General features: G+C 48.2%; 3 protein-coding genes across 16 annotated transcripts; 1 reads left to right on the forward strand and 2 right to left on the reverse strand.

Annotated features, from left to right (window-relative positions):
- Nucleotides 1–6,150: 6,150 nt before the first annotated feature.
- On the reverse strand, nt 6,151–49,521 carry LOC146337740 (uncharacterized). Its single transcript, XM_084816305.1, has 10 exons — nt 49,457–49,521; nt 47,490–47,538; nt 43,919–44,245; nt 42,928–43,057; nt 19,042–19,155; nt 17,569–17,715; nt 16,564–16,707; nt 15,032–15,166; nt 12,341–12,499; nt 6,151–9,744 (listed from the first exon to the last, which is right to left on the reverse strand). Exons 1-10 carry the CDS (start codon nt 49,519–49,521, stop codon nt 8,180–8,182), a joined length of 2,835 nt encoding a protein of 944 aa, XP_084672431.1. The 3' UTR covers nt 6,151–8,179.
- A 3,626-nt stretch (nt 49,522–53,147) lies between these two features.
- On the reverse strand, nt 53,148–86,549 carry LOC146337741 (heat shock cognate 71 kDa protein-like). 10 transcript variants are annotated; one of them, XM_084815196.1, is made up of 10 exons: nt 77,139–77,222; nt 76,088–76,197; nt 70,130–70,339; nt 66,818–67,023; nt 63,666–63,818; nt 60,796–61,351; nt 59,861–60,063; nt 57,116–57,314; nt 56,061–56,293; nt 53,148–53,618 (listed from the first exon to the last, which is right to left on the reverse strand). In XM_084815196.1, the coding sequence occupies exons 3-10, from the start codon at nt 70,332–70,334 to the stop codon at nt 53,427–53,429; spliced, it is 1,947 nt and encodes a 648-aa protein (XP_084671322.1). In that variant the 5' UTR covers nt 70,335–70,339; nt 76,088–76,197; nt 77,139–77,222; the 3' UTR covers nt 53,148–53,426. The 10 variants fall into 10 exon arrangements, with proteins under 10 accessions (XP_084671322.1, XP_084671321.1, XP_084671327.1 ...); XM_084815195.1 differs by having other exon boundaries at nt 77,048–77,222; XM_084815201.1 differs by having other exon boundaries at nt 76,088–76,346; nt 77,048–77,222.
- A 115-nt stretch (nt 86,550–86,664) lies between these two features.
- On the forward strand, nt 86,665–97,692 carry LOC146337742 (interferon-inducible GTPase 5-like). Of its 5 annotated transcripts, none has more exons than XM_084815206.1 (4): nt 86,665–87,402; nt 87,492–88,099; nt 89,494–89,622; nt 90,885–97,692. In XM_084815206.1, exons 2-4 carry the CDS (start codon nt 87,960–87,962, stop codon nt 92,119–92,121), a joined length of 1,506 nt encoding a protein of 501 aa, XP_084671332.1. In that variant the 5' UTR covers nt 86,665–87,402; nt 87,492–87,959; the 3' UTR covers nt 92,122–97,692. The 5 variants fall into 5 exon arrangements, with proteins under 5 accessions (XP_084671332.1, XP_084671331.1, XP_084671333.1 ...); XM_084815205.1 differs by having other exon boundaries at nt 86,665–87,390; XM_084815207.1 differs by having other exon boundaries at nt 86,665–88,099; nt 90,888–97,692.
- Nucleotides 97,693–113,963: the final 16,271 nt, after the last annotated feature.

Raw genomic sequence — 113,963 nt, forward strand, 5'->3', positions numbered from 1 at the left:
ATGAGGGAGGTTTATTTGTACCTGACAAATTAGCACTCTCAATTAACGGTTTCAAAGGGGTTCACATGACCTTCCCCTCTGCTAACACTGTGTATAGAAAGGGTCTGTAAGATGTGGCCGCAAGACAGCTATGCTTTGCCCTCTGCTGCCCACATATTCAGAATGCCTCAGAAGGGCATGCAAACAGGTCTGTATCATGGGTGGGACCCCCTGACCCAGTCAAGATCTCCCTCCATTTAATTAATTAATTAGCCAGCTTTTCCCCTACTAACAGCACTCAAGGTGACTAGCAACAATAACATCTAAGATAAAGCACAAAATTATAATTAAAAAGACATCACTTAAAAAGACATCAATAAAAAGAGACATAAAGAGCACCCCTCAGCGAGCAGGTCAGCTTAAAAGCCTGTCTGAATAAAACGATCTATTTTTACATCAGAACATGCATATAGGCCCTCCCCACGTGTTCTGAATGCATGGCTGGAGTGGGGTGCAATGGGTGGTCCCCAGGGTGGAGGGCTCCTCTTCACACATTCTTTCTGTGAATGGGGAGGGTATCTTGTGAATTCGCTAACTCAAAGCAAAAAGCCTATAATTCGATCGGATTCCTCCTTACTAATTTAAGATAATTCCATAGCGAGGGGGAAAAAATCCTTGAAATAAATGAAGCTAGCAAAAGCTTAAAAATAAACGAAGCTTGTAAAAACATCAGCAGACTACAAAGCCTTCCTAATTTTATCCCACACCATGAAAAGCAAACTTATTATTTCATGTGGCAATCCTCATTACTTAATGTACACAGAAGTAGGGAAATGCAGATGACATCGCAATGGAAAAGTTGTGCAATTGGAGAGAAGACTTTCCACAGGTACAAATCCCCTTGTTAAGAACTCTCCCCGGACGACCTTCTGAAGAGCTGGTGATGTTTTGTTTGAAGGATGACTCATCCTATATCACTGAAAACGTTGCAAGTTGCTTTCTTATTTCAGTGCAAATCAGAGGGGAAAAATTATGTTGGCCTCATTTTAAAATTTACAGTTTTTATCTAATTAGCTGTAATCATCTTTCTTTTGTATTGGTCTGTGACTGTAAGAAACCAAACTGTATTTCATGTGGCAATCTTTATTATTTAGCGTGCACAGATGAAGGAAATGCAGATGACATAGCAATGGAAAGCTGGAAAGCAGACTTTCCACAGGTACAAATATAGCACACCCCAAGATAGAAGAATGTGTTTTCCCAGCAGAAGATGAGTGACTATTTTACATTGATTGCGCAAAGTTATTGCACAGTTATTTTGCTTATACCAACACATCTACCTTTGCTTTCAAAACATTTTCACCAACACCTACCACTGACAATACTTTGACCTACGCCCACAGCATTTGTAGTTTTCTAATATGTATTTGTATTTTGTATTTGTAGTTTCTATTTTGATGACCTACAAAATTAGCATACAATAGATTTAATTGCAGGGTTGTTGTATTGTTGTTTTTAAGAGTACTGTTTCTTAATTACAGGGAGGTTTGAATACCCTGTCCAGTACCAGGCAATTAATAAGGCGTTCTAGAAGATCAGAGCTAGAAATCAAGGTTTAAAGGAGTATCTGTCCATATTAAGCCCACAGCAGGAGCGATGTGCCAAAACCCCACCTGCCCTTTCGCAAGCTCTTTGGTTCCCTGCGAAAGGAACAGTCATTTTTCTAGCTCTTTCTCAGGGATGTTGAGCATTTGGGAGAAATTTCTCAGGGTGCAGGGCTTAAGTGCTCACCTTACCGTAAGGAGGAGGCCGAGGGGTTTGTGTGTGCTCTTTACTTTACCATGTTTACCCCACAATTTTCAGGTGCAATTTCTTTTTGCCCCTCCCCACAAAAAAGGTGTTGAAAATAAATAGCTCGAAAACTTTGGCATAGTGCTTCACGGCAGTGAGAAAGGCAGGGTGTACAGGTGGTACATATTTAGCTCTATCAGTGTTGTGAGTTTAGGGGGGACCTGCCAGCCTCCAGCCAGTGAGCCCCAGGAGGGAGCTGGCTGTCAATACAAGTGGGCCAGAAGCTGTTGCCTGATCCAAAAATGGCGGGGGTCAAGTTCTACAGCAGCAAGTAACAATCAGAGGGGCCAAGGGCAAGTGTGTAGCTGAAAAACCAGGCAGAAGACAGTAAGCAGAGATGAGAGCCAGTGTTGTCATGCCAGAGGCAAGTTGTTCAGACTGTGAGGTAAGCTCTGGGACTAGAGCTTTATAGGGGCTGGTGGACAGGGATTGGTCTTAGGGGTGGGGTAAGTTTATGAAGTGCTGAGGCAGCCAAGATGGTGCCACACCCACACTGGGGACAGGTGGTGCAGAGGCTGGGCAGTGGGGTGACATAGCCCAGTGGTAGAGTACCTAGTATACATGCAGAAGGTTTCAGGTTCAATCCCCAGCATCTCCAGGTAGGGTGAGGAAAGAATCCTGCCTGAAACCCTGGAGAGCCTCTGCCAGTCTGTGTCAACAGTACTGGGACAGATGGACTGATGGTCTCACTCACTGGACTGGTTTGCACAATCCCCACAGACCACCGTGGCTTATTTAAGCCACGGTGGGTTGTGGTGAGTGCAGGTGGCCATTTTGAATATTCAGTCCTTGACAGGGGGTTGCCATGGTTGTTATGTCATCTGAACCTGGGTGGCAGGGATTGTTGGAGGACTAAACAACTCTCAAACAACCCTACAAAAGACCATGGGTATTTGAGGGTTGTTTAACCCTCAAACAACCACAGCTGGCCTGGCTTGGAAAACACAACAAGCTATGGCTGGAACTGGAATAGACAATTGGAATAGGCAATTTGGCACCTGCAGGAAGCGTGGCTTGAGGTGGTTAAACGAGCCATGGTGGGCTGTGATGATCATCTGAACCAGGTCAGTATAAGGCAGCTTCATGTGTTCCTATGAGGTAAAGGAGATACAGGCCCAGTTCACACATAACGATAACCCATGGCTCTGGCATGGGCCCCACCAATTCGTGGGTTAAACAACTCACGAATTGGCATTATGTGCAAATTAGGTCTGACCTGGGAGCTCCTAGGGTGGCCACATGTCCTCTTTTATGGAGAACAGTCCTCTATTTCAAGGGCTGCCAGAGGACTGTCCTCTGTTTGAAGGGCTGGTTTAAAAGATGAAGAACCATCAGAAAGAAAAGCTGGGCCTTGAAGTTGCCCCTCAACAGCACCTGGACAGCAGACTGAGCCAGGCACACAAGTCACTAGGGCCACGCTCTTCCACACTGTGGTGAGACATACTGTATTTCTATTTAAATTACAGTCATTATTTCTAACTCTACATCTATACATATACATTAGCATATGTAAATTTTATGCAAATGTGTGCCCTCTTTTGGCATATTTTTTGGCGATTCATACGTGGCCGCTCTGGCTCAAGCGGCCTGCCTTCTGTCTGCCTGGCATCTTCTGTTACCAGCCAAGGACAAAGATGTTTCGAAATCAAATCTGAACTTTCCACTAGACATGCAGAAGCTCAATTCTCTGACTAAGATGTTCTTCAACCCATCTTTTTGGCAATGCTATTATTATGCATTTACCCCAAAGTCCTTTATTTTTTTTTTTAAATATATGTTTCTATTTTTATCTTACTATCATGAGTAACTTTGTGGCAACAGTTTTTTGTGGAAACCAAGGAGTAACATACTGGAGAACTAAAATTGACAAACAGCATGCACATCATCCAAGATGTTCCTGATGCAAATAGGGACATGCGTATGAGGAACACCCATCCCCACACAAAGGAGCATCACTTGAGCGCCTGTCTCCAGCTGATGCCCCCTAGTGACGACCCCCTACTGCACGTGGTAGAAGTGCAACATGTTGTCTTCGCTTCCTGCACAACAGCTTGTCCCACACTGGCTTCCAAAGCAGGGTGTGTTAGTAAGCTGACCATATGGCCTGCTCCAGTTGGATCCCCTCACCCCCGTAGGGCTGACATAAACTGCCCTGTGGGAAAGAAGGAGCAAGGGAGACAGGAGCAGACAAAGGTGGTGAGAGAGGAAGCAGGGCCATTCCACCAGCCCAGCTGCCACCAGTCTACTTAATTTTCTCCCCTCTTCCTTCCCCATCCCTTTTTCCTTGTGTGTCATGTCTTTGTAGATTCTAAGCTTGCAGGCAGGGCCTGTCATTTTTGCTGATTGATTGTAAGCCATTCCAGGAGCACCATGGGAAGGGGTGGATTGGAGCCAACTTCAGGTAGCGTCCACACGAATAAAGAGTGCAAGAGTAGAAATTTGTACTTCCTTCTTAAGAAGTCCATGCTCCTGCTGCTTCCTCTCTTTACCTCTCCCCTCAGGGGCTGGTTCACACCTACACATAAATCTCTTGGATGTTTGACATTTAGGGCTTCCTGACATGCAGCTTTTATCCTGCTATTGAGAATGAGATTGCAGGCCATTTAGATGACGTTGTGAACCTCCAGGGCGTCTCCCGTACTAAATGAGCTTTCTTCCGTTTTGAAAAAGATTGGAGATAATGAACTATCAAATTACCCTACTAGTGTTGTGCTAGAGTTCCCTCTGTGAAAAAGGAAAAGCCATGAGAAGAGGAGCTAGAGCAATGAAACATATGGAACACTCAGAGAAGGGGGAAAGGAAGCATGTGTAAAGGGAGTCCATTGTGATCCTGTACTTAAAACAGAAGCAGAAAGCTCCATTTTAAATGCAGGATTTTAGGCTGGTGTAGAGATGCTCTTAAAGAATTACAGCTGAAGGGTACTCAGGTAGACAGCCTCCACTGAATAGGATTGTGTCTCTGGTAGGGATGTCCGCAGAATCCGCCATGGACTAAAATGAGGCTGAATTGAATTCCATTGAATTCGGCCCCCCAGAGTCTGTGGAGGAACAGATGTACTCACCTCCACCTCCTGGACCCATGCAGACCGAATCCTCCCTCCTGGCAGCTCCGTTTGGGAAGTGATCCAGACGGAAATGGCATCCACATTCCACAACGCCATTTGCGTCCCTGTATTTTCTCGCGATAGGCTACACGTTTGAAGTTGCGTAGATAGTTGCATAGCCTATCGCGTGAAAAAGCAGGGACGCAAATGGTGTAGTGGGCAGTTCACTTCCTGTTTCCACCCAGCAGCGGTACGGATAGCAATGGCAGCTGTATCGCTGGTGGAATGGAGCCGGCCGGAGGCTACGCGGAGTCAACACGGAGCAGAGCTGGCCAGCGAGGATTTCGGGGGAAGGAACGGATCGCTTCCCCCCCTCCAGCGGACCCCCCCCCCTATGTACACAAGGTAAGGGATTCATACATCCTTAGTCTCTGGTGACATTGGGTACTGTGAACAGGGCCAGCATCAAGGGTAGGCATGGTTGGGCACCCGCCGAGGGCCCACACTCCAGCAGGGGCCACAGACAAGCACCACAGTGGAGTTGCTCCCCATCCTCACCACTGCAACCTGCTTGTTCACCTGCGTCTTGCTCTGGCCCAGACAATGGTGAGAAGTAGATGCCACTGCCAACTTTGCTTGTCAAGCAAGCAAGCGGTACCCATGATGAGAAAAAGGACGAGGGACTACAGCAGCTGGCGACAATGACGGTGAGAAGGTAGACTCATTGAGGGAGGGGACCCATGGAAGGTGTCTTGCCCAAGGGCTCTCAAAAAGCTGGAGCCGGGACTGATTATGAAAGTTCTAGCTGTGAGGTTAGATCTCCAGTGGCCCATTCGCTCATGCGTTTGAAGCCAGCCATCAAATGATGGATGCATGAGTGTGAACCTGGCCTCGGTAAAAATAACAGAGAAAGAAGCTGACGATTTGTTAAGCTGAAATCCCCATCCACGGGAACGTGACCTAGGAAATTTCAGAGTGTTTCCTAGGAACATAGGAAGCAGCTTTATATGAAGTCAGACTAGCCAGTATTATTGTCTACTCTGATTGGCAGTGTCTCTGGCAACGGTATTTCCTTTTAATTACTGCTGCCCAATTCTTTTAACTGGAGATGACAGGGATTGAACCCTGAGGCCTTTCACATGCAAAACATATGCTCTACCACTGAGCTATAGTCCCTTCTTAGCTGGAAATGGAACCAGACTTCCAAAAATCAAAAATCATGCTCGTCTATGACTGTAATAAATTGATTAATTGATAAAGACAGGAGATTACCAACAAGAATATATCTTTATTGATCCCCCCCCCTTTTGCACAGCATATAGGGGGTGCCACAAAGAATCAGGAAACAGAAGGATGGGGGAAGAGACAAAACACAGAGACGAGATCAACTCCATACATGGCAATAAAATCAACCCTGAATCAGGTGGAGAGTGGTGGGTGGGTAGAATGGATGTGAAATGGAAGGTAGAAAAACCTGTTCTGAATCACACAGCAAGATTTTCCAAAGGAAGCAAAATGTTACATGTTCCACGTGGGAACTCACATTTCTCAGATGGTGATCATGTAGTAATCCAGGAGACAGGCAGGCCCATTGCTTCCGTAGCAAAAACATCACCTCTCAAGCACAAGATGGAAGTAGCAGCGGGCTTGGGGAAGTTCGAAGATTTGCAGAAGAACCCCCCCCCCCCAAATCAGGAAAAACACCCCTCTAAGGACTGAGCAAGCTTAGTGGGCAAATAATGCTGAATATTGGGTCAGAGTATGGGCGGTGAGTGGGTGTTGAGAAGAGACAGAAAATGGGAGTGGGGAGAGAGAATAAAATGGAGAGGCTGAAATCCTGAACAGGAACCACTCCACAGTGCAACCTTTTGCTATTATGGTTTCAGTAGCGTCAGCTGTGTACCTGGCACCCTCCTGATGTGTTGGACTTCATCCACATCCCATCATCCACATGATGATGATGTCCCATCATCCACAGCCAACATGGCCATGCTGGCTGGGGATCATAGAGGTTATAGTCCAACACACCTGGAGGGCACGAGATTGGGGGAAGGCTGCTTTACAGAGACATATAAAGCCAAAAGGGGGGGGGGAATTTGCCCCAAGAATCTTAATTTATATTTATTTATTTCAGGCCTCTTATGCCACCTTTCACAGCGAAAGCCCCCTCAAAGCTTTCAGTCTAACTCAAGACGGTGTCAGGAGGGAGAGAGCTAAGAGAGAGAACCAAGGGATGGTGCGCGGCAGTAATGTTTAGCTTCCACATCAGTTGGGGAGAAGGACTATGGGGTAATAGAAGTTCTGGCACCAAGTCTGGGTTCGGTCAGCATTTAGCTCAAGGAGAATCCCAAGTGAACACCTCAGTTCCCTGGCTTATATACAAAAGAAGGGGGTCCTCAGGATATTTGTCACATTTTGGATTTGTACATTTGTTGCTTTTTACTTCAATCCCAGCGTGTGCCCAGTATTTTGGAGAGTGTTTCTCTCTGCTCCAAATGGCTCCATTTTGTTTTTAACCTCCACGATGTCCAGATGACTACTGGAGACCAGGGTTTCCTTTCTGGGCTTGGAGAAGCACTAAGCATATGTACTTTCTGGGAGTTTTTGATCCAGCACTTCATTCCTTGTATTTGGGATATATATTATATATAATTGTGAAAAGAGATATCCTGGTGCAGATGTAGCAATAAATATAGCACCTGTCAATGTATGCTTGCAGTTCCCCCATTCGTGCATTAATCTTTTGCTGCAGCTGGGCAAAGGTCACAACACTATGCAACGTGTGTTCCTCTACCCATGCAAAGGACTAGCGGCATTACCAAAAAATGATATACCAGTATGCGAAGGGTTAACTGTCCTAGTGTGTGCATCCTATCAGTTATATTTAATCTATACATGACTGGCTGCATGCTAATCGAGGGTACCACCTCTTGAAAGTCATAAGGGAGGCGTTCCTAGCTCAGGTTGAATTATAAGAAGACGTTCCCTTCAGCTAAGAGCAGTGTAGTGCTTAGTAAACACATGGAGGGATCCCTTTCCCTACCAGAAGGGGGCAAGATAACACTCCCTCCCTCATTTAGGTTCACTCTCTGGCACATACAAACCCCGAGGATCCCAAATTTACTCTGGCATCTCTATTACAAGCCTCACGCTACTACTTCAACAAATTCTTTGGATAGGGGAACCTCCGCATGGGTTCAGCAGTTCCTTTGCGAAAGGGAGTGGGGCTAGATCAAGAGCAGGGGTGGAAATCTGGGCTCCTGGGTCCTAAAACATACCGACGCGCCCCAGCCGCCTCTGTGGGTTCAGTGTAACAGAGCGGCCAACAGGAGCGTGAGAGAGAAGAGACCCAGGTTGGCAACGAGGCCAAAGGCCCCGCTGTCAAGGTTGACTTTTCCTCCTGTGTTGTGTTCCAAATTCTTCGTGTCGCTGAGCAACCGGGTCGTGGCGTTCCTAGTGGCACGCTCTTCGGTGGACTGGTTGCCCCCTTCGGGTGAGGACAACAGGTTCACGCCTGGTCGGCCTGGAGACCCCGGCCGTCTGCACGGAATCTTGTTCTTGGGACGGGAGGGGCCAGCCGCTGCTCCAGGAGCAGGAACTGGCCCAGAAGGGCGGCTGGTGATGCCAGCGGCACCCGTCTCAGGCTTGCCTTCAGTGATGAAAGACTCATGGTCCTTGGACGTAACATAAGGGACAGGACGATTGGGGCCGGCCACATCATCAGATAAGCCACTGCTGGGCTGGGCTGGCTGGGGACTGCTTCCGCCAACCACGAAGCTCTCACCAGCGGTGGCTTCGTGGCTGCCCATCACGGAGTGTCCAGGACTTGGGATGCGACTTGTGGTGCTTCCATCAATGAAGACGCTGTCATCTCCTGTACTGTGAGTGTGGACAGTATGGCCGTGGACCATGTTGGTGTTTCCTGTGGCACCAGTGGCAGGAGAGCGAGTGGACCCATGTTCCTCTGCAGTGAAGACACCAACATTCTGACTGCTATCAGTAGGGTTGGTGGAGACAGAACCTTCATGGTAGCCCTCTTTAGCAGCCATGAAGTGCTCCCCGGTGCTGACGTCCCCCTCTTCCGCCACGCATTCTTCATCCTCCAACTCATTATCATCTTTGGAAGCTGCCAAGATCTCTTCCCTAGTACTCGTTTCTGAGGAGGAGGAGGAGGAGGAGGAGGAGGAGGAGGAGGAGGAGGAAGTGGTGGCAGCAGCAGTGTTGTTCTTCTTGGGGACAATGATCGGGACCAGCACAACAACATTGCCGTGGTTGCCAGAAGAGTTGACACCAACTCCTGAATTGCTCCCATCCAGGTTCGTGGTTGTTGAGGAACCACCTGCTGCAATGCGGTCAAAGTCTGGTGCACCTGTGGGGGAAGCAGCGTTGCCCTCAGAAGAACTTTCAAAGACATTCTCATTGACCGTGTGTTCACCTGTAACCGAGTGGCCATCGTGAGGTGACACAGCGTAGCCCTCAGTGGCTAAATTCTCACTTCCTTCCTTCTCGGTAGCCGTGTAGGCCGTCTCCTTATCCATGTGGCTCCCAGGAGACGCGGCTCCCCCCGCAGGGACATGTATAACCACCACACTGTCGTCTTCCACCTCATCTGTGTAGACACAGTCAGGTTCTGGCGTGAGGCCCGATGGGGTGGTCATGGCACACTCCGGTGCCTCAGAAGTATCAGCACTATCAGCAGGGACTCTGGGTGCCGTCACCACACCATCCACAATACGGTCGTTGCAGAGGTTCCCTTGGCAACACATGATGTCGGCATTGTCCAGCTCTTGCACCAAGGCTAGGAGAGAGCTTTGGCACATGGCTGGAGAGGCACAGCCTTTAAAGGACACTATGCCCAAATCCTTACCAGCTGCGGACAGAGAAAAGACAAACAAAAGAGAGGCTGTTAGTCAAAGCAGCTGTTCACACAACATGCTAACCCACACTCAGTGGTTGAGTATGGCTTGATTTGAACCATGGGTTTTTTGCTGAAAAAATGTGGTTAGCATGTTGTCTGAATACAGCATGTTTTCCTCAGGATGGGTTGTCGTGTTGTCTGAACACAGCCAGGGTGGCTTGTTAACCATGCAGTGTGGCTTGTTAACCACACTGAACAACAACAAACCATGGGTTCTCAAGGTGGCTTGTTCAAGAAAATATGTCACGCTGAGCAAGCTGCCCTGGCTGCGTTCAGCCAGCATACTAACCCACGGTTCAACAAACAATGCACAGTTCAAAACAAGTGTGTTGTGTGAAGAGCCAAAAAGAGTTGATTGTTCCCTCACAAGGCTCCTGGGATTACAGGCCAGTGTAAGTTTGAACTTGAGCTTTCCAGGAGGTGGAGTGAAGCCCCATCCTATGAACTCTCTAGCTTCCAAGTAGGGATGGCAGAGAATTCCGGCCCCCCAGAATCCGTGGCAGAACGGCCTCCTGCCCCCCGCCCCCCCCCGCGGAATCCCCCCGGGATGGAACTTACCTGGGGCGGATGCGGCGACCAGCCGCGGCCGGGCTGCTGTGGCCGCCATTTGCATCCTTGCAGCTGTGATAGGCTCTGTAAGTATTTACGTAGCCTATCACGGCTAACTCCCCCCAAAAACCAAAACAACAGTGGACGCAAATGGCGGCGGCTACGGCGGCCGCCATTTGCGTTCCCTATTTTTCATTGTTTTATCCTACATAAATATTTACGTAGGCTATTACGGCGAAAAATAGGGGAACGCAAATAGCGTAGTGGGCGCCATTTGCGTTCCCTTTCCCCCCCCCCACCGTAATAGCCTATGTAAATATTTACATAGGCTAAAACGGCAAAAAAAAAGGGAACGCAAATGGCGGCCGCCAGAGCCGCCACCATTTGCGTCCGCTGTTTTGTTTCGTTTTTGCCGTGATAGGCTACGTAAATACTTACATAGCCTATCATGGCCTCCGCAAATGGCGTCCCTGCATTAGCCGTGATAGGTTACGTAATGATTTACATAGCCTATCACGGATATAATGAGGAAGCGAATGGCGGCCGCAGATGCGGCTGCCATTCGCAAGTCAGTGCAGATGGCAGCAGGTAAGTGCTCCGTTTCACGCACCTTTTGTGGGGTGGGGGGCGGACGGCTTCGTTCCGCCACAGATTTTGGGGGGCCGAATGCACTGGCATTCAGCCTCACCGAGATCTGTGGCAGAATTCTCTGACATCCCTAGGAATGAATGAGCATTTTGACAAGTTCATTTTTTTCAGCTTACAAAAATGCACACGTTTCTCCATATTCAGGACCAAAAGAACTCGAGATTTTAAAATTTTGATGTGGAAGAAAGCAAAATGGACAGATTCATCCACCCAGGTCCATGGCATTTAATGCTTAGCTCTTCAAAGCCTGGGATTGAATCCCGGTGTATTCAGCCATGTTTGTGGTGCTGAATTTGGGGTGCCCCCTCTTTTTTTCTGACACCCTCCTCATCTTTAATAGCTATAAGAGCTCTAAGCTAAAATATACTGGTATTTTTGATATTTTGGTCCTGCCCCCTTTTGCCTTTGGTCCCACCCACCCTAGGGATGGACGAAAGTCCCTTACCTGGTCCCGAAATTCTGGGCGGGGGGGAGGTGCCCCATCCCTCCCCACCGAAATTCTGGCCGGGGGGAGGCGCCCCGTCCCTCCGGCCGAAATTCTGGCCGGGGGGGAGGCGCCCCGTCCCTCCAGCCGCGAATCCTCCTGGCCGGCCGGGACGCAAATGGCAGCGGCCGTAGCCGCCGCCGCCGTTTGCATCCCTGCAGTCAGCCATGATAGGCTACGTAAATGTTTATGTAGCCTATCACGGCTGACTTTGGGGGGGAAAAAAAGCGCGTATGCAAATGGTGGCGTGCATGGGCGCCGCCATTTGCGTACGTGCTTCCCCCTCCCCAAAGTCAGCCGTGATAGGCTATGCAAACATTTACGTAGCCTATCACGTTTGTTGTTTTGTTTTCTTTTTTACTTGGAAATGGCGGCAGCGGCAGCCGGTCGGAAGACTGGCTGCCACCGCCGAACTGCCACCGGGAGTCGCCGCCCATTCGCCAAAGGTAAGTCCCATCCCGGGGGGGGTGGCGGGGGGGTGGCGGACCGTTTCTCCACCAATTTCGGGGGGCCGAATGCGTTGGCATTCGGCCTCCCGGAGATTCGTGGAGAAATTCTCCGACATCCCTACCCACCACTGGAATGCAGCCCCCGAGAGCTGAAAGAGGTTTGACACCCCTGATGTAGAGCGAAGGTGCAGAACCTGCAGGCTCACCTGCAGGCCTCGGCCTAGTTTCGTGCAGACTTTGGCACCCTTTGCAAACTCCATCCATTTTGCAACACCCCCTGTCCCACCCCCTGTTGTCTCTGGCTCCACCCACTGTCAGAATGCAGAACCTGACAGGTTTTGAGTGGTGTCATGCAGAGCTTGGCAGGAAAAACGTTTCCCACCCTGGTACAGAGGGAGTATTGAAACCCAACACTCACCTTTGCGGCTGTTGCCAATTCCCTCCAAGCACATGTTATGGATGCCCGTGCATTGCAACTTGGACATGGTTTTGCTGGAGCAGCTGGCCGCAGAGCCATCCTCATCCACACAGCTGTAGCACTCCAGCCCATTGGTTGCCTGGCTTTGCAAGTGGAGATCTGAAAGGTGGGAGAAACAGCCTTGAGACGGGCAGAATATTTGGCCCAGACTTCGTGTAAGCCCTAAAGCCATGTCCTCTTGTTAGAGTGTGGCTGCTCTCTCTTACCAGAACACTGGTAGGAGAAATTAGGGGTGGACGAAAGTCCCTTACCTGTCCTCGAAGGATGTTCACGGTGGGGGGGAGGCGCTTCGCTGCTCCCCCCGCGAAGTTCAGGCCAGGGGGGGGAGGCTTCCTGCCTCGCCCCGGCCGAAATTCAGGCTGGGGGGGAGGCTTCCTGCCTCGCCCCAGCCGAAATTCAGGCCGGGGAGGAGGCTTCCCGCCTCGCCCGGCCACAAACGCGAAAGTTTAAAAAAAAAAAAAAGCCCCCTGATAGGCTACGTGACGATTAACGTAGCCTATCACGGCTAGATCTGCAAAGTCAGCCGTGATAGGCTACGTTAATCGTCACGTAGCCTATCACGGCTGACTTAAAAAAAAAAAAATCGCGTACGCTAATGGCGGCCCCCATAGGGAGCCGCCATTCGCATTCCTTATTTGGTCGCTGTAGTCTACGTAAATCTTTACGTAGACTACGGCGACCAAATAAGGAACGGGAATGGCGGCTCCCTATGGGGGCCGCCATTAGCGTACGCGGTTTTTTGTTTTTTTTTAAGTCACCCGTGATAGGCTACGTGACGATTGACGTAGCCTATCATGGCTGACTTTGCAGATCTAGCCGTGATAGGCTATGTTAATCGTCACGTAGCCTATCAGGGGGCTTTTTTTTTGTTTTTTCTTTTATTGCAATGGCGGCGGCGGCAGCTGGTCGAAAGACCGGCTGCCGCTCCTGCCCTGCTCGAACACCCGCCGAACCGCCGGCCGGACCCGCCGCCGGGAGGGACATTCGGCGAAGGTAAGTCCCGTCCCGGGGGGGATGCGGGGGGTGGGGGGGTTCGGAGGATTTCTCCCCGAAACTTGTTCGGGGGGCTGAACACGTTGGCGCTTGGCCTCCTGAAGTTTCAGGGAGAAATTCTCCGCCATCCCTAGGAGAAATGAAAAAGGGAAAGGGCTCCCCTTGGTTTCAGGAATCAACCCCTTGATAGGTTTCTGATGGTATTTGAGAGGGTGTTTCAGCCTGGGCACTCCCAAACTCTAGCCAAGGAAAAGATATTCTAAGCATGTATGAATCCTATGCACCCGTCCGTTCTGGGGCATCGGCGGTGGGGGGGAGGCGCTCCATCCCTCCCCCCGGAATCCTCCCCGGATGGCTCCGCTCCGCGGCGACTCTGCGGAGCTGCCGGCCAGGGCCAGCTGCAGCCGGAATTCCGGCTGCTGCCGGGCTGCTGCAGCCGCAAATGGTGGCCGCTACGCCATTTGCGTAGCTGCCTTTTGCCATGATAGGCTACGTAAGTATTTATTTACGTAAGCCGTGCAAATGGCAGCCGGTACGACGGCCGCCATTTGTGGCCGCAGCAGCGCGGCAGTGGCTGGGAGACCAGCCGGAGCTGCCGCCGCCGCATCCGCTGCTGCATCCGCCACCGCCGCCAGAGCTGCATCCGCTGCCAGGTACGCTCTGTCCTGGAGGGATTCCGCGGGGTGGGGTGGGGGGCCGTTCCGCCACGGATTCCAGGGGGGGCGGATTCTAAAGAATCCGGCCTCACTGGAGTCTATGGTGGAATTCTCTGATATCCCTACAGAATTCCGAAATAACCAACCAAGCAGCTGCTTGAACAGCAATAGGCCAGGGCAGGTCGTGTGATCAATAGTGTAGCGGTAAATTTTGAAGTGCAGGCACTTATCAAGATAGCTCCCATAGCCATGCCCCTGAGGAGAGTTTAAAAAAAAAACCCTGTGTTAATCTGTGTGTGTGTGTGTGTGTGTGTGTGTGCATACACACACCCCCCCCAAGTATCGGCAGTACATAGCATAATACCCAATTTATTAGGATCCGCTGACAGCCATAGAATACAGTTTGCTAGCAAAGGGCAGTTAGCATGTTAGAGAGACATGAGATTGCATGAGAAAGGGAAAGAGAAGGACATAACCTGTCCCCAAACAGCATAAGACCACCAGCTCAAGAATTTTCTGGATCTTTCTTTTCCCAGCATCAGGGAAAAACAAACAAACAAAATCACCAGCGGAGGCTTCCCTTGAAATGCAAGCAGCAGCTTTGGAGAGGCAATTTATGCTGGGACTGTGACAGGGCGAGAAAGAGTTAAGCTCCCCCTGCCCCACAGTCCCAGGGCTCCTCCAGCTTCCGCCCTGGCTGGTGCAACAACAAAAAATTCACATCAATTGCTTTCATGCAGTTAACGTCCTGACTGCTTTGATCCCAAAGGGACAGGATGCGGACAATGGCCTACAAGAACACAAGAGAGACAGGGCGGAGATTGCCCGTTTGTAGAAGTCTCCCGCCTCCGCCCTTGGCTGTTCGGAGGAATGAAATACGGACTGAGACGTGCTTACCACGGTAGGGAGGGGGACCCGCAAAACAAACTGAAATGGATAGTGAGATCCTACGCATTGCCTTGTTACAGAGCTTGGTGGTTACCTGGGGTGAAGCTGTTGCAGAGGGGGGTATCACAGCAGCTGGCGTGGATGGTCTGGCTGCCAGAGTAGAAGCTCAAGGTGTCCTCGCAGCGGTGCAAGTTAGTGCAGCCCTTCATCTTCAGATTAGAATACTGACCTGTAGACAGCAGAGATGATAAAGTGGGGGTGCACCCACACATGACATGACAATACCCTGCCCCCTCCCTCCCCCCCTCCCTTGCTGACTTTGTCCTCTACTCCACGTCTCAGGGTTTGATCTTTGTCCTCTAAGGGCTCCTTCACACCGGGCTTTTCTCCTGCTATGGAGATTGCTTACTCACAGAAGTTACTCGCTCACACCTCTCCAGCACAAGATGGAAGTAGCAAGGGGCTTGGGGAAATTCCAAGATTTGCAGAAGTAACACCCCCCCCCCTGAGAAATCAGGAAAAACACCCCTCTAAGGACTGAGCAAGCTTAGCGCGCAAAGAATGCTGAATATTGGGTCGGGGTGGGGGGGTTGTGGGTCCTGTACACGGCGCAGCCCTCCTCAGGGAACCTCCCAGCTCTTTGTGAGCTCTACTGTGTGGTTTTCCATGACAACGAAAGTCTGGGATTTCCCCTCCTCCCACCATGGAGTGGATATAAATGAGAGCATAAATATAAAGTCGCTTTTATTGCAAATAAAACAGTGCCACCTAGTGGCTTTGCAATGAAACATATAGCTCTCATTGAGAAGTTTAGCGTGTGTTTTTTAAAGCCATGTGGAAAGGACCCCATCTAATCCCACAAAGATTTCAGAAGCAGGAGCCCTAGTAAATTTCAGGATTTTTAGCCTTGTGTGATGAAGCCCTAAGCCATGTCATAGGGTTTGATCTATGCAGGCTGCAGGGCCAGCGTCAAGGGGAGGCCAAGGGACCACACTCCAGCATGGGCCAGCAAGTGGTAGCAATGATGAGAAAGAGGAGGAGGAGGAGTGATAACAGCTGGTGAGAATGGTGGTGAGGAGGTGGCCTCCCTCAGTGAGCAGGCCCACTGAGGGTGCCTTGCCCAAGGGTCCTCAAAACAAGCCACGTCACCCTATCATGTAAGGATGCCAAGGCACCCCGTGGCCGATCGCACTGGACCACGTGAAGAATGCCCCTGCTGCCGGAGTGGCTACACTGCGTTGGCGACGAGGATGCACCCTGTCTTGCTGCATGGCATCATGGTGGTGTCAGGCAGCGCAACGCCACAAGCCAGGCAGCATTGGACCTTGGACACGCTCCTAACCCCTGCAGCACAGTGAAATCAGTGGTGCCCTTTTGAGCAACCCCTTGAACAATGGACAAAATGTGTGTGGGGGGATTGTTTCAGGAGGCACTGAAATGAAATGTTTGCAAAAGTCAGCCCTACTCACCAGGGCACCCCAGTCTGAGTCTGTTTTGCGACCGATTCCTCCCCGTTGCGTCTCCTCCCCCGACACTAAGCCCTGCTACTCAACCCCCTTTCTCCAGCATACATCCCCCCCTTCCTCCTCTCCCCCAGGCCCCATGCTGCTTGCCCTCTCAACTTACCCAGTTTTCCAGTGATGTCAAGATCCAAGCACTGGTCCTGATCTCCAACACAGCTGATCTGAGTGCGAGAAGGTTCAGGGCACCAGGGCCCCTGGGTAGCACAGGTATGGCAGCGCATGTGATTGGCAGGGGCTGGATGGGAGACTGGGTGGAGACAAAAGAGGGTCAGTGTGCGGTGCGCTGGGAAGGGAGGACACATGAGCTGGCAAAGGAAAGCAGAGAGAGACACACACACACACAGAGAGAGAATTGCACCATATTGACAGTCTGTAGGGACCCTGGCGGTCAGGACACGCCGAATACCACCTGGCAGATTTTTACATCTATGTATTGAATGGGCAAATAATAAAGTTATAAGCTACCAAACTTTATATTATTGAAATTAATTTAGCACAGAGGTGAGCACCTTCTTTTTTTTTTAGGTGTCTCGAGTAGTCATTCTGACCCCACTGTAGCTACTATGACGCACTAAAAAGGTCAAAATGAGCTTGCTAACAAGCTCATCTTGACCTTTTTGGAGCTCCATAGTTTCTCCGAATGACCATTATTATTTTTTCCAGCCCCAGGGCGTGGGGTGGGAAGTATGGCCTGTGGGGAAGGGCAAAAATGCCCCCTGGCCTTCCTGAAGTTGCCCACTTCTGATGTTGCACAATCATACTTTTGTGGCTCAGGGGTTGGATTAGATGACCTCTCGGGGAACCCTCCAACTCAGTGATTCCTGACTCTATGATTTCCATGAATGGGGTTTTCTATTAGTGTAGGTTGTCTGATATATATCTAGTCAGAGAGCCAGGGACTTGTAAATTGTCCTGGCAAACTTGATCAGTACCCTCCCTTTGTTAAGGAGATTAGCTCATATAGCTTTCAATAGCTGGCTTAAACAACAGCTGGCTTTGACTGAAAGAGGGCATGCCTTCCTTCCTCCAACGTTTTGCCAGAGAAGAAGAACACGCCGTGCCAAATCCAAATCAAATTTCACTTCGTCTGCCAGCGACCCGGACTCACCAAAATAGGTCTCGTTATTACAACCATCCTCGGCACAGTAACGTGCCTGATACGAAAGAGTCATGAGGTGTGAGCTCAAGGAAACCGATTCCAGTGGGTACAGCTGCCGGGCACAGCCCTTCCTCACCGACTGGAATTCCAGGAAAGCTGGAAAGAGAAAAGAAGCAGAAATAGATTTTCATCCGTGCAACGTTTCGCAAACTGTGCTGATACCTGAGTCCAGGGTTCCCAAAAACTGGAGGTGCACCTAATTCTTACACCATCTGTTAGGGATGTCACAGAGAATCGAATAGGATTGGCACAGACCACCAACTCCCTGTTACACGAGTGGAAGAGAAAACAGGGGAAATAGTGCATCCCCCTCCTTTTTGCCTTTCCCTTCCGCTGGCCTTTTCTGCTGTCACCAGGTAGAAATGATTTCTCTCTCTCTCTATTTCTGCCTTAGGTTTTTTATTTTAAAATTATCAGTGTTTTTGTGTATTCGTCTGGAGTGCTTGAAAGATGCAGCCCCTTTGGGGGCAAATGGAGAGATGCTCATGTTTAATAAACCTTAAGAGGTGCTTAATATACCTATCTAGATAGATAGATGATAGAGATAGATATATAGATAGATAGATAGTCGCAACAGAATGTTGCAGCATGCCTTCCCTGCTAAAAGGAATTCCAGCCAACCATTCCCAGCCAGCCATTCCCACCAAGCGTGACATTCCACTCTTCCACCTCCCACCCCATGTTCCTTTTTTCTTTTCAACTGTCACTCTACATCCCATGCTATAAAGCACGGGCCCTCATCAGATTGATTTGGGATGGGGATGGGAGGTTATCCTTTTAATTTTTCCCCCAAGTGTTTTTTTTTTGGGGGGGGTACTTTTGCAAACCTCGGTGTTCTCCTGAGCATGTTGATAACTAGCGGTGACCCTTTTCGCCTACAATCCTGTTGGCACTCACCAGCAGAGTTAGCTATTAGAAGGAGCCACACACACACTCACTCACACACTTTAGCTCCCAGAATAATGGGCAGACATTCTCTCAGTTGCAGAATAGCTTAGTTAGTTTTCAGTCACTCAGTGAGTCCTTTCCTCTCCTTTGCCCAGAAAGCATGGTGATGCTTGTGGGATTTCCCCTGGCACCTGTCAGCCGTAGATCAGGTTGCTTCAGAGAACCTCTACTAAACCCTCAAACAGCAACATCCCCTTCTCTCTTGTCTGCCCCCCTCCCACATGTTTTTCTTTTTTCGTTTGTTTATCAGAATGCCTGATAGGAGGAAGAATTCTGTGAAACCTGGAAGCTAGCTCATTGGTTGGTGATTTTTACTCAGTCCCAATAAAGGAATGAGGATATTGTTCTTGCCTAGATGTTTTTCTTCTTCTAATAGATGAACACAGCTGCCAGTATTTTGTGTTTTATCGATAACCAGTGGTCCTTTAAAAGAAAAAGGAACTGCCTGTCCCCGTTGGGGCAAATGATACTTACAGACATAAGCCTTTCTGATAGATGTTGTGCAGCTGGCTGAAGGCTCTTCACAGGTCACGTTCTCTCCAACACAATCATACTCCCCATGGCAAGTGTTGCACTGCAGACAGAAGACTGGAAGAAGACAAAGAGAAGTTAGTCAGAATTAAGGTAGCTGCTTCCCTAGCAGACCTGCTTTGTCATCTACATGGCAGGTAAACATTCAACAGGCAGACCTTTCCCCAACACAATCAAAGGCATCGCTACAGAAAGCTGCACCTGTTGGATATCGCCTGCATATTGCACAGCCACTAAAGCCACAGAATGCTCAGAGGGAAACCAGGTGGCAGAACTGGATTAGAGTTGAGCTCTGGCCTCAAGGCCACTCCGTCGCATTTGAATCTTGTAATTACATGCCCTTTACATCATTCCTGTGATTCTGTTTTGCATAATGGCTTGAGTTTGTGTATCATAAATAAAATGCAACAGAGCATTCACAAGCACAAACAAAATGTTGAACTCTGCAAGATCCTTATTCTGGAATTGCTATTACAAAATGGAGAGAAAAAGACAACACAAAATCATGCTGTCTAGATATACAAGATGACACTTCTGCACTCCACCTAGTTTAATCCAGAATAACTGCTATCACTCAAGTCCATCTGCACAATGTTTAATGCTGGAAAAAATACTAGCATCAGCCAAAAAGGATGGACAAAAGAAAAAACTAAGGAATACATTTTTACTGCTGCTGTTTGATCCCCTGTTGTTGTGGGGTGGGAATCACCCTTTCACACATCTTGAAACCCACTTGGATTGTGAGTATGGTGGGATAATTAGGCTATAAACCCACGGATACCTACTCTTAGTTAAGCCCCACTGAAGACAGTGGCGTTTACTCAGAAATAAGTCTGTCTAGGATTGGACTGTAAAAGGATGTTAAAGCGCAACTCATCCACAATAGGTGAACTTGAGCCTGCAGCTTTAACAATTTTGGAAATTGACTGAGAAGCTGATGAAGGCAGACCCCTTTTTACCTCTCTTTGCTTTGAAACCATTTCCATTCTTCTCACCACACTTACAGCTGTTTCTCTGCAATCATGAGGTCTAGACCATGAGGACCAGAAACTTCCTGTGTGTGTGTGTGTGTGTGTGTGTGTGTGTTTTCAGAATGAAAGCCAGGGTGCTAAGAGGTTTTTTTGGGCAGGATGCATCATCTCTTGTGGGTGCACTGCTGATACACCTAGCTAGTCTAGTGCTCAGGAATTCCACGAACCAAGAATCCAAGGACAAGAAGAGAGGTTTTGTTTGCTCGTTGCTTTCCTTCACTCATAAGAGTGTTTTGCAAATTCAGTGTCCTTGGAGGAGGAGGAGGCGGAGGCTGTGGCAGCAACAACAACTGGGTGTTTACGCCCTATTTTGGGATGAGCCTGTCTCAGGGTGGAATTGCCATCATCCGGCCCGAGCAGGTGGAGATGTGGAAAAAACCAAAATTAGCTAGGATAGGCTGTACCAAGTAGATAGTTCACCATTAGGCCAATCTGGTCTTAGGGACAGCCGCATCAGGGGTTCATATCATATGCCTAGAGGACATACAGGCACAGCTCCGTCATGCCTAAGGAGCAGCGCCGCTGGAGACTGCCACCAGGCCCTGTAGCTGTCCCTTGATAAGGCCCTTTGATCTGCCACAATGGGTGATCATGCTTAGCTCCATGTTGTGAAAACCTTCACGTTTTTTATCTTCTGCAACTTGTTGATCACCGATCCTGACAGATATTCAGTGGGCCCCATGTAAATTGAACTCTTTCATCTCCTGGGTGCTGATGGAGACCAATAGCATGTTTAAAAAGGTAAAAGTGTCCCCAACCAGTCGTGTCCGACTCTAGGGTGCGGTGCTCATCCCCGTTTCTAAGCCAAAGAGCCAGCGCTGTCCGAAGACGCTTCCGTGGTCATGTGGCCGGCATGACTGAACACCGAGGTGCACGGAACGCTGTCACCTTTCCCGCCGAAGCGGTACCTATTTATCTACTTGCAATTTCTTGCTTTCGAACTGCTAGGTTGGCAGGAGCTGGGACTGAAGACGGGAGCTCACTCCGTCACGCAGCACTCGGGTCTCGAACTGCTGTCCTGCCGACCTTCCGGTCTGCAGTTCAGCGTCTTAACCACTAAGCCACCGCGGCCTTTAATAGCATGTTTACCTTCCTCCAAAGTATACACCTGAAGTGGGAAGCGACTTGCTTCGAAAATGAGGGAATACATTTATTTTCCTGACACACTTCTCTGCTGAAAACAAAAGTAATAAGGGCAAAGAGCCCCAAGCTGGTGGAAAAGCTGGTCAGACTTTGCCCTGGGAAACTGCAGTTCAGTATTTCCCTCTTCGCCTTGGTTCTCTTACCTTTAAATCATCAGGCCAGAACACTAACAAAACAGCCAGGCCTGCTCCTCTTCCTTTAAGGAAAGGTGTTTGATATGCAGACATTAGCAAGGGAAGCTTTTCAAGGCTGGAGCTAAACAAGGTCACCTGCCAATTGTTGTAGAGCCAACAGCCAAGAGCTCTTCAAGGGGCAGATACTGCAAAGAAAGACTGGGGGCACATCTCCATTACAGAGGTGTATGGCATGATCCTTTCACATGTTTACTCAGAGTCAGAAGTAAGCCCCACTGGGTTCATGGGGCTTACTCCCAGGTAAGGCTTGCAGGCCAAGACTGGAATTCTATGCACACTTCCCTGGGAGTAAGTCCCACTTGCATTCGAGTAGACATGTCTGGGATGGTGCTGTAAGTCTGGAATGCAGGCGTGCCACAGTAATTCTTTCAAAGGACATCTGGCGCTCTAGTATCAACTAACTACAGTCTTGTTTTTAAATTTTTGTTTTACTTATTTATTTATTAAAGTTATTAATCGCCCATCTGGCTGGTCACCCAGCCACTCTGGGCAATGTACAACAATAAAAACAGTTTAAAACAATACAATTCTACATTAAAAACATCATATGTCTAAAATTACCCTAACCCACCCCAAATGCCTGCCTGAATAACCAGGTTTGCAGTGCATGGTAGAAGCTCATTAAAGAGGGGGCATGGTGGAGTTCCCAAGGGAGGGAGTTCCACAGAGTGGGGGCCACCACAGAGAAGGCCCTCTCCCTCGTCCTCACCAGCCTAGCTGTCCTGGCTGATGGGACGGAGAGAAGGCCATCCGAGGCTGATCTTGTTGAGCGGCCTGTCTGGTGGAGGTGCTCCTTGAGATAAATCAATCTGCTCTCTGGCTTCTGTTACATCAACCAGTTACATACATAATTATTGACATGATATTACAAAAACATCCTTTCGAGTGTTCCGAAAGCAGCAACTCGCATCTTCCCTCGCTGTTGGCTATGTTGGCTAGGGCTTCTGCTAGCCCAATGCTGCCCAGGTTTTTTTGTGGGGGGAATAAGTACCATTTTGTGATCGGAAATGACAGTATCGTTTAGAACTAAAAGTAAGATGAGCATCCATAGCCACATACCTGCCCAGTTGTCCATCCCTTTTTACAAATAAGAAGAAAGAATGCTGCAGTGTCCTGCATGCATCCACAATCCATGCCCGTGCTGGTCTAGGTGCTGATGCCGCCGCTCTCAGGGTGGTCATTTGTGGGGCCCCTGGACGGGACCTCCCTAGTTCCAGCCCTAGCTGCACCACTAAAGGAACACAGCCATGTCCAGTGGGGGCTGGTGGCTCCAATGTCAGTGGGGCAGTGAATCCACTCCAGATTTTAGTCAGAACCGGTCAAGACTCTAGAGGAGCTCTCCAAGGTGCTTCTGGCTTTGACCGAAACCCAGACTGGATTCACTGCCCCACTGACATCGGAGCCACCATTCCCCACTGACCGTGTCTCTTTTCTGAATAGCCACGTTTCAAATGGTCTGGCCAGGTTTGGATACAGACTAATAGAGAAAACACCTTGACGTTTCTTTTTCACCAGTCTTGGCACAAGTAGGATCAAACTAGCTGGTGGCTTGTTTGTTTTTGTAACATGGAGGAGTGTGACTTGTTGTCTGTCCCTACCAATAACTTAGGGCAAAGTCTTAATCTGCAATTTATGCTTTAGCTCAGGGCTGCAAAATGTGTCATGCGCCAAGCCGAACACAGCTCCCCAGTTACGGATCCTGGCATGCAGGTGCTCAATAGCCCTCCCCCATTTTTTGCACTCACAGGGAGGCAGTAAACCCAAGAAGTTACACAAGATCCTTGTAGGTTGCCACATGTAGCTGGTTGGCTACCAGAGTCTGAGAGAGCAATCCTATGGCCAGTAGACACTGTCTAGAAGGTCACAGGATATGTTCTATTCTGGGAACTGACCTTGGAGCCCGTGCTCCGAGGTCGGTTCCTGGAAATCTGACCTCTCCCCGTGTCTGCGCTGCCTCTGAGGCAGCACAGAGAAGCCCCATCCTCCACACTTGGAAGACAAGTGCAGAGCGACTGAAAAGGGGCAGGGCTGGGGGGGCATTCCGGGGAGGGGAGAGAGGAGCTGCGTGTACAACACATCCAGTGTGTTGTACGGCAGCTTCTTCTCCTGGTCACCCCGCCCCCTGCCGCTAGGCAGCCAAAAACAGCTGTGTAGAGAAAAAGAGCAAGGCTGGAGAGGCACGGAGGGAATGATCCCCCCGTGCCTCTCCTGCCTTGCTTTGGATAGGTGGTCGCCTCCGAGGTCGAAGGCGGCCGCCTATCTACTTAGGATTGCACCCTTAAGGAGGTAGTAAATGATACAGGCCTCTTTTAGCTGTTAAGCTGCGACAATCAGTTAAATTTTGTATCTTTTCTTTGCCCACTAACACTACAATCATAAACACATCTAGTCAGAATTAAATTCCGTTGAATTCAGTGGCCCTTACTCCTAGATATTGGATTGCAACTTCGGTCAGCGTCCATCGTAAAAATGCTCACTTGGAAGTCAAATCATTTCAAACAATAAGACTTACATCTAAGTAAAACATGGTTGGGATCAGACCTTAGTATTAATTAGCCACCAAAATTTAGCTTACAGGAGAACTGGAGCTCCTTCTTAATATAGTGGTCAGGAGTTATTTCGAGAAATGGCAAAAGCGTTTTGATGAAAGGTCTCCAGAGGGGTTCCGCTCACCAAATGTGGAGTAAAGTAGCATTAGAAGCCGATTTGGATGTTCCTCCTTGGGCAAAATGCCTGAGAAGCTTCAAGGGAATAAAATCACCATCATCCAGTTTATGTTTACCTTGGGTGAGGAACGCAGATAGCAGTAAAACTGCCAGTGTCTTGGTCATCTTGAGACACTTCTAGGTTTCCCCTCTGGGTCCTGTACCCCTCTCTGTAGGCAGCTGCTTAGTACCGCTTTTAAATAACCTTCTAAATACACCCAGCCAAACCTTCCCTTCCATAGGGACCAGCCCCAAACAAAGGTGCCTCTCTGGGCCTCAATTGGTCCCAAGCTGGGATCCACCTCTTTCTGGATGGGTGGAAAGTGGACAATGGTAATTAACGTCGCTAAGCATGTGAGCGAAAACAGTCACACATGAGCACACGTTGGCTGGGACCCACCCGGTATCAACGTGAGTCACGGCTGGGATTTGCAGAGGGAGCTGTTGGGAGCATCCCAATGGATGGATGGAAGGCACATGTGTCAGGACTCAGGAATCCAGTTGATCTGGTTGGGATGGGAAGGAAAGCACGAGTGAAGGAGAAAGAAAGAAACAGAGAGGGAGGGAGAGAGGGAGGGAGGGAGGAACCAAGTCAGAGAGAAGGAGAAAGGAAGGAAAGGAAATAAGGAGAAGTAAGGCCTCGAAAGGGATATTTCATATAACCAGTCAAAGAATTTATTACATTTTTATCCCACTCCAAGGAGCTCAGGGTGGTGTACATAACAACCCTGTGAGGTAGGCTAAGCAGATAAATAGTGACTGGTCCAAGGTTACCCAGTGAGCTTCATGGATGAGTGAAGATTTGAGCCCAGGACTCCTTGACCCTAGTCTGACACTCTAATCCGTACACCACGCTGGATCTTAAAGAAGGTCTAGATTGCAGTAAATACTTCCACAAATTGGGTCTGTTCCAAGTTTTTTATTTATTTTATGCACCAACCACAAGATACAGTTCGGACCCTGATTTGGTGCTTTGGAAAACAGCCTAATTCAACTTGGACTGATTCAGATGCTGCCTGATTCAACTCAGGTCTGAGCCTGAAGCAAGATTTGGAATGAAGCTTTGTTCTGGATTCGCACGATCGCCATGGCCCGTCACGGCTTATGTACCACAGCTTGTTGCACCTGGCAGGGGTGGGTTGTGCAAGTGTTAAATAACCCTTGCATAGCCCTAAAACAGGCTATAGTTCCTGGGAGGGTTGGGTTCAGACAACATGACAAGCCACCGTGGCGGCTTGAATGTTCAAAATGACCACTGGCACATGCCACAACCCATCATGGTTTAAATAAGCCACGGTGGATTATTTGATTGTCCGAACAGGGCTATTAACTACTATGGGAAATTCACAAATGGCTTAAAGTTTTTACACTGTTAATAGAACTGGATGAAACTTGGAGATATAGTTGACCCTTCTGAGGGGATGAAGCCTTCCAAATGTGATAGAAACAGGTGCATCGGCTTTAGTGCTAGGCTCCCTTAAAGTCTGTCTGCCTTTTTAAAAGGAAAGTGCCTATAACTTGTTTGTTTTTTGACACTGAATTAGATGACACTGGCCAGCATAGTTTCCCCTTCTGTAGGGATAAAAGATGCCAAATTTCAGGCTGATAACTGCAGAGCAGGGCTTTTGTGCAAAGGGAGTATTTACAGTTTGGGGGTGGTACAAAAAAACCCTTATCCCTACTATTCCTTGGTGGCAATTGGTATGAAAACAGCAGACACTGTACAGCTCCCCACCCCATGGTAAGAAACCTGCTAAATTAAAGGATAAACATAGAGGTTTTGTTGCTTAAAGTTTAAGAAAAACAAAAAACACCAGACAGTATCTATAACTGTTTTGTTTTTTGACAGAATTAGATGACTCTTCCCGGCATAATTGCCCTGTTGGTTGGAATAACATCTGCCAAATTTGGAATAACATCTGCCAAATTTGTTTTAGGTGCTGGCTACTTTGATCTTGTCATGGGAAGAGACACAAAACTTGATTAAAAATAAAGCCTAAGCCCAAAGCGGGGGGTGGGGAGACAGGGCAGCCGCAGGGGAGGAAAGCACTGCTGCTTATATAACTAGTTCTAAGACAAACTAACAAACAGCAACAAGAAGAATTGAAACTTAACTTCTGGAGGAAGATCAGGGCGAACAGATAGAATAGAAAAGAAAAGGAAGGAAAAGGACTGGGAAGGTGGAATAAGGAGGAGTGGTTGAAACTGGAAAAGATAAAGAACCAGGAAGGAGGAATAAGCAGAGAACCTAGCCACGATCAAGTCCCCTCTCACAAAGCTAAGTACATAAGAAGAGTCCGCCTCTTGACTGACATTCTTGAAGAACGCTAAAAGGTTAGTGAGGCAGGATAAACCTTTACAGAAACCATGCTGATTCTTTTCCAGCAGGGCTTATCCTTCTATATGCTCTTCAACACAGTACTGCTCTCAGCTGAGGCAAAAGGAGCAGACAGCAGCCTTGAACAATGAATGTTATAATAAGAGTCAACTTGCTCCACATAAGTACAGTGATTGCAGACCCCCGCTCCCCTGGGAAATTCTTCCTTGTGATTAGAAGGTAGACCTGCCAGTCACTCCACTCCTCTCCCTCCTCCTTCATCCCCTTTGGCATTTTCCATATATGGAAAAGCAAAAGCAAAGCAGTGATTTTGGGCAAACACCTTGCCAGCTTTTCTGCGCCCTCCAAAGTGCCGAATCACACACAAACCTTCAGGACGGGCCAGCTGTGGTTCTGGTTGCTTCAGCGAGAATCCCGTTGAGGGCTTTGAATGTTAACACCAGCACTTTGAATCAGGCTTGGAAATGGGCTGGCAGCCAGTGCAGCTGGAAAAGTACTGGCGTAATGTGATCTCGTTGGCCAGTCCCTCTTAACAATCTTGCTGCCCTATTTTGGACTAACTGAAGTTTCTGGACCGTATGTATGTATGTATACAGAGAGAGAGAGAGACCCTATCCTCACCCCCCATACACATCTCAGCGAGCAGGGATGGGAAGATTTAAAACTCACCTCTCTGCCTGCTGAGATCTGGGGATTGCAGGGGTGGATGGGGTGTGCAAGGGAGGGTAAAACCTCTTGTCCCCCCTCCCCCAATCTCACCTGCATTGAGATTGCTATAGCTTCTACCCCAGGGGTGTTGAACCTTCCGCCTGCAGGCCAAACCTGGCCTGCCTGAGGTCCCAATCCAGCCCTCCAGGGTTCCCCAAATGGCCACACCCCCTTCCCTTGCACCCCTTTGTCCCTGACCACCTATCATTTGCTGGTTTCCCAGCTTTTGTGCAGTTCCACCCACCTCCCCCCCCCCGACATCCCAGTATTTTTGGTCCTGCCTGTTTTGCCTTTGGCCTTGCCCCTGCCTCCCCCTGGAATTCTGGCTGGGGCATCCTGGGAGTTGTAGGCCTTGTCTATGTCTAAACATGCATAGGATCGCGCCCTTAGAGTCAGAGCTTTCTGCTAAAATAGGCTGGCATTTTTGCCCCACCCCTTTTCCCTTTGGTCCCAACCACCACCGGAATGCCACCCCTGTGAACTTCCCTGAAATTGAATCCACAGCTTGGGCTGCAAGAGATTCATATTCAGCACCCCTGGTGCACAGTTTGGCCTCTAGGGATCATGAGTATGGAATCAGAGGGAGTGATTTTAATCACATATATTCATAGAAAACGAATTCACTGAGTGTTGACCATATGTAGTCAAAAGGGCACTAAATGCACAATAGGAATGTATCAGCAGGCTTGGAGGAACCACAAGATTTGCAGGAATACAAAATCCGGGTTTTTGGGGAGGGAGGGGGGAAAGCCAAAACAGCCCCATGAGGGCTGAGCTTGTTTGGCCTGCACAGAATGCTGATTGACTGTTGGGGTGGCCGGGGGGGGGGGGGGAAGAGAGATGGAATGGGGTCACTTGGAAAAGGGTATGGCTGGCTGGAATCCTGAACAGGATCCTCCCACACTGCAACATTTTGTTGCAAGTCCCACTTGTTGTTTTGAATTGCTTAATCCAAAGTAAAAGGGTGCGATCTTGCCTACCTGCACCCTTGACTTCTAGCAGATGCTGTTGCTTCCACCACCAATCTAACCCATTCAGTTTCAGCCTCTACTCAGAATTGACAGCTTATATTTCTTGGCAGGACCTGGGAATGCCCTGGAGGGAGGCATGTGCCTGCAGTGTAATGGCTAAGCAAGAGTTTCAGGGTGTAAACATCAGGGAGAGGGCAAGAGAAGAAGGCTGGGGAGGGCCTACATCTCGGATAATGAGCTGGGGAGTGGAAGCCCCAGGTCTGAGACAAAGGAAACCTGTGCAGTGGCAAGGCCTGGAAGGGCCAGATCCCCCTCCAAATGGCTCTAAGACAAAAGGTGGGGTGTCTCCTTGCAGAACTCCCCTGGGCAAAGTACCTAGATATGGATCGATTTTGGAAAAACACACTCCTTGGGGCATTTCAGGTCTACTGTGGTTCGTGCTCTTTGGAGCGATGATCTACAAATTTTGGTGGATGGCACTCCTGGAATGCAACCAGCTCAGGTAGAATGAGTCAGCCAATGAAAAACAGGTCCATTAGCCACTTGGGTTCCCTTCATTCTAGGTTGGGGATCCACTTGGGAGAATTTTAGTCCAATTAGGTGATGCTCCCATAGGTGCAACCTGACAATTACAAGCACTGTTTTCAGACCATGAGCCACTAAAAAGGGCATTGGAGCTTTTCTTCCACAGTTGGTGCCACATGTGGATATTGTTAAACCACGGAGACAGGGCTGTAACTAAATGCTCCTGCAAGCTTGAACATCTGTGTCCCTCCAACTTTTCAGTCATTGAGCATTATGGTTCTGAGACAAGTATAGAGCAAAATTTCTCATCCCATCTGTGTATGGAAATTCTTACTCGGACCTTTGCTTTCTGAATATGCAAACAGCTTGTTCACTTGAGTGGTGTGGAATTATTTCTCCTGCTGCTGACGCCACTGCAATGCAGTGCATTTGTTCTGTGCTGGTGGCACGTTATGGACAAGTGGACTGAATAAGCTGATTTGTAGGAGGCCTGATAGTAAGTGAATAGCTTTGTATTTTGAGCAAGGGCAGACTAGATGGCCTTGTGTGTGCACTCTATGATTCCAGAATTGTCACAGCTTGCTTTCCTGAATAAATGGCAGAAAGGAATCCCCTTGCCTGCATACCCTAACAGCATGTCATCGGGCATGTTGCTAGCCTCTATTACATATAAATCTTCCCACTTTTTTCTGCTATGGCTCCTGCACGTTTAATTAATTAATTAATTAATTAATTGCATTTATATCCCACCATTTTTCCTTTTGCAAAGAACCCAAGGCAGCTTGCATTATCCTCCTCCTCTTCCTCTCCATTTTATCCTCACAACAACAACCCTGTGAAGTAGGTTGGGCTGAGAGTCTGTGACGGGCCCAAAGTCACCCCGTGAGCTTCCATGGCCAAGTGGGGACTAGAACCCAGATCTCCTGGGTCCCAGTCCAACATTCTCGCTACTACACCATACTGGCTGTTAATGCAACCAGGTGAGCAAAGAGTGAACGGCGTAAGCGTGGAGAATTCAGTGATGGAATAAAGCTTCACCTGTTGAATTTCTGCCACTGTTAAAGGCTCAGGCGTCTTGTCTATTGGGGGAGGGGCGGGCAGGACAGCAGCAAGGCTATTCTTCCCCCAGTCTGGAGTAATGCTTTAGTCATCACCACCACATCCTTTCCTTTTGCATTTCTAAAACATTAATTACCCCTCCCTGCTGGTTTAACACTCTCCCTCCTTGCCACGTGCCCTAAACTGTTCCAGCATCAACTTGAGTGTTCTCTTAGTTGCAGCTAGATCCAGTGATGGGCCTGTTTATCTCCTCCAGCAGATGCTGGGAAGGCCAGGCACACCCAGCCCAAGCAGAGAATAGACCTTGTGCCGGGACCAGAAAGCCTCTGTCGCAACTGGATGCAGAGAGAACACAGGCACCTCAACACCACTCATTGTCCTAATGAGCCGGGCCCTGCCCAGCCCCTAAGCTCGGAACAGAGAACAATAGTCTGCACCCCAGAGGTTCCAACCACTAGACCACACAGCCTTCCAGGAACTTGGAAGAGAGCTCAGGATGATGTTCTAATTCCCACTGCCACACTGGGTTCCGAGTGGAACTCTGAGGTGATCTTCTTTTCCCAGTTCTAAAAAGGTTGAAATGCAAAAACCAGGAAGCCTCCAAACAATCAGCAGCCGGGGGGAAGGGGTGGAAATAGTGGAAGGGGGCAGGGCCATTTGGGGAACCCTGGAGGGCTAGATTGGGACCCAAGGTGGTAGATGATGGGAGTTGTAACCCAGAACATCCGGAGGGTACCACGCTGGGGAGGGCTAGCAAGGAGATAACTCCTGGCTGCTGCCGCTTTTGGTGGGAACCCCTCAAACATCATAATGCAGGATTCAAAGGCACTCCCAGTGGAGTCTGGTGGCTCTGATTTCAGTGGGGCTGTGAATCCATTCTGGGTTTCAATCAGAACCAGACAGAACTCCAAAGGAGCTATCCAAGCTCCTGGAAATGGGCCCAGGCCCAGTGCTGGCTGGTTCTGATTGAAACCTGGAATGGATTCACAGCCCCACTGAAATCAGAGCCACCAGGCTCCACTGGGCACCTCCCAGCAAGGACTAAGTTCTTGGGCTAAGACCTGATGCGACTTGGCTTGGTTTAACCTTCGGCAGCGCTGCAGATCGAAACATGCGTTCCGGCTTGTTGCGATGACGACAGTCTCACCGGCTTTCTCATGGGCATCCCTGGCTGAGCAGATTTAGACCTCATGTAACAAAAAGGCCCCTCCCCGAAATGTTTTCCCCCGCAGCAGACCAAAACCACACAGTAAGCAGGGCGTGAGAGAGTTTTAAATAGCCGTTTCCATTGCTGAGGTGGAGCTATAAGCAGCTGTACCTGAAGCTGCCGTGGAAGGAGTACTGCTCCCTGTACAGAGGGATGCTTCAAGGGAGGAAAAATGTGATACCTGGCAGAGCAACTTCTCCTTCTTCCTCGGAGGCAAAACACTGTGTCAAAACACGCGCCGCATAAGTTGCCGTGTGTGTGTGCACGCACGCGTGAGGGAACATGAACCTCTTCTTCTACGCAACGAGGCTTTGTGGCCGTAAAAAGGTGGTGAACCCTGACCCAGAAGTACTGGACAGAATCGAGTAACCAGCACGGCCAGCCTGCCCACTGGTCAGATCAGACAACAGTCCAGAGAGAGCAGCTTTCTCCAACCTGCTGCCTTCCAAATGGGCTGGACTACAATTCCCATCAGTCCGCAGTCAGCACAGCCACCAGCTAAGCTGGCAGGGGATTATGGGGGATGTAGTCCCAGTTACCTGGAGGGCGACCGGTTGGGGAAGGGTGGTCAATTAAATAACAAGGAGGAGGAGGAGGTGAGTAGCAATTGCAGAGGCTGCCAATGAAGGGAGTAGGCACTGATTTATTTTTAATAGCATCACTCAAATAAGTCTAGAGGACTTCCTTAATGACAGTCCTCAACCAGATACCATTTCATTGAGAAGGCTAATAGGAAGGAATTCGATCCCCATGTGCTACAGGAGAGGTGAAGCTGGATTAAGCCTTTTTGTATTCACATGCCAGGTGGGCTAAAAAGGCAAATCAAATGAGGTCAAATCCTTGAACTCTGTATTGACTCATCTGGAGGAACTTATAGTCACTAACATACAGGGATGTTGGAGAAATCCGCCACGGGCTCCAGTGAGGTGGGATTCTTTGGAATCCAGCCCCCCGGAGTCCGTGGCGGAATGGCCTCCCCCCCCTGAAATCCCCCTGGGACGGACCTACCTGGCAGCGGATGCGGCGGCGGATGTGGCGGCGGCGGCAGCTCTGGCTCGTCTTCCGGCTGCTGCCAGGCTGCCGTGGCTGCCAATCGCAGCCATCGTAGTGGCCGCCATTTGCATGGCTGCATTAGGCTGTGATAGGCTATGTAAATACTTACGTAGCCTATCACGGCCTAATGCAAGGATGCAAATGGCGGCCGCTACGACGGCCACCATTTGCAGCCACGGCAGCCCGGCTGGGCAGGATTCCCAGGGGAAGGACGGATCGCCTCCCCCCCCCACGGATCCCCGGAACAGAACAAGGTAAAGGATTCATATGTCTCTACTAACATAGGCTAGGATGCTCAATCCACGTGCAAGCATGCATGGAAAGGTTAGTGGGAAATCAGCCTGTTAGCGAAATCGTTCACACGTATATAGCATGTTCAAAGTGTTCAAAACACTTCATATTTCATTGTTACTAGTGCTGTGCTGAAGATTTCCCCCACATTTTTTTCGACCATTCTCATTCAATTTGATAGAAGAGAAATTGCTTTTGAAAAGAAACCCAATGGTGAAGAAATTTCGGAGAAATTCTCATGGGTTGGGTTTGGGTTTGGGTTTACATTACTTAGGAGGTGGTCGAGAAGTGAACACAAGTGTCCTGTTTCTCATTGTACAATCATCTCTCTGACTGCCGGTAGCCTCCTCAGCTTCCTGCACTTTAATTAAAGCCCAGTTTAAGGCGCCATGAGGTATTTCCTCCCATCGGGCTTTTTCAGATCAGGATGTGCAGGCAGCCTGGGAGGCTAGCTGTGATTAGGTTAGGCATGGTGGAGAATTCCGCCACGGATCTCGGTGAGGCCGAATGCCAGCGCATTCGGCCCCCCGAAATCTGTGGCGGAACGAAGCCCCCCCCCCCCCCGCAAAATGGGCCAGGAACGGAGCCTACCTTGGTCGGCCGTTCCAGTGCTCCTCGAATGGTGGCTACGTCTGCAGCCTCCATTCGCGTCTTTCGAATGGCTGTGATAGGCTACGTAAATACTTATGTAGCCTATCACTGCTAACGCAGGGATGCCATTTGCGTCCCTGCGGAGGCTGTGATAGGCTGCGTAAATATTTACGTAGCCTATCATGGCAAAAAAAGGGAACGCAAATGGCAGCGGCTACGGCAGCCGCCATTTGCATTCCCTTTTTCACCGTGATAGGCTATGTAAATATTTACGCAGCCTATCACAGCTAAAAAAGGGAACGCAAATGGCGGCTATGGTGGCTGCCATTTGCATTCCCTTTTTTTTTGCCGTGATAGGCTATGTAAATATTTACGTAGCCTATCATGGCTAAAGCAGGAATGGAAATGGTGTAGGGGATGCCATTTGCATCCCTGATTTAGCTGTGATAGGCTATGTAAATATTTACGTAGCCTATCACGGGCTGGCATAGGGATGCAAATGGCGTCCCCTACACAGGACGCCATTTGCGTCTGCACCAGCCTGGCAGCAGCTGGAGGCCCCGTTGCAGGTTGGTCCAGCCGGCAGCTCCGCGGCCTGGCTGCAGAGCAAAGCCAGCTGGGCAGGATTCCTCCCCGCACCTGCGGAACCCGGCGGAGCCAGGTAAGCGGGGTTTCGTACACCCCTAGATTAGGTACGCTCAAAAACACCACAAACATGAATTATAAAACAACCTGAATGAGGCAGAACAATGGAAGCCTCTTTCATGGGGGGCGGGGGGTCTTTCAGGAAATTGGAAGTAGGGATGTACAAAAGTCACTTACCTTTTCGAAGGGTGACATTCACAGTGGGGGGGAGGCGCTCCATCCCTCCTCCCAGAATTCTGTCTGGCCGGCTCCGCTCTGCAGAGATGCCACGGAGCCGCCGCGCCGGCCGGGGCCACCCGCAGCCAGACATCCGGCCGCTGGGCAGCCTGCCCGTAGCCACCACCATTTGCGTCCCTGTATTTTGCCATGATAGGCTATGTAAATATTTACGTCGGCTATCACAGCCAAAAAAAAAAGGGAACGCAAATGGTGGCCACTGTAGCCGCCGCCATTTGCGTTCCCTTTTTTTTGCCGTGATAGACTACGTAAATACTTACGCAGCCTATCACGGCTTCCGTGGGGACACAAATGGCGTCCCTGAGTTAGCCGTGATAGGCTACGTAAGTATTTATGTAGCCTATCATGGCTATTGTGATGAAGCGAATGGTGGCCGTGGACATGGCCACCATTTGCAAGTCAGCGCGAATGGCAGCAGGTAGGTGTCCCGTTTCGCGCACCTTTCGTGGGGTGGGGGCGGGGGGGCTTCGTTCCGCCACGGATTTTGGGGGGCCGAATGCACTGGCATTCGGCCTCATTGAGATCCGTGGCAGAATTCTCTGACATCCCTAATTGGAGGGCAGATTTTGGCAGAGCACTAACATCTCATCCCTGGAGCATCTCATCCCTGGAGCTGGAGACGACACTGCTCCCACCTGCACTGCAGTAGAGGCAAACTGCCAAGACCTTTGATGCTGTTGCACTTGCAGCACAAAACCCTTAGGAATAAAGAAAGAAGCTGTGCTACAAACCTTGTCAATGGGGAGCCCTAGCTGGGAGAAATTACCTAGGAGATGTAGGCAACACTTAGGTGTAGGCAACACTTAGGTGTAGGCAACACTAACTCCTCGCTTAAGAGGTGGCCAAGGAGTGTGCACTAGGGTCCTGTTTTTCACTGCACAATCCTCTGTCTGGCAGCCTGCAGCCCCTCAGCTTCCCACACTTCAATTAAAGCCCAGTTTAAGGCACCAATGGGGAGCCCTACCTGGGAGAAATTGTTAGAGAATTCCTCCTCCCAAATTGTCTCCCAAATTTCTCTGCCCACAAGTAAGGTGGAGAATTTCAAGAGGCCCTTTTGCGCACAGCTCTAATTGTTACAGTCACCTTTACAATAACTCTGGAAGCCGGCGCGGTGTAGTGTTGCTAGGGCATCCTTCCCCAACCTGGTGTCCACCAGACGTTATGGACTGCATCTCCCATCAGCCCCAGCCAGCCTGGCCATGGTCAGGAATGCTGGGTGTTGTAGCACCCCCCCCCCCGGCAATAATAATATTCTGGAGGGCACCAGATTGTGGAATGCTGGGTTAGAGTGTTGGACTGGGAAGACCCAGATTCAAATCCCTACTCAATCACGAAAGTGTCTTTGGGCCAGTCACTCAACCCTTAGCCTAACCTACCTCACAGGGTTGTTGTGAGGATAAAAATGGTGGGGGACTGAACACATAGAGCAGTGAGAATGAATATACCATGGGCAGCAAGCAGACAGACAATTGCCTTCAGCAATGTGTAATGGGTGAGGAAGGCATGTTCAGGCACTAATCTGGGGTAAGAGGATCCTACGATGTTGCAAGTATTTCATGTATTTTATTTATTTATGATATTTTTAATCCACTCAATAACAAATGTTCTCCCGGAGGATTACAAAATGCACAAGTGTGTCCCTCTTTTTGGCTGTTAAATGTTGCAGGGTGTGGTGGTGTGGGGCTGTGAAAATAATATGAGCAAGAGTTCCACCCTGCTCTGAGCTACAGAGCATGGCTGGATGGGGACTTTTTTTTTCCTGTCTAAACATGCATAGGATTGCGCCCTTAGTTAGTAAGTTAGTAAGTAAACGAACAAACAGTAGTGTCTGACACTGGGCTTTGAATGTTACTTTAGGATGGCTGAAAAAATGTGGTGTCTTTTCTGAGCATTCTAAAGACCTGAAAACCAAAATTGTTGTTTGAATAGCCCTCTCTCCTGCCAGTCCTCCCTTCACCAGAAAAATAAAATAAAACCAAGCTTTACAAAGGAGGGGATGTAACTCGTAGCGCAGTGGAATGGGCCCATAGGCAAGGCCAGCCCTACCATTAGGCAATGAGCAGTCTCCTCAGGCGGCAGATGCTAAGAGGCGGCAGAAGGGTGTTGGAGGAGTGAGCTGGCCCATGCAGCCTGCCCCAAACCCCCAAAACTAGCCTGCTGCCTTCAGGTGCAGTTGAGGACCCACAGTATTCAAGTAGGAGTCAACTGCCAATCCATTCTGCTTTTGTGCATGGAAAGGGAGGGAGTGCCATCTTGTTTTTCACCTCAGGCAGCAAAATATCTTGGGCCGGCCCTGCCCATAGGCTGACATGACTTTCAACCAAAAATGGCACTCAGATTGACAACCTGAGCCAGGAGCATCGTTTTCCCGGGAAAGTGTCATTTTCTGTGGAAATTCACACATGCCAGGGTTATGGGGGAACCCCATTTCAGGTCTGCCCTAGAGCAAACCTTTTTGAGTGAGGGGAATTCACACTGCAAGCCCTCCCTGCTTGAACCTCATCACTGTTCAGAAGTAAACCTCGCTGAGTTCAATGGGGCTTACTCTCCAGGTAAGCATGCATAAGGTTACAACAGCATTCCCCAAGCTGGTGCCCCCCAGATGTTTTAGACTACAACGCCCAGCATTCCTGTCCATTGGCCATACTGGCTGGGGCTGATGGGAACAGAAGTTCCAAAACATCTAAAGGGTTCCAGGATGGGATGGGGTGGGGTGGGTTACAGCTTTATACGTAGGCCCTGCACTTCACAGGATTTCCCCTTATTCTCAAATACTACAACACTACAAATCCCCAGAGGGGGAAAAAAACCACACTGTTGGCTTGATATGACAAGTCCTTTAATCTGACACCCATAAGCGTTGTTGTTGTTATTATTATTATTATTAATTACATTTCTACTGCCCCATAGCCGAAGCTCTCTGGGCAGTTTAATGTTTTAACTTCTGTAAATACAGTATACAACGTTTAAAAGCCATTTACATAAAAGCACACAGACAATATACCCAAACAACATATAACTAAAATGGTAGGTAGATACCAAGCTAGGAGCAAATATTCACAAATATAAAAAAAAATACTGGCAGTGTTTGCCTGACACCTCCTCCCGCCCCAATGTGCAGAGGGGCTGTCTAGGCCCGTGCAAAACCTACTGGAGGAGTTTTGTTTGGGGCTGCTTGTTTCTTTATAATCAAATTACCATTAGCAATTCAGCTGTGATACATAGTTCAGCTTGCCCATCAGGTAATTCAGTATTATTAGTTGCTTGCTTTAAGACCCTTGATAGTTCACTTTCAGTCACACTGCATCATGCATTTTGTAGTCTTTATATCTTATAAGCCAGGGGGTTATAAAGGTCTCCCCCGCCCCATGTCAAGTGTCAGGAAGAAGTCAATGGTGTAAAACAGGGGTGGGGAACCTCGATCCTGGGGACCAAATCCAGCTCTCTGGGGTTCCCCAGAAGGCCATTCCCCCTGGCCCCACCGCCTTTCCCCTGACCGCCAGTCATTTGGTGTTTCCTGGCTTTTCTGCCATTTTTTTGCTATTCAAAAAGGTTGAATTGCTTCTCCTAAGGCTTAGTTACAGGCAGGATGCACTTTAAGCTAAAATATGCTGGCATTCCTGGTATTTTTGCCTCGACCCTTTTCCCTTTGGCCATGCCCACCACTGGAATACAGCCCCCAAGAACTTTGGCTGAAAGAGGTTTAACACCCCTGTCATACAGACTGCAAACATAGAATAATTGAATAGTAGGGTTGAAAGGGGCCTATAAGACCACTGAGTCCAACCCCCTGTTAAGTGCAGGAATCCAAGTCAAAGCATCCCTGACAGGTGGCTGTCCAGCTTCAACTTGAATGCCTCCAGTGTGGTAGAGCCCACCACCTCCCTAGGGAATTCATTCCATTGTTGTATTGCTCTAACAGTCAGGAAGTTTTTCCTGATATTCAGCTGGAATCTGGCTTCCTGTCATTTGAGCCCATTATTCCATGTCCTGCACTCTGGGGTGATTGAGCAGAGATCCTGGCCTTCCTCTCTGTGACAGCCTTTTAAGTACTTGAAGAGCGCTATCTTATCTCCCCTCAGTCTTCTCTTCTCAAGGCTAAACATGCCCAATTCTTTCAGTCTCTCCTCACAGGGCTTTGTTTCCAGTCCCCTGATCATCTTCGTTGCCCTCCTCTGCACCCTCTCCAGTTTGTCTGCATCCTTGTTAAAATGTGGTGCCCAGAACTGGACACAGTACTCGAGATGAGGTCTAACCAGTGTTGTGTAGATGGGAACTAGTACTTCACAAGATTTGGAAGCTATACTTCTATTAATGCAGCCCAAAATAGCGTTTGCCTTTCTTGCAGCCATATCACGTTCTTGGCTCATATTCAGCTTGTGATTTACAACAACAATTCCAAGATCCTTCTCACTTGCAGTATTGTTGAGCCAAATATCCCCCATCTTAAGACTCGGTTCTTGCACCTCTCCTTTTCAATCTATACATAGCTGACATACCACACACAAAGTCTAGGAAGTTTGGCTACGCGGATGATTGGGCTATAGCCACACAACATAAATACCTTGAGACAACTGAAGATGTCCTCACTTCCGATCTAGACACATTGGATAAATATTTCTGTAACTGGAGGTTACAGCCCCATCCAACAAAGATGGAAGTAACATGCTTCCACCTTTGTAATAGATCAGCAGGCAGAGAGCTCAACGTTCAATTTAAGGGAAACCGGCTCAATCACAACATGCATACGAAATATCTTGGGGTCACACTGGATAGGACACTTTCATATAAAGAACACTTGATGAAGACGGCTGCCAAACTGAGAAGCAGAAACAACATTCTACACAAACTATGTGGCACTAACTGGGGCTCGACAGCGGATATGCTGAGAACGACCGCACTCAGTCTGGTTTACTCAGCAGCAGAGTACTGTGCCCCAGTGTGGCTTAACAGTCCGCACATGAGAAAGATCGATACACAACTGCATGAGTCAATGTGTATTGTTAGTTGGACGATACGATCTACTCCCACATACTGGCTGCCTGTTTTGAGCCATATACCACCTCCGGATGCAAGACGAAAGACACCCTTCTTCAAGAATACCGCAAGATTATTGACAATCTCCAGCACCAATATTAAATGACGTAACCTACTTGGAGCAAAACAGGTTAAGATCAAGACATCCAGCCATTTCTACTGCTAAAGCTCTTCTAGAAGATGATTTCAATTTCCACAACATGTGGAAACAACATTGGCTAGGAAACTGCCTCCGCAGTGCCAAAGCTTGCCCTGCATCTTGGAAAAACCACCTGGATTTGACCAGCCCCGTGCGATATGGACAAACTTGAACCAAATTCACACAGGTCATGGTAGATGTGCAGATGCCTTCTATAAATGGGGTAAAACAACATCATCAGATTGTGACTGTGGGGCTGAAAAACAAACTATCCAACATATAGTGACAGAGCGTCAAAACCGAGCCTATAATGGAGACTTTGTTGATTTCCTGGCTGTGACAACAGAAGTAAAAAACTATATCTGTAACCTAGACATACTTTTGTAATATTCCTGTCTATATTTTATGTTTTACATTTCATATTTATTATGCTCTGTGTTTTTATTGTAATGTGATGTAAATGTGCCATACGATAAATAAATAATAAATCCCCCATCTTGTAACTAGGGATGTACAAAATACTCACCTGGCTCCGTGCTGGGGCATCCGTGGGGGGGGGGAGGCGCTCTGTTCCTCCCCCGGAATCCTCCCTGGCCAGCTCCGCTCCACTCCAGGGCCAGCTGCAGCCGGAGTTCTGGCCGCAGCCGGGCTGCTGTGGCAGCCATTTGCATCCTTGCAAGCAGCTGTGAGGTATTTACGTAGCCTATCACGGCAAAGTGCAGGGATGCAAATGGCGGCCGCTACGCCATTTGCGCCCCTGCTCTTTGCCGTGATAGGCTACATAAGTATTTATGTAGCCTATCACGGTAAAGGAAGCCACGCAAATGGGAGACCAGCCGTAGCTGCCGGCGCCGTAGCCACAGTTGGAGCCGCCACCGCATCCTCCCCAGGTAAGTGCCATCCTGGGGGGACTCCGCGGGGTGGCAGGGGGCAGGAGGCCGTTCTGCCACAGATTCCAGGGGGCTGGATTCTAAAGAATCCAGTCTCACTGGAATCCGTGGCGGAATTCTCTGACATCCCTACTTGTAACTGTGCATTTGGTTTCTTTTCCCGGGTGCAGAGGAAAGGAAAGGAAAGGAAAGGAAAGGAAAGGAAAGGAAAGGAAAGGAAAGGAAAGGAAAGGAAAGGAAAGGAAAGGAAAGAGGGACGCCGCTTTCGCTGGCGTTTTCATGGCAGACTATAGTGGGGTGGTTTGCCATTGCCTTCCCCAGTCGTGACTACCTTTCCCCCGACAAGCTGGGTACTCATTTTACCGACCTCGGAAGGATGGAAGGCTGAGTCGACCTGAGCCGGCTACCCGAGACCCGGCTTCCGCTGGGATCGAACTCAGATCGTGGGGAGAGTTTCAGTTGCAATACTGCCGCCTACCACTTTGCGCCGCACGAGGCTCATGCGCAACATGAGGCTCATTGGCATTTATCCCTATTAAATTCCATTCTGTTGTTTTCTGCCCAGCGCTCCAGCCTATCAAGATCACTTTGAATTTTGTTTCTGTCTTCCAGGGCATTAGTTATCCTGCCCAATTTTGTGTCATCTGCAAATTTGATCAGCATTCCCTGCACCTCCTCCTCCAAGTCATTAATAAAAATGTGGAAGAGCACTGGGCCCAGGACTGAGCCCTGTGGTACCCCGCTTGTTACCTCTCCCCAGTTTTGAGAAGATCCCATTGAGAAGCACTCTTTGAGTCCGATTCTGTAGCCACCTGTGGATCCACCTGATAGTTGCTTCATCTAGCCCACTTTTAGCCAGTTTGCTCATCAGGATATCATGGGGCACTTTGTCGAAAGCTTTGCTGAAATCGAGGTGTTATGTCCACAGCATTCCCACAGTCCACAAGGGAGGTTGCCTGATTTTTTAAAAAAAATGAGATCAGATTTGTCTGGCAGGATTTGTTCTTGACTAATCCATGTTGGCTTCGAGTAATCACTGCATTGTTTTCAAGGTGCTTACAGATGGATTGCTTTATAATCTGCTCCAGAATTTCCCCAGGGATTGATGTCAGACTGACTGGTCTGTAGTTCCCAGGTTCCTCCCTTTTCCCCTTTTTGAAGACAGGGACCGGACAACATATGCCCTCCTCCAGTCATCTGGCACTTCACCTGTCCTCCATGATTTCTCAAAGAGAATAGACAGTGGTTCTGAGAGTTCTTCTGCCAGTTCCTTTATTATTTTATGATCCAGTTCATCGGGCCCTAGAGATTTGAACTCATTCAAAGTAATCTTAGGACTTGAATGCAAGGGGATTTACTTCTGAGTAATTATGCAGAGGATCGCACTGTCACATTTTCCTATTTCATGATCTAGAAAAAAGGAAACTTACTGAGAGGAATGTGAGCTAAATGCAATGTGTTTTTTTTTTTAAATTAAAAAAGAAAAAGAAAAATGTAATTTACTCATGACCAGAGGGTAGAACTGTTAGGTTCACAGATGTTGTCAAGAAGATGGAGTTGAATTCAGTACAAAGAAGACACCCTAAGATCAGAGGTCCTTCCCCTGGAGCCCCTGCCCAAATGTAGTGAAGCAGGTGGCTACTAAGAAGAGAGCCTTTTCTGTTGTGGCACCCCAGTTGTGGGATGAGCTTCCCAGAAAGGTTTGTCTGGCACCTGCATTGTGATCTTTTCAGCACCAGGTGAGGACCTTCTTGTTTTTCCAGGCACTTCAGTCTTTCAGTTTCTGTTGTTGTAAACCTGTTATAAATCTATTTTAAATCTTTGCACCACTGCTAGGTTTATTGTGTTTTCTATTTTGATTTTCTACTGTAGTTTTAAACTTTTAAGCTTTTATATTATGTTTTATCATGTTGTATGTTACCGTTTTAATTGTTGTGAACTGCCCAGAGAGCTTCAGCTCTTGGGTGGTATAGAAATGTAATAAGTAAATAAACAACAACAGAATTTACCACAAAGAAAACTAAATGAAAACTCATATGCAGTGATCTGGCCTGGTTATGCCAACTGGTAAACCCTGAACATCTACCCACAGGGCAATGACGAATAGCATGCAGATCCAACGAAAGATCAAGTAGAAAGGCCTGTAGGTGCCTATTGGCTGGATTTGCACCACACCTCTCTGTGAAATGTGAATGGGGGATTTATGTGGGAAAGGAATGTCCTATTTCAGCCCCTGCCTGCCAAATGTGTGGAAGAAATACAACCAGAGTCATGAAAGTGAGGCTGAAATGAGGGCCCAACAACAGCCAGGCCCTGCCTGAGTCAGAACGCCGGCAGCAAACTCCCGTTGCCATAGAACAATAACCAGTCAGCACCCACACAAGTCAGTGCCTTCCTCCTCCGCACAGGATGTGTGGCGAGGAGCCGGGTTCTAATCCCAGCCAGACAGCTCCATCCCAAAGACCACAGCCAAATATTAGGCTCACTAGTTCAATATGGAAAATGTTGTTGACCACAAGAGAGGTAATGGATCTTTTGCGCTGTTCTAAATCTGTGTGTGTTGTATGGCCTATGTCAAAAGAAATAAACTGAGCTCACTCATTCAGTTTGATATATGAAATCCAACCCTTGCATATTCACTCACGTCCTCTTGCTGTGAACTGTCCTCCCCCCACCCCGTTTTGTGTAGGATCTTCCCAGGTTTCCCCCCCCCAGGAACCCCCACTTTTTTCACCCCCCTGCTTTGTTTGTCTCTCTGTCCACCATTCTTCTCCCAGGTCCCCACCTCAGCTTGTTTTCTCCGCTTCAGCCATTATGCCGCTGCTTTCTAACTATCTAATCGATCTGTCTAGCCAACTGAGGGTAACATGCTGTAAATGCAGCCTTCCCCAACCTGGTGCCCTGCAGATGTATTAGACTACAAATCCAGATGTATTCTAACACATCTGGAGAGCGCCAGCTTAGGGAAGGCTGTCGTAGTTGGACTTGATGGTCTTATAGGCCCCTTCCAACCCTATTTTTCTAGGATTCTATGATTCTAGTGCATTTCAGGGCAGGCTCCAGACTTGAAGGGGTTCTCGACTCTGTTGGCCCTGTCAGGATTGGGCCCAGCATCTCAAACACCTCCTGAGAGGCTATGGGAATGGACTCCGAATCAGATGAGGAACAATGTGAAGTGGTGGGGAGGGTCCAGAGCTTCAGGGAGACGGAGACAAGAAGAATCTGTCCAGGTGCAGACTATACAGTTGGATGTTGTACATCACCCAGAGTGGCTGGGTGACCAGCCAGATGGGCGATTAATAAATTTAATAATAAATAATAAAAAATCAAAGCCTGGCCATAACCTCTCCCTCTGTGGGAAGACAGCAACTCACAGGGGGAGGGGGAGGAGCTGGGTGCGACAGACGCAAGGATCAGACATTGGGTCAAGAGGGAGAAGCAGCCTCGGGATGTAAGGTTCTACAAGGTTGGCCCATCACAAGAGGTCTCTAGGGGAAGACCCTCCCTGAGGGCAGGACTGGGAAAGCCTCTCAGGTTCTTTCCTGCAGACTGGTGCCCATTTTGCAGCAACTTCTCTCCTAACAGTAGCGCATCCGTCAAAGGGATCTTCAGGTAGTCTAGTTAGTATCGTGTCAGCTTCATCAGAGATGTTTGTGCCTGGTCGCCATAGGATGACAAAGTCTGTAACTGGAACAGCTGTTGACTGATTGATTTGCATAATGAAGGCTATTTACTTGGAGACTGACTTCTTCATTTGACTACAAACATGCTGGGAGGCACTTGACAGGCCCACGCCTATGGCACGGCTCCCCCGCCCCTCCCAGCATGGGTTCTCTTGGTGCCGGACAGCTGCATTTTCATTTCCCACAGTGCTTTAGAGTAGGGCAGGTCACCCCCTGGCCTGCAAAGGTTGCCCATCTAGTCTACTGAGGCTTGCAGGATTCTTCCGGGGGGTGAGGGGCTTGGCCTCCAAAACCCACCCCATCGAGCAATCTCCGCTGATATCTCCGACCACAGATGGGAGATAACAGGAGGGGATGCATGTGGACGACTCACCTGTGGAACACCTTTCTCATTAGGGAAGCCACCGTGTGGGAGAAGTATCTGGGATTGAGCTGGCAGATGGAGGGGCAGCCCTCTAGCCTCTGGCTCAGTCAGGCAGCCTTGCTTGGGGAAGCCGCTGCACGGGCAAGGCTTCCATGACTTAGAGCCCTGGGCACAGGAGAAAGTGTCAATGGTGGCCTGCAGGGCGATCTGGGCACTGTCAACAGCCCACTGGTACCATGTGCTGAGGCCAAGCCTGAAGTGAAGCTTTTCCCTCCACTTACATCCATGCCAGGAAAAGCCACATTTCTCTTTCAAGCATTTCTCATAGGACTCTGTCTGTTTCCAGACCCCTCACCACCCTGGTCACTTTGCCAATGTCCTGATTAAAATTAGGCTGGCCACTTATGAATTGCCAACAAGACAAGAAAAGAAAGAGGACACCGATTTGCACAACATTTCCACATGCTAATGTATATGCATAGATGCAAATTTGGGAACAATTATTACAATTTCAATAGAAAGTCAGTACATCCCACTATAGGGTGAAAGTCAGATGGAGGCCAGGTGACCTGTGTGCCTTGCTCAGTCTGCTGGCCAGGTGCTCCTGATGGGTAGCTGGTATTGCTTGATCCTTATATTGGACTTCAGCTGGTCAGGCTTTCAAACAGAAGACACCTTCAAAATAAAGAACAGTCCTCTAGCGGCCCTTCAAATAGAGAACTGTTCTCTGGAAAAGAGGACACATGGCCACCCTACGATGTGATGCCCAGAACTGGACACAGTACTCCAGAGATGCAGGTTGTCCAGCTCAGAATAGCTGCTGCTTCTCCTTCTCCTCTCCTCTTCTAATGCAATGGATTGAAGACCTAACAACACTAGCAACGTTTGAAAGAGTGGTATACCGGTGCTACTTGCAACAAGTGGAACTATATATGGATATTTAGTCTGCTTTTATTGCAATTTCTGTATAATCTATTTCTTTTTCTTTTTTAGAATGTTGTAGCAATTGAAACCGAGATCTTTAAAGTATGTAGCTATATTAGTGACTTTTTAATTCTTTTCTGTTGTTCTTTTGTTTGTTCGTTTTGCTTTGTTGAACTTGAAACTCACAACAAAACATTGCCTAAAAAAATCATCTTCATCAGAATTTCTACACCACCCAATAGTCAAAGCTCCCTGGGCAGTTTACGGAAGATTAAAACCTTAAAAATAGAATATAAAACATAATATAAAAACCATTTACATATGAAAACAAATTAAAATGTAAACACAATCCACAACAGGAATCCCAGGAGCGGTTAAAACCCTATCATATGCTGTCAAATGCCTGGCTGGGAGTGGAGGAAAGTCCTAACCTGGAGCTGAAAGGAGGACCCTGTTGGTGCCAGGCAAACCTCACTGGAGAACGTTCCATAATGGGGCGGGGCGGGGAGAGTTCCAAAGAGGCCCTCTCCCTCGTTGCCATCCTCCAAGCCTCCCTTGGAGGAGGCACCTGAAGGACGGCCTCAGATGATGATCGTAGTGAACAGGTAGGTTCATACCAGGAGAGGCGCTCGGTCAGAGCCATGTAAGGCTGTATAGATCAAAACCAGCACTTTGAATCGGGCTGAGTATAGAGTGGAACTATTGCCTCTCATGACCTCGGCAATCGAGTTCTGTTAATGCAGCCTAAGTTTGCATTAGCCTTTTTAGCAGCCACCCATATTGCCCTGCTGGCTCACATGATCACCTAAGCATGCAATCCTATGCATGTTTAGACAGAAAAAAGTCCTACAACTCCCAGCATTCCCCAGCCAGCAGAGTTCTTCTGGCTGGGGAATGCTGGGAGTTATAGGGCTTTTTCTGTCTAAACATGCATAGGATTGCACCCTAAAACTCCTAGATCCTTTTCACATACACTGCTGCCAAGCCTTCTGCCTCTCCCGCCTCCCAAATTCTATACTTGTGTCTGATTTTCTGCATCTAAATGCAGACTGTTGCATTTATCGCTGTTACATTTCATCTTGTTGGTTTGGGGCCAGGATATTCCAGCCTGTCAAGATCCTTTTGAATCTTGATGCTGTCTTCTAGGGTGTTACCTTGCTCAGAATTTACACAGATAGTTCCTGGCTTAGCACCCTCCTACTTTTTCCTAGGACATTCTATTAGAGCAATACGACAATGGAACCAAATACCTAGGGAGGTGGTGGGCTCTCCCATGCTGGAGGCATTCAAGATGAGGCTGGACAGCCATCTGTCAGAGATGCTTTGACGTAGATTCCTACACTGAGCAGGGGGTTGGACACGATGGTCTCATAGGCCCCTTCCAACCCTACTATTCTATGATTCTATGAGGTATTTTCTGAGATAAACGTCCAGTTCCTCTTTTTAACTCTTGCAAAATCCCCAGCCTCTGCCACATCCTGCAGCAGTGAGTCCCATGGCTTAATTATACAGAGCTATATAAGTCTTTTCCTGGCATTATTTATTGACTCATAGAGATGCTTCCCTTCTCTGCTGTCATTATCATTCTTTGCATAGTACCTTGGTGCCCTAATATTGGAACATACCACAGTTCTGTATAAATAGTAAAAAGTTTTCTGGCCCAGACACCTTACAGTCTGTGTAAGCATTCTTTTATACATCCTGGAAATCGCATGTGGCAATAAATAAATGGATCCATTCCAGCAGGATGTACAGAGGGAGATGAGAAGGGAAGCAGGGCCGGTCTATCAGTGCTGTGAAAAGACTTAGTTTTTTTCCTTTTCGCTCCCCATTCCTTTTTCCTTCTCTGTTGTGTCTTTTTAGATTGTAAGCTTGGAGGCAGGGACTATCCTGTTTTACTGATTATATGTCGCTCCATGAGACTTTTTGGCTGAGGAGTGGGATAAAAAGATTCTAAATAAATGAATACATTTCCATGTTGCGTAAAAGCACCCGTGCATAGACTGTTGAGGCACTAGGGCAGAGAATCTGGTTTGTTTGCAGGGATCACAGAAGAACAGTGCTGCCAGCTGCATAGGGCCTGAAAATATATACTATCTGGACCCAAACTAATGAAGCAAAAGTTTGACACATTGCCAGGGAAGGGGGGTCAGCTTTGATTATCACACACATTCATTTAATTCCCTCGCCATTACTACCACCACCACCACCACCACACACAGACATTGCAGGCAGCTGTCCCAGGTTGTTTCTAGTGTAGATAGATACAACACAGGAAAATAACCCTGATCAGGTGAAGCTGGCTGTCCCTCTGGGGGAAAGCCATGACTATTTCATCTTGACTTACCACAAGGCTAGTGCCAGGGACAGCTGGCTCCAGGTTGCTGAGGGGCCTCCTGCATTGTTTGAAGTTGTTGTTGATAGCTAGGGTGGGCTGATGCAAAAGAGGTCAAGGCTCCTGTATGTTTAATTAACAGTTGCATAGAAGAGCTGAAATTCCATCTTCTACGCAACCATTAATTAAAGGTGCAGGAGCCCTGACCACTCTACTAATAGCACTGACATGAAAATCTGGACATATTCAAAAGCTGACTGGAAGTGTATCTTTCAGATTTGTTTTGGCAAAGGGGACTTAGCAAATGTATTACATTTGTACCCTCATGGTTCCTCCAAGGTGCTTAAGCAGCAGGTTATCTTCAACAACCCTGCAAGGTAAGCTGAAAGAAAGATTAACAGTGTGATCCTCTACAATGTAAGAGTTACTTAGGAGTAGACATGTAGAGGACTGTGCTGTCAATCTGTTAGTCTTTATGCTAGGGGTGCAGAACCTCAAGCCTGGGGGCCAAATCTGCCCCACCTGGAATTCCCATCTGGCCCTCTAGGGTTCACCAGATGACCCCACCCTGACCATCAATCGCTTAGTGGTTTCCCAGCTTTTGTGAAGTTTTTTCTCCATTCTAAAAGGTCAAAATGCCTCTCCTAAGGCCTAGCTGCTGGCAGTCAGAGCTTAAAGCTCAAATATGCTGATATTTTTGGCCCCACCCCATTTGCCTTTGGCCCTGCCCACCACTGGAATGTGGCCCCCAAGAGCGTCTCTGAAATGGAATTTGGCCCTCAGCTGAAAGAGGTTCTGCACCCCTGCTTTACGGTACCACAATATACACTTTTAAAACTCCTCATACAAAGGAAATACCTGGGCCTGCTGGGTGTTTGAGAATAGATAGATTGGAGTTTCAGAAAGCTTGCTTGTGCGATCTATCTTAACTTTTGTTGCCATTATTTGATCCTTGATGCATAGGGGCAGCGTCTCAGGATCCTAAATAAAATTTTGTGATGTTCATCAGGAATAGCTGGGTGGTGCAAGGAGCTGGACAAAAGGATGTAGATGGTCACCTCTGCCAGGGAAAGGAGGCAGAAGAAGCCAGGATATGGTATTTCGCTTGGTGTTGAGCATGTCTACTCACATAATGAGGCAATCTAAAAAAAATGTTGCACGCTGATGGCCAAGAATGACAAGCGATCAATTCATTGATGCCACAGCCTAACGGAGTCTCAACCCACATTTGGGGGCTGTCTTACCAACTGAGTCAAAGTCCATCATCCCACAAGGGCAACTGAGCTCAGGTCAACAATAACCTGGCAGAGACTTTTCAAGGGTTGTTTATACAGCCAATGCAGCCAAGTTAGAGCAGGTCTTGCAATAGTCGTTCTGGTTGGGCCAAGAGGTGCAGTTTTGCTATGCCAGTACACGTTATGTTAATAGGAAATGCTTGCACCAGCATGCTGCTTTCACTCACCTATCTCCCACCTCCCCCACAAAACACACACAGTTGCCTCTCTCTCTCCTGCTGAATTTTTTCTTCACTTGGCCTTTATTGGGAGCAGGATTTGCAGCCCCTTGCAGCCCCTGAATTTGTCAATTTCGCCAAATTCAGAAAACATGTAGTGGAGAGATGCCCTGAAAGCCTCAACATTTTTTTTTAAAAAAAAACCCTCACATGTTTCTAGTCCTTAAGATTGCAAAGACAGATTTAGAAATAGAAAAGGCATGACTGGTAATGGGGAAATCTCAAATGCTGACAAGCTGTGCCCCCCCCCCCCATTCCCTCTCCTATGTAACCAGTGAAAGGTAAACGACCCCATCATCGTAACAGTCCTAGTGGATCAGACTAGGGGGTTCATCTAGTCCAGCAGCATGTTTCCCAGTGGCCAACCAGATGCTCCCAGGAAGCCCGTGAGCAGGGCACGGAGACAACAGCCCGCTCCCCAGAAACTGTATTCAGTAGCACACTGAATATAGACCCATTCGGTTGCTAAGCTCAAGGTGGGAAACTTCAGGCCCAGGGGGCCAAATCCTGGGTCCTTTAGATGGCCCCATTCCCTTTTCCCAACCCCCTATCATTTGGTGGTTTCCAGGTTTTCCCCCCATTGTAAAAGGCTGGACTGCCCTGTCTAAGGCTGAGTTACCAGCAGTAACTGGTATTTGGGGTCTTGCCCCCTTTTACCTTTGGCTGTGCCCACACCTGGAAGGCAGCCCCCAAGAGGTTCTCCAAAATGAAATTCTGCCCTCGGGCTGAAATAGGTTGGACACCCCTGGCTGAGATCCTCAGAGGCCTTGCTCACCTGGCATCAACCTGCAAGCAGGCTTTCTCCAGGGCAGCATCCGTTTTGTGGGAGGCGCCAACCATGGCAAGTTTCAGGTGCCAGTTGAAGACCTACATTCTCACCCAGGCTTTCCCTGACTGATGGTGCTGCCCATTTCACTAGCTCTGTGATTTTAATGTTTTAACTGAGGTTTATCTTTTGAGCTGAAATGTTTTGAACAGACTTCTGTATTTTGTTTTTAAAATGCTTTGACTGTGGTTGTTCTGTATCTTAGTTTTATGCTGCAAACCACTTTAAAAAGTCTTTTTAGATATAGTCAAGTGGTCTGTACATTGATTGATTGAATACTGCCTCTGAATGTGCGTGTTCCAAATAGCCATCATAGCAAAATTGTTGCTAGACTTGTGGTCCTTTCTGAATTAGTCTAATCTTTTAACAGCCACCATTGTATCTTGTGGCCGCAAATCCCATAGATTAACTCTTGTTTTATAAAAAGATTATTTATATCCCACCTTTTTTTCTCTTAGAAGGAACTTATGTGGTCCCCCTTGTCTCCATTTCATCCTCACAGCAACCCTGTGAGGTAGATAAGGCTGGCCCAAATTCATTCACCAAGCTTCATGGCTAAGTGAGGTCTAGAACCCAGGTGTGCAGCCTCAGCCTAACACTCTAACCACTACACCACACTGGCTCTCTGGTTGCCTGGTTACTGTCAGGGGGCCCTAGCCGGCCTCTTTCAGTCTACTCCAGTAGCCAACTCCAGACACAGACAAAGGATTCTTCTCAAGGCTTTATTCCTTTTACAACTTAATAACTCTATCACCAGTGACTAAGCTATGAACAGCAGAGTAACCTATGCCCCAGGTTGGAAACAGTTGGTCCCGGTTGAACAAGAATCACTTGCAGACCCTGAACTTATGGGCTAGGGAGAGTCCCTCCCCTTTTCCCTTGGGTCCTCTGGACGCTACCGTTGCTTGCGCGCCAAACGGGCGCTACGCCTCCTTTCCGTGCCCTCCATAGCTCGTCGCTCTTTGCGTCTGCGTCGAGCATCCAGCCAGCCCTCCTCCCACGCTCTTTCACTCCCAGGACCGCTATCTCTGGAATGCTGGCAGGAGGAATCTCTGCCAGCTGCAGGGCCTGGGAGGGATGAACGTGCTCCTCTCCCACAGACAGCTGTTCCTCCTCAGAATCAGAACTGCTCTGAGGTTCTATGGGCTCAGTGTCCACCCTGACAGTTACCATTAGCCGCTGGCAGGGGTGGGGAATGTGTGCCCCTCCAGATGCTGTTGGACTGCAACTCCCATCAGCCCTAGCCAGCATAGCCAATCGTGACTGCAGTCCAATAACATGAGGCCTACACGTTCACCATCCCTGGCCTAAGGGTGTGTGCAAAAGTCAGTCACTAACTTCTAGAAGCAATGCAATCTTCTATCTGTTTCTCTGACTTACTAAAGAAGTTTCTTCCTCTCTGCACCATCTTGAAGAAGTCCTCCATTCAGGCAGGGCACTTGTGGGTAACAGGCAGGTTGAAAGTTAACCAAAGGGCAAAGCAGGACTTGCTTTAGCAACAGAAGTAAAGGTCATTGTTTGGGGCGTGCCTGAAACTGTGGTTTACACACAGCAGTTCACATGCAGCTTGAAGACCGGGCGAGGATCCAACACACCGGCAAAGAAGCGCTGTTACACTACCTGTACTGATTCCAGGAGGAGCTGGAAATCCACCTGAGCCACCATCATGAAATTTCAAATTTGCCTACCTTGTCCAGGGTAAGCACAGAGCACCCTCCAGATCCCAGCTCCTCTTATTCAGGGCGAGAATGAAGGCAATGCAAACATTACATGCACGCTGTGACCCAGACCGGTGTATCCCCATTACGAACAATACTAACCCCACCCCATCAACGCTTGGAGCTCAACAGACATCCTACACAGAAACAGAATTCCCGGCTCCTATGATTTTAGGCAAAGTGCTGAGGATGGACCCTTGTCAGTAGTTTTCTTTAACAGCATAGACCCACACCTACGCAACCTTGGAAAGGGAGGATTTCTTGGCGTTTTGACCAGCTAATCTTTGGATCCAAAGTGGTTGTGTGAATTAGCACAACTGGGGCATTTATGCTAGCTCGACTTGCTCCAGAGGGTGATAAGGGCAGGCATATTCTGCCTTCCCCTAAGAACGGTAAAGGAGACACTGAACTAGGGGTGTACCAATGGTGTAAAATCCTTTTGTTCCGTTGTCCATTCACAAACGGATGCAAGTATTTTTTTTTGTCATGCAGAAAAATATGCAAATATTATGCAAGAGGTTTTGTAAGGATTTACCTAATTTACCTTAGTACTTAACATTTAGTGCATTATCCCCCATTCCATTCAACTTTTCCTCAGCAGAAACTTCCGTATGTCCTACAAATAAGTATGTGTAAATTTCAGGGAAAAAAACCCCTTCTGAATGTCCATGGACTCCGTGCGGCCTGAAGGGGTCATTCCGTGGTGGATTCCGCAGGTTGGATTCTTAGAAATCCAAGCTCATTTTAGTCCATCTCAAATTTCTCCAGCATCCCTACACTGAATGAATAGGACTGCCTGTCTCATGGACCGGTCACGAGATAACATGAGAACTATTGGCTTGCCTCTTCCAGGGTCTACTAGGAGTGCCTTCAGTGTTTCCAGTGCTGAACATGTCTAGCAAATAGTTCAACATGTGCACAGATCACATGCTGTGGAGAGTTGGGTGGATGGGGGACAAATAAAAATCTCATCAGTTGGTTGATCTGCAGCTACTGATGCCTTCAACTTCATTGGGTGACATACCTTGGTTCATTCCACACCGTAAATAATTTCAAGCAACCTTTTCCAACCTGGTGCTCTCCAAACATTTGGGGCTACAACTCCAATCAGCCCCAGCCAGCATGACCAATAGTGATGGGAGTTGCAGTCTGAAACATCTGAGGGGCACCAAGTGAAGGAAAACCAATTTAAAGGGTGTCATGGAATTGTGAGTGACTCAACACCCGTCTAGATCATGCGTGGTTCAGAACACCCACAAATCCACACGGAACATCTACATCGGTTTGAAAGTCAGTACCACTCTCCCATCCAAGAGAACCCTTTCACCATCAGGAAGAGACATCTTGGAGGCCAATACAGATGACTGAAAAGGTACTTCTTTTCTTGGCAAGTATTGGAGGGTGGTAATAAGTACATTTCTTTTGGCAGTAGCAGGTGCACTACACAGAGACTGCACCATTATTTTTTCTTAGTCTGTTGGTTAGAGATTGTCCAAGACTGACTTCCCCAACCAGGGGCTCTCAAGATGGTTTCGATTGTAACTCTCCACCATGAGCTTTTACTTGGTTTTACCGCTTCTTTTTATACCCCTACCCTCTGCCATCTGGTTCAGAGGCAAAACCAGAAATCGTTATCCTTAAATCAGGCATACACTCGCCTATGGAGAGTAACAAAATTCTGCGGGGACCAAACATGAAAATCTTTGTAAGATGGGAAGGGGGGGGGGAAGAGAGAAATAAAGCTCAATCATTCTCCCCCTATCCCATCTTTAAAAATAGTTGACATGCTACAACTGAACAAACATATGGGGAGTGGAGGGGGGGGAGTAAAATTTTCGGTGGACTAGAATATTTTGTAGACTACACACGTGTCCCCTAAAACAGACACATACACACAGACAAATCACACTGGCACCATGGCAGCAGGATGACAAAAAGTGCAACAATTTATTTATGTGAGCACCACATAAAAGTCTAAATTTGGCAGTAAGGAGACATGCCCAACTCCGTAACGGGACAGAAAAAGACGGGGGGGCAGCGGGAAAGAGGAGAACAGAGTAAGGGAACTCCATTAGTGCAGAGCTTCATGGGGGGAAAAGGGCAGGAGGAGGCAGTGATGGTGAAGCAGAACCAAAGGAAGCCCCTAAGACAACTTGCATCCCCCCCTCCCCCAAATGCAGGGTTTAGGAGAAGGAAGGCTCTCAATCCACTTCCTCAATGGTGGGTCCCGAAGAGCCGCCCCCAGCCCCCCCAGCTCCTGGGAAGCCTCCAGGCATGCCCCCTGGCATTCCCCCTGGCATGCCTCCAGCCCCCTGGTACAGCTTGGTAATGATGGGGTTGCAGACGTTTTGCAGTTCCTTCTGCTGGTGTTCATACTCATCCTTTTCTGCCATCTAGAGAGGAAGAGGAAGGAAAAAAAAGAGGCAACACATTAAGAACATTTTTGAGGTCATGTGACAGAACGCTGGCCTCCGCCATCCCACCACTGGGACCGCCATTGGGGTTCTAGCCCTAAGGGAGGGACTCAACCGCAGGTTTCGTTGGCTCAGGGAGACTTCTTGCTTTGGCGTTTTGTGTCTGCTCGTGAAGGAAGCAACAGGATTAGGCTAGGTTGCTCGATTTGTGGAGATTATGAGGGATGTCTCAGTTCCTGGATCAGCCCCTCCAATTTCTCCCTATGTAGCACAGGTGGGCAACTAGTAGCCCTCCAGATGTTTGTGCCTATGACTCCCATCAGTCTTCGTCATTGGTTGTGCTGGTAGGCCTCATGGCGTTGTAGGCCAACCCCACCACAAAGAGAAAGTACGCATCAGGATGCTCGAAAAATAAATGCTTTATTCCAAGATAAATCCAAATTAAGATGAGTTTATCTTGGAATACAGCACTTATTTACAGCTCAACTGAAGGGGAATTGTAGAAACTGCCTTATGAGTTACAGTTGGGAGTGGAAAACTCCTTCCGTGAATTACATTTTTTCTGCCCTTCCTCCATGGACCACTGGGCAGTGTACAAAGGCAACTGTATCTTTACAGCAATTATGTGTTTATAACAACCCTGTGAGTGCAAACGTGAACCCAAGACCTAGTCCAAGGGTCCCCGACCCCCGGTGGGCATATTTGAAATTTTATTATTATTATTTATTTATTATTTATTACATTTATATCCCACCTTTTTTCCTCCTTAAGGAGCCCAAGGCGGCATACATAATCTTCCTCCTCTCCATTTTGTCCTCACAACAACAACCCTGTGAGGTGGGTTGGGCTGAGAGTCTGTGACTGGCCCAAAGTCACCCAGTGAGCTTCCATGGCCGAGTGGGGACTAGAACCCAGGTCTCCCGGCTCCCAGTCCAACACTCTCGAGTGTGTCATGGGTGGTCTCACAAAATGGCTGCCATGGCAGGCATGGCCAGCCACAAACCTCATTTCCCAGAAGGCAAACTGGTGAGATTAAATGAAAAGTAACTTGTCTAAGAACCTAAACATACAAGGCTGAGGCGGAATCTGAGGTCCAGAACACAACATTTCTTTTTTGAACCCAAATAAAGACGGCACCCGAGGGCGGCACCTCACTTTGCAGCATGCTGGTCTCCCAGTTAAAAAAATAATTTAAAACATCTTAAATAAAATTCAGATCAGGAGGGGCAGGGAGCCTGGCAGGTGTCGAGAGGTGTCCGTAGTGACATTAGTGCCCAGAGGCACCATGTTGCAGACCACAATCCTAGTCCAATGATCTACCCAGTACATCAGTCTGCCCACAGATACTGGCTTATGGAACTGAGAGCACATCTATACTACAGATATCAGCCGCCCGCAACCCAGTGTAACTAGCAGGGCTCCTCCCCTCCTGAGGAATTATAGTTTGTGAGGGTACTTTGCATTTTCTGCTACACATTCCTTAACCTCTCTGACAGAACGACAGTTTCCAAGCTTCCCTTGAGAGAGGGAATGACCATTAACCCTGCTTCATGTCTGCTCACGCAGCTGCTTCCATGAAGACTATTCTGCAATTCTACACCTCTTAAGAGTTGTTAACAGTCTGTATGCCAACCCCCAAGTATTTGAGCGTTGTTTTTATAGCTCTTGAACTCAGGCAATCTTGAGATAATGGGCTACCTTTGGAGAGATACCAGCTTTTGGAGATTCAAACGGGAGCTCCCCTACTATGCATGAGATGGAGCTCCTTCCAGAACAAGAGCACGCCGGTTGCCTAGAACCAGACTCTTGAACTATTGGCGAAAAAGTCTCTCCCTGCTACAATAAGCCAAGCTTTATAAAGGCAAATTCCCAGCAGATGTGCAAGGGGGAAAAAAGTTCTGCTTTCTGACACCAGAGTTGTTAAGGTCCGTCTTTGGGATGCCTCAGCTGCCCCCTAGTGGAACAACGGGACAAAACACTGAGACCGGCCGTTCAAGGGCCAACTCTACACGGCTGTCCACGCTACAGACTAGGTCGAGTCATTTGCTCTTCCCAGGGAATGAAAGGGACTATAGCTATTTTTTGGAAGGGAGGAACGTATCTGCCTGCGGCAGGTAGATAGATACGTGACAGATGTACAGAAAGATAGATTCTCGGGAAAGCTTAGGAAGGAGCCATGAGGAACCTCAATGGTGGAAGACAAACGCTTTAGTTGCCTTTTCCTCCAAGCTGTGTGATAAAGCAAAGAGGAGCACGTTATTGCTGGTGACCAGAAATCAAGGAAGGTCTTCTTCTCTGCTACTACGCACAGCTTCGAGGTTTGCTGCATGCTCTACCTTCACCTCTGTCTTTTCAAAGTTATCTCCTATTTGGAAAGGGTCCCAGCTGCCAACACAACCCCGCCTGCCATGCCAAACTCACCTGGTTCCTGTCCAGCCAGGAAATGACCTCATTGCACTTGTCCAGGATCTTTTGCTTATCCTCTGGGGACAGCTTGTCCTTGAGCTTCTCGTCCTCCGCCGTGCTCTTCATGTTGAAGGCCAGAGACTCCAGGGAGTTCTTGGCGGCAATCTTTTCCCTCTGGACTTCGTCCTCGGCCTTGTACTGCTCCGCCTCTTGGACCATGCGTTCAATCTCCTCCTTGCTAAGTCGGCCTGCAGCACAAAGGAGAAGCCAGTCATGTCCGCTCCAAGCTAGGGTGGCCATGTGTCTTTTTGTTTCGTTTTTACAGAGGACAGGCCTCTACTTGAAGGGCTGTCCACTCCAAGCTGGGTGGCTACCAGGAAGAGGGCCTTTTCTGCTGTGGCACCCCGGCTGTGGAATGAGCTCCCTAGAGAGGTTCGCCCAGCACCTACATTGTACTTCTTCTGGCGCCAGGAGAAGACCTTTTTATTCTCCCAGTATTTTAGCATTTCAGCTTCCTAGTCTTTTAGCTTTGGTGTTTTTAAAACTGTATTTTAAATCTCTGCATTGCTGCTATGTTTTATTCTGGCTGTACTGTTATACTGTGGTTTCATATTTTATATTGTTTGATGCTGCACTTTGTGGTTTTAATTTCTGTGAACCACCCAGAGAGCTTCAGCTATCGGGCGGTATAGAAATGAAATAAATAAAATAAAATAAAGTCTTGTTTAAAGATAAAGAACTGCAAGAACTGTTGCCCATCCACAATTAACACCTGGACAGCAGATTGAACAGGAAGGCATTCAGGTGCCCTGGTCACAGTCTTCTGCACTATGGTAAGATTGACCATCTTCCTACTTATATGATAATCCTAAATTCTAAATCTGCATCTATGCATTTAACATATATACATCTTATGCAAATCACTGCCTTCTTTTTTTTCATGATGCTATTTCCTCTTGTTAGGTCACTCATCAGTGGCCCTCTTATGCCAAGCGCACAGACATAGGGCCATGCAACGCACGAGGCAGGCAAGACACAAGCGCTACATCCTGTTCTCTGAACGCGCTCACCTTTATCGTTGGTGATCGTGATCTTGTTCTCCTTGCCAGTGCTCTTGTCAACCGCCGAGACATTGAGGATACCATTAGCATCAATGTCAAAAGTCACCTCAATCTGGGGGACGCCACGAGGAGCGGGAGGGATCCCCGTCAACTCGAACTTGCCCAGCAAATTATTGTCTTTGGTCATGGCACGCTCTCCCTCGTACACCTGTAGTGGGGTGGGGGAGAAGACAACACATCAACAGGTTAGAAAGCAATTCTTGAGAACTGCCCACTCCATGCAAGAAACCTGGAGCATTTGGAGTATGCACAAAGTTTTATTTATGCTCTGATGGCCTCCCCCTCCCAAAGCATCTTATTTTTATTTCCTGGACAAATAGGACTTGTAAGGACCAGTGGTACCCATTAACTGGAGTAAATCTTTTCCCAGACTGCACCCCCTGGGAAAATAAACTTCCCTGCATGTAAAGAACGAGCATGTCAGGTCTGGAGGGATTCTTCATTGATGTGCTAGTTTTCTATAGGCAGGAGGGTATTCCCCTGCCCCCTTGGGGATCCAGACTCCCTGGACTCAGAAAGCCAGTGTATTATGGGAAAAGAAGTAGCTCGGATCCTTCTCTTGGCTCCAAAGGGTAGCAGACCTATGCTAGTGCTGCTGCACAGTGGTAAAGTAGGAGAATGGTAGGCAGGGGAAGGGTCTTAATCTTTCCCCTCCTAGCTGTGCGTTTTCCAGCTGGTCTATGAGACTAGAAGTCGGGCCAGAACAAACGCAGCCAAGAGGAAAGGGGGGGGGGGGATGCAGCTGCAGAGACAAGTAACGCTGCTGTCAGACATTCTCATCATCTATATTCTTCTAGTTTCATCTTCATGTGTCTTCCCTTGTCAGAGACCTCCCCCTACCCTCACACAAACAGCAAGAAATGGTACACCCCATGGGGGTGAAACACACCAAACATTAGCATGTGATTCCAGCGAATGAATAAAGCAGGCTTCCCAAACACGGCGCCCTTCAGATGTGTTGGACTTCAAGTCCCATCATTCCACGCTGACTGGGAATGATGGGAGTTGCAATCCAACATACCAGGAGGGCCCCAGGTTGGGGACAGCTGGTATAAACTGGCCCCTTAGCTTAGTTCAGCTGAGACAATGTCTGACCCAGCTTCCTTTCTGCCTATTACGCCAATGACGTTTTTATCCAAGCAGGTTTTTGGCATGCAAGCTGGTCTTTATTGTGTTTTTAATGGCTTTGTATTGTTTTACGAGACTGTTACAGTTTGTAGCTGCTACCGTGTTGCAGGCTTTTCGTCTTGTTTAGGCCGGAGGTTTCACTGCTGCTGTTGGTAGTTTTCATGATAGTTTGCCATTTTATTATTTTATCGGGTTTTAAAAAATTATTATATGGGATTGTATTGTTGTAAGCTGCCTTGGGGAGGGCTCCTGTCTTGAAAGGCAGCTAGAAATATTTAAAATAACCAAATAAAACAAATTTTGATGCTGGAGAGAGCAATCCCTCCCAGGGACTCTCAGATTGCTTGGAAAAAGCCTTCCGAGGTCAGAGACAGCACTCTGACCTCGGAATGGGGAGTCAGAGATCTGCCTCCCTTCCCCTACCCCCTCGCAGCTGGCGAGCTTGAAAAAGTGACTTTGGAGGAGGAAAGGGGGTGTTCCGGTGGGTGCAGAGTGGAGGAGACTGGAGAGGCCAGGATATGAGATATCCTAAGCCCCCTTGAGCCCCTTCCCTCCCCCTCCAGAGTTCCCTTGCTAGAAGAGCTAAAAAGCCCATCTAGAGAAAGTCGCCAAAGATGGAGGATGGGGAAGCAAAGATTGCTTCTGATGCTCCTTCTGCCCTGGTGCAGGGCATAGGAATTTGAGAATCCTCCAAGTTTGGAGGCTGCCGAGCAGTGAGGGCGCAATCAGAAGCATTACGCTCTGCAATCCTATTGCTGCAATCAATTGGATCCTCTTGACTGCAAGGGCACAATCAACAGGATTGCCTTAAGCCAAGTTTTTATTTTAAAATGTTGGTGTCAAGGGCTCCTTGGAGGCCTCTCTCAGTCTAATCCAGTAGCCAAGTCCAGACACAGGCAAAAGGATTCTTTTCAAAGCTTTATTCTTCTTTTACAACTTAACAACTCTACCATTTGCAACTAGATCTGAACAGCACAGTACCTATGCCCTAAGGTGGAACAGTTGGTCCCCGTTTGAAAGGGAATTACTGGCAGACCCCTGAACTTAAGGATTAGGGAGAGTCCCTCCCCTTTTCCCTTGGATCCTCTGGGCGCAGCCGTTGTTTGTGCACCAACCGGGCACTACGCCTCCTTTCCGCGCCCTCCATCTGGCACCGCTCTCTGCGTTGGCGTCGCGTGTCCATGAAGTCTGCTTCCTGCGCTCTGTCACTCCCTGGACTGCTATCTAAGCTAGGAATGCTGGTGGGAGGAATCTCCGTCAGCTGTTGGCCCTGGGAAAAAGGAGCACGCTCCCTCTCCCAGGAGCGACTGCTCTTCCTCAGAATCAGAACTACTCTGGGATTCTATGGGCTCAGTGTCCACCCTGACAGTTGGTTCTTATTGTTGTGAGCCGCCCCGAGTGCCATTTTGTCAGTGGAAAGGCTGGGTATAAATCAAGCCAATCTATAATATTTGTGGCATTCAACCCTCACTCTTAGCGTGTGGTTGGCAGTTATCTTATCACGCTTCTTCTGCGTTTTATCATGGCACATACACCCCCACCCAGCCAGGGGCTGCTTCTGCTTACTTGGATGAGGACGCCTGGCTGGTTGTCGGAGTAAGTGGTGAAGGTCTGGGTCTGCTTGGTGGGGATGGTGGTGTTGCGCTTGATGAGGGCCGTCATCACTCCACCGGCTGTCTCGATACCAAGGGACAGGGGGGTGACGTCCAAAAGCAGCAAGTCCTGCACGTTCTCAGATTTGTCCCCACACAGGATGGCAGCCTGGACAGCTGGTGGAACAATGCAAGTTATGTTAAGGCGCAGAAGTGCCAACAGACAGGCACATCGTAAGAGAAATCCTGCCAGATCAGGTCTATGCTCCCTCACCCCCAACCAATGGCCAACAACCAGCCCCTTCCGGGAAGCCCCCCGCCACCAAGACAACCCCCCCCCCCACTGTTTACGCTCTGCAACTTGTTTCTCAGGGCTAAACCACACACTAATTGAATACGTAGCATGCTGCAAACCCCCACCCTTTGGTTTACCTTTGTGTAAGAGTGCGGGACTCCAATCCAGATTGGGACCCCCACACACAGGTAAGGCAAGTTTAAAGCTCCCCACCCAGCCACTTCTGTGGTGCGCCAAACTTGGCTTGGTTTTGCGAGCTGCACAATTTCCCAGCGTTCCAGGGACTTTTAATGCATGTTTTGTCTCAGCCATAACTTGCGCAAATAGAGGGGGTTTGCGCATATTTTGCCTGTAATTTATGCAAACTGTGCAGATTTGCATAATCTGTAGCCAACATTTGAACCTTGCTTTTACACACGCACACGCGCACACACACATTAATGGAAATTCTGCCAGCTGGCCTGACTTGTTGCACTCCCCGTCTGGCCAACTGGAGGAAGGTGGAATGGAGTCCGGGGTGAGGGGGAGCTGATGAAAGCTCACCGAGCTCCACCCCCCAAGTGGATTCCTCCAACATCCCTAACCGGAGTCTACCTTCGCCCATGGCCCTTTACCTGCTCCATAAGCCACCGCCTCGTCAGGGTTGATGCTCTTGTTGAGCTCCCTGCCGTTGAAGAAGTCCTGCAGAAGCTTCTGGATCTTGGGGATGCGGGTCGAGCCGCCTACCAGCACGATGTCGTGCACCTGGGCCTTATCCAGCTTGGCGTCGCGCAAGGCCTTCTCCACAGGCTCCAGAGTCCCTCGGAAGAGGTCGGCGTTCAGCTCCTCGAAACGGGCCCGGGTGATGGATGTGTAGAAGTCGATGCCCTCATAGAGGGAGTCTATCTCGATGGACGCCTGAGTGGAGGAGCTGAGGGTGCGCTTGGCCCGCTCACAGGCTGTGCGCAGGCGCCGGACCGCCCGCTTGTTGTCTGTGATGTCCTTCTTGTGCTTGCGCTTGAACTCTGACACAAAATGGTTCACCATGCGGTTGTCAAAATCCTCGCCCCCCAAGTGAGTGTCCCCGGCTGTCGACTTCACCTCGAAGATGCCATCCTCGATGGTTAGAATGGAAACGTCAAAGGTGCCGCCACCGAGGTCAAAGATCAGAACATTGCGCTCGCCGCCCACCTGCAGAGAGGACATCTCAACAATTTCGGAATTGGACCCCAGCTTGGAGAGACTTCCATGTCCTCTGCCCAGGGCTATCGATGAGAATTAATACAACCCATGCCACCTCTACTTGTGAACTGAATCCTGGTCTATACCAGGGGCAGGAAACTAAAATTGGCTGGGGGACTGGATGACCCCTTACCCAGCCCTCCATGAGCAGGGCCAATTGGGAGGGGGAGCACCAGAGGAATGTCTGTTGTTATCTCCAGTCAGTGATCAGAGATAACAGCAGGGACTCCTTTCCTCACTAGCCTTGGCAGGGTGGGGCTTGAGGGAGGGGCTTCAGCTGAGGCCTGGTGGGCCAGCCTGGTGGGCTAAATTGGCCCATGGGCCAGAGGCTCCTCATCCCTGGTATAAGGACTACTCTTGAAGTCGCCCTGACTCTACACACTTGAACTTGGGTTCTTTGTCAGGATGCCCTCCAAAGAACACTGGCAACTGTTTTATGAAGCTGAGAAAGTTTGAGATCTTCTAGTCTGGCCTTCCCCAACCTGGTGCTCTCTCCACATTTTGGACTTGAGTTCCCATCAGCTCCAGCCAGTACAGCCAATGATGAGGAATGCTGGGAGTCCTACCCCAAACCACTGGAATCATACCAGGTGAGGAAGAGTGGTTTAGCCCCTCACAATACTGCGTATATACTTACTTACTTACTTATTTATGTATGTATGTATGTATGTATGTATGTATTTAATTTCTATACCGCCCAATAGCCGAAGCTCTCTGGGCGGTTCACAAAAATTAAAACCAAACAACACACAATAAAACAATTTAAAATATATAGAACGTTAAAACCACAATATAACAATACAACCACAATAAAACCTAGCAGCAGTGCAAGAGTTTAAAATACAGATTTATAACAGCAAAGATAAAAATTTAGAAAGCTAAAATGCTAAAATGCCTGGGAAAATAAAAAGGTCTTCACCTGGTGCCGAAAGGAGTACAATGTAGGCGCTAGGCGAACCTCACTAGGGAGCTCATTCCAGAGCCGGGGTGCCACAGCAGAAAAAGCCCTCCTCCTAGTAGCCACCTGCTTCACTTCCTTTGGCAGGGGCTCATGGAGAAGGGCTGCTGATGATGATCTTAAGGTCCGGGCAGGCACATATGGGAGGAGGCAATCCTTCAGGTAACCTGGCCCCAAGCCGTTAAGGGCTCTGAATGTTAACACCAGCACTTTGAATTGGGCCCGGAAATGGATTGGCAGCCAGTGCAGCTGGAAAAGCACTGGCGTAATATGAGCTCGCAGGCCAGTCCCTGTTAACAATCTTGCTGCTCTATTTTGGACCAGCTGAAGTTTCCAGACCGTTTTCAAAGGCAGCCCCACGTATAACGCATTGCAGTAATCCAGACGAGAAGTTATCAGAGCATGGATAACTGTAGCTAGGCTATCTCTGTCCAGATAAGGGCGTAGTTGGTATACCAGCCTAAGCTGATAAAAAGTGCTCCGTGCCACTGAGTTCACCTGTGCCTCAAGTGACAGTTCTGGATCCAAGAGCACCCCCAAACTATGAACCTGATCCTTTAGGGGGAGTGCAACCCCCTCCAGAACAGGTTGAATATCACCTAGCCGGGCAGACGAACCACCCACTAACAGTACCTCCGTCTTGTCTGGATTGAGTTTCAGTTTATTAGCCCTCATCCAGTCCATTACCGTGCCCAGGCCCTGATTCAGAACAGCCACTGCCTCACCTGGTTTTGATGAGAAAGAGAGGCAGAGCTGGGTGTCATCCGCATATTGATGGCACCTCAGCCCACACCTCCGGATAACTTCCCCCAGCGGTTTCATGTAGATGTTAAACAGCATGGGGGATAAAATAGAGCCCTGTGGAACCCCATGGCACAATTGCCATGGCACAGAGCAATAATCCCCCAGCACCACCTTCTGGAATCGGCCATCCAAGTAGGAGCAGAACCACTGTAGTGCAGTGCCTCCTACTCCCAACCCAGACAACCTATCCAGAAGGATACCATGGTCGATGGTATCGAAAGCCGCTGAGAGGTCCAGGAGAATCAACAGGGTCGCACTCCCCCTGTCCCTCTCCTGGCAGAGGTCATCCCACAGGGCGACCAAGGCAGTTTCCGTTCCAAAACCAGGCCTGAAGCCCGATTGAAATGGATCTAGATAATCCGTTTCATTCAAGAGTGCCTGGAGCTGTCCTACAACCACCCGCTCAAGCACCTTACTTACCGCCTTCCCCACACCTCAAGTGCACTGTCCTAGGCCTCACACAAAGCTAGCCAGGTTTAAGAGTCTTATATTCCTCCTCACCTTCTTATCCAGCCCGTAGGCTATGGCAGCTGCTGTGGGTTCATTGATGATGCGGAGGACGTTGAGGCCCGCGATGGTGCCCGCGTCTTTGGTGGCCTGTCGCTGGGAGTCGTTGAAGTAAGCTGGGACTGTAATGACTGCGTTGGCAATGTTCTGTGAGGGAGAAAAGGGAAAACACTTTATGAGGAGCTCCGACTCACCTTACCCGACATGTTTTGGGGGAAGAAACTGGGATGCTGCACTGACATCTTCATCTTACAAAATGACTTGTCCTGTGACCTTTTACCACTTCAACCTCTTTCTATGAGAAAGGACCCAGTTTACTCCATGGTGTTTCCAGGTAAGGGTGGGGGAAAAACCCCTCTTATTTGAAACCCTGGAGAACCTTTGCTAGTCAAGCGTAGATCAGCTGTCCCCAACATGGTGGCCGCCATGTTGGACTACAGCTTCCATCATCCCTAGCTTGCTTGCCAATTGGCCATGCTGGCTGGCTTTGATGGGAGTTGTAGTCCGACACATCTAGAGGTCATTACTACATTGGGGGAAGGCCAGCTTAGACAATATTGAGCTACCAGGACCAAATTCCTCCTCAAAACCCAACTTTCCCATAAAACCTTTCAGCATCATCCCCTCGCGCTCTTGTTCCCCAACCACAGCTAAGCCAATTCATTTACATGCACCTGAATCCGCTCACATCCGCCCTTTATTTTCCATGATTCATTCCCATCCCTTCCCACTGTAGTTATTTCTTTAAATTATTTCTATGCTGCCTGTCTTGTAAAACATGCAGGTGGTATACAACAATAAAACAATAGTATAAATATACAGGCATAAACATACAACGTAACTAAAACATAACCAATGGCTGTCATAAAACAAACAGAAATCAAAATGACAGGCATCACAAATCATTAAACCCTGAATAAAAATAGTCTTTAACATGTGCCTGAACTGCATCAGAGTTGGGGCATGTTTTATTTCTGGGGGGAAGGCATTCCAGAGTGGGCACCACCACAGAAAAGGCCCTCTTCCTGGTTGCTGCCAGACAGATGCCAGCAGGATGTGGCACTCCCAGGAGAGCCTCTGATGAGGATTGCAGTGACCAGGCAGATCTATACAGGAGAAGGCACCCTCTCAGGTATCCCGGGCCCAAGTTGTTTAGGGCCTTTTAAGTTAATGCCAAAACCTTAAACTTGTCCCAGTAGCAAACTGGGGCCAATGCAGTTTTTAATAGCAGTGATATATGGCGGTGTCTAGACGCATCACACAATAATTTCACTACTGCATTCTGCACCAGCTGCAATTTCTGGGTCACACATAAGGGCAGCCCCACATAGAGTGCTCTACAATAGTCAAGACACGAAGTTACCAATGCATGTGTCACTGAAAGTAAGCTATTCCCATCCAGGAACGTCCATAGCTGGTGTACCACCCGAAGCTGGCAAGTTACATGATAAGCTCCTTGTGGCACCTGTCTTTCTGGCTTATGAAAACTAGGGATGGTGGAGAATTTCTCCCCGAAACTTCGGGGGGCCGAGCGCCAACGTGTTCGGCCCCCCGAACAAGTTTCGGGGAGAAATCCTCCGCACCCCCCCCGCCCCCTGCACCCCCCCCCGGGACGGGACTTACCTTCGCCGAATGTCCCTCCCGGCGGCGGGTCCGGCCGGCGGTTCGGCGGGTGTTCGAGCGGGGCGGGAGCGGCAGCTGGTCTTTTGACCGGCTGCCGCCACCACCATTGCAATGAAAGAAAAAAAAAACAAAACGCCCCCTGATAGGCTACGTGACGATTGACGTAGCCTATCACGGCTAGATCTGCAAAGTCAGCCGTGATAGGCTACGTCAATCGTCACGTAGCCTATCACGGGTGACTTTAAAAAAAAAAAGTGCGTACGCTAATGGCGGCCCCCATAGGGAGCCACCATTCACGTTCCTTATTTGGTCGCTGTAGTCTACGTAAATGTTTACGTAGACTACAGCGACCAAATAAGGAACGCGAATGGCGGCTCCCTATGGGGGCCGCCATTAGCGTACGCACTTTTTTTTTTTTAAAGTCACCCGTGATAGGCTACGTGACGATTGACGTAGCCTATCACGGCTGACTTTGCAGATCTAGCCGTGATAGGCTACGTCAATCGTCACGTAGCCTATCAGGGGGCGTTTTGTTTTTTTTTTAACTTTCGCGTTCGTGGCCGGGCGAGGCGGGAAGCCTCCTCCCCGGCCTGAATTTCAGCCGGGCGAGGCGGGAAGCCTCCCCCCCGGCCTGAATTTCGGCCGGGCGAGGCGGGAAGCCTCCCCCCCCGGCCTGAACTTCGCGGGGGGCGCAGCAAAGCGCCTCCCCCCCACCGCGAACAAGCTTCAAGAAAAGGTAAGTGACTTTCGTCCACCCCTAATGAAAACTCCATAAACTGCGGTGTATGTTGATGATATCAACAAAGTAGTAACCTCCCCCTCCACCCCATCTGTACTGCATCGACCCCATGCAGCCTGAGCCAACATCCCTTGTGCTACCCGCATTGATGGAGCGGTAAATTTTGAAGAGCAAAATTTCATCATGACAGTCCCCGCAGTTATGCTCCTATGGAGAGTCCAAAAATGAAGGCGGCTCTGTTTGTGTGTGTGCATTATATATGTCTTTTACAAAGCTAAGGGGGGTTAATTACCCATTCAAGACCAAGCCACCCCAAAATAATTTGTATTGCAACATGGGTAAGTCCTTTATTGAGTATTTTTATTGATTACTACACTTCTATCCTGCTTTTTTCCCCTCTTGCCAGGTGGCTTGTATGGTCCTCCTTCTCCTCTCCACTTCATCCTCATAACAACCCTGTGAAGTAAGTCAGGTTGAGAATCAGCGACTGGCCCAAAGTCACTTTGGGCTTCATGAGCGTCATGGCCAAGTGGGGACTAGAACCCGGATCGACTGAGTCCCAGTCCGACACCCTAACCGCTATTCCCTCGCTGGCTCTCTCATAAAAATCTATTGCTGCTGGGAAAACTAGTTGCCCCTAGCTGCTGTGAGGACTGCAGGTAAGCTCAGAAGGAACAGGGAAGCCTGAGGGGGCTGGCAGATGAGGTCATTTTCCCTGCTAGTCCAAAAGTCCTGGCACTTTGACCCCGTCTGCCCTGGCTCCACCACACCACTGCTTACCCACCTTGCCCAGGTAGGCCTCAGCGATTTCCTTCATCTTGGTTAGAACCATCGAGGAGATCTCCTCCGCGTAGAAGGTCTTCGTCTCGCCTTTGTACTCCACCTGCACTTTGGGGCGGCCCGCGTCGTTGATCACATGGAAGGGCCAGTGCTTCATGTCGGAGTGCACCACGGGGTCGTCGTAACGCCGGCCAATGAGGCGCTTGGCATCTGGGAAGAGGAGAGAAAGAGAACGGGAATGAGCTTCTTGGAGGAGTGACAGCCCGCCTCAAGCCGCTAGGATCCGAGCACCCGCACAAGTGGCCTGCACTGACAGCTCCTCTCTGTGTGTGGAGGAACTTCGCCCAGGGGGTGCTGGCTCCAGGTTTCTTTAGGGCCCTTGGAAAAGACACACTCAATGGGTGCCCTCCTTCAGTGAGTCTACTTTCTCACCACCACTGTCAACAATTGCTTCTTCTCCTCTTTCTCGCTTGCTTGCTTGACAGGCAGACAGCCAGGGAGCAAGCAGGCGGTAGCATCCACTGGCCCTCCTTCTCACCACCACGGTTGTCTGGGCAGAGAAAGAGGCAGGTGAACCAACAAGCTGCAAGCAAGTCCAGGGGCTCTTGGCCCTCAGCAGCGGCCCGACCACACCTACTGTTGACACTGGCCCTGTTCCCAAGATACCGCAGACCAGACCATGGATCTTCCATTTCAACCCATGGCCAACCGAGCACCTGAAAACTAACACCGAGGAACTGCAAACTTTGGTGGGACTTGATAGCCAACACTGTTTGCAGCAGCTGTGTTTGCAGCCCCATCCCCTCCCAACTCCCACCTGAAAGACACATTTTCCTCTCCTTCATGTTGCCTGGAAAACTCCAAATAACCCAGGGGAAAGGAAGGGCTGTGTCTTAAAGATCACACTGCCTTTGGAAGAAGAAGCTGAGAAGGAGTCTCAACACCTTCCAGACAATCTGGTACAAAAGTGAGAAAGGCACTGGGTAGCAGGCACTTAGGATGGTGGGGAGCAGAAAGATTTGCATTGCTTGACTTTTTCCAAAGCTTCATGCAGAGTGAGAACCACCTTTGATTTCTCTGCTGTGCACAGAGAGCTTAGGCAAAAGCCCTGCATGGCATGCCACAGTGATCAGGGACGGGGAAGGTATTTGTCAGTGGGCATGTCGCCGTTACCCAAATTTAAGTTTCTGGCTGCCACTGGCAATTATGTTTATATTTATTTATTGCACCCTTCCCCAACCTGGCACATCCCACAACCAGCTGGGAGTTGTGATCCAACACATCTCGAGGACACCAGGTTGGGGAAAGCCAATTTATAAACGCATATACCACCTTTCCACAAATGTCACCGAGGCGGTGGGTAACGACACGTGAAAACAAAACATAAAAGCAATAAAACCGTATTCAACACGAGAAACAGGATTTGCGATTTAGAAGGCAAAATTAAAGAGGTGCGAGTTAACTCCTTTCCAAAAGAGCTGAGAGAGTGCGGACTAAGGCAGGGTCTCAATTAAACAAAGGAACAAAATAGACCTGCACAATTTGAGAGCAATCCAGGAGGTTTATTTCTTCATTTCACCAATATCTTACCTTTCTGCCAAACAAACAGTGCTCAAGGCCGCTAATAATAAAATCCAGATTGAAACAAAATCTTAATTAAAACAGCATTTATCTCACCCCAAGGGACTTGCCCAACCTCCGAGTTGGGCAATAGTACAGGAGCGGGCACAGGCCCATTCACAGGGCATTGTTTTATCATCCAAGTGTCTCCACCGAGGCTGTTTATTGCTGGCATGCTACCATTTACACATGGAAGAGCCAGTGCATTTATATGTGAGCAGGTGCAAATGGAAAGCCCACAAGTAAATTTCCGCCATGCCCTGCATCGATTTGGCCTAAGATGGTTAATGACCTGAAACACCAGTCTTCGCTGCATTCTGGGAACTCCACCTGTGCCTTATCTTTGGTATGGGTGAGGAACCAGACTAAACCCAAACCTTCTGGGATCCAAATCTGGCCTTCCGCAATTCCCCAAATCGACATGCCCTCTTCCCCTGGCCCCACCCCGTTTCCCCCAACCACCAATCACTGGGTGGTCTCCTGGGTTTTGTGGAGTCCCCCCTCCCATTTGGACAGGTTGAAAAGCCTCTCCTAGGTTAGTTACTGGCAGTTAAGAGCTTTAAGCTACAACATGCTGATATGTTTTGTATGTTTGACCCCGCCCTTTTTGCCTCTGGCCCAGCCCCCTTTGTCTTCAGCCCCAGCCAGCACTGGAGTGCGGCCCCCATGCACCTAGTATCATAGAATAGTAGGGTTGGAAGGGGCCTACAAGGCCATCGAGGCCAACCCCCTGCTCACTGCAGGAATCCAAGTCAGAGCATCCCTGACAGATGGCTGTCCAGCCTCATCTTGAATGCCTCCAGTGTGGGAGAGCCCACCACCTCCCTAGGTAATGGGTTCCACTTCTCGGCCCTTGGGCTGAAAAAGGTTCCCCACCCTTGCACTGGGCCACAGTTTACATGCGGTTCTTCTAACGCAGAATATACGCTTTAATGCCAGCACATGCAGTTCGCTACTGTTATCTATTCCCACCCCACACAAGATTAAAGGAAGCCCCCTGCCCCTGTGCAGAAGGAGCACCTGGCACACAGCCTGCCCTCTAGGCCCAGAACTGAGCCCGCGCTCCCTGGATGGCAAGATGAGGCCCACCGCCCTGTCACAGTCCTTTGCCCTCTCCCTCCGCAATCGATGCACTCCAGGAAAGAAGGCTTCGGGCTACGCTACTTTATTAGTTAAGGACCAGCTTCTTTACAAAGGCAGGTTCTAGGAAACTTTCAGACTGCAATGACACAGCTAATCCATGCATCTACGAATATCAATAGAGTAGGCGAAGTGGAAGTTAGAGAAGTTGCCAGGAGTCTGGGCAAGACCGTCTTGGCCGGACTAGCTTTGCAAGGATGCCCCTCCCTTAGGGGGGCTCCCTCCTACATTGGCTTCCACGAGTGGCCAACCTGGCAGAACATCTGAGCCCTGCCTCTAACTTTTCCCGCTTTGGTCTGCGACGCACCCTAGCATACCTCAAGTCATGCCCCTCGCTCTCCTCCTCCTCCGAAACCTGGCTTCTCCTGGTGGAGAACAGGGGTCTGTGTGTGTTCAGGCTGGGCCATTTGTGTGTCAAGGTCTTGGGAAGAAAGTCTTGCCATATCTGAGCTCACTAGGGACCCCCTCCCTAGTTCTGGCTGTTCCCATTTTGAATCTGAGCTGCCAGACATCCCCACAAGCTCAGATTCATTCCTGAGACATGCCCAGTCCTTACCGAAGACAGTGTTGGTAGGGTTCATGGCCACTTGGTTCTTGGCGGCATCACCAATGAGGCGCTCCGTATCTGTGAAGGCAACATAGCTGGGGGTGGTGCGGTTGCCCTGGTCGTTGGCGATGATCTCCACCTTGCCATGTTGGAAGACGCCCACACAGGAGTAGGTGGTCCCCAGATCAATGCCTACAGCTGGACCCTTGGACATCTTGGCTGCAAAAGGGCACATGCTCGACGTTAATACAATGGCCGCAGAACAGACCGCAGCATGCTTTGGTTATGTGGCTATATGTTCAGTCGGTGACAGAATGCATGCTTCTGATTTTGCAGAGCACCTTCTTTTATTTCTTACGTTTCTATGCTACCCTACAGCCGAAGCTCTCTGGGCGGTGCACAAAGCAAAATTTAAAACCATGAAATACAAAACGCACATTAAAATTTAATATGAAGACCGAAAAAGTGTAACAAAGAATAAAACCAAAGTAAAAGCCAACAGCAGTGTAAAAACAGAGTTTTGAAACCGAAGGACTAAAAAGCCTGGGAGGATAAAAAGGATAAGGGAAGACAACAATGCGGGCACCAGCTGAGCCTCTCTGAAGAGGACTTTAAAAAACTAGGGGGCCACCACTGAAAAGGCCCTCTCCTTTGTAGCCACTTGCCACTCCTTATTTGCCCGAGAAGGGCCGCTGAAGATGTTCTTAAGAGTCCAGGCAGGTATCTTACGGCCAAATTGGATAAGATGCCATTCATACAATTAGCAACCAGGTGAATGGCTACTTAAAAGTAAGTATCAGGTGAGGGCGGCCTTATCTGACCTTGAATTCTTGCCACCCCTGTTGGGGTCCAGTTTGGAGGGCTCTCACATGCTATTTGCACTGAAAGAAAGAAGCTCCCCTTCCAAAGAAGGCAAGAGGCACAGGCCGCCCAATCCAGACTGCAGCAGGAGGCAAAGGGTGAAAGCCTCCTAGCACCCCCCGCCCCAATCCAGATTGGGCTACTGCACTTGCCATTCATTTACTTCAAAAAAAAAAAAAAAAAAAGCCATTCATGCAATTGCACAAATGGCATCTTGTCTTACTTGGCCCTTAGTCTGTCCTGTAGAAAGCAGGACGAGAATGTGGATCTCTATATCCAGGAACTCTCTATATACAGGAACTAACAGCGATAATATTTTGGGCTGGGGGAAAAAACAAAACCTGCAGCCTGTTCTTCTACAAAAAAGGGCAACCAAGAGAGGTAGAAGTAATGCAGAGGGGGTCACAGTTTCAGTTATTGCACAGAGACCTTGCTTGCTACGCATATGCAGTATCTGCAAGGGTTGTGGTGGCCCCCTGATGGAAACAGCACCTCCAGCTGCAAATAAACCTTCGGGAAAAGCCAGACCTCTTAGACATCATGAAACAAAAACTGTCCGTGAGCCAGCCAGGAGGACTGGAATCCAAGCTGCTGTCCCTGCTCACATGTAACAGTCCGTCTTGGACGTAGCTGAAGTGTCCTTCAGCTCTCCTGCCAAAAGTTAAGTCCCCTGAAAGCAGGAACAATAAGCATTAAGATCCTTCGGTTGCCAAATGGGGATCAAACCACGAAACAGGGCTGCCTTCAGCCTCGCCGCAAGTACAGCAGAGATCTCTTTTGAAGAATGCGAATCATATAACCCACAACTTATTAGACCCATTGCAATGGAAAGGTAGACTGAGGAACTTCAAGGTATCCTAGGTGATCCCCTGTATAAGAACACAGGCTATCCAAAAGCATCCTATTCAATAGGTAATCGTAACCTATTCTCTGTAACCTGTTCTCCATATCCTAAAAGTTTAAGTGTTTGAGCCTATCCACCATCATATTTTACATTGTCTCAGCAGTACAGAAGATAACAGATTCGTATGCCGCAGGCTGAAACCACTTCACTGGAATAAGGGCAGCAAAGACCTTTGTAGTGCTAGGAAAAAACAACAACTACATTGCCAGGGCACCTAGGACTCAAATATTTACATTAATTGCAGGGCTGATTCCTAAATTTGCAGTGTTCTCCAGCCATAGCTGTTATGCTCTGTACAGCACCTAGCACAGTACATGTTAGAAGCAGTAAAGGAAGAAAGAAGTCCAGCTGCAAAATGGAGCAGATCTAGTTAGGGTCGGGGGGGGGGGGGAAGAAACCTGGAAGCCTCTCAAGCCCCTAAATCCAAAGTTGCGAAACGGACACCTCTCTCTAAATAACTTGCAAATGCACAACAGTCCCAACTGCAGGAGACTTCTAGCTTCTGGACAAGCTTTTTCTGAAAAGAGAAAGCTAAAAGGTGCACAGTTAAAAATAAAAGGAAAAAGCGAGCCCAGCTGCAAAACAGCCCAACCACCCCTAGCTGGAGAGATTGCTGGGCGCGTTCCCTTGACGGGGGCAGACCGATAAACCAAGGACCTTATTTCCTAGCAACGCTGAGAGATGGCAGTCCGTTAAGGCAAAGCACACACAGGAATATCTTATCACGTTCTGGGGCTGAGCGTCAGCTTTCAAACTGCACCCTGCCCTGGAGTTAGAAGCCAAGGGGTGGGTCTAAGAAAGGGGTTTCGGGAAGGGAGATGGCGGTATTAGATCCTATTTGCAACCTCAGAGAAGGGCAGGCTCGACTGTCCCGGGCAGAAGGGGACAGCTTGTTGCCCAAGGTAACGTCTTTAAAAAACAAAACAAGCAACCCCACCCCCAGACTTTGCACTGTGCCCAGCTCTGCCCCGTTATCAGGGATATCCAAAGGGCAGGCAAGGAGTGCAAACAGCTGTTTGGGGGCGGCTCTGCTGCACACTTTCCTCTCTCTCTTCAGAGCCAGCTGAGATCTTTCTAGAACTTCACAACTGGGAGGGCTCAGAGACTGCAGCTAAGATGGATCGGGAGACTGCAGTAGGCGTGCCAAGGAAACCACCAGAGGCTGTCTCCCAGAATTCTGCGAAAGGGCTCCCACTCTCTCGGCTTTAAGGCAGTCTTTGCCTCAACCTGGTGCCCCTCCAGATGTTGTAGAACTACAGCCCCCATCGTTGTCATTGGCTGATAATGGGAGTTGTAGTCCAACCTATCCAGAGTCTCTGCTCCCAGGGCCACCCTCCGTAAAGCCACCCACTAGATTATTGTTAATGTCTGTATGTATTACATTTCTATACCGCCCCATAACCAAAGCCCCCCACGGCCAAAGCTGGAGTGGAGTAAAAGTTCTTAAGGATGCTATTTCCTCCCTAGTTTCTTGGTGGGGAGCACAGAACCCAGATATCCGAGATGCCTTATGCTGTGGCAGACCATGGGTCCCTTTTGCCCAGTACTGTTCATACTGACTAGCAGAGATGGCTCTCCAGGGTTTCAGGCAGGATTCTTTTGTAGCCCTACCTGGAGAAGCCGGGGATTGAACCTGGGATCTTCACCATGCAAAGCAGGGCCTGTATCATGGTGCAACAGTCCCACCTGATCTTGCTAACTCTTTCATCAACCCCCCCCCCCCCACTAAGATCTCAAATCTGGGAAAAGCAACAAGGCTTAGTCTGAACAGTGCTAGCCCCAAAGCCTGTTTAGAATAACCAATGTCAGCTCAAGAATATGCAAGTGCCTCTGAACATAGTTAAGAGTGTCTTGTCCTCATCTTTGAGTAACCGCTATCATTCTGCACACATCTGATATATGAGCAGGGCTGGGGTGGGGAGAGGAGAGGAGCGAAGCAGGGATGCTTTTAGGTGGCGAGACAAATCCTGGCAGATTTGCTTCTCAGAAGCCGTGGAGTGATGTTGGAACAGGACTGGAGGGAGAGACAGTTTCAAATCCCCACTCAGCCATTATGCTCATGGGGTGACACTCTCCAAGCCTAACCTACCTCATGGAGATGCTGTGAAGATGAAGGTGGCGGTGGGGAAGAGATGTATGTGAACAGATCATTCCCCAAAAGGTACTTAGATCATATCAGAGACTGTCTTGTGGGGTTTTTGTATTGATCTGCAAGCCACCCAGGGACTCTTTCTGGCCGAGGAGTGGGGAAAAAGTGCCTCAAGGTGCAGTCCTATGCATGTTTAGACAGAAAAAAGGTCCTACAACCCCCAGCATGCACCAGCCAGCCATGCTGGCTGGTACATGCTGGGGGTTGTAGGACCTTTTTTCTGTCTAAACATGCATAGGACTGCACCTTAAAATTAAAGGCCAAGGCCCCCACGCCCATTACATAGATTCATAGGGTTGGGAGGGGCCTACAAGACCATCCAGTCCAACCCCCTGCTCAATGCAGGAAGCCTGATTCCTGGGTGGTCTCCCATCCAAGTACTAATTAGTCATTATGGTGGGAGTAGGGAACAACCTGGTGCCCTCCAGATATACAGGACTACAATTCCCATCACCCCAGGTGACTGGGAGTTGTAGTGTGACACACCTGGAGGACACTGGGTTGGGGAAGGCTGAATACTTGGGTTGGGCAACTTGCAGTCCTCCAGATGTTGCCAGACTGCAACTCCCATAATCCCTCACCACTGGTTAGGACTGATGGGAGTTGGAGGCCAAAACATCTGGAAGGCCACAGGTCGCCCACACTTGCTCTAAACCCATTAAGTGGCAGGGAGGGGAGGAATGACTGAGATACCAACTATCTTTTCCCCAGGAAGAAAACATGCAGCTACATTCCCAGGGGAGCCAACTTCAACTGCCTCCCCATTAATGCCCCAAAGAGCAACCTAGGAACACACAGTGTGTGTCCCCTCCCCCCAAATGAGGGCAGGAGCAGAGCAAAAACCCACAACAGGTGAAGCAAAACACTCTATCACTGAAGCCTGGCCAAACCTTTCCCATTGTGAATTCACTCTACGTTTATAATTGATCCAAAATTGTAACTGCCACCTCCCGGTTCTGGAAAACAGGTTGCCAACTTTCCCAGCCACCCTGCGTAGAACAGAATCATAGAATAGTAGGGTTGGAAGGGGCCTACAAGGCCGAGTCCAACCCCCTGCTCAATGCAGGAATCCAAGTCAGAGCATCCCTGACAGGTGGCTGTCCAGCCTCATCTTGAATGCCTCCAGTGTGGGAGAGCCCACCGCCTCCCTAGGTCATTTGTTCCATTGTCGTATTGCTCTAACAGTCAGGAAGTTTTTCCTGACGTTCAGCTGTAGCTATGCCTTACGCAACAGCTTCATTTGGCATAATGACATCAGTCTCTATGCCATGATTTCGCCTGCCAGATTTCCACAGCCTTTAGACGCACAGGAGCAAGGTTTTTCTGGATCAGCTGGCAACTCCTATTAGAAGGTTCCAGTTTGCACTTAAATGAATGGAAAGAATCCACCCTTGAGGATACAGTAGCAGGAATAAAGCAAGCAATAACTAATACATACAGATCCATTGTAAGAAGATAGATAGCTGTGGATCTACAGGGTTTTAACTCTTTACTTTCTCATCTGTAGTTTTAAATTATAGTTTTTATTTATATTCTTATCACGATTGTGAGACACCTAGCGAAATGTTGAGGCGCTTAATCAATTAAATAAACAAATAAAAGAAACCCTTTGGGGAGAAAAAGGGCGAGAGAAGGGTCCTGTCTTTAAACTGGGCTCAGGCTCTTAACATTGGGGTGGGGGGGGGGGATTGGGGTCGGTGGGGTGCTGTAATCCACTCTGACCCCATGGGATAGAACAGGATATAATCAAGTAAAAAAGCCACTCCATAAATAGGAGGGGCTAAGATTACGTCCATCATAAAATTAATAAAACGATATGCGCCATGATCGCGCGCGCGCGCACCCGTTCCTCCCCCCCCCCTTGTTGAACTTCTCCAGCAGCTGTTCCCAGCCGAGTAGGAAAGGGTTATAGCATTGCAACACACAGCCCAGCCGCCGTGCAAAAGTCCTCGTCGGAATGAATGGCGGCTGCCTCCCTTTCCCGAGGACTGTCAGTCACCAGCGCATAGAGAGGCGCATCTGATGGCAATTTCCCGGAGCAAGGGCTACTGGCCTTTATTCCGATATGGCAAGTTAACAGCCTCTTTGGCAGGCAGCGAATGACGTTTCCGGAGTCCAGTCAGACACAACCCACTCTGGAAACCCGGGAGTCCAGGATCCGATCTAGGGCCAATGCAGACAGTACTTTAGATCCGTCGCGATGCGTTTTGTGTTTCTTTTTTACTCTAGAGGAGCTGCAGAAGCCACAACCCGGATTGGGACCCAAGCAGGCAAAGGGGAGAGGGGGCGCCTTTTAAGATCCGAATCTGGCTCTAGAATAAAGACACGGATTTAACGTAATGTCTGTTTTGGCCCTTCCTTGCGGCAGGTTGAGGGCCGAGTCCCATAAAACACAACAGCGCTTCCTCCCCAACCAAGTGCGCACATACGAGGACTGATTTTGCAATCTGATCTCAAGCAAGCGCGCAAGTTAAACGAGCCCAGTAGGAACAGAACCCGCGCGGCGTCTTCCCCACCCCCTCCACGGTTTGGGGGGGAAGAGAAAGGACCCTAAAATCCCTGAAGCCTTCCACGCTTGCAAATCCAACGACCCGTTTCCAAGCCCACTAGATACCGGGATCCAGTCACGCCCCATACACCTTTTTTTTTTTTACTTCTCAGCCCAGACGCGTGGTTGCGCTACGCTCAGAGACACTCTTGCTCGAGATGAGCCCCGCCGTTCCAGGGGACAATCCGGGGTTCGGCTTGCAGCCCCTGTAACGATTCAGTGAAAAACGCGAGCGAGAAAAGCCGTGACAAGCAAAAGGCACGCAGCTCGCCTGAGGTGTAAGCGCAACCTCGCAAAGGACCTGCCGAGCCGCGGATCCCTCCAACTCAGGGAAACGGGGCGCTCTACTAGGATCTGTAGCGGGATCGTGCGGACCCCGCCCTCGTCTGGACGCACAAAAACAACTACGCAGTAGCAGCAACTTCGGCTCTTCCCGCTCCGCGCATGCATGCATGCAAAAGGTACCTTTTCGACAGCGCAGTCGCCTTCCTTTTTTGGAATAGCAAGTGTATATATATATATATATATATATAAATAATAATACTACCCCGTGCACCTGGGAAGCCTTTGCACGCGCGTCCCCTTAGCCCCCGCTCGCCCGACTTTATAGGTCCCACCGTCAACTGGCCCCTCCTCCCTTGGCCAGGACCTTCTCCCCCGCCCCGGGCACTGACACTTTGCAGAAGCTTCTCGATTTGGCTGCTTCTCTCGTCCAATCCGGCCCCGCATCGGCCTGTCTGTCGAAGGGGAGGGGGCGTGGCGTTCGGGAGAGGAGGATGGGGTCGAGCTCCAGCTGTCGCCATTCGTTGGTCTGGACGGGCTTGAGCCTCGCCTGGAACTTTCAAGAAGGGGAGGGGTCGCCGTGGCGCGCCCCGTTTACGCGGCGACGGGACCGGCACTCACTGAGACGCTATAAATACTTTTCTCGGTGGATGCGCTCTTCCTCGGGGAGCCATGGGCTCATGTTCTAATTTTACCCCGCAGGGGTGATTATTTTGGGAGAAAGGGCAGGTGTGGTACAAAAAGGACATGAGATGAGAGAGAGAGACAGAGAGAAAGAAAGAAAGAAAGAAAAAGAAGTGAAACTGACACAGGCATTGATAGATATAAAATGGGCTCGTTGTTCAATCTGTCTGAAATTTGGCAGATCCGGGCTAAAATAGACTTCCCTTTAAATGCATATTAGCAGCTATGTCTTCTTTTCATGTTTACTCTAGAATAGTGACAGGGGCTCCTAAAGGAAATCAACCCTGAGTGCTCACTGGAAGGACAGATACCGAAGCTGAAGTTCAAATATTTTGGCCACCTAATGCGAAGAGAAAACTCTCTGGAAAAGACCCTGATGCTGGGAAAGACTGAAGGCAAAAGGAGAAGGGGACGACAGAGGATGAGATGGCTAGATAGCATCACCAACGCAATGAATATGAACTTGAGCACGCTCCGGGAGAGAGCGCAGGACAGGAAGGCCTGGCGTGCTATGGTCCATGGGGTCACGAAGAGTCGGACACGACTGAACAAGCGACAGGGGCCCCTATCCAGAACTTAATCCCTCCCCATGCTGGGGTCCCTATCCAGATTGTAGCTGCCAAAAGACATTTAAAGTCATGTCTGTTTTGGCCCTCAGGTGCATGGAAAGGTAGCAGAATCTCTAAGAATGTCATGCCAACTGGATGGAAAACACTGATGTTACAAGCAGAAGAAGAGTAACTGGTTCTCCCATTGAAAACAATGCAAAGCTGAGAGAGAGAGGCTGCAGCCTATATATACCCTACACACAGTTTATTTTGGGAGAAACTCCATTAACGGGGAGGCGGGGGGGATTAAAGTTAGATAGCTGGAGAGGTGAAAGGTTTGGTGGTTAACTCTTGGACTGGTGTTACAGAAGTAGGATTAAAGCAGGACAGCGTTTGAACCTGTGAAGTGAAGATCTCTGAACATGTGCAGAGTGCCTGTCCTAAGTTGCATACTTAGGGTGCCAAAACACATGAGGTATTAGGGTGGGGTTGCTTCTTGTTGCTGGTCAAGGAGGGCAAAGCCACTGGAGATGATGAATCAGCACCTGGGCAGTGTTCATTATTAGAACGAGTTGTATTTCATTAAAATTGGTTAAATAAACTTAAAAGCATTACACTACCTTAGGGTTCTGCTGTGTTGCATTCACTTATGAAGGGACATGAGAGAAGTGGTGGATGGAGGGATATCTTATCTACTGTAATGGGTGAACAACACCATGGGGGAATTGGTGTGGCCAACTTTTTTTTAGTGCCCCTGCTGTTCTAAGAACAACTTGATCTATAGACTTCAGCACTTGATAAGCTTCTCTTCATGCTGAGGGCAGATTTTCCTGCTGATTTCTGCTCACCAACCAGCTGTTAAAGGCAGAGGAGTAGGCCATGATGTTTTTCTCATCAGCTGGCAATGCTATTCCCTAACAGCACAATCATGCCGGTGTACTCTAAAGTTAAGTCTAATAGTTCAATGGGGCATATTTCTTTGTAAATTTCTGTAGGGCTGCAGCCTAAGTGCTTAGATTCAGGCTGGATCATGACATTATTATTTTGATTTTTTGAATGGAAACTAAACATCTAAGAAAGGGGCTTAGAATATCCCCCTCATGGGGGGTGGAGACCAACATCTCCCCCTCCCATTTCTGTGTGTCTGAGGAAGACCAATTCTTCTGTGATAGTGGTGAATACTCAGTGGAAAATGGGACAAGTGATTTCATGGAGAAATTTTATTTTTCATTAACACCATTTATATCTGTTCATTTATTAATTGCATTTTACAGGCACTTTCATTGCACAAGTTTCTCTTTAGAGTTGCAGGGTCTGTTGATGCATTGATTTTTAAATCACCTACTAACCAAAGTTCTCTGGATTGATTTTTAAAACACCTGATAACCAAAGTTCTCTGGGCAGTGTACAGAAATTAAAAACATAATACAGAAAGTAGCAAGGTCGGATAGAAATAAGATAAAACAAGTCAGATAAAAACCTAGCTAAAAGCAGGAGCAGCACATATTAAAACCCAAAGTGAAACCAGTGGCAGAGAGAAAACCATGTGCAGATCTATAAGCACCAAAACAGTTCCTAAAATGTCTAGGAAAATAAAACTTGGTGCCGAAAAGAGCATAATGTAGGCACCAGGTCAGCTTCTTGTGGGAGGACATTCCACAGATGGGTTGCCACCACTTAATAGGCCTTACTTCTTGGGGCTACCTGCCTCTCCTCATTTGGCAGGGGCACCTGGAGACGGGCCTTAGGTGAGGATATGCTCCTTCAGGTCACCTGGCCCCAAGCTGTTTAGGGCTTTAAGGGCGCAATCCTATAGCCGCTAGACAGAGGCTAGATGGCCACAGCATTTTTCAGTTTCCGGGAACTGACCTCAGAGCCTGCGCTCTAAGGTCAGTTCCCAGAAAACCACCTCCCTGCTCTCGCCATCTCGTACACAGTGCGGTTCGGCCCCGGCTCTGCGCTCTGAAGAGCAGCAGGGACTTGGGGGGAAAGGGGGCATTCCTGGGGGCAGGGACGACGGAAGCGTTGTTACAATGCTTCCTGTGTGCTGTCCGGCCTCCCCCACCCCGCAGCACTGCGGCTAGAGAGCTGAAATCGTCTGTCTAGCTGGTAATGCAGGATGGCCAGAGCGCGGAGAAGATCCCCTCTGCACTCGGCCTGCCCTGCACAGTCAGTCGCCTCCGAGTTCGGAGGTGGCCGACCATCCCGATAGGATTGCTCCCTAAAAGGTTAAAAGCTGCACTTTGAATTGGGCCTGGAGACAGACTGGCGGGCCGTGAAGATGACAAAGTACCGGCATAATGTGATCATATCGACCAGTCCTCATTAACTGCCCTGTTTTGGACTAGCTGAAGTTTCTGGATTGTTTTCAAAGGCAGCCCCAGGTCTAACACATTGCAATAAGACACATTGCAGGCCGAGAGCTTCTGCTATTGGGCAGTATAGAAATAAATAAATAAAATAACCCAGGGAGGCTATCAGAGTGTGGATAACTATCCCAAGGTTATGTCTTGTCCAGATAGGGTTGTAGTGGTATATCAGCCTAAGGGGAAGTATTCTGAGTCACCTGTGCCTCTCGTGACAATGACGCATCAAGAACACCCCCGAACTATGCACATGATCAAACCTTTAAGTGATGTGCAGCCCCCTCCAGAACCCAGTAAACAGCACTCAGCTGGACAGATGATCCATTAATAAGCAGTATCTCCATCTTGTCTGGATGAAGTCGCAGTTTATTGGCCCTCATCCAGTCCATTATCCTACCCACATATTGGTTCAAAATGTCAACTGCCTCACTTGTATTAGATAAAAAGGAGAGGTAGACCTCAGTATCATCACATATTGGTGTCACCTCAGCCTACATTCCTGGATAACCTCTATAAATCTCTGTGGAACCCCATAGCATAACATCCATGGGGCAGAGCAACAGTCCGCCAGCACTACCTTCTGGAACTGACCACTCAAGCAGGAGCAGAACCACTGCGATACAGTGCCCTCACAGCCCAACACAGACAGCCTGTCCAGAAGAATACTACGGTTGATGGTATCAAAAGCTGCAGAGAGGTCCAAAAGAACCAACAGAATCACAATCCCCCTGTCCCTCTCTCAACATGAGTTATCTCACAGGATGACCAAAGAAGTTTCTGTTCCAAGACTAGGCCTGAAGCCAAACTGAAATGGATCCAGAAAAAAGATTGCTATTAAGACTAGCAGTATGTCTAGAGCAGCATTTCCGAAACTAATTTAGCCACAAAACACTTTATTCCCTAAAATATATTGATAGAACCCATAAATGCTAGGGGCTGGGGGGTCTGGAATATCCCTGGAACAACGGGGAGTTGGGGAAATTTTGGATCAAAGTCAAGGAAATTAAGTCTATTGTCATACCGAAAAATTGCTGCACAGAATGCTCAGAAGTGCATCTGATTTTTTGTTTAAGTTTTGGGGGGATGTTTTATATTTTACAAAGAACAAATAATAAAGAAGGCAAAACAAAGGGAAATTAACTGCATGGACAACTGTCCTTCCGACAGGCCTCAAAAATTAATTTACAGAGCCTAGAGCTGCCCCCAAACCTTAAACATTAATGTAGAGCCTAGAGCCCTAAAATTAATTTACAAAGCCTAGAGCTGCTCCCAAGCCCTTGCAGCTCTGCATTCTTAATTGAACCATCTATGAATTACTCGTCTATTAGGACTGAACTGTTAATTGCAGACCAACTTAGGTCTAAGATTCTGAATAATGGTTTGACAAGCATGTAAAATATTTGAATTAGAGTCTGGGATTCCTTGGCAAGGCAATTAAAAAGTAATGCTCTCCAGTATCTGAAAGACAGAAGAACCAGGTTGATTGACCAGCGTATTTTCCATTCCCCAAACTGAACTCTGTCCAAATTTTGGAAGGAACAAGGGGTTTAGGAGATCAATTGTTAGCAACAAGGGGAAGTGATCACTTTCAACCTTGTTGTCAACCTCAAAACTTCTATGTCAGGCAATAAGTTGACAGAAATTTCAATATATTCCATTGTACGGGCACCCCACCCAAGCCCGAAAAATTATGTTAGGAGCATAGCAACCTGCCATATACTGAGTCAGTCCATTGGTCCATCTATCCCAGTGCTGTTGACACAGACTGGCAGCGGCTCTCCAGGGCTTCAGGTGGGAATTTTTCCCTGGAGATGCCAGAGATGGAACCTGCGACCTTCTGTAGATGCTCTACTGCTGAGTCACAGCCCTTCCTCTACAGCTGCACCCAAGCTCTAAAAATTAATTTGCAGAGCCTAGAGCTGTGCCCAAGTATTAAAAATTAGTTTACAGAGCGTAGAACTGCACCCAAGTTGTAATTTTTGGGTGGGTAGGGGGAATTCCCAGTTTCTGGCTGATTCTGCTGTCTACTGAGGGTCTGGAAGGATTCAAGTTGGCTACCAGACTTACAGGCTGCCTCCTGTGATCTCCCTCCCCCTTTCACACACACACACACTCAGAAACAAAAATTAAACAAACACGTACAAATAAACGCAGACTCTGCTCAGACATCCGCTGCTGCTACCTACAGAAGACATGCACCAGACATTGCTTTCCGTGAGTCTATATCCGGAGTCTTGGCTCTGGCTGCATACACAGCCATCTGATACTGTGGCTGTTCTCTGATAGGGCCGTACGTTCTCAACATCGCCCATAATGGCTTGAGGAAGGGTGGTGGTTACTCTGTCTTCCTCATTGGCTTCAGCTTGCAGGAGCTTTGTGATAGCCATATTACAACAGCAGCTTTTACAGTATAAATACTGTTCAACTAAGTAGTTTTGATGCATGCATTATTTAACATTTACCATTTTAGAGGGACAATATTGCTAGCATCAACATTTTCTCACGGAACCCCTATTCACATTATCCGGAACGCAGCTCGGGAAACACTGGGGCAACCATTGGAGCCTCACTTGGCATATGTTAGCCTGTACTTTCCCATCATTGCACAAAAACAACATCCTTCAGTTGCTGCCTTCCTCCTTCGGACTCCATACTATGAAGCGATTTCAGGAAGTAGATTCCAACCTTTTTCACTTTTGCTTCCAATCTCCATCTCGCTTTGGAGAAAAAAGAGCTGGCCTCCAGACCTTTTGTTGTTTTGACCTTTCCTTACGAGTGTGAAAATATCTAAGGGCCAAACTGCATGTGCTTAAATTGCTTTTATTTGGGGGTGGGGGGGGGCGGGTGGAGGAGCAGCCACAGGGCCCCAATCCGGAACATGCTCCCGGCCCAAATCAGGGGCCCATGCCAGTTTCCTGCTGAGAACGGCCTTCTATCTGTCTTCGCTTGATAGTGCTGTTTGCAGTACGTGGCGCTTTTGGGTGGCAAACAGCAGACAAGAGGGAGGGAGTTTGCATGTTTGTTTAAACAAGTGAATGCTGTTTGGCCCCAAGCCTGGTATTATTCCTAGCATCCTAGCCTCAGAGATGCCCAATAAAGCAAAGTGGCCTTGATTCACCTCCTGTGACCTTCTCAGCTGGTGTAAACTGATACCATTCATTCCCCATTTGCACTCAAAGGGCTGCCCTCTCAGCGTGTGTGCGATCACTGGCACTAAAGTCAATGGGGGTGATACCAGTTTGCACCTACAGATAACATTCTAGATCCCCTCTCTGTCTTGCCTATTAACTGCAGTGACGAAAGAATCAGTAAATAAGATACAAAAAAGTTGTATCGTGTGCAATGTACGCCTGATTCTATGAACATGCACTCAGAAGAAAATCCGACGGAGTACAAAGCAGCTTTACTCAGACGTGGAGATGCAGTTAGATACCCATTATCGCTGGACTCAGAGGCAAACAGTGGGGGCAACATTTCTTACACAGCATCTTGAAAGGCAGAAATTAAACAGGGGAAGCTTTCCGAATGGCTGCATCTGCATGTGCGGAAAAGGATCATCTGATGTTTGTGTGTTCCAGGCTAAATGTTGTCAACTATTAAGGCAAATCGTGCTAAGTCTTTCTACAGGTTTAGCGAGGGCTGAATCCTCTACAGTCCACACGGGGTTGGATCCAGATTTAGTCACAGAACAGAGCCATTGAAATCAGTGGTATTTTAGTCAATACCAATCCTACTGGTTTTATGGGTCTACTCTAAGTCAGGGATCCAACCCATGGTTTGTAATATCTACAGGAGTAGTAGCCACATGTATGTGGTTTATATCTGAGCCCCACTCTGCTTTCTGAAGTCTAGTTTCCGTGGTTCAAAAATACACTCTAATAGGAAAAGGTAGGTGGAGTTCTAGTTTTCCCCACCTGACATATGGGGACTATATACTGCTATGCGGCAACTACTTACAGGGTTGTTGTAAAGATTATAACAAGATAATGCATGCAAACTGCTTTGAACACTGGGAAGTGGTATACAAATGTGAATTATTTTATATATTACATGTCTATACCACTCAATACCTGAAGCTGTCTGGGTGGTTCACAAAAGTTAAAACCATAAAATACAATAACATTATAAAACATAGTAAAACATTCTTAAAAGTTTAAAACTACAGTTTCAATCCAAAGTAAAAAGTCAGCAGCAGTATAAAAATACAATATCATTTTTTAAAAAATCAAAAACTGAAAGACTAAAATGCCAGGGAGAATAAAAAGAATCAATAACTATGATGACGGACCAGGTTAAGAGTTGGTCTTAACTCCTCTTTGAATGGGAACAGACCTGGAGGGAGCTGCTTCACACATTACATTTTCTTTTTTTGACTTAATTTTTTATTCTACTTTTTATCTTTATAAATGAAGTAAAGAATACCAACGACATAATCACCATCTACAGTTTCCAACATTACAGTGGAGGATACAGCAACAACCAAAAAAACAAAAGAAGGTAATATAAAAAGGAAAGAGAAGGGAAACACATTACATTTTCAAGTGTACCCTTTAAAAAAATGTTCAGTGCAGGCCTGAACAAAAATTGTAATGTGTGAATGTAACAGACCATGTATGTCATACAGAATTACAGATACATGCTGTAAGGAGCCCAAATTGGCTGCAGCCTGCAGCCCCTTCTTGTATGCACGCTCATTGCTCAGTAATGAACCCAGGTTTGCTGCCATGTACTGTGTGAAATGGATCCAGGCGACTTGAGCTGAGACTTGTATTTTGTGTATTGTGTGCCTGATCCTATATGTGCTCAGGGGTTAAGCCTGATGGAGTATAACTCAGCTTACTCACAAACTAATTATCGGGAATCTATATAAAAAAAAAAGTTCTCTGTCACATCCATGAGCTAGCAATTTGTTTCTGTGACAAGTTCAAGGTGTCCCAGCACTTATCTTAAAATCTGTGTACAGCGTGGGTCTGAGATACTCAAGGGAGTGCCTTCTCCCATATCTCCTCTCTCTCTATATCTATATCCACACACACGGAGATCATAGAATAGTAGGGCTGGAAGGGGTTCTGGATTCTGGAAGATCCAGAATTTGCAATTCATTGCAAATCCTTAGTACTGTAAAACTGGTGACAATGACTAAGGTTTTTAAAAATTTTGTTATAGGCCCAGGACTGGGATCATTTCCCACAAGAAATCCACCTGCAAGCCAATCCATGTCCACTCAGAAGAAAGTGCCATAGTTAAACCTGCAATCCTATACGCAGTCACCTGGAAGAAAGTCCCATTGAACTCACTGGGTTACTTCTGAACAGACATGTATAGAATCACAGTGCCAGCCTAAGTGAACCTTGACAAAGTTTTGCATTTGACTGCAGAATATTATAAATTGATGTTATATGTATGCCTTGCCTTTCTGCAATAGTCTAACAGCTGGCTAATGTAAAATGTGATAACATTTACGGTGCAATCCTGTGCATGTTTACTCAGATATCCCCCCCTTTCAATAACGTTTACTCCCAGGAAAGTGGGTGTATAGGATTGCAGCCGAAGATAGGTAGCAGCGTAATCCTGTGCAGCAGGTTTACTTGGAAGTCCCACTGTGTTCAGTGGCGCTTACTCCCAGGAAAGTGTGTATGGGTTTGCAATCTATTAGACCTGCAATTGCTGCCTGCCACTGGAAGTTATTTGATTGTTTTATGGATTTTGATTGTTTTATTGATTTATGTTGTCGACGACTCCCCCACTTAGGGGTTTTTACGAAAGGCAGTTTTAAAAATTGCTGAAATCAATAACAACAACAACTTTTCTGCAAATAATTGCAGCCCTACAGTGGTCCCATTACATTCAATGCTGCTCTTCTAGAGCAATTTCGGCTGCAATCCTATACACTCTTGCCTAGTGGGAGTCAGTCCCATTGAACTCAATGGGGCTTACTTCCGAGTAAACAAAACATATGTAGGCCCCTCCCTTCCATTGCGGAAAAACACACACAAAAGAAGCGCTTTACTCGCGTTTCCGGCAAACACGTTCCAATACCCTCCGCAGCCCCTCGGCCTGCCAGTCCAGGCGGAACAACCAATAGGAAAGGGAGGTGGCAGTCGATTATCCAATGAAAGGGAAGCTTTCCGATTCCTTAGGCTCCGCCCACTCAGTGATATGAGAGGCTTGTCACGTAGCCTGCTTTCTTTCCCCCCCCCGCTCCATCAGCGGCTCCTCTCGCGAGGCTTGGTGGTAACTATGGAGACGACTGCGCTAGGGGAGGCGGCCTCGGGGCCTAACCTAGACCTCTTGTGTTGTGCGAGTGTCTGTGGAGAAAGGATGGATGTGGGGAAAAGAGGGTGGCCCCGTGGGTGGTAAGGGCCGCGTTGGGGCAAAGTGCAGCCCAGGGCAACATGCGTATGTTTACTTGCAAGTAGGTCCCACTGAGTTCAATGGGATGTGCTGGCAAGTGAGCGTGTACGAAAATGGAGCCCTAAGAAGTAATGTGGTTAGAGTGGCCACTTATGAATCGGGGCCCCCCCCCCCGAGGAAGTCTATCAACTCGCCCAAACAGAGGGCACTGATTTGCATATGCTAATTTCTATGTATAGATGCAAATTGTATGGATGCGCAACCATTATTATGGTTCTTTTATCTTCAACTGGAGTTAGAATGGACAGCCCTTCAAACAGAAGACACGTTCAAAACAGAGGACAGTACTCCGGCAGCCCTTCAAATAGAGGTTGATCCTCTGTAAAAAGAGGACACGCAGCCACCCTAAAGTGCTCCTGGCTAAATTATTTCCAGAGGGGTAGCTGTGTTAGACTATTGCAGCAAAACTAATGAAAAGTCTGGTGGCACCTGCAAGACTATTCTGGCATAAGTTTTTGTGTACCTCATCAGATGCATGGAGTATTATGGGAAGATTCAAGATATACCGCATAAGGTGTGTGTGCGCGTGTGTGTCTCTTAATACTGTCTAAATTTAGATTATAAACTCCTTGCAGGCAGGGACTTGTCTTTTATTTTTGCTAATTAACTCTACAGCACCATGTATATAGATGCAACGCACCATGTAACAACAACTCCTTTTAATCGTGCGTTAAGATGATGAGTGCCGACAGGATTGCAGTCAAAATGGGGCCACTGAGAAAGAAGAGGAAGGTATCAGCATGCTCTGAAGTTCACATATTTTGGCCACCTAATGCAAAGAGAAAAGTCACTGGAAAAGGCCCTGATGCTGGGAAAGATTGAAGGCAAAAGGAGAAGGGGATGGCAGACGATGAGATGGCTAGATAGCATCACTGTTGCAATGACTATGAACTTGAGCATGCTCCGGGAGAGAGTGGAGGACAGGAAGGCCTGGCGTGCTATGGTCCATGGGGTCATGAAGAGTCGGACACGACTTAACGACTGAACAACAACAAGGTTTGCAATAGCACAAAATCTCTGCTAAAATATCTAAATAGACAATTCCGGACCCTTTCCTCCCGGGCAGCCCAGTGAGGACTGACCATGCTCAGTACCTATCCAATGTTCACTGTCAATTGGAAAAGAAAAACAAAATTGTGGAGGGGGATGACCAAGACTAAAATAGCATGCTGGACGAGGGCATGGCTGGCTGGAACCCTGAACAGGAGTACTCTGATTAGGAGGTGAGAATACATTGCAACATTTTTTTTTTGCAGGTCTCATTTGTAATAGTAGTAATAAATAATGTTGCCGGCTTGCTGCCTGATTGCTGTCAGTGGAAATATCACTGGGATCTTGCTTTAAAGCAATGTCTGCTCATGGTCAGGGATTTGGACAAAAGAGAGAGAGTCCAGGATGTTCAGCTGATGTTTCTGAATGGGATCTAATGGTTGGAAGATATCTCTAGAATGTTTGGAATAGCAGAGCTATCAGAGCAGGAACTGGACATATTCCTTGTGCCCCCCCCCCGCCCCCCCAGCAAAGGAGCGGTGGCTAATATGTGGTGTATGCATAGGAATGAACAAAAGATGAGTTTGTAGGACAGAAAAACAAAAGCAATGGGAGAGAGAGAGGCTAACACATCTTGGGGTACAGGATGCCTCTGCAGATCTGATTTGTAGTGGATTTGATGCCCAGTAAAAGTGCATGCTGTTTGCTTCCCCTTATGCTCTACCTGTAAATTTGTAAAAACTAAACACCCAAATATTATAAGAACTCCTTTAGTTTTCAGTGCTCTCTCCAAAGAAAACCAGACCCAGTTAATGCAGTCCTGGAAGCTTTTCACAGCTTGAGCAAGTGGAGAGAGTGTAAGCAATAATTCATAACTCCATTTTGTGTTCTGACTGGTAAGTGGAGATAAAACAAGATAATATTGGTAGTGGGCATGCACTGTTCTTTTGGCTTGAAAGGTGAGGTACCTGTGTAGTTCTCACCTAATACTGTTTGCTTTTTGTGGATGCAGTATTACTTTCATCTTGATTTTCATCTCTGCACCGATCTCACCGATTTCCCCGCCTCCCGACAACATCTTAGCATACCCTTTTGGGAAGGGATGAGCAGTTGCCTAAGGCCTCACACATACATATTTGGGGGTGGGGGGTCCAGGTGAGAGGAAAATTACATGGTATGCAATGAGAAAGGTCTTCTCAAATGAACATTCAGCCCCTGGGACCTCTCAGAGTCTCAAAAAGGGCCTGCATCTCAACATCAGTTCAATGGGTGGGTTCTCCCTTCACACTTTACCCCTTTTGATTAATTTCTCCTGCCTTCTTGAAAGCTTCACAACAATGGAAAGCGATCTAGCAAGCCACAAAGGTGTGTGTCACTTTCTCCCTTTCTTGGTTGGCTGAGCCTCCCTCGGAATACGCTTTGCAAAGGACAACACTTCCTGGATCCTGAGTGCCTCTTTTGTGAAGGCTTTCAGGCTGTGATGCGGGCCAGAAAGGGTGAATAATGGTAGCCAATCAGGATTAGCCCTGCATTTGTTCTTATTTTCATAAGATGTTACCATAGGCTGCTATTTTGTCAGGCTAACCAACCAACACGTTTCCTAACCAACATATTTCCTGCTTGGCAGCTCCACCTCCTTTTCATGTGATGGTTTCTTTTTCCTTTCCTCCTACAACCGATCGAAAGGACCCCCTCCATTATCTGCTGTTTTCTACTTTGCTGCTTCCCCATCAGAATTAATTTGGGAGTATACTCTGTGAGTATGGGGAGACTGCAAGGCTGGAGGGAAGGGAATTTTGTTTTGTTCTCTGGGGAATTCAGTAGTTATTGCTGACTACTGTTTTGTAACGTTTGTAGGTTGCTGATTTACTTTTGTAATTCTTTCTAGTTGAATTGATTTCCTTTCATTATTCTGTGGCTTTGAATGCTGTGTAAGTTGAAAAATTAACTCACAAACGTAATAAATAAGAATAAGAATGGCATCCTGCTGGTTCTGTTCCGGATTCTGGGAACTGTGGGTATTTATATGAAATGTGGCGTTAAAGCTGGAAGACTCAGATGGCCAGATGGAAAGATGGGTAGGGTCTAGTACCTTTAAGGGCTGATTTAAATAGATGGCAGGAAAGAAAGGAAAAAAAAAAACAGAAGGACTCCAATCACAGGGAAAGGAAGGAAAGACACCTCCAGGTGCACAAAAAAGTGTGTGTGTTTAAAAAAAAAGTCCAGCTTGTTTCTGAAATAAATTGCAGTAGTTTGCAGATATCAGCTTGAAATGTGTTGTTTCAGAAAGCCCCTGAGGAAGAACAACTGTTTGAAATGTATTGGGCTTAATAAATATATATTTCTTAAATAGCTGGCAATTGCACCACAACCTTTCTTAGTTTGGAACCTTGAAAACATAAGAAGAGCCCTGTTGGAGCAGATCAAAGGCCTATCTAGTCCAACATGCTGTTCACACAGTGGCCAACCAGATGTTTATGGGAAGCCCATAAACAGGACATGAGTGCAATAGCATCCAGCAACTGGTATTGAAAGGCATACTGCTTCTAATACTGGAGGTAATCTATAGCCACTATGACTAGTAACCTTGCCTGAGAAAGAGTGGAAGTTCTGATTTAAATGAAGCACTACTTCCACATTGGAAGTGATCTGCATAAAAACATAAGAAGAGCCTCCCTGGATCAGATCCATCTAGTCCAACATCCAGATCACAATAGCTTGACAAAGAGATACTGGCTGTATGGACAGACCCATAAACTGTGAAGAGTGAATTTTACCAAGTGTAGTTTTTCTTACCCATGTATTACAAACAGCACTGGCTAAAATTCCTTCTATACAACTAATGAAAGTTACAGAAGCCCTGTCCCATTTTTGCATCTGGCTCCTGATTTTGCTTATTATGAGCTCTGTAAGGAAACTGAGCCTCAGTGGTTAGTCACTGTCTTGCAGGAAACCAGAAAAGCTAGCAGATGTGAACAGAAAGAATCCTGATTACCTTCTTTTCTTTTGTACCTTTAGTAGAACATCCACCATGGAGATCCAGGAGATGGACCTCAGAGAGATGGGCTACATGATCCAGTCCCGTGTGGTCTTGGAGGTGTCCAGTCAGGTCCAGTCTCTCCTGGATTCACTGGAGACCACCGCTCTAGAGATTGCAGTGACAGGTGAATCTGGCGCTGGCAAGTCCACCTTCATCAATGCTCTGCTGGGGCTTAATGATGGTGACCCCCGTGCTGCCCCTACTGGCGTAATCGAGACCACAGCCTCTCCCACACCTTACCAGCATCCTCGCCTGCCCAGTGTCCGGCTTTGGGACTTGCCAGGCACTGGCACCCCATGCTTCCAAGCTGAGAAGTACCTGCAGCAGATGGGATTGGAGAGATATGACTTCTTCATCATCGTGGCATCGGAGCGGTTCCGGCAGAACCATGCCAAGCTGGCCCATGCTGTGGGCACCATGGGCAAGCGCTTCTACTTTGTCCGTTCCAAGGTGGACCAGGACTTGCGAGCTTCACAGCGACGAAGACCAACTCGTTTCCAGCAGGTTCAGGTGCTGCGGGAGATAGAGATGGACTGCATCCGCCAACTAAAGCAAGAAGGCCTGGATTCCCCCAAGGTCTTCCTGATCTCCAGCTTTGAATTGCACAGATTTGACTTCCAGCACTTGCAGGACACTTTGGCCGAAGAGCTGGAGGGCAATAAACGGCATGCCCTGCTGCTTTCTTTCCCCACTGTCACCGCTGTGGCTGTGCAAAAGAAGAAAGAGTCGCTACGCAAGCACATCTGGAAGAAGGCCTTGCTGGCGTGTGCTGTCTCAGCCTTGCCTTGCCTTCCTCTCCACCTCAACGTCCCCATGCTTATGAACACTCTAGACTCCTACCGCCGGAGTTTTGGCCTGGACGATGACTCTCTCAGGGCCTTGGCCATCACAGCCTCGAAGCCCCATGGTGAACTGAAAAATCAGGTGTGTTCAACATTAGGCAAAGATTTTTCGGAGAATGCCGTCCAGGCCATCCTGAGCCACGCTGCCATCTATGGGCAGGTGGCCGCCCGGTTGGTGAAGAACAAGGTGCCCTTTTTGGACAACTTACTAGCTGGGGGCCTCTCTTTTGTAGCCGCCTATTACCTGCTACATACTGCTCTGGATAGCTTTGCACAAGATGCCCAGAGAGTCCTAGAAAGAGCCTATAGTTTGGAGGCTGAGGTCCAGGGCTCCCTCTGCTACCCTCCAGAACCTGGATTCATCTATGATTGAGGATGAGCCAAGAAAGCCACCTAAGGGTGCTTGGTGATAATTGACAAAGCTCTATTTTATGCTTGTCAGGCTTCTATTTCCCATTCACTTGGTCCAGCTGGCCAGGAAAATGTACTAATACAGCATCCCACAACCTGGTGTCCTCTAGATGTCTTGGACCTCTACTCCCATTACTCCCAACCAGCATGGCTGATGGGACTTGCAGTCCAACACATCTGGAGGGCACCAGGTTGGGGAAGGCTGCACTAATACATCTCTGTGTGCTCCTCATGTTAACAGTTCCATCAGTGAATCCTGAGATAACTCCTTGGGAGAGGCCTTCAAAGAATAGTGCTACATAAATTGAAAAACATTCTCAGAATTTTGATTCGATGTAGTGGGATTGGATAGTAGTGGTTAAGATGCTGAACTGCAGAACGGAAGGTTGGCAGGACAGCAGTTCAAGACCCGAGTGCTGCGTGATGGAGTGAGCTCCCGTCTTCAGTCCCAGCTCCTGCCAACCTAGCAGTTCGAAAGCAAGAAACTGCAAGTAGATAAATAGGTACCACTTTGGCGGGAAAGGTAACAGTGTTCCGTGCACCTTGGTGTTCAGTCATGCCGGCCACATGACCACGGAAGTGTCTTCGGACAGCGCTGGCTCTTCGGCTTAGAAATGGAGATGAGCACCACACCCTAGAGTCGGACACGACTGGTTGGGGGCACCTTTACCTTTTTTCCCCCCTCTCTCCATTGTGGATGAAGTATGCAGTAGAATCAGTTACAAGAATCTTATGTACAGTGGCCCAGAAGAACATTTTGGACCCCTTCCATGACTGTAGAACAATGCAGACTTAGGTGCTGGCCTGTGTTATAGAGTGACTGAGGGCCAATCTGGACATGATGTTTGTCACCTAGTTTGCCCTTGGGTGGTTGTTGGGGGTTTTCCACAGAGAGCCAGTGCAGGGGGACTGAGCTCAATTAGGACTGTGGTATTGGGGGTGGCAAGAATATACGGAAGATCTGTATAGGAAGGATTAGGGGTAGATTTGATGGTGTGGTCAGTGAGTTAGAGCCAGACACCCTGAAGAGTGAGGTTGAATGGGCCTTAAGAAGCATTGCTAATAACAAGGCAGCAGGAGATGATGGTATCCCAGCTGAACTGTTTAAAATCTTGCAAGATGATGCTGTCAAGGTGATGCATGCCATATGCCAGCAAATTTGGAAAATACAAGAATGGCCAACAGATTGGAAAGAATCAACTTATATCCCCATACCAAAAAAGGGAAGCACCACAGAATGTCCAAACTATTGAACAGTGGCACTTATTTCACATGCCAGTAAGGTAATGCTCAAGATCTTGCAAGGTAGACTCCAGCAATTCATGGAACGAGAATTGCCAGATGTATAAGCTGGGTTTAGAAAAGGCAGCGGAACTAGAGACCAAATTGCCAATATCCGCTGGATAATGGAGAAAGCCAGGGAGTTTCAGAAAAAAACATGTTTCCGTTTTACGGACTATTCTAAAGCCTTTGACTGTGTGGATCATAACAAATTGTGGCAAGTTCTTGGTGGTATGAGGATACCATCTTGTCTGCCTCCTGAGGAATCCGTATAATGACCAAGTAGCAACAGTAAGAACAGACCACGGAACAACGGACTGGTTTAAGATTGGGAAAGGAGTATGGCAGGGTTGTATACTCTCACCCTACCTATTCAACCTGTACGCAGAACACATCATGCGACGTGCTGGGCTTGATGAAGCCAAGGCTGGAGTTAAAATCGCTGGAAGAAACATTAACAATCTCAGATATGCAGATGATACCACTTTGATGGCTGAAAGCGAGGAGGAGCTGAGGAACCTCATGACGAATGTGAAAGAAGAAAGTGCAAAAGCTGGGTCGCAGTTAAACTTAAAAAACCCCAAGATTATGGCAACCAGCTTGATTGATAACTGGCAAATAGAGGGAGAAAATGTGGAGGCAGTGACAGACTCTGTCTTTCTAGGCACAAAGATTACTGCAGATGCTGACTGCAGCCAGGAAATCAGAAGACGTTTACTTCTTGAGAGGAGAGCAATGACAAATCTTGATAAAATAGTTAAGAGCGGAGACATCACACTGATAACAGCGGTCCACATAGTTAAAGCAGTGGTATTCCCCGTAGTAACCTATGGCTGCGAGAGCTGGACCATAAGGAAGGCTGAGCAAAGGAAGATATATGCTTTTGAACTGTGGACTGCAAGAAGATCAAACCAGTCCATACTCCAGGAAATAAAGCCAGACTGCTCACTTGAGGGAATGATATTAAAGGCAAAACTGAAGTATTTTGGCCACATCATGAGAAGACAGGATACCCTGGAGAAGATGCTGATGCTAGGGAAAGTGGAAGGCAAAAGGAAGAGGGGCTGGCCAAGGGCAAGATGGATGGATGATATTCTGGAGGTGACGAACTCGACCTTGGGGGAGCTGGGGGTGGCGACAGCCAACAGGAAGCTTTGGCGTGGGCTGGTCCATGAAGTCACGAAGAGTCAGAAGCGACTGACCAAATAAACAACAACAGTGGGGGTGGTGGGGGGCTTTAATCCTTTGCCCGCATTGTGGTCCCAGTCAGAATTCTTGAGCTTTCCTCTTATTGTGAAGAGCAGGTGTGTGTGTGTGTGTCGGGGGGGGGGGGGAGAGTGAATCTCTGGGAGAGGTTAAAAGCTCCCTTCCCCATGTCACAGCCCCAACGTGGCTCCTTGCTCCACATACACCAGCTGTTTGTGAAAGAAAGCAACAACAGCTACACAAAGGCCCTGATGGGTATAAAGGACATATCAAACTGCCTGGAAACATCTCCCTGTGCTGGTCATTGCATGTGGATGTAGAAAAGCACCATATACATTTTTGCAGGATATCTCCTTGCCCAGTGGCAACTTTGGGGGGGGAAATGATAATTTACAGGGACTACACTTACTTCTGATACTGTTCTAAATGGTTTTAACAGAAAGGAATTGATTGGGAGTGAGGCCATCCAAAAGGGCTGCAGCCAGGTATGTGAAGATGGTGGCATGGCTGGCCTAGCCGCAGGGTTTTCATTGAGTGAAATAGGGAGGAGAAGGAGGCCTCTAAGTGGAATGCTGCCAGGCTCCTTCTCCTGCCAGTGGAGTGTGATGCAATTGCTATGAAAATGCAGACCTCAAATCCATCTTTTGAGGTCCATAACTCCTATACGCTCAATTGCTTCATCTTAGCAGGGATCACATTGTGACATCCTGAATCTGAGGCGGCATTTTTAATGAGCAGGATCATAAATAAAAGCTCATGTGAGTGGAAGTATTAATGCTGTTAATTGCTATTAATTAATTAATAGCAGAGGGAGCTATTAATGGAAGACTGGAGTGCTACTTCAGGGGGAAAAAAATGCCAGCACACCTTGATCATGGATGCAGGCAGGCACTGCAGTTTTCCTCTGACGTTCTGCTCATACGAGTAGATAACCTGTGGGCTGTTACCTTCATGTGCCAGTTCCTATAATGTATTGACCAGCTTCTGTGCTTTTTAAAGATAAGTTTATATTTTATAACTAACACTTTTGGTATCTGAGAAATAATGCAGGATAATCCTAACTTGACTAACAAGAAAATATGCCTCATATATATTTCCAAAGTAAAGGATGTTTGTGTTCAATAAAATGTTTATTCTTCCAAATCTGTTGACTTTGTGACCTGTTCATTGGGTCCAGAAGGGCAGGATCTCAAGTAGGCCCTTAAGAAGTAAAAGAAAGATAGCAGTTTAAATGGGGACCATTAGAAAATTGAACCTATTATACAGGCATTGCCTAGGTCACATAGGGCAAATTGATAACTGGAGAGCTGAATGGGTCAGTTCACAGCAGTTTTATCTGGCAGCTATACCAAAAATATTTTCAAGGTGTAAGAAATTTCTGTTATTCTATACGTGCTATGCCTGAGAACATATGCTACATACTATGAAGTGTGCTAGATTTGACCAACTTTATTAGGAAGCTGAACATTCTTTGGACCATTGTCTGGAGATGACAGAAGTTGGCCATCCGTTTCCTAGGACATAGATGGCCAGCTGTGGCACCAATGGCACAGGTTTGTGGCACCCCCTGGACAGAACCCAGTGCAACTGCAGACACACAACTCTGCGGGATTATGGCATAAAGTCAGCCCTGAGCCTCTTGTGCATGTTTCTCCAGAACTCTTACTCAGTAGGTTGGAAACAAAGGCATGCCAAGGTATGAAGGATAATGGGGTGGGAGAATTGCATAGGTACAACCATACATATTAGAATGGAACTATCACAGGTTTACAGATAGCACGGTTTATTAAAAACTGGCTAGTCGTGTCTGAATCCATCCTCACAAACTTTTTTTAAAAAAAATCAGCTATAAACAACAAATAGAACCCATAGTTTGTTGTTGGCTTATGAAGTCTGGCTTGTTTAAACCATGGTTTGTCATGATGTCTGAACCCAGAATCATGGCTTATTCCTGGCCTGGTTGTGCTGCTGTCTGCCATGAAACAGGTGCTCAGAAAGAACAGCCCCCAAACCAAAGCTGGCAAAATGGGCCAGAGAGAAACAAATGAGAAACAGAAAAGAAGCTATGAGTTGTTTGCTTGTCTGCAAGACAATAATGGCTAAAGGAACAAGCCATGGTTAACATAACCCATGGCTTAGTGTTACATATGAACGCAGCCTTTCTGTACCTGAGTTGTAGCACACTTGCTACCACTGACCTAGAACAACTTTTGCCACTCAGGTGGCAAAATGGACTTCACTTGGACCTCAGGAACTGAGCCTTTCCCAGGAGGAAGAGGAGCAGAAGATGGCAAAGGAGCCAGGGAAGAGGGATGGCAGTGTATTGCCTGTTGAATCTTCCATATTAATTTGTGCTCCACATCGGTGTTATGGATATAACAAGTTATTAAGCAGGGTCCTGTACAGCTCCTTGATGGGGCTCTTTACATAAATTGCAGCAAAGTTCCTCCTAATCTGGAGAAAAGAGAGGGAACAGGAAGCCTGGGCTCTACTTAAGGGGACAGTGCACAGTTAATTCACTATGACCGAACAGAATGCAAACAGGACATTTTAGGGGTGGGTTAAAAAGAGAACCAAGAGCAGCAGTTGTGTTTTGAAGGGGGATGGATTAACAAGGGGCTCCTGTTAGCTTGACATCTTCAGTGATATTCTGTGTAAGTGTTGGGGAAAGGCTGGTACATGACATCTTTGATGTCAACTGGTTAAGAAGGTAAGAATGTAAGATCCCTGCTGGATCAGACCAAAGGTCCATCTAGTCCAGCATTCTGTTCACACAGTGGCCAACTAGCTGCCCACAGAAAACCCACAAGCAGGACATGAGTGCAACAGCACCCTCCCACCCATGTTCCCCAGCAACTGGTGTACATAGGCATACCGTCTCTGATACTGGAAGTAGCATAGAGCCATCAGGACTAGTAGCCATTGATAGCATTTTCCTCCAGGAATTTGTCCAGCCCCCTTTCAAAGCCATCCAAATTGGTGGCCATCACTACATCCTGTGGTAGTGAATTCCATGGCTTACCTATGTGCTGTGTGAAGAAGTACTTCCTTTTATCTGTCCCAAATCTGGTTAAAAGTGAAACTGAAAGTTGGTTCTGCCTTGCTTGCAGCTGCTAAATAGGCTGAAACAGAAGCCTCAGCACTTTCCTCATTCTGTGCAGAAGCTAATCTCCATTTTGAGGAAATCTGCAGCAAAAAGTGGTTCTGTTTCAGGCTTTGGAGATCACTGCTGTCAAAGGCAACCCTTTAGAACCAGATTTGTATGAGGGCTTCTTTGCCTTGTCCTATAGCATCGTAATTCTCTCTTATTTCTGATGTTCAGGCTGTTGAGGGCGGTTGTTTATGTAGCCAAATTGGCACCACCCCAAAAGAGGAAATTATCAGCTGACTTGGTGGAGTCCTGATGTTTGCAGAAGTACAAACAAAACAAACAAACAAACAAAAAACAACTCTACCTCCCACCCCCAGCAGCCCAGTGAGTACTGAACATGCTCAGTGGCTGTGTGGAATGCTAACTGAATGGTAGGGGCGGTGGCATGTAGACAGAAAGCTGGGTGGGGTGAGAATGGAATGGAGTGGCTGGAATCCTGAATAGCTGGACTCCATGCTGCAACTTTTTGTTGCAGGCTCCAATTGTTTTAGCTACAGGGAAGGCACATATTTCTACAATGGACATAAACATTAGCGTCAGTGAAAAGAGAAGAAAAAGGTTGCCCAATCCTGTCTGTAACTTTCTATAAAAGTTTATTTTACCTCAAATGGTCAGATGGATGCAAGGGCTTCTTCTAGGACTCACTAGATGGCACTCTGCCCTTCCTATTTGCTACCAGTGCAAAGCATTTAGTTAATCACCAGGGGACGCTATGCCACCAACCACCTAAATCCAATAACTGTAAATTCCAACCAAAGCGGCTTGGAACCTGTCTTTACAAGAACGGAGTTAGCACAGGATGTGGATTGAAATGCCTGTGAAGATATTTAAGCGCTGCCTATCACCTCAGCATTGCAAGCTGAACAGATACTCGCTTTGGAATGTTGGATTCCGGAGCAAGCGCCAGTCATGAATAACATGAACACGGGCAGCTAATACAAAAGGGCACAACTCTGCCATGACGTACTACATGCCTGCACAAGGGTGGATTGATCCTAAGTCACCGGGGATATGTGTACAGACAGATGGACGAGGGAGCGGGGAGGCCATTTTAAATCATTGATTTAAAATAGGTTTCTCATTGGTTCTTCATATATTTCCTAAACAATGAAGCATATTAATTTGATCCATCTACCCACTAAAAACATGCCCATTTTCAACCAAATAGAGCATTTATGCTCTGGTATGCTGCTTCTTAGGGATTGTCAAGGTCCAGCCATGGTCAAACTGGATTGACTCAGATTGAGCTGACCTGTCCGCCGCCCTCTAAATCAGGAAATTGTTCTGCTTCATCTGAGCCAATCTAAATAAGGTTTCAAACTCCATTTCACCACCAATTGTGTGTGCAGCAGTAGCTGACCTTTAACAGCTTCCCACCCATTTGCCTGCCAACTTCTGTTCTGTTGGTAGGTGCGGAGGAGAGACGTCTCTCCTGGTGCCTAGAGTGCTGCCATGCAGTGCATCAAGTGCAAGTAAAGTTGGGGCAGTATCCAAGCATGGCTGACCGCTGCTTCCGTCCCACAAGTGGTGTCCACCGCTTGTGTAATGGGGATTTAGAACTTCCTTTCGGAAGCCCTGAAATGAGCAGAAACGACCATTTCTGGTTCAGGAAAGGTTGATGGAACTCCCTTATGTGAGCTGTGCCGACCTGCCCCATTCCCGAAACAAGCATTTCCGCTTGTTTCTGGTTCCTAGAGGAAACGATAAAACCCCATTGCATGAGTGATGGGTGTCTCTTGAGGAATGGAATTAGTAGTGGCCCTTGCTTTAATGACAGAGCATAACAATAGGTGTATCCCACCTCCTAGGATACATCTCCAACAGGTGTATCCCAGCTTCAAGGAGAAGCTGAACAGCCATCTGTCAGGGATGCTTTGACTTGGATTCCTGCATTGAGCATGGGGTTGGACTCGATGGTCTTATAGGCCCCTTCCAACCCTACTTTTCTATGAGTCTATGATCCTTCCAAATGACTTTCTCCAGCGGCCACTAACTTCACCCAATATCCAGCCCTGGTAGCCAGTCAGTCCTCCAATAATTTTTCTGTTACAAGGGGGAAGGATTAAATTGGGAGAATGATAGTTGGGAGAAAGTGTAACCCCCCCCCCAGTGGCTACAATCCTATTTAAGAGACCCTGGTGGCTGCTTTTAAAAAGATAGAAATGGCAGCAGAGTTGTAGTGATAGGGAGGCAAACAGAGGCAGTATACCTCCCCAATTCTGCCTCTTCATATGCTTTTTCTTCTGAGTAACTAAAAACTAGGGATGTGCACGGACCCCCGATCTGCTTCGGATGCCACTTCGGACCATCCAAAGCAACCCCGATCTGCCTTGGACTGATTGGGACCCCTTCCAATCTGACTCGGATCCGAATCCGAAGTGAGATTCGGAAAAACGGATCATGCCTTTTGGGCGTTTTCCCATTGACTTGCATGGGAAAACACAAACGGTCATATGGATGAATATATTTTATTTCGATCCAAGACCAGTGCATAAATAATAACAAACATACAAAACTCATGCTGTCAGGCCACATAACCACAAGATAACACGATTAAAAACATACAATCCCAATATAAAAAAAATTATTATGACATTAAAATAATATTTATTTTGTCAACACCCTCTGGCAAGTGATAGCAGCTGCACAAAAACTGGCCACTTTTGCTCTTACATGGGGATTCTGAGCAGATAAAAAAAATATGATAAATAAGATAAAACAGATCTTCCAGGGATTTGTTGTAAAATCAGGGTAATAAAAGTACATCGAAGATCACGATAAGAAGAACAATAAAATAAAACGTGTCCAACTGTCCCCACTTCCCCCACTTCACAAAGGCATAAGTGTTCTTGATATGGGACCCTCATAAATCTTCCTTCCAAGATGGCAAAACATTGAATCTGGCCAATGTAAAAGCCTTTCTGAATTTGGGAATAATCAGATTTGACAAATAATTTGCGGGCAAGAGTGCCCTCCCATTGTCCCTGAAATCAGGGTATAGTATGGCCAAAACTAAACGCTTTTGCAATTCAGTATTCCAAATTCGCTGATGGATAGTAACTCTGGCTTTTTCGTATCTGAGAGCTACAAGGGCATTAGGGGAGAATCCCAGATTTCGTAACTTCTCATTAAATGTCCTTACCCTTTTTGTCTGAAAGGCATCAGTTAAAGTTAATGGGGCCAATCCCACAGGAAAGAAAATCATCTTCAACCAAAGATTATTTTATAAACCCATGCACGAGCTTCTATAGAAATTTGCCCTGCCTCTAATAATAAAATTACATTGGGCACACAACTTGGGACTCCAAATATGGCTCTTAAAAATTTGTGTTGTTGTTTATTCGGTCAGTTGATTCCGACTCTTCGTGACTTAAAAATTTAGTTTGTATGATTTCAAATGGGGCATAATTGCCATAAGCACATATCTGTGAACCATACAGCATCTGAGCTATGGCCTTGGCTGTAAATACCTGAATGGCTGATGGGATATGCTGTCCCCCTTTGGTGTAAAAAAAGCGAAGGAGTGCCTTTATACTCCTCTGGGCATTATCTATAGCATTGGTTATTTGAGTTCTCCAAGAGCTGGATGAATGGAAAGTTAGACCCAGATATCTATACGTTGCAACCTCTTCAATAGGGTGCTCATTTATCTGGTATCTGTGTTTGATTCTTCTCTTGGTGAAGACTACAACCTTAGATTTGGTGTAATTAATTACTAGGTGTTCTTTTTTGCAATAGATATCAAGTGCTCTTAGGAGGCGTCCAACACTTGTTAGTGACAAAAGTACTGCATCATCTGCATAAAGAAGTATTGATAAGATCTGTTTGCCAGCTTGGGAGGGTGGGAATTTAGTTTGGCTAAATCTTTCACCAAGAAGTTAATACAAAAGTTAAACAGGGTAGGAGCTAGCATACACCCTGGTTTAACTCCATTAAATGTTGGTATGGGTCCAGATAAATGACCTGCATGACTGCATCTTATCCTCATGCGGGTGTTTTCATAAAGGCTGCGGATGAGTGCTAGCAGCCGCCAATCAATATTTGTGGCCTCAATTTTTTCCCATAATCTATCCCTTGAAATGAAGTCAAAGCTGACTTAAAATCAATGAAGGCTGCATATAGAGCCCTGCTGGTGGAATAATATTTTTCAACAAGATGTTGAAGAACCAATCCTTAATCAACCGTAGATCACCCTGACCTAAAACCAGCCTGCTCATCCTCCAGGATATTTCCTTGCTCTCTAGCCAGTTCTGCAATCTTTCATTAAGATGGCTGGCATATAATTTGCTGATAATACTTAGCAGGCTAATTGGTCTATAATTTGCAGGATCTGATCTTTTTCCTTTTTTATAGATTGGGACAATAATAGCAAGCCCCAAATCCTCTGAGATGCATGCTGAATGATTAGTGAAGGTATGAAACGGTCATAACGTTTTTAATTTTTATGATACAGGCATGAAATTTGGGAACCTTTCCACTGGGGGAGTACGGAAATCACCTTTCCAAGTCCGCTGGGGGGTCCGTGGTGGGGGGAGGCGATCCGTTCCTCCCCCCGGAATCCTCCCCGGCTGGCTCTGCTCTGCGGCGAGTCCATGGAGCAGTGCCGGCCGGGTCTGTCCACTGCTGGACTGCCAGTCTTCAGATGCAAATGGCATCTGGCATAGCGGACGCTATTTGCGTCCCTGCTCTTTGCCGTGATAGGCTATGTAAATCTTTACATAGCCTATCACAGCAAAAGGCAGGGACGCAAATGGCGTCTGCTATGCCGGACGCCATTGCATCCGAAGACAGGCAGCAGCGGACACGACAGGCGGCAGCGGATGGCAACGGACGGACGGCGGCAGGTAGGATTCGGCCGGTGCAGATTCCCCCGGGTGACGGAGGTGAGTCGTTCCCCCACAGACTCCAGCTGGCCGGATTCTTAGAATCTGACCTCATTGGAGTCTGTGGTGGAATTCTCCGCGATCCCTACTCTCCATGCCCCTGGAGAGGAGGCCACTTGCAAACTTTCAGACAGTTTAGCCCAGTGGTTTTTGTACTAAGTGGAGTTGAAATCTGATGTTTTCCACAGAAACTCTCAAAGCAAAGAACTGTAACTTCTCCCTGTTTCCACACATGCAAGTGACACCTTGGCCTCTCCCAGCCCCCCTCCAGGGCATTGCACCCCCCAAAGCCCAGGCAGTTTGGCCCACCAGCTTGTGTGCTCGGTGCAGGTAAAATTTGAGGTTTTTCCAGGAAAACTCCCCAAGCAAAGAGCTGTAACTTCTCCCTGTTTCCACAGATGTGTGTGAAACCTGGGCCCCTCCCAGCCCCCCTTGAGGGCATCCCACTTGCCAAATTCCAGGCACTTAGGCCCACTGGCTTGTGTGCTAGGTGCTGGTGAAATTTGATTTTTTTCCAGGAAAACTCCCTAAGCAAAGAGCTGTAACTTCTCCCCACCTCTGCCCCTTCCAACACCCCGAAGATGCCTCATATTGCGCTGAATTGCTTTGCCACACAGTGGACTGTTATTGGCATAAGAAGGTAATGAATATAAATGCTATGTGTCTCGTGCTTTTTCAACACTGCCTTGAAATTTGGATGTATAGTGTTGGTTGGACTACAACCTAGCACGCACACATACACGAACACAGACACACAAGAGCTAGAGAAAAGCAAAACTACCTAAGCAAATGATGGGTGTCTTTAATTTATTGTTTTATATTTCATGTTCTTTTATAGAAGGCAGTATAACTTCAAGAAATACAGGGTGATAGTGCAGTTGATTAGATAACAGCCAAATCAAACCCTACTTTTTAAAAAAGCCCTTCTTCAATTTCTGTTTTCACAGAGAAGACACAGGCAGTTCACTTCAGCTCTGGGGAGGGGGGGCAAGAACTACACATGAAGGCTGCTATAATATGTCTTTCTTTAAGGATTTAGAAAGAAAGAAAAAACTAAATGCTTGAATATGACTTAAAGTGGGGGGGCATGCCCAGAAGTCAATGTTTGTTTTTAAAATTCTAAATAAGAGTGGGTTTGTAAAAATCTAACAGAGACACAGTTGACTGACAAAAACGACAAGAAAATACAACGGAGAAAGCAGAAGTAAGGCTCGATGTTACACAACAAACACAGCCTTTTCCGGAGTCCAAAATCAAGATAAACAAACAAACAAACAAACACAGGAATGGGGGGGAGGGGGAACATGGCAGTAATTTGCAAGGAAAAGCTATGTTAGTCTGAAAAAATATGGAAAGGAGAGAGAAAATCTTATCAAATATAAATAACAAACGAGTTGGAGGTGCAAAGATACAGGAGAAAGCGGCTGGAAGAGGTGCTGCAAAAGACACTGTCCCATTGGGGATGGACGATCAAGGAGTAGGGACATCAGGCCGCTGGGCAACCCTGCAGGGACGCAAATGGGGGCTGCCGTAGCCGCCGCCATTTGCGTCCCTGTATTGAGCCATGATAGGCTACGTAAATATTTACGTAGCCTATCAGGGCATGGGGGAAAAAACCCCAGCATACGCAAATGGCGGTAGCCGCCGCCATTTGCGTATGCTGAGGTTTTTTTTCCCCTTGCTGTGATACGCTATATAACTACTTATGTAGCTTATCATGGCAGGGGGGGAAAAAACCAGTGTACGCAAATGGTGGTAGCCACCGCCATTTGCGTAAGCTGGGGTTTCTCCCCCCCCCCGCCGTGATAGGCTACGTAAATACTTAGGTAGCCTATCACGGCCTCTGCAGGGATGGAAATGGCGTCCCTGTGTTAGCCATGATAGGCTACGTAAATACTTACGTCCTGCGGCCGCCATTCGCTTCCTCCTCTTCAGCCATGATAGGCTACGTAAATACTTACGTAGCCTATCATGGCTGAAGAGGAGGAAGCGAATGGCGGCCGCAGGACGGCCGCCATTCGCAAAGCAGCGCGGACGGGAGCAGGGAAGTGCTCCGTTTTGCACACCTTTCGTGGGATGGTGGCGGCGGGGACTTCGTCCCGCACGCCTTTTGTGGGTTGGGGGGGTGGGGACTTCGTTCCGTGACAGATTTCGGGGGGCCGAATGCACTGGCATTCGGCCTCACCGAGATCCGTCGCGGCATTCTTTGACATCCCTATCAAGGAGCAAGAGAAGGGAACGGTCCCAGTACAACCAAGCTGTTTCCTTTCAATTTAAATTCTGAGGAAAGCCTAATGGTGATCAAAATTGAATAAACTGAAGGAACAACTCCTAGGAATGCACGCGCGCACACGCGCACAAACCAGCATCAACTCATACCAGCCCTCTCTCCCAGAGACACAGCCAGCGCAGTGACTGAGCACAGCCTTTCATCGAAGTATATACCCCCTTCCTCCATTGCTCTCTCTGATTGGAGACTGCTAGCGTCAGTTCTGGCTGAGGGTTCCTATTTGCCAAAGCACAGTCCCTCCTGCCTCCCCGCATCCACTTGCCGTCCCCCTCCCTCCCTCCCTCCCTCCCTCCCTCCCTCCTCCTCCTCGTGCCCCTCCACGTGAGCGTTGAGAAGTTGACACATTTTGGAGACAGCCTGTCTGGACTGCTGAGGCATTCAGTAGAGCTCCGAATACACAAGGCGGAGGAGGCACTTCGTGGGGCAGCGCTTCTCCCCGGGGCACCTCGGTACTGCTCTGAACTGCCTCATATCATGAGGCTTTTGCTCCAAAACAGCTCGCTTCGCCTCAGTATTCGGACTTCGTAACGAGGCGGTGCACAGCCCTACTAAAAACCTCCACTTTTAGAAATCCACCTTAGGCATCCAAAGAGAGGGAGTGGGGCAAAGTGAATTGGTCATGCCAAGGAACTGTGAAGGTAGATAACAAATCCAAGAGATTAAGGTAGGGGTGTACAAAACCCCACGTACCTGGCTCCTCTGGGGTCCGTGGGGGGCGGGAGGCGATCCAGTCCTCCCCCCGGAATCCTGCCCGGCCACCTCTGCTCTGCTCCGCGGCCAGTCCGCAGAGCCACCAGCTGGGCCGATCAGCAGGGCCTCCATCCGCTGCCGGGCTGCTGCGGACGCAAATGGCGGCTGTCATAGCGGCTGCCATTCTGGCGGGATTTCGGGGGTGGGGGAGTAGTCCGTTCTGCCACGGACTCCGAGGGGGCAGATTCTTTAGAATCCGGCCTCACTGGAGTCCGTGGAGGATTTCTCCGCCATCCCTAGATAAAGGTACATACAAAAAACAAAGCCATGATTCATGAGTTTAAAAAGTGATATCTAAAATCCAGGGGGAGAAATCCGAAATCCACATTAGGCAATACCTTTCTTAGGACCAAAGAAATGCCACAAAAGGTTGTGCAAGCTTTTGAGTTCTCCAGATCTCTTCAACAGGCTAGGTGGTTTAAGAGGTAGAGAGTGGAGGAAGACACAGAACAAGTTCAAAAATAAAGTCAGATCTTGTGGCCGTGAGGTCTGCGGTTTTCGGCAGTTTCAAAATAGTGAGCGCAGACTGAACCGGTTACTTCTAGGTACGGATGGACGGATTCCTTGCTGTCTGTTCCATGGTGGTGTCCGCTGGGAGAGGGAGGCGATCCATTCCTCCCCGCTGGAATCCTCCGGAGTGGCTCCGCATCTGGAGGATTTCACAGAGCCGCACTCTGGCTCCGTAGCGCAGGCAATACAGTAATGGCAGCTCCCATTACCCTATCACTGGCTGTCATCGTCCCTTCCCTCTTCCGCGCACTGGCTGTCAAAGGCCGGTGCGGGGAAGAGAGGCCTTGGCACAGCCACCTCACCCGCAGTGTTCTCGCCCTGTCCTTCTCAGGGCAAGAGTGCTGCGGGGTGGCTGTGCCAAGGCCCCTCTGCTGCGCTGAGGCCCCTCTTCCCCGCACCGGCCTTTGACAGCTGGCGCATGGAAGACGGAAGGGATGAAGACAGCCAGTGATAGGGTAATGGCAGCCGCAATTACCGTATCGCCTGCGCTACAGAGCCGGATTGCGGCTCCGTGAAATCCTCCGGATGCGGAGCCGCTCCAGAGGATTCCAGGGGGGAAGAACGGATCGCCTCCCCTCCCAGCGGACACCACCACAGAACGGACGGTGAGGAATCCAACCATCCCTTTTTGTGCAAATTTGGCTGCAATTTTGCATAAATTGAGATTTCTGTAAGTACTTATGCCCACAATTTTGTGCAAATTGCAGCTTGCACGTATTAAAAAAAAAAAAGCAGGGACCATTAAATGGGGACCATTAGAAGATCCAACCTATTATACAGGCATTGCCTAGGTCAGATAGGGCAAATGGATAACCAGAGAGCTGAATGGGACAGTTCACAGCAATTTTATCTCGCAGCTATACCAAAAATATTTTCAAGGTGTAAGAAATAGTTAAACCTGCAATTTTGTTAGGGATGTACGAAAGTCACTTACCTTGAATGAAATTTGATTCGCGGTGGGGGGGAGGCGCTCCGTCCCTCCCCCAAAAATTCTGGCGGGGGGGAGGCGCTCCGTCCCACCCCCCCGAAATTCTGGCCGGGGGGGAGGCGCTCCGTCCCTCCCCCCCGAAATTCTGGCCGGGGGGGGAGGCGCTCCGTCCCTCCCCCCCCAAATTCTGGCTGGGGGGAAGGTGCTCCGTCCCTCCACACCCAAATCCTGGCCGGCCGGGCCGCAAATAGTGGCGGCCGTAGCCGCCGCCGTTTGCGCCCCTGCATTCAGCTGTGATAGGCTACGTAAATGTTTACATAGCCTATCACGGCTGAGTAAAAAAACACACAACCCCCCCCCGCACGTACGCAAATGGCGGCGCTCATGGGCGCCGCCATTTGCGTTCCTTATTTTGGCACGTCTAGTCTACGTAAACATTTACGTAGACTACGGCGAAAATAAGGGGAATGCAAATAGCGTACACGCGGTATGCGTATGCGCGGTTTTTGTTTTTTTTTAACTCAGCCGTGATAGGCTACGTAAACATTTATGTAGCCTATCATGGTATTTTTTAAAAATCTAGCTGTGATAGGCTACGTAAATCTTTACGTAGCCTATCACTTTTTTTGGTGTTTTGTTTTTTTTTACTGGAAATGGTGGCGGTGGCAGCCGGTCAGAAGACGGGCTGCCGCCGCTGCCGCACCACCGCCGCACCACCGCTGGAGCCACCGCCGCCAGGAGGTTTCGCCCAAGGTAAGTCCCGTCCTGGGGGGGCGGGGGGGGCAGACCATTTCGCCACCAATTTCGCGGGGCTGAATGCGTTGGCATTCGGCCTCCCCGAGATTCGTGGCAAAATTCTCTGACATCCCTAAATTTTGTGCAAGTTGGGACAAAGCAGAAAATGGTGAGCTGGCTCGTGAACCAGAGTCCAAGGGCCAAGATGGCGAAAATTTTCAGAGTTCCACCCCCAAAATGGATTCCTCTGACAACCCTAATTACAATCCAGAATAAAACCTAGCAGCAATGCAGAGATTTAAGATACAATAACAGATTTAAAAGAACAAAATTAAAAGAACAACATAAGCCATCACATTATTCCTTCCTGATTGGTTGTTTCCAATCCCCCAGCGGTTTTATGTAGATGTTAAACAGCATGGGGGATAAAATAGAGCCCTGTGGAACCCCATGGCACAATTGCCATGGCACAGAGCAATAATCCCCCAGCACCACCTTCTGGAATCGGCCATCCAAGTAGGAGCGGAACCACTGTAGTGCAGTGCCTCCTACTCCCAACCCAGACAACTTATCCAGAAGGATACCATGGTCGATGGTATCGAAAGCCGCTGAGAGGTCCAGGAGAATCAACAGGGTCGCACTCCCCCTGTCCCTCTCCTGGCATAGGTCATCCCACAGGGCGACCAAGGCTGTTTCCGTTCCAAAACCAGGCCTGAAGCCCGATTGAAATGGATCTAGATAATCCGTTTTATTCAACAGTGCCTGGAGCTGTCCTACAACCACCCGCTCAGGCACCTTGCCCAGGAAGGGGATGTTGGCCACTGGCCTATAATTGTTAACATCCTCTGGGTCCAGGTTAGGCTTTTTCAGGAGTGGTCTAATTACTGCCTCTTTTAAAGTGGCAGGCACCACTCCCTCTCTCAAGGAGGAATTTACAACCTCCTGGACCCAGCCAGACATCCCCTCCTTGTTTGATTTAATAAGCCATGAAGGGCAAGGGTCAAGCACACATGTGGTTGATCGGACTTGGCCACGCACCTTGTCCGCATCCTCAGGCCTCAATAACTGAAACTCATCCAATAAAACTGGACCAGACGGTGCTCTGAACGCCTCTGCCAATGGAACTGCATTAATGGTGGTGTCCAATTCATGACGAATCTGAGCGACTTTATTTTCAAAGTGCCTTGCAAACTCATCACAGCGTGCCACCGAGGGTTCCACCGCCTCTCTCCCTGGCCCAGAATGTAACAGGCTGCGAACCACTCGGAAAAGCTCCGCTGGATGACACTGAGAAGATGCAATGCTGGTGGAAAAGAACTGTCTCTTTTCCACCCTCACCGCCACAGAGTAGGCTTGATAGTGGGCTCTTACCTGTGTTCGGTCAGACTCAGCACGAGTTTTCCTCCACCTGCGTTCTAGCCGTCTCCCCTCTTGCTTCATTGCCCTCAGCTCAGGTGTATACCAAGGAGCTGGCCGGGCTCTGCTCAGAGGGAGAGGGCTCTTGGGTGCGATAGTGTCAACCGCCCGAGTCATCTCTGCATTCCACAGAGCGACCTGGGCTTCGACAGGAGCACCAGCCATACCAGCAGGAAAATCCCCCAGAGCCCTCTGGAATCCATCGGAATCCATCAGTCTCCGGGGGCGGACCATTTTAATAGGTCCCCCACCCTTGCAGAGGGGAAAGGCCGCCAGAAGTCTAAACCTCAGCAGGAAGTGATCTGACCATGACAAAGGGACAGATGTTAATTCCTCCACTTTCAGATCACCATCCTCCTGCCCAGTCGAGAAAACCAGATCAAGCGTGTGTCCTTTTATATGAGTTGGGCCGATGACATGTTGGGACAGCCCCATGGTTGTCATGGCAGCCATGAAGTCCTGAGCTGCCCCAGATACAGCGGCCTCGGCATGGAAGTTGAGATCCCCCAGGACCATCATCCTAGGGGTCCTCAACACCAATTCCGAGACCACCTCCGTCAGCTCAGGCAGGGAGTCTGATGGGCAGCGGGGGGGGGGGCGGTACACCAACAGAATCCCTAATCTGTTCCGGGTACCCAACACAAGGTACAAACACTCAAGATCTGCACTCGAATGAGCAGGAAATCTGGAGAGGGAGATTGAATTTCTATAGACCATGGCAACCCCCCCTCCCTGACCCTCAAGTCGATGTTGGTGCTGCACCGAGTACCCAGGAGGGCACAACTGGGAGAGAGTGACCCCTCCCAGTTCCCCCACCCAGGTCTCAGTAATACATACCAGGTCAGCCCCCTTATCCACAATCAAATCATAGATGAGGGAGATTTTATTTTGGGCCGACCTGGCATTCAGCAGCAGCACCTCAGACCCGAGGGCAGACTTGTAAGGCTGCCTGGAACCATCAGGTTGGGGGAAGAACCAGAAGAGGGGACAGCTTTAAGGTGTCTAGCCCCTCTTCTCCTCAGCTGGCCTGTTAATCCCCCAACGCCATACCTCCCCCTGCCCGTGACCACAGTTATGGTGGCACCTCCCCGACCCCCTGAGTTGCCCAGTTGTCCTCCCAGGCACATATTAAAATGTTAGGATATAAAATGCACAACAGTTTAAAAGAATATAAAAGATAAAAGAGATAAAAGAGAACAGCAGCTAAGAAGGAGCAGATAAAGTCCACGTTTGCCCCTTTCTCCCTGGTCTTTAAAGCTGCTGCCCTCTGCTGCTGCTATTTGCTGCTGGTATCTGTGGCTGCTGGTGTCTCTGGAGAGGCAGGTGGGTGGGTCTTCAGATCCTACGCGACTCCAAGTGCGACGCTAAGTGCGCACTTAGTGTCGCACTTGGCGTGACGCCGAGGCGCACGCTGAGGCGCTGCCTCTGGCAGCCCCGCCTTAAGTACCTGTTGGCGGGGGCAGAAGCAGGCTCAGGATCCACCTGGTGCAGCTGCTGGCTGGTCCTCCTTCCCCCAGGCTCCTTCCCGAACAGCCTCTGAACCTCCCACCAATCAGCTTCATGAGATGATCCCAGGTTTTAGTATTGTGAGCGAGGGAGAAAAATGTCTTCCTATCAACATTCTCCACACCATGTATCATTTTGTAGGCCTCTATCTAGGGGTGTACAAACCCCACTCACCTTCATCTGCTGGGAGGTCTGTGGGGGGGTGGGAGGCAATCCGGTCCTCCCCACAGAATCCACTCCGGCCGGCTCCGCTCCGCGGCAAGTCTGTGGAGCTGCCGGCCGGGGCTGGCCACTGTTGGACTTCTGGCTGTGGCTGGTCTACGGATGCAAATGGAGTCCGGCATAGCGGATGCCATTTGCGTGCCTCCCTTTTGCCATGATAGGCTACGTAAATCTTTACGTAGCCTATCACGGCAAAAGGGAGGCACGCAAGCATAGCAGATGCCATCTGCGTCCTTTCCTTTTGCTGTGATAGGCTACGTAAAGATTTATGTAGCCTATCATGACAAAAGGAAAGGACGCAGATGGTGTCCGCTACACCGGACGCCATTTTGCATCTGCACAGGGGCAGCGGACAGACCCAGCTGGACCTGGTGGTGCCAGGTAGGATCCGGCCAGGTCGGACTTCGCGGGGTGGCGGGGTGGGGTGGTCTGTTCTGCCACGGACTCCGGGGGGGGGGGATTCTAAGAATCTGGCCTCATTGGAGTCCGTGGTGGAATTCTCCACCATCCCTACCTCTATCACGTCTCCCCTTACCCTCCTTTTTTCCAAGCTAAACAATCCCAGATGTTGTAACCTTCCCAATAGGAGAGATGCTCCAGCCCCTTGATCATTTTAGTTGCCCTTTTCTGCACTCGTGATCCAAGCTCACTACGAAGGCGAATATCACAAAAGCATGAGTTTCAACCAACAAGTTTACTAATGACGAGATTTACTGGTTTCACCACTCATGGCCACAAGACCTAGCAACCTAAATTAGTCTTCCAGGACCTCATGACTACATTTCCCTATGTCACTGATAGCAACATGCGCCATGACGACTGACTCACCCAAGCACTACCTACCAAGCAATCTAGATGATGTGTGATATCTGCAACCTTTGCACCAGGCAGGCTAATTAGCATCCAGTTATTACCGTAACTATTTTTAAGCACTGACCTTTTTTGTGTGTTTTTATTTGGTTATTGTAAATACTTCTGGGAATTTCTGAACTGAAGAGCAGCATAGAAATGTTTTAAGTTAATGAATACTTATATATAAAAAATGGTCCCCCTCCGCCCTCTGTAGTCTTAACTGGTAAAGCCCAGACACAGGTAAACCCCAGACACAGGTTTAGCATGTCAGTGAGAAAAACACCTTTGCCACAAGGTAAGGATCTTGAGGCACATTAAGGATTAAGGATCTTGAGGCATGTCACTTCCTCTATCACCCCTACCCTACTCATGGTAATAATCAGCATTTTGCTGGTTATGCATAAATTACACCTCTCCCAGAAATTATCATACACATATTGAAAAGCTGGGGAAAAAAATCTATGTATTTCATGGGACAACTGATCTTCATTTCTCGCTAGACATTCCCATAGATGTATTTTTTATTAAAAACAAAACAAAACACTGAGGCTGTAGGGGAAAAGATAAGACTGTCCATGCACCCCTCAAGTTTTGGGTTGTTTCTCTTTTGATCCCAGGCATCGCTATGGATGCCTTGATATTGACAGGCTAGCAGATGTACAAGGCTAGTTCTGAGAGAGGGCTGTAGCTCAGTGGTGGAACACATACTTTGCTCAGGTTCAGTCCCTAGCATGTAAGGACCAGGTAGCAAGTGAAATAATATGAAATAACGAAATAATACTGGACTAGATGAGCAAATAGTCTGACCTGGTATAAGAAAGCTTCCTATATTCATTGCTAGAAAATTACTGGTTTGGGCTGCTTTTTGAAGAACTTGGGCATTTGATGGTAACTTGAAGAGGAAAAAATGTCCCATCCATCCTTGCCTGTCTCTTGCAAATATATAAGAATGACTTTTCCTTCCCAAATGACATCAGGAGAGTTTGCATGTTACATGCAAGTAGGGGTGTATGAAACCCCACTTACCTGGCTCCGCTGGGGCCCGCAGGTGGGGGGAGACGATCCGTTCCTCCCTGCGGAATCCTCAATGGGGGGCGGGGAGGCGATCTGTTCTTCCCCCCTGGAATCCTGCCTGGCCGGCTCCGCTCCACGGCCAGTCCGCAGTGGGTCCTCCACCCTCTGCCAGGCTACTGTGGACGCAAATGGCGTCCTACATAGGGGACGCTATTTGCGTCCCTACGCTAGCCCATGATAGGCTATGTAAATATTTACGTAGCCTATCACGGCTACAGCAGGGACGCAAATAGCATTCAACGTGGTTACATAAGGTTCATCAATCCCCACAACTCTACATATGTTCATTTAGCCCATGAACTGTACCCTGAATTCTAGTATCTGGGTACAAATCAGATGTGAACACATGTAGATTTGAACACAACCATTTGAATGAACATACATATAGTTTGAATGCCCGTTCACACCTCCTAGACTCTGCATGCATTTGAATGTCATGCACATGTGTTGAATGTAATGTGAGAACACCCTTATGGGGTGTAGATAAGAATTAGGTCCTGACAAAAAGGGGTGTGTGTGCGTGTGCGTGGACACAAGAGTTCTTCAGTTCTTATACAGAGTATAGATGTTTAATATTTATTGTGACTTTATTTATTTATTATTGGTATCTTTATTTATTTATTTATTTATTTCATTTCTATACCGCCCAATAGCCGAAGCTCTCTGGGCGGTTCACAAAAATTAAATCCAAACAACACACAATAAAACAATTTAAAATATGCAGAACATTAAAACCACAATATAACAATACAACCACAATAAAACCTAGCAGCAGTGCAAGAGTTTAAAATACAGATTTAAAACAGCAAAGATAAAAATTTAGAAAGCTAAAATGCTAAAATGCCTGGGAAAATAAAAAGGTCTTCACCTGGCGCCGAAAGGAGTACAATGTAGGCGCCAGGCGAACCTCACTAGGGAGCTCATTCCAGAGCCGGGGTGCCACAGCAGAAAAAGCCCTCCTCCTAGTAGCCACCCGCCTCACTTCCTTTGGCAGGGGCTC

The sequence above is a fragment of the Heloderma suspectum genome, chromosome 10 (genome assembly GCF_057233095.1).
Source record: "Heloderma suspectum isolate Gila_16-S chromosome 10, 16-S_ref, whole genome shotgun sequence".
NCBI lineage: Eukaryota > Metazoa > Chordata > Lepidosauria > Squamata > Helodermatidae > Heloderma > Heloderma suspectum.

Excerpts from the sequence above, each read along its gene's own strand:
- LOC146337740 (XM_084816305.1), bottom strand. The coding sequence starts at position 49,521 with ATGGTTGGCGCCTCCCACAAAACGGATGCTGCCCTGGAGAAAGCCTGC. Across the intron at positions 47,539-49,456 it reads TGCTTGCAGGTTGATGCCAG|GGTTGTTGAAGATAACCTGC; the intron begins GTGAGCAAGGCC and ends CTTACCTTGCAG. Across the intron at positions 9,745-12,340 it reads AATTGGCAACAGCCGCAAAG|CTGGTAAGGATTTGGGCATA; the intron begins GTGAGTGTTGGG and ends CTCTGTCCGCAG.
- LOC146337741 (XM_084815199.1), bottom strand. The coding sequence starts at position 77,311 with ATGCGGGGCCGGATTGGACGAGAGAAGCAGCCAAATCGAGAAGCTTCT. Across the intron at positions 57,315-59,860 it reads AGCCAGGCGTCCTCATCCAA|GTGTACGAGGGAGAGCGTGC; the intron begins GTAAGCAGAAGC and ends ACCCCACTACAG. Across the intron at positions 56,294-57,115 it reads CACGATCACCAACGATAAAG|GCCGACTTAGCAAGGAGGAG; the intron begins GTGAGCGCGTTC and ends TTTGTGCTGCAG.
- LOC146337742 (XM_084815206.1), top strand. The coding sequence starts at position 87,960 with ATGCTCAGTACCTATCCAATGTTCACTGTCAATTGGAAAAGAAAAACA. Across the intron at positions 88,100-89,493 it reads AGGAGTACTCTGATTAGGAG|CTCCACCTCCTTTTCATGTG; the intron begins GTGAGAATACAT and ends CCTGCTTGGCAG. Across the intron at positions 89,623-90,884 it reads TTAATTTGGGAGTATACTCT|TAGAACATCCACCATGGAGA; the intron begins GTGAGTATGGGG and ends TTGTACCTTTAG.